The following is a 143,056-nucleotide window of genomic DNA, read 5'->3' as shown; positions in this document are numbered from 1 at the left end:
CTGTCCGGACTTTACGAGAATTGTGAATGAGTTGGAGGTATTTCACAATTTCTCGCGTTGTACATCAATGGCATACACCCTCCTTGCTTATTACAAAAGAAACAACAAAAGATGATTATTTACATGACTCTCATTTACATTGACAAATCTCTTTTTTTTTTTTTTTTTTTTTGGAACAAGAGATGATGGAATTGATAAATACTTGATTTTTTTGGTATTTTTCTGATTTTTTTTCTGAATATATACATCGTTTTTTTTTTTTTTTTTTTTTTTTTTTTTTTTTTTTTTTTGAACAAGGAAACACTTTTGATACATAACAAGAAGAAACAAAAAATTACATGACACTTTGCAAGAGGTAGCCCTTTTTGATGCACCCAGTTAAATTCGATGGTTGTCTTTCTTAATGTAACCTCCACCTTCTATCCCAACCAACCAAAGAACAAGCTAGTCCAGTTTCGTTCAGTATTCTAAAGTGATTGGCAATCGTAACTTCCTATCCAACACCTTGAAGATCGAGGCCATACATGTATTGGTAGATCGTGCGCGTGCAGATTTCTTATCACTATGTGAATTGTGCTAGAATCAGGGTGCTTAAATATCTAGACTAAGACTCCTAATAAAAATACATATTTGCACAAGAGTCAACATTTCAAGGTAAATGAGCTCCATTTTTATGATTTTTTTTTTTTTTTTTTTTTATGAATTTTGATTTTTTTTAATTTTTTTTTTTTTTTTTCAATTTTTTCAAAAAGATGGAGTTTGTTTTCTATTATGGCAATTTATCATGGTATCTACTCTATACCCCCAAACCTAAACTAAACATTGTCCTCAATGTTTCAAAACATGGAAAGAATTATAAAACAAATATATGAAGAGGAACATGCTGAGTAGAGTAAAAGGAGAGAGAATACCCGATTATACGCGAAAAACTCGATTAAAACTCCGTTATTCAAGGCAAAAATCCATCATAGTAGGAGTCACAATGGATGAGCACAAAATATACAAAAGGAAATTTAACTAACACATTATCTACAAGAAAATTTTGGTTTTTAATGGGATTGGACTTTTTGGAAAAATGTTGGTTTTGTCGGGAGACATTTGGTTGGGTGGGAAAGAAAAATTTTGGTTTTTAGGGGAGAAAAACATTTCGAAAACTGTTTGGTTATTTAGGGAAAGAGTGGACCAGTTTAGTCCACATAGACCGGGTCCTCCAGGTTGGTTGTTTCAATGTCGGGTGGGAATGGCTCAAGGAATGGCTTTAATCTCTGCCCGTTGACTTTGAAAACGTTCTTGTTGGAGACATCCTCCAACTCTACAGCTCCATGAGGAAAAACTGTGCGTACTAGGTACGGACCCTTCCATCTGGAACGCAGTTTTCCTGGAAAAAGATGTAATCGGGAGTCATACAGCAAGACTTTCTGACCAGGAGTGAAGGATTTGCGCAGAATACGCTTGTCATGAAACATCTTCATCCTCTGCTTGTACAGCTTGGCACTGTCATAAGCCTCATTTCTCAATTCTTCCAACTCGTTGAGTTGAAGTTTCCTTTGAATTCCAGCTTCGTCCAGAGAAAAGTTCAGCTCCTTGATTGCCCAGTAGGCACGATGTTCTAATTCCACAGGTAGATGGCACGGCTTTCCATACACTAGACGATAGGGGGACATGCCAATTGGTGTCTTATAAGCTGTTCTATAGGCCCACAAAGCATCATTCAACCTTAATGACCAATCTTTCCTAGACGGGTTGACCGTCTTCTCCAGAATGTGCTTAATTTCCCTATTAGAAACTTCTACTTGTCCACTAGTCTGAGGGTGGTACGGAGTAGCAACCTTGTGAGTTATGCCATACTTGCGTACTAAAGACTCAAAGTACTTGTTACGAAAATGTGAACCGCCGTCACTGATGATAGCTCTAGGGGTACCAAAACGTGCGAATATGTTTTCCTTTAGAAATGAAAGTACCACCTTGTGGTCATTTGTTCTGGTTGCTATGGCTTCTACCCACTTAGAGACATAATCAACTGCGACTAGGATGTACAATCTACCGTCAGAAATAGGGAATGGACCCATGAAGTCGATCCCCCAAACATCAAAAATCTCCACAATCAGAATGGGGTTCAATGGCATCATGTTTCTCCTCGAAATGCTTCCTAGCTTTTGACAGCGTTCACAAGCAACGCAATAATCATGGCAATCCTTGAACAATGATGGCCAATAGAATCCACACTGCAAGATCTTTGCAGCGGTTTTCTTGGCACTGAAATGGCCTCCACATGCTTGGTCATGGCAAAAAGATATCACATCTTTCTGTTCAGTGTTGGGGACACATCTCCTAATGATTTGGTCTGGACAGTACTTGAACAAATATGGGTCATCCCAAAGAAAATGTTTGACTTCAGCTAAAAACTTATAGCGGTCTTGTCTCGACCAATGTGAGGGCATCCTACCTGCAGCAAGGTAGTTAACGATATCAGCAAACCAAGGAAGGTCTGAGATAGACATCAGCTGTTCATCTGGGAATGATTCTCTAATCAGCTCAGATTCATCAATAGACTCTAAAGTTAATCTAGACAAGTGATCGGCAACCACATTCTCACAACCTTTCTTATCACGGATTTCGAGATCGAATTCCTGTAATAAGAGTATCCATCGAATAAGGCGAGCTTTAGCATCCTTCTTGGAAAGAAGATACTTCAAAGCCGCATGGTCTGTGTATATGATGATCTTAGACCCTATCAGATAAGATCTAAACTTGTCTAATGCAAATACCACGGCAAGTAACTCCTTCTCGGTGGTCGAATAGTTGAGTTGAGCATCATTAAGAGTTTTACTAGCATAGTATATCACATATGGTAGTCTATCAACACGTTGCCCTAGAACAGCGCCAACGGCATAATCAGAGGCATCACACATGAGCTCGAACGGAAGCTTCCAATCGGGTGGTCGGACTATAGGAGCGGTGGTGAGGAGAGTCTTGAGCTCGAACGGAAGCTTCCCATCCCCGGCAGCGGCGCCAAAAACTTGTTGGGACTAGGAATGGTCCTAAAAATTCTACTGCAAGTGCACAGTGTCGGCAAGCAACACAAGGCAAGCACAGGTCAGTTCCACAGGGACAAGGGGGAGCAAATTTGATCTTTCTTATTGTGACACTAAACAAACCCAATCATCAACATTAAACAGCACTAATCATTGGCAGTTATTACTTCCCAATCATTACACAGAAGCAGCATCGAAGTTAAAGACAACATCTTTGGCAAGTAGGTTACACAAAGGTCTTGAGATTTGGCTAAAGTTTTTGATGAATCGCCGGTAAAACCCGGCGTGACCTAAAAATGATTGAATCCCCTTCACAGAGTGGGGTTGAGGTAATTGCTGAATGAGGTCGACTTTAGCTTTATCTACTTCAATTCCTTTTTCCGATACGATGTGTCCTAGAACTATGCCGGAGTTCACCATGAAGTGGCATTTTTCCCAGTTTAAAATCAGATTCTTTTGCTTACATCTTGATAGCACAAGGACTAGATGGTCCAAACATTCGTCAAAAGAGAAACCAAACACAGAGAAATCATCCATAAAGATCTCGAGAAAACTATCTATCATGTCTGAAAAAATGCTCATCATGCACCGCTGAAAAGTAGCGGGTGCATTACACAGCCCGAAGGGCATACGTCTAAAAGCAAATGTCCCAAATGGACACGTGAATGTAGTTTTTTCCTGATCTTCTGGTGCTATATGGATTTGGTTATAACCGGAAAAGCCATCTAGAAAACAGTAGTGACTGTGTCCAGACACACGTTCTAGCATTTGGTCTATGAAAGGGAGCGGGAAGTGATCCTTCCTTGTTACTGTGTTCAATTTCCTGTAGTCGACACATACTCGCCATCCTGTGGTTGTACGTGAAGGGACTAACTCATTCTTTTCGTTCCGAACTACAGTAATGCCTGACTTTTTAGGCACAACTTGAATGGGACTAACCCATTTACTATCTAAAATCGGATATATGATACCCGCATCAAGTAGCTTCAAGATCTCACTCTTAACGACTTCTCTCATGTTAGGGTTAAGTCTCCTTTGCATTTCCCTAGATGGTTTGGCGTTCTCTTCAAGATTAATGTGGTGCATGCAAATGGTGGGGCTTATCCCTTTGAGATCTGAGATGGTCCATCCTAAGGCTTCTTTCTGCTCCTCAAGGACTCCTAAAAGCTTGTTTTCCTGTTCTATGTTTAGTTGTGAAGAAATGATAACAGGTAAAGTATCAGAAGGACCTAGAAATGCATACTTCAAAGTCTCAGGTAATGGTTTCAATTCCTGGTTGGCCTTAGACGACTCATCCGAAGATATAACAAACTCCTCAGAAAGTGGGGGTTGTTCCACTGTATTCTGCCACTTAGTGATGTCCATTTGAGGTACAGATTCGAGCAAAGATTGGACTTCACTAGTGTATTCATCATCATACAACTCCAAGTTAACACCTTCCAAACATGCTTGCAGGGGATCTTTTGACATAATGCTAGTCAATGAATCTTGTATCAAACTCTCAATCATATTGACTTCATGTACCTCATCATCATCTAGATTCACAGGTTGTTGACTAACATTAAACGCATTCAATTCTACAGTCATGTTTCCAAAAGAGAGTTTCAACACTCCATTCCGACAGTTGATGATTGCATTGGACGTCGCCAGGAATGGACGTCCTAGAATGACAGGAATGTGACAATTTGGGTTTTGGACAGGTTGGGTGTCTAAGACAATGAAGTCTACAGGAAAATAGAATTTTTCAACCTTAATCAAAACGTCTTCTACCACTCCACGAGGAACTTTGACTGATCGATCTGCTAATTGGAGAGTTATAGGTGTAGGCTTCAACTCTCCAAGACCTAACTGCACATAAACAGAATATGGCAGGAGGTTCACACTTGCACCTAGATCTAATAAAGCTCTATTGACCATGTGTTCTCCGATAGTGCAAGAGATTGTTGGACAACCTGGGTCCTTAAACTTGGGTGGAGTTTTGTTGAGAATAATGGAACTCACTTGTTCAGCTAAGAAAGCACGCTTGTGCACATTAATCTTGCGCTTTTGAGTGCACAAATCTTTGAGGAATTTGGCATATGCAGGGATTTGCTTAATTGCCTCAAGAAAAGGAATGTTGATGTTGACTCTTTTGAACAGTTCTAACATCTCATTATAGTGGGTGCTTATCTGTTGGCGAACTAACCTCTGAGGAAAAGGAGCAATAGGAACATTAGGAGGTTGAGGGACATTCCTAGCAGTAGGTTTGTCGGCTTCACTAATGTGCTCGGATTCTTTTTCTGGACTGGAGGTTTCCTTAGGTGGTGTAGGCAATGCTAAGTTTGGCTCAGAGTCACTTGTTTGTGGTATGCCTACATTGTTCTCAACAACTTTACCACTTCGGAGAGTGGTGATGGAATGGACTTGATCGGGTGAGGTTCTTTCGCAGGATGATGATGTTGTGCCTGCTTGAAATATCCTCTTTGGTTCTTGTTGGGGTTGGCTAGGAAGTTTACCCTTTTCTCTTGTATTCAATGCATCGCAAATTTGACCCATCTGTAGTTCTAGAGCGGTGACTCGCTGATCAGTTGCTTTCTCGTTTTTCATCAGATGTTGGGTCAATTGATTGATACTTTCTTCAATGTTGGACAATTTCTTGTCAGCAGTGTATTGAGGGTACGACTGCTGTTGAGGATTTCTTGGGTATTGATAGCCTTGGTTGTTTTGATAGCCTTGATTTGGTTGAGATGGTCCTCCTTGGGCAGGGCCTTTGGACCATGAAAAGTTGGGGTGGTTTCTCCATCCTGGATTATAGGTCTGTGAATATGGGTTGTGCTCTTGTTTTTGAAACATAGCATTTGCTTGCTCAAGCTTAGATTCCTGGAATGCATGCATTTCCGGACACTCATTGACTTGGTGATCAGATCCATTACATAGAGCACAGATAGCCATTTCGACATGTTCACAAAAGGTAGTGGGAGAAGGGTTTGCGTTTTTCTGTAGTTCTAACGCTTCTATTCTTCTTGCTAGCGCAGCCATCTTCGCACTTCCTTCAAAATCAGACTCAATCCTATGGACTCTAGCTACAGGTGTAGTCTTTCTAGGTTCACGAATGGATTCCCACTGTTGCGTCTTCTCAGCTACTTCAATCAGGAAGTCCCAAGACGCATCAGCAGTCTTGTTCACAAAGAGACCATTGCACATTGACTCAACCGTTGTTCGGGTGGACACATCTAGACCCTCATACAAAATTTGCACAAGTCTCCATTTTTCAAAACCATGATGGGGACATTGGAGCAATAATTCATTGAATCTCTCCAAGTATCTAGCTAGGGTCTCACCCTCTAATTGCACAAAGCTATTCAGACTTTGACGAATTGTCGCAGTCTTGTGATTTGGGAAAAACTTTTTGAAAAACTCCTTGATGAGATCATCCCAAGACATGATGGATTGAGGCTGTAAAGCATACAGCCAGGCCTTGGCCTTATCTTTAAGGGAGAAAGGAAAAAGCCTCAACTTTAGGATTTCGTCAGACATTTGAGTGAAACGCAGAGTTCCACAAATCTCCTCAAACTCTCTCACGTGATGGTACGGGTTTTCATTTTCTACACCTCTAAAAACTGGAAGCATTTGTATTGTGCTTGATTTCAGCTCATAATGGCCATTGGCTTCTGGTAGCACAATACAAGATGGTTGACTAGTTCTAGTTGGGTACATATAATCCTTGAGTGTACGGGGTTCTTCCATTGTTTCTGATTGATCTGGACTGTCTACCTCAGAACTAAGGATTTCGATTGGATCGTCCGGGTTAATTCTAACGAGTCTGTTGGTTTGGTCTCTGTAGGTCACAATCATGTCCTAGCAGGTACCTCAGCTAACATGTTGGTCAGAGCAGTCGGAAACAATTTTTGGAACCACAAAAGGCCCAATATTTTGGTTTAAAATGGGTTTGTTGACAATTTGGTTTTGAGTGGGTTTTGGTTTCACAATGGGTTTTGGTTTATAAAATGTAGAGCCCTAAAAAAATATTTTTTTTTTTTTTAATAAAGTTGGGAGCCTAATGGATGGAATATACACCTAAAGTCCAAATTAAAAGACAAGCCCACAAAAGATAAGAAAAAGAATAATCACAAACAATAAATACAAGCCCATAAAAGAAAAGGAAAAGAAAGAAAAAAGAAAGAAAATTAAAAATTATTACAGGCCCAATAAAGAAAAGAGAAGAGAAAAATTGAAAATTATTACAAGCCCAGATTGATATTTAAATACAAGCCCAAATGAATTTAATGAGGCCCAGTTGGGTTATCTCATGGGTTAGGCCTACCTGAATAGCACAGCCCAGCTGTTCGGTTTTAGTTGCAAAAGCCCAGTTGGGCTTGGATCGTCCTACGCGGCTTTGGTTTGTCTGAGGCCCTGTTGGGCTTTTGGTTCAGCAAGGCTGCAAGTGCAGCAGCAACAGCAACACAACAGCAGCAGGAGCAGCAGCTTGAGAGAGGCTAGCAGCAGCAGCACAACGCAGCAGCAGGACAAAGCAAGCAGCAGCAGGAAGAGTAGGTTGACAGGGAAAGAAAACTGCAGCAGCACAGCAGCTTGGCAGCCCAGTTCAGCAACAGGCTTAGCACAACAGCAAGAAGAGGAGCAGCTCCACAGCACAGTTCAGTGAACAGCAGCAGTTCAGCAACACAACACAAGAAAGAAAGAGCAAGTGCGCCGCAACCGAGTCCCCGGCAGCGGCGCCAAAAACTTGTTGGGACTAGGAATGGTCCTAAAAATTCTACTGCAAGTGCACAGTGTCGGCAAGCAACACAAGGCAAGCACAGGTCAGTTCCACAGGGACAAGGGGGAGCAAATTTGATCTTTCTTATTGTGACACTAAACAAACCCAATCATCAACATTAAACAGCACTAATCATTGGCAGTTATTACTTCCCAATCATTACACAGAAGCAGCATTTATTCTTCACTAACAACTATTACAAAACAGGCATAAACTTCACAACCATAAGCATTTATTACTGAGCTAGCATTAACTCCTCAATCATAATCAGGCTAACATTTATTTCAAACGGATGCTTAACTACTCAATCATTACAGTTGCTAATCATTACTCAAAGCTCTCATTTATTTCAAACAGAAAGTCACAGAACAGCATTAATTTCTCACTAACAGTTTTTTTCTTCACTGCATTGATTTCAGATTAGCCTCAGATTCAACACAGCTTTTATTCCTTTAAGCATTAATCACAACTACCAATCATTAACATTAACTGAGTCATTACTATTAATCATTAACCACTAACTGAGCATTAAGACTAGCATTGATTTCTGAGAACTAATCATAAATCATTAAAACTACTCATTAACATTAACTGAGCAACAGAATTTGAGGCAATCATTACACTAATTCAATCATTGAGACTGAAGCAAGGTTATACAGAGAACTGAAGATGAACAAGCAAATGAGCAGGGTGAAAATTTCTGAACTGTAAGATAGAGGTGGAGAATCAGATGAATGGAAACTGGGGTTGAGAATTCACCTCTCAGCCCATACTAACATGTGAACTAATGAACTACTTTATCTTCTTTGAATGGATAAACTACCTCCAATCACTCAATCAAGGCAAGTATTAGTTGTCTGTTTAAAGCACAACTAATCAAACACAATAACAAGCAATGTAGAGTTAGTGAACAAACATAGAGAAACTCTAACTACCTAGGATGCTTGACATTCTAGGTGAAAGCAACATGTGTTCAATACAAAAATTTTATCCTGCACAGTTATCTTGGCATAAATAGCAGCACATCAGCACACAAATTAGCATTCAGGCTAAGGGTTTCATCTTAGCCCCAGTTAAGATACTTAGTTCATAGTTAGAGAACCTAACATGATACTAAGAGTGTTGGTGTTCATGGAGAAAAATTAACAGTAGCAGGACAAAGAACAAAAAAAAACAATTGATAGAAAAATTCTTACTGAAAATAAACTTGGGACTCTTCTCCTCCTTCCTTTACAATGTTACAGTGCACCATTTTATATCAGATACTCAACCCAAATGGTGAATCCCCAAAAACAAAAAATTAGGTTTTCTGAAAATAAAGAGAGTGACATGACAATTCTCACCCATACTCCTGCTGCTCTTCTTCCTGCTCCTCTTCATTTCTTCCATGCCGCTACGCTCCAGCTCGACCTTCCTCTGCTTATCAACCTAGTTCATTGATTTCAAGACCCTAACAGAGAGAGGGAGTGTGAAATCAGTGAAATAGGTAGCATAGGATGATGGGGGAAGGATGGGTTTTGGTTGTATTTGATGTAGGGTGGCTGTAATGGCTGGTAGGGGTGATGGCGATGGCAGAAGGTGATGGTGGTGGCAGAGCTGTTCTCTGCAGAGGGAAGAAGTTCTCGATGGGAAGAAGAAAGGAGTGTTTGGTTGGGAAGAAGATATTTGTTGCTAGGGTGTGAGGCGGGGATTATCTGAGTCGATGTTTGGTGAGCTGATCCGTAAGATGTGACGATGGTAGTGGATCTAACGATGAGATGGGATGCTGTAGGTAGCGACCGTCGGATGGAGGAATACAACAAAATGGAAGGCCAAAGATGGAGATCGGCGTTGCGATGTAGAGCAGGAGCTTCGGAGATTGATATGCTACGATGGAGCGACCGTAGGATGCTGAGAGGCTTCAATCTGACGGCTGAAATCCGAGACGGGCTTGGGTAATGGAAATGGGTTTGAGAAAGGATCTTGGGCTTTGGGTATTCCAGGCCCATAACTTCTATGAGAACAATCCTTCCTTCTTGAGCCCATTTCTACTCTCTCGGTCTTGTGCACAACATTCTTCGCGGCTTCCTCGCGGCTTTTTACTCTTTTTCTGCTCTTTTTTTTGCTCCGCAATTCATCCAGACTTTATTCATTACCTAAAAATATAAAATTAAATAAGAAAAATATTTATTCTTGAAAACAATGAAAATACAGCATATGGGATAAAATGTGGAATTAATGCACAAAAGATGAGTTAAATGCCAACAAAAATATATATAAAAATGCACTATTTAGCACTCATCAAGCCAACCCACATTGAATTCCATCGATTCACAGGTAGACACCATGTTCTCTTATTTTTCAAAATTTGATTCGGCAACGTTACGGATGGAGATACCCTCCATCTCAGCAATCAGGGGAAGAAGGCAGTTTACCGTGGTAACCAAAGTAGATGCACAGTGTTGAACTACATTCCTGGTTGCAATATGGCCATACCTCTTCCATACTTTTGTGTATAAGGGTACGAACTCCTTCCGCACCAAGAATCCGCCGATGGTTCGATAGCTAGAAGACAAACATTTCATGTGAATATCGAATGGAAGACCTGCGTTGGGGTATTCGTAAGAAGAGATACCTAGATCGGCATCGTCGAGATCCGCAGGAGTGGGTATATTCGAATTTGAAGGAAGGGTACTGGTCAAATCATCATCATCGACCACCGTCACACATGGGCGTCTCTGCAAAAAAGAGGAGGAGCGAACTGGTACGGTCTTCCGACGAACACGAACAGGAGAGTCATCGCAAAGCTGTTCATCCTAAACCTCAGATGGGCGTAAGCGTTTAACAGAAGATCCTGGGTGATATGAAGAAGATGATCTGTTGCTGTTCGACATGTCAAAGAGATAGAGTTTCTGCAAGAAAAGCCTATCAATGAATGACGGTTTTTAAACCCCGCATACATGTTGAAGGAAACCCTAAAGTAAGACCAAATCAGCTACATCAGATCTTATCCGGAAGTCTCGACGCCGACCGAGTCGTGCTTTTCTCCCAAACCCTAATTTGACTAGCTCCACCTGGCGATGTCTATCTATGCGGTAAATGCGTATTTACTTTAACTTAGTCATTTCCTTATACAAATTTGTCACCATCTCATGCCTACCCCACAATAGTGTAATCATTATGTGCAAGGCAGAAGACTTAATGTTAAGGTGGATTTTCATTTAAGGCTAAAATTGTAAAAGCCAAAACTATGCGCTAACATCCTGCAAAGGATAAAGCCACTGATAAAGTGGAGAATACTTCTTCACTATAAACTTATAACATTACCAATTAATGCATGACCAGCCTTGTATTTCATGTACTACTCCATTTTCATTATTGGTGCGGCATGACGACTGAGTGATCGCTCTCAGCAGAGCAACACGAATCTCCAAGCATTAAATAAGGAGGCATGTACGAAATACCCGTACATGCTATAACTCTCAGAGTGTTATACTAGCCCGATCGAGCATCTGGACTGTCCGTATCAGTCTCAGAAATGATCACGACCATCCAACTTCACCAGCATGATTGGATGGCTTAGATCGGATCCATAACCCCCAGGCAGGTATTGGATTATTCACCACCGACCCAATGCGGGCCCCGCATGGTCGCCCTCCCCAAAAGGGTAGCATGGCTTGCCAAATCGTCCAGCCAAAGCAGCGCGGACGTGAAACCCTAATTTAGGGTCTGCGGCACATTATGTGTCGCAAAGCAGTCTCAACCATCCATCTTCGCGGGCATAGATGGAGGGTGTAGATGTAGATTCAAAGGGCCCAGAGCATATCAACACAATCATCGTGGGCCCGCCTACATACATGACCGATCGGTCAGGACCAACTATAGTTGGTCGTTCCAGTTCGTGCGCCCAAACAAGGCATGACGCATGGCCGGTGAAACCCTAATTAGGGTTTGAACATCACGAGCGTCCATTTTCTCCTGCACGAATGAAGGGTCCAGGAATAAACTAGGCAGGTCAGGTGCGCATCAACATGATCACCGTGGGCCCATCTATCACCACACCCGATCGGCCAAGGCATACCATGCCTGGTTGCCTCGATTCGCACGCCCAAACTAGGCGTGGTTACACCTCCAAATTTCAAACTAATCTCGACCACTCAACTTTTCCGGACAAATTGAGTGGCTTAGATCACGTTTCTATGGGACAATGAAATACAAGCGTGTAGACCAGCACGTCGTCTGCACACCAGACTAATCGGCCAAGACCGGCCAGGCTTGGTCACCTCGAAATGCGCACCCAAAGTTGGCATGACGCGCGGCCTTTGCGGCACAAAATCTCTGTCGCAAATCAATCCTAGCCGCTCCTCTTTGCCGGAAAAATTGAGCGATCTAGATTACACTTTCACGAGACAATGAGGTATGGGCATGTACACCGGCATGCCATCTACACGCAGGCCCAATCGGCCTTGTCAAAATCGTGTACCAAGCTTGGATTCGACCAAGCTGAAGAGTGATGCTTGCGCACCTCTTCATAAACCCTAATTCCACTAACGGTCGCAGATGAGTGTCTCAAAGAGCATCTCGTCCGTTCAACTTCACCTGCTTGGTTATACAGCCCTTGTCAGGAGTTAGTTGATTAATGAGGTTTCGTGGTGATTACCATCCGCCACTCTACCACACCGTGTGGTCAGCCAAGAGAGGACTTTCTTGCGCAGCCTCCAAACCATCACATGAAGTAGGCTGGACATGATGCTATTTTAAGACGCTCAACAACGATGCTTCATACATGATGAATATATTCGATGCATTACATGCATAGAATTCACGTAATATTTTACAAGTATCAAATTCCCAAATATCTTAGTTATTTAACCTAGCATTACATGCTACCTTTTGTGGGTCCCACGATCTGCACATTCGAGACATCAATCATGTCACAAACTGGGGGATACATACTGGCGAATTGGTCTGGAGGTTTACAGCGTGCAGCGCACAACGCGCCATCACAAGAACGTGTCAGGAAGTCATGGACGGTTAGTGATGATGGGAGAAGTGGGCAAGACTGATCGTGTAAAACTAACACACACAACTCCACTACTCCATCACTCCACTTTCTCCACTTCTCATTAGAGACGTGGGTCAGGCTCAATGACTTGTATAAATAGGTTCTCCTCCCTATTTTCAAACAAGACAAGACAACAGAAACCAAGTGTTGATAAAATCGTATTCCAACACCAGAACTGATATCTTTCATTATGTAAGCCAGTTCAGCTTTCTGATACAAGTCGTACACAGCCAATACCTTCACAATCTCAACACCTTCTTCGCTTCCCTCCCTAAGATCAACCCCATCTCCTTCACTTTGTGACCGAAGCAAGTCTGGAACGGCCATTTCTTGGTTTAGGCCAGAGTTGTACAGATTGATTACTCAAATCACAAGCACTCTCGTGCAGTGCATTTGTTTAGGGTTTAGATTCATTTCTCATCCACACATCCCAAATTACCAAAACCGACGGAAATAGTTTTCAACAATAAACAAAAAGTCAAGCACTACTCTTCCAGAACTGCTCTGGTCTCAACACTCTCTTCGCTTCCGTCCCTAAACCAGCCCTTCTCCTCCTCTTTGTGACCGAAGCAAATCCGGAACGACTATTTCTTGGTTTAGGTCAGATTTGTATAGATTGATCTCTCGAATCTAAAGTACTCTCGTGCAGTACATTTTTTTAGGGTTTAGATCTGTTTCTCACTCACTCACCGAAATTACCAAAATCAGCAGAAACGGTTTTTTCCTACAAACAATTGGCGACCACAGTGGGAGATTGATCTTTCGGTTGCAATATCAGATCCCATATTTCATTCTCGATTCTAAATTTCAGAGGATGGTCGGTTTTCAGACTGTCTCTACAAACCCAGATCCCACTCAGACGAATGGCGATTTTTCTGCTCCAGCTAACGGCGCAACCAACGGAGAAATCCCAAGACTGGTTGATCTGGCACGAGCTCAGGAGATCCATACCAAGAACATGGATCTGATGAAGAAAGCAATCAACATCATACTTTACTTCCTCGTCAGTTTGACATCGGAATTAAGTGACTCACGTTTCCCGGAAGATCAGGGGCCGGGGACTAATACCCCAAACGAGCATTCCCAAATCAACGGTTTCGTCACCGACTGGAAGCCGGTTGACCAGGAAGCAACTTCATTGGTGGAGAACTTATGCGAACTACTGCACCTCTCCAAAGATCAGCGAGCAGATACATTCTCCGCTATTAATCAGATAGCATTGAACGCATCTATGGTTCATTCACGTGCAAGGACTCCAAGAACACCAGAGATGTCCATCAACAATATTGTATTCACTGATGATGACATGATGGTAGAAGAAGGTCATAACCGAGCCTTACACGTCACGACCCTCGTCAGAAACACGGAGTTACGAAGGGCACTCATCGACATAGGAGCATCCTCCAATGTTATCATTCTCGAAACGCTCAAAGCTGCCAGGGTGCGGCTCAACGAAGTCATACGGCAACCTACTACGATGACAGATTTCGAAGGTAACCAAACCAGAACGTACGGGTACATCAAGTTAGATCTGACAGTAGGACCAATCCGATCGGATGTGAAGTTCGAAGTAATCGAGAAAGAACCAAATTACCACATGATACTGGGAAGACTGTGGCTACACGACCACATAATCATTCCTTCAACATACCATCAGTGCCTAAAAACTGTGCTGAACGGGGAAGTTGTCCGTATCTCCACATCGTTATCTCCCTACGCGCTGATCTATTACGTAGAGACGTTTGAACCAAAGAAGGGTTCACGAGACACGACAGACAGAGTTCACAGCTTTCCGCTGCCGAAATGGGTGTCGCTCAAGGAAAGCGATAAGCCGGCATCGCCTCACGGAGAAGTCCGCTCTCACATCACCTCCTCAAAAGGGAAACTCGCCAGTTTTCCTCTGCCGAGCCAAGGCATGACCCGCACCCGCATCAAACGAGGACGCACTTTCATCGCAAATCATGATGAAAAAGGGAAGACCACGTATCGTCGCCACTGTTAGCAATTAACAGGGGAGACCACGACCCGGTCTCTCATCCCGGCAGAATGTTTTCACAACAACCAGGAGGAAGTTCCGGACGCACCTCAGCAGCTGCAGGACGGAACCAACTCGACCACGGAAGAACTCGAGACTGCCAATATCGGGAGCGAGGATTCTCCACGACCCATCCTGATCAGTTCAACTCTATGCTCTGCGGAACGCTCGAAGCTGGTCGATTTACTCAAAGAGTATCAAGATGTATTTGCATGGACATGCGAAGAGATGCCTGGCTTAGATGAAAAGCTAGTCACCCACCATCTGCACATAATACCCGGATCCAAACCAGTCAAGCAACCCTTGAGACAGTTCAGACATGACGTAGAATAACAAATTAAAGTGGAGATTCAGAAGCTGCTAGCCGCTGGTTTCATCAAACCCATTCACCATCCCACCTGGTTGGCTAACGTCGTTCCAGTGAAGAAGAAGAACGGCCAGATCAGATGTTGTGTCGACTTCAGAGATTTAAACAAATGCTTCCCTAAAGACGACTTCCCACTTCCTAACATTGACATGCTGGTAGACGCTACCAGTGGGCACGACATGTTTTCTTTCATGGACGGGTACAGTAGCTACAACCAGATAAAGATGTACGAACAGGATGCAAGTAAGATCGCTTTCCGAACTCCTCTTGGAAATTTCTACTATACAGTAATGCCTTTCGGTCTGAAGAATGCTGGCGCCACATACCAATACGCCATGACTACCATCTTCCACGACATGATGCACAAGCAACTTGAGGATTATGTAGATGATGTGGTGGTTAAATCAAAAACTCGAGCGGCCCATCCAGAAACGATGCGACAAGTATTTGAAAGATGTCGCGAATACAAGCTAAAGATGAACCCTTTGAAATGCGCTTTTGGTGTCTCTTCGGGGAAGTTCCTAGGGTTTCAGGTAACAACTGAAAGGATTAAAGTCGACCCAATCAAGACACAAGCTATTCTTACGATGCCACCGCCAAGAACCGTGATAGAGCTCCAGAGATTCATGGGTAAAATAAACTACATCCGTCGTTTCATACCGGGACTGGCACAACTCGTCACTGCATTTACTCCTTTACTAAAGAAAGGGGTGAACTTCGTGTGGACTACGCTTCAAAAGGAAGCGTATCAGAAGATTCAACAAACGTTGTCCTTCCCATCCATCATGAAATCTCTTGTACAAGGAAGATCGTTGTGTATTTACACGACCTTCAGTGATACTGCTGTCGGAGCCCTCCTCGCTCAAGAAGACGATGAAGGGATCGAATATCCCATATACTACTTCAGTCGAACATTAAGAGATGCTGAACTTAGATACCCCAAAGCGGAAAAGGCGTGTCTAGCTCTAATCCATTCCATCCAGAAGTTCAGGCACTACCTTCTCTCCAACAAGGTAGTACTGATATCTAAATCTAATCTTGTGAAGTTTCTCCTCTCAAAACCGGACCTGATATGGAGACCAGCTAAATGGCTCATTCAGATGTCGGAATTCGACATAACATGCACTTCCCCGAAGGATATTAAGGGACAAGTTGTTGCGGATCTGTTAGCAGCATTCCCCGGAGAAAATACTGCAACGTTACGCGAGGATCTCCCCGGAGAATTTTCAGAAATTTTCCTAATCGAAGAAGAAGCATGGCTACTATTCTTCGACGGCTATGCCACCCCTAGCAACGGTACTGGAGAAGCAGGCGTGGTTCTAGTATCCCCTGCTGGTGAAGTCTTCTCATATTATTTCAAGTTAGACTTCCCTTGCACTAACAACTCAATAGAATATGAAGCCTTCCTCATAGGACTATCACTGGCTAATCAATCTGAGGCCACACGTCTAGAAATAAGAGGTGATTCCAAACTACTCGTCAACTAGATGAACGAAGACTACGCGCTAAGGGAATTGACATTGGCGACATACAGAGCTGAAGCACAGAAACTGCTGAACTACTTCGCCGATGCAACCATCACACATGTCGGTCGTAGTAGTAACACACCGCTGATTGTCTAGCTACACTAGCATCAAAACTGCAGTTCGAAGGATTTTAAAACCCTGATAGTGAAAAGGCGAACCATAGCTTCCACATGGATTTCTCAACCTGAGAAGGCCGGGGCCGATGACTGGAGAACGCCTATTATTCAAGAGCTCAGCAGCTCACTTTCTCATGGAAAGGTCAGTCTCAAGACTTTGCAAAATTTATGTATGCTTCAAGGCGTTCTATACCATCGAAACCCAGAAAGCTCCCTTTCGAAATGCCTCGGAGAGGAAGAGGCGCAACAAAAACTCAACCGTGTCCATGCCGAGGTCTTCGGGATAACATCAGTAGTAACTCTCTATCGTCGTTTGCAACGTCTTGGTTACTATTGGCCAGAGATGGAGGCTCAATCTCGATCGCTCCATAAAACGTGTTCCAATTCCCAAGCACCACCACATCAGTCAAAAGTCTTCAACATTGATCACGTTGGGGACTGGCAGAGGCCATACGTCAGCTACCTCCGTGATGGCGTACTCCCTACCAACAAAGAAGACGCGACCAAGATAAAACAGAGATCCAAGAGGTTTGTGTTCCACGATGGGATCTTATATCGCAGAAGTTTTGGAGGAAGTTTACCGCGGTGTTTGAACGAGGCAGAAATCCCGGTCATGCTAAGAGAAATGCACGAAGGCGAACACCAAGGAAAACAAAAATTGTTTCTTCAAATACATGAGAAATACTACTGGCCGACCATGGAAGATGACGCAGCTACTTTCGTTCAGAAATGCCAGGAATGCCAGATCCACGGAAATCTCATCCACATGCCTCTAACTCCCCTGCACTCGATAAGTAGCCCATGGCCCTTTTACAGCTGGGGACTTGACATCATTGGGGATATCAATTCGCCATCTTCAAAGCAACATGAATACATAATAACCGCGACCGAGTATTTCACCAAATGGGTCGAAGCTATCCCCTTGTGAGAAATCACCAGAGCCACAATCGCGGCGTTCATCAAGGAGCATATCATCTGCCATTTTGGCGTGCCTAAACACATCATCACCGACAACGGCACGCCTTTTGCTAACAAACAAGTACAGGAATCACTCGAGAAATACGGTATTAAACAAGTCTACTCTACTATGTACTATCCTCAGGGAAACGGGCAAGCCGAAAGCACCAACAAGACTCTGATTCGAATTCTCATCCGAACGGTACACGAAAATCCCAGAACTTGGCATGAGCAGCTTCCAATGGCCCTCCGGGCATACCAGACATCTCCAAGAAGCTCCACAGGCGCTTCTCCTTACTCTCTTGTCGACGGTGCGGACGCAATCCTCCCAGCTGAAATCAAAATCCTGTCAGCCAGAATTGTCGCAGCAAGTGGAGTTCAATGGGATGAAGCTGAAACACTGAATACCAGAATAGCAGAGCTAGATACCATAGATTCCAGAAGACTCAGAGCAGAAGAACATGCACAGGCATACAGAAACAGTGTTTCCAGAGCATATAACAGGACTGTGAAACCCCGGGTTTTCCAAGCAGGAGATTTGGGATGAGGACTGCTAAACACATCCATCAAGACATATTTGAACCAAAGTTTTCCCCCAAATGGGAAGGGCCGTATATAATTACGAAGGCATATGACGACAAGTACTACAAGATTATCAAGGAAGATGAAGGAAAGCTAGAGGCAGTCATCAACAGGAAATGGCTCAGGGCATACTACGCCTAACCATTACCTCACAACATGCTACACCATGGCGCGGCAATCCAGGCAACCTTTTCGCTTTCTTTTCATTTCCAATTATCAAATTTCGATGCGATCTCAACAGATTAATGAAATTCCTTTATTTCTTCGAAACAAGCACAAAAAAAAGCCTTACATCTCATAACACGAGTCAGAAAAGCCCATCCAATAGATTGTAATCCTTAGAAAGCATCATATTTAACCGACTCTGATACCTCTCAGTCATATTCTTCAAATTTCGGATTGACTCTTCGACCTTCTGTGACTCCATAGCCAAAGCTTTCTCCTCTTCCAGCATAGCTTTCGTAGTAGGGACCACACCAGCAAGAATACCGGCTCTGTCGACTTTCACAATATCAAGACGATGTTGCAACCAACTGACGTTGAACTCCAGAGATTTACAGGTAGACACCATATTCTCCCACTTTTGGAGAGCTGATTCCACGACAGCGCGGATAGACATACTCTCCATTTCGGCGACCATCGGCAAGAGAAAATCACTATGGAAACTAGAGCAGACGAACAATACTTCACCACGCTCCTGGTGGAAATGTGACCATATATCCTCTATATCCTCGTATAAAGGGTCACGAATTCTTTCCGCACCAGGAACCCGCCGACGCTCTGGTAGTTGGAGGAAAGACACCTCATACGGGTCCCAAACAACAAACCTGCGTTGGGATACTCATGACAAGAAATTCCTAAATCGGTATTCTCCAGATCTGCAGCAGTTGACGGGATCAGGCCTGAAGGAAGAGGGGTGACCAAATCATCTTCATCGATAATGATAACGCATGCTCCGACAGGATATCTCTGCACATAGGAAAACTTTTGTCATTTATTGGAAAACAGTGAGACGTATGTCGATCAGTAAAAACATACCGGTATAATCTTCTTGACCCGAATAACCCTGATTGGGTACTGTTGCAAGAGTCAAGCCTCACGCATTTGCCTCGAGAATCTAGCTGGCTCGAAGATGATTCACTTCTGATCGACATGATGAAGAAAAGTAGACTCGACAAGAAGAAACCTTTGTTGTAAAACTGGGAAGACGATGCAACTTCGCCGGGCATAAATACTGGGAACCCTAAAGAAGGAAAGAGGAAAAGAAAAATTATGGGTGTAACGCTTCCAGATATTTGGAATAAGGAAAGAATTCTCTGATTAAAGCCGTGCGTGAAGAAAGCCAATCATATCCACAAGAACAAGTATTGCCACTCCCAAAACATACGCGTTTTCCATGCCAGCGCCTCCTTCCAGCGCCAGCATTACCAGCGCTCAACGCTGGCCATGCCACCCTTGCCAATGCCCGTCCTTGCCAATCAATTCCCGGCCTTGCCAATCCGCGCTTTCCCTTTGCCAACGCCATCCTGTGTCAAGTGGCCCACACCCATTCCAAGCTTATTGGTGATGACAAGTCCCTTCCATGCCAAGTCTATGCTAGCAGCTCCGCCTCGCGTTCCAAAGCCTGGCCCCCCAAAGACACCTAGCCATACTGGGATTTGTGCAAAACTACCAGATGCAAGGATCGCGGATTCTACTTACATCTCGAAAAAGGTCAAACAAATCTCCTCGGCCCTCTTTCATGACTTAATGTCTCAGTTCTATCCTCGTCTGTCACCATATTATGCTTACCTCGCAACAAGGCCCCTGTTCCAAGCTAAGCAAGGGACTTAATGTTGATGGTGGTTTTAGAACAAGGGGTAAAACCGTAAAATCTCACGTATAGCATGACATCACCGGTGACACTAGCATATCTATTAGAGCATTTAACGCCCTTATGTAAAAATTACCAGGGTACCCTTTTTCAAATACTAAATTAGGTTTTCGATGCGCGAAACCCTAAATCCGAACGTACCGCGCAACCATTGCGCAAAGGCATGGAAAACATGCCAAATGCACGTACCATGCAATGATTGCGCAGAACATAGCGATTGCACGTACCGTACAATCAGTGCACAAAAGCATCGCAATCATGTCACTCACACATGTCACGCAACATGCCAAATGCACGTACCATGCAAACATCGCGCAAAACATAGCAATTGCATGTACTGTGTAATCATTGCGCAAAAGCATGGAAAACATGCCAAATGGACGCACCGTGCACTCATCGCACAAAACATAGCAATTGCATGTGCCATGCAATCATTGTGCTAAATATGGCAACTATGCCAAACCGCAAATAATGCACAATCATCGTGCAACATATGGCAACCATGCCAAAATCCCAAAAACGCAATCATTGCGCTACATATGGCAACCATGCCAAATCCCAAATACGCGCAATCATTGCGCTACATATGACAACCATGCCAAATCCCAAAACGCGCAATCATTGCACACGTCGTATAACCTAGGGCCAAAGCCGCTACACGCGCCATTGGCACATGCCATGCAACCCTTGCAACTTGGCATACCAAGCCGTGCAAACCTAGGGCCAAATCCGCCACACGCACTATTGGCACATGCCATGCAACCCTTGCAAATTGGCATGCCAAATCCGTACAAACCTAGGGCCAAAGCCGCCACACGCGCCATTGGCACATGCCGTGCAACCCTTGCAACTTGGCTGACAATCCGTGCAAACCTAGGACCAAAGCCGCCACACGCGCCATTGGAACATGTCGTGCAACCCTTGCAACTTGGCATGCCAAGCCGTGCAAACCTAGGGCCAAGGCATGCCACACATTCCATTGGCACATGTCGTGCAACACTTGCACTTTGGCACTACCATTTGCACCCGACGTGCAACCTAGGGCCAAGGCATGCCACACATGCCATTGGCACATGTCGTGCAACCCTTGCACTTTGGCATGCCGCGCCTACATCAAAGGCCACGATTCCTCTTAAGATGCAAAATCTCGACCGTCGAAGGTCTCCACTGAGCTGACAAGTCTCTCAAGATCAACTTATCAAACACCAGCGACATGTTACATTTTTCCACGAAAACACTCGAGCCATCAAAACGTATGCCACAAACTGGGGGAAGCTCATTAGGGTATTGGTTTGGCGGTCTACAGCGTGTGGCATACACAAATGCCCGTTTCAAGACAGTGTCATAAGAATAAAACGGTTAGTAAATGCAGGAAGTAATGGTGAAACGCTCTTTCATTATGGAACATCAATTCCATCAAATTTCATCAATACCAGGCGTTACCACCTCTTCCCATTTAACTCATCTGTTTCTTTTCTTACGAGTCCAGAGTACGTTTGACTTAGACTTGTATAAATAGGTCTTACCTATTTCCACCAAACACAAGTTTTTGGTTAGGGAGAAATACAACACTCAGAAAGGCAACTCTTGCTAGCTTTCTCAAAGCTTTCACTTTCTGATACAAGTCAAGCACTACTCTTCCGGAACTTCTCTAGTATCAATACTCTCTTCGCTTCCCTCCATAAACCAGCCCTTCTCCTCCTCTTTGTGACCGAAGCAAATCCGGAACGACCATTTCTTGGTTTAGGCCATATTTGTATAGATTGATCTCTCAAATCTAAAGTACTCCTGTGCTGTACATTTGTTTAGGGTTTAGATCTGTTTCTCACTCACTCACCGAAATTACCAAAATCAGCAGAAACGGTTTTTGCCTACAAACAATTGGTATCAGAGCAGACAAACATGCTAAGACCTCATAAGTCCGTGTTTGTAGAAATCCGACTCTATAGGCAGAAGTGCTATCTCCATAAACGTACCGCAAGTCTTCGATAGATCAAATTACTTATAGTGGAAATTTTTTATGCGTGCCTTTCTACAAGCGCGTGATTTTCAATCATGGGTTAGTGTTGTTAATGGATATAATCCTCCAATGATTACAGTAAATGATGTAACCATTGTAAAGGATATTGGTGAGTATGATGATCTCGAGATTCTTGATGCAAAGTAAAATTCTGATGGGTTAAATGCTATCATTCATGCAATTATCCCAGATCTTCAGCACCATGTGACTACATGCATGAAGTCTAAAGATGCTTGGGATATCTTAAAAACCATATTTAAAGGAATTTCCCCTGAGAAAAAAGCTAGGCTTCAAAACCTAAATTATGATTGGGATAACCTTTGTATGGATGATGAAGATTCATTTGATGATTTTAATCACAAAGTGTCTGAAATTGTTAATGCATTTTTTGCATTGGGTAAGACTATTCCTGAAAAGGACATTGTGATGAAAATTCTCATATCACTACCAGCTAGATACGATTCTAAGAAACATGTCATCGTTCAGGGAAATAACCTTGAAACACTTTCCAGGAATACACTTGTTAGAAATTAAAAAATACTTGATCATGATCAGAACACAGTCAGAACATATGCGTTCAATGTTGTAACCAATACAAGTGAATCTTATAACTTGTCTTGGGATGATGAATGTTTTCCAAATCAAGTTGATATTGACAGGTCATTGATTACACAAAAGATCAAGGATATTGTGAAGAGAAGCAAAAGATCTGAGAAACGGCTCTCTCTCTATGTGAAGCTTCAGATGATCAATACAAGAAATAAAATCATGTCAGTTTGTCAAGAATATGCATACTTCTGAAGTTTGCACAGAAAATTCTGCTCTCTCAGCAGAAACTTCTATCAACTCAAATTCTGACTCAGAATATGATTCTGACACTGAGATTTTGAAATTCTTGGATAAAAATGAAGAAATTCACCAAGAAAATCTTCAACTAAAGAATTTGTTGGAGAAACCTGAATCATCACTTCAGGTGAAAAATCTTGAGATTGATAATCTTTATGATGAATTCACCAGAACCCTATCTCTAAAAGAAAAGGAGATTGATACTCTTAAGTGTGACTTGCAAAAGTTGTCTGGAAATTCTGACAAGATCTCAGCAATGTTATTTGGTCAGAAGTCTTTTGGAAACACAAATAGTATAGGGTTCAAAAGCAAGACTGTGAGCACAAACAACTCATTTGTTCCAGCTGGGTCTTGAAAGATGGGTGAATAAGGTTATGATAAAAAGAAGGCTAATCACCAAAACAAAAATTCCTCTCTGAATTGCTTGTTTTGTGGAAATGTGAATCATGTTCAAAGTAAGTGTTGGAAATTCAAGAAGAACAAAAAAAGAATTTCCAAGCTTCAAAATGACATGCAAAGGATGAATCTGGCATTGAATAATCAACAAGTAACCTCTGATGCCAAGAAAAAGTCTAAAAGAACCAGAGTCAGACGAGGTAAGAAGTCTGTTTATTCGATAAACCTTGGTAAGCCACCATGTGACACAAGAAGTGAGCATTTTGCTCACTCCATTGGTACCTAATTGTAGTAATGTTTGCATCCTCATTATTACTTGAGAATATGAGGATTGTATCAAGGTTTCTCAAGTCTTGTATAGTTGTTTATTTTTATCTTAAAATTTACATAATGTTATGTAAGTTAAGTTTTGCAAATTGAATATTTTCTTATTAAAAATAGATAATGGATCGTGAACCGTGAAGACACTTTCAAAGTAACTCTTGAAAAAATCTTTAGGGTTTGGTATTTCCGGTGTTCTATTTATATTCATTTGTGAACAAAATGCCATGAACTCCTTTTTCTTTGAAAGATACAATGTCATGGCTCATGTAACTAGAGGTACCACAAAAAGGGATGCAGTAGAAGCAGTTAATGTGTATCTATGTGAAGGAATCCAATCTTTAAGAAAGAACAAGGAGAGGCCTACAAATGATGAAAAAGGTTCTTCCTCTAACTGTTTGTTATTTGTTCCGCATGATAATAATTTTAGGGATATGGTGAAGGATTTCATCATCAAAATAAATGATTTAAAATCTCAAATCATTTTCTCTTTGGAAAAGATAACTCACTATGAATGAATGTTATCTCTGACAAAGAACACCAAGTGTGAACTGAAAACATAGCTTAGTGAGTTAACTGACATTTCTGAAGATCTGGAAGAATTGAATGATCCTATAATCAATGGATTTTTCAATAATGAAAAGGAATTTTCGGTAGATGCTATGAGAAAGCTCTATGATGTCTAGGAAAGTTCTTATGAGAATTTATTCTTACGTTTAAGAAGGATAACTAGGGTTTGGAATAGCAAATATTGTGATTACACATAGCTATTTCAATGATTTTCATCTTGCAATGTTTTTAGATTTATTTATTTAAATTCTAAGTTATTTGGAAGATGATTTTTGCAGTATTTAATCTTTTTGATTTTATATATTGTAATTGTTTATGAGATGAATGCCTTTACATACGTGAACTGTGCTTATATCTCATAAATGCTCAAAAGTTAAGTTTATTATGTCTTTATGCAAATATTGGTAAAAGATAAAACAAACTTTTGAAAATTCCGCAGTATTGATCTTTCACGATTTACTTCTATGTGAAAGTACCGTATGGCTCCGTAAGTTCTCTTATGTTGAGTGTTTCCGATTAAATTAATCAATAAGGTCTTCTTGTGGTTAATTTATTCAAGTTTTATGGTTACAAATTCATGTGATTTGTTAATGTCCAAATAAATCCTTCTTTCTCGTAAAAGTAAGGTCGCTCATGTTATTCTCTTGGGAATGACATCAAATGGGGGAGAGTTCTTAATTGAATTTGTGCTTAATTGCCATATCTTTGTGGCGAGTGCGGCCGTGGAATATTGTAGGAGTTATCTTATATCTTTATAAACTCCTTGATGAATACACTAAGTTTTAACTATGTGAAATCATCAAAACAAAGTTGATATATTCTCTTTTAGTCATGAATTATCTATTTGAGAATTTCATTATGATCCCGTAGTTTTCGTACCTTTGCCAATTTATATTGACAAAAGGGGAGAATTATTTGGTAGTTCACACTGAAAAGACGAGGGTACCCAAATATACCTCAATCTAAAACTTTTCCACCTATAAGTCCTTTCTCCGAAAGTGATTGTCTATAGACTGAGTCGAGATAATACAACTAATCGGTTTAAACTTCATGTGATCGTCTATGGATACGAGATCGAGACAATACGACAACAAGATAACTTGTGTGATTGACTATGGATACAAGACAATACAACAACGAAGTATGTTTACTTGATAATAGGTTCGGACTTAACTTAACTCTAGGGATTGTCTATCAAGTAAAATAGGAATTAACATTTGTGCGATTTACTTTAAATTATAATAAACACAATTATAATGGCGGAAAATAAAAGTAAATGACACAACAAGATTTTGTTAACGAGGAAACCGCAAATGCAAAAAAAACCCGGGACCTAGTCCAGAATTGAATACTCTCAGAATTAAGCCGCTATAAAAAATCAAACCAACTTCGTATAGTTGAGACCAAGCAACTAAACCTATAGTTCACCTAGTTCCCTCAGTATCCCTGCACCTCCAACTTGTTAATAAGTCACGCACTTGGAATAATTCCTTTGGTTCGTATTCCAAACAGTAAAGGAACAACAAATATGTTTGGTAACAACTCTTTTCAAACAACGTGATATGAGTTTGACAAAGGCTCTTCCGTTTAACCAATAAACTCCTTTGTCGGGTCCTTACATCAATCTCTCAACAACTACCGAAATAATTGTTAGACTATGAAATCAATACTATTAATCACAAAGAAGTGTATTGATGCCGATCTACTCAACTAATCAATCCAATCTATCACAAAGATAAACCGATTATAGTTGGATCCCTTTCCAGCCGAAACAAGTATTGTGCACACCAAAGATTATGAACCCAAAAAGTCTTCTTGTCTTCAAATCTTCTTTAATCTTCAATCAGCACCTGCACACAATCAACTTGAATCTCTTGTGATCAATCACACACAGAACGGAGTCTGTTAACGTTGGATTATCACAAGACGTCTTTAGATCTACAAACAGTCTAAAGATCCCTGTCGAAACTTCGATCTAGTTTGAGTGAATCTTATATCAGAAGAGAATATTCTCAAGCATAAACAAACTAGGTGCAATCAAAGTTCAACAACCGTTAGTCAATCAAATCAAGATAAACCGCAATTATCTAGTTTCCCACCAACGGTACTAATAGATCTTCTCAATCCCAAAGAAGTCTTTAAACTGAGCGGCCGTAAGAGATTTCGCCTAATTAGGTTACTTTCCTCTCCGAATAGGCGGCTCCACCAGTAACAACACAACTAGGTAGTTTTGCTGGCTCTGAGGATTAGTTTGCTAGAAATGCAAACTTAAATATTTATAGTCAAGGAAGTTTGGACACCAAGGAATTTCCAAAACAGAATATTCTCAAAGATATGCAATAAACACAAAATCGGTTTTCATAACTTCTGGAAATGCACTGTCCAAATATTGACCGAAATCCCAATAGAAAAATCTATAATCAGTAAATGCACATTACTAATTATTATTTTCTAAAGATATGCATTTAATTGCTGGAAATTAAATAGCGTATAAAAACTAAGGAACCTTAATTAAAAGATTGTCAATTTATTTCGATCCTGGGATTCTCCTTTAGATATTAAGAAATATCTTTGAACAATCAATGATAAGAGTTACTGCACATGTACAAAGAATGTCGACATCTTTAGTTTGCAAGTCCTTTTTCATACTTACAATCTTGGAAACGATTTTCGACACTTCCAAACAAGTTTAGAATTGGTTCGTCTGAATTCCAAGAACTATGTGATTGATTATCCTATCAAGTCACCAATTATGGGTTTCATGGTTCTACAAAAACAAGTTCGGTTCTACCTCCATGTGAGTATTGTGCATAGTCAATCTAGTTACCAAAATACGGTTGACTAGGTACTAGGATCGGTTCCCCACAACTTATGGTAACTACCTGTATTCGGTTACACATGTCCATAGGATCGGTTCCCCCAAAACTACAAACTTGTTGCACATGTTCATAGGATCGGTTCCCCCATATACTAAAAACGTGTTGCACCTCTTACAAGGATCGATTCCCTCTTGTAAATTTATTGCACCTCTTACGAAGATCGGTTCCCTAATGACTAGATAAAAGTTGCTATTTACAAGGCATCGATCATACCATTTTGAGTGATTACTTAAGATCGGTTTCACTAATAAAAGTCATACCAATACATAAGTCAGTCCTTGTGAATAGTTTTACCAAGATACATAAACAAGTTTACGAGCGGTTATACTGAACACACATATTGGTAATTCAAAATAGATTTGCAATGAATAACAATACCAATAAGCCTAGCGATTTCCCTTTCAATTCACAAAACGAGTTTATGAACTTACTTCCTTTAAAAGAATGTAAAACATTGTTTCCTAAGATGAAATCTTCACTCATACTCATACATAATCACAATAGCATTCATATGATCATGTCGATGTCTTATATACAAAGTTTAATGGTTAAGCAATAAACCTCGTATTGTATTCCTTAATACTATGTCTAACTAGAGTATCATACACAGCTTCGCAGTTATGTTTTCAATATGCACGACTTGAAAGATATGTTAGGGAATGAAACAGTTCAAGTCAAATATTACTATCCTCAAGAGGAAGGATGATGTTGTCGTTGTAGCTCCATACTTCTTCACATTCTTCAAGTCTTCATGTAATACTTGTAAGTCTCATATCCTAACACTTTCAAGATAACCTATATGAAGTTGACTCTAGTATATAATCAAGCGACTCTTTAAATGAGTTTTGATTCACTAAAATATGACAACCAAACTTGACATACCAACGCTTGGTGGGTTCAACCGAGCTATGCTCTAACACACACTACATTCATATGGTTTACGGATCATTATGTAAGGGGGAGTGGTTTTTATTGTGAGATGGAAGTATTGACTAAGGGGAGTGATACATATCACCATAGTATTATGTAAAATTTGAGATGCAATTGGACTTTGATTCTATATAATAATACTATGACACTGTATAACAATGATTGAGAACATATGTTTTCTTATTTTTATGGCTACGGATCTTCAACAACAATGATGATGAGTTGAACGCTTGTTTGCGTACCTAGTATGTGAACGGATTTACCTGAGAAGGTCCAGAACTATTGTTTGTGTACCTAGTATGCGAACGAGTTTACCTGAGTTGGGTCCGGGACAGTTGTTTGCGAACCGTGTTTGCGAACGGCTTGACTAGGCCAAGGTCCAAAGTTGTTGTTCGCATACCTAGTTTGCGAACACAGTGGTTAATTTCTAAAATCGGTTATATATAATTCTCATACTCATGAACTAAAACATTTATGATTTAAGGAGTGCAAATTAACTTTGCAAACCGTGGCTTAATGTTCATGAATTTATTCTTGTATAAGTACTTTGTACGATTACGAATCAATCCCATTTTGATTCAATTTGTTCGTATATATTTCTATGAGATATTGAACAATTGAACAACTCTATTTGAAACACAATTTGATTCAGTTGATTATATTTCTTTATTGATTGATCATCATATTTGATCTAGAAGTGTTAGATGAATAAGGCAAAGACAAACATGTTCATATGGATAACTTTGGTTATTTATTAATGAGACAACTCGATATACACGTTTAGGTACGGTTACCCATATCTAAATATAAGTATATATCATTTGTGTGTAACAAACTAAGACCATCTAACGGTGTAGATTAATTGCTTAATTTCTAAGCAGACTTAGCTTGAATCTTAAATCAGGATTTTGTGTAACGGTAAATATTGAATGCTTTGTTACTAAGCTATCTTAGTTTTTATTGTAAGCAACCCTGATTTGAAAGACTATATAAGGGGGAACTCTAGCAACTGGAAAACCTAATCCCGACACTTTCATGTGTCCAAGTTGCAAACTAGAGTCGATTCTCCTTTAACCTAGGTTTTTCCAAAGTCATTATAGGTTAACGACTTGAAGACTTCATTTGGGATTCGTGAAGCCAGATCCAACTATTTTCTCCGTAGTTGCGTATTCTGATCTTAATCGTTATATCGTATTGAGTTTTATCTTCTCTAATATTTACTCGAGATTTATGTCCTATAGGTAAGATATGAAAACTAATCACAATAGTTCTTCGTCTCAGACTCTTGTGATTCCGCAATAACTTTTTCCGTTAATCAGTTGGGTTATTGTGAGGTGATTGATATTTCTAGGCTGCTCTTCGGGAGTATAAGACCGGATTATCAATTGGTTTCTGTTCACCTCGATTTATCAAAAGACGGAACAAAAACCGAATAAAGAATATACATATTTGTGGGAGACATATTTGTTTATAAGTCTTTGACTTTGGGTCGTAGCAACTCTTAGTTGTGGGTGAGATCAGCTAATGGAATCAAGTGCGCAGAATCCGACGTGGTTCTAGAGGCGTAAGGAACGCAACTGTACCTTAATCGGTGTGAGACTTGGTTAGGGCTCATCTACATTCCAGTCCGAAGTTAACTTGTAGTAGGATAGTGTCTGTAGCGGCTTAATACAGTGTGGTGTTCAAAGCTGGACAAGGTCTCGGGGTTTTTCTGCATTTGTGGTTTCCTTGTTAACAAAATTTATGGTGTTTGTGTTATTTCTTTTCCACATTATATTTGTTTATATAATTGAAGTATCACAGGTTGTGCGTTAGTTCAATCAGTTGATAAATCTGACCTTGTTTGTTGGATATAACTTGATTGACACTTGAGCATTGGTCTTTGGTACCGTCCAAGTTAATTCTCATATCAATCAGGCTCACAGATATCTAATTGTTCGATTTGCTGATTGTATTGAGAAATAAAGATAAAGCTCTTTGATATATTTTTTGATTGAGTCTCACTTTTAAGTTGGTGCTCTCTAAGTTATATTGGAGTTTAGTCCATACAGATTTCCGAACGAATTATTGGGTGTAGTTGTTATACCCCCGCTTTGTCGGGACTAGAGCTTTTGTTATTCAAATGCGTCAACAACGACATTTATTTTGAACATGTACAGGTTATTATGCTGTTGAAACTTGGAATCAAGCGTATGAAGAATGACTTAAGAGAATGTTATGTAACGTAATAGCTTTATCTTTTAATTCGTATTCTCCATATGTAATATAGTTCTGTCACTAAAATTGACAAAAGGGGAGATTTTTAAAAGCACTGGTTGGTTGAACTCACCAAGCACTGGTATGTCGAGGTTGGTTGTCATATTTTAGTATCAAAACTCATATATCGCTTTATTAGATTACTAGAGTCAACTTCGTTATGTTAGACTTGGAAGTCTAAAAATGTCGAGACATACAAATATTACTCTGAAGACCTGAAGAATCCGAAGACGTATTGACATCAACGAAGACATCATCCTTCCACTTGATGTTAATAATACATGACTTAAATTGTTTCCATTTTTTATCTGGCGTTGACTTGTAATTATTCATTGTTAACAGATTTCGTGATGTGCGTGATCGATCATAAGTTGGAATCAAGTTTGTTATTATGCAGGTAAAAAAGATTATTGAAGATTTGAAGACTGAAAAAGAGGAGGTCTAACAACCACACCCAATATTTTGGCAATCTGAATAGACAAACTCCAATATACTTTCAAGAGAATAAACTAGACAGTGAGACTCAATCTAGAGAAAAGTATATCAAAGAGTTTTATATCTCTCTCTCTCAATTCAATCCGCAATCAGCAAATAGGAATTTGCGATCCCGATTGAATATAAGAGAAGTAACTTGAACGGTACCAAAGACCAATGTTCAAGGATCAATCAATTTCAATCAACAACCAAAGGTTGGATTTACCAATTGATCGATCGAACGCACAACCTGTGATATTTCAATTATATAACAAAATATAATGCGGAAAAGAAATATAACACAGACACCAGAATTTTGTTAACGAAGAAAACCGCAAATGCAGAAAAACCTCGGGACCTAGTCCAGCTTTGAACACCACACTGTATTAAGCCGCTACAGACACTAGCCTACTACCAATGAACTTCAGACTGGACTGTAGTTGAACCCTAATCAATCTCACATTGATTCAAGGTACAGTTGCGCTCCTTACGTCTCTGATCCCAGCAAGATACTACACACTTGATTCCCTTAGTTGATCTCACCCACAACCAAGAGTTGCTACGACCCAAAGTCGAACACTTGATAAACAAATTTGTCTCACACAGAAAAATCTATTGGAATAGATAAACCTGTGTCCCACAGAAATACCCAAGATTTTTGTTCCGTCTTTTGATAAATCAAGGTGCACAGGAACTAATTGATAAACCAGACTTATATTCCCGAAGAACAACTGATGTAGTTTTGAAAGTGGTAGTAAAGTTCGTTCAACTCGGATTATGTAGACTCGATTTTAGACTCAAATTAAAATAGAAAACTTAAAAATAAATTGTATTCAAGTTTATAAAAAGCACTGAGACTTTGGATTCCACCAATCTCCAATTTTTATGTGATTTAATCTAGTCAATATTTACGCAACTCTTTACGTTTAAAGTGATTCTAATATTTTCGCCTAGACAAGTAGATTCTCAAAACAATAATTGTAAACGAAAGCATGGACCATCAAAAGATTTAACCTAAGCATGACCCATCAATTGAGAACACAACCACTTAATCAGAATCATATATTTGATTTCAGTTCAATGCAAATAATCATAAAGAATTACGAAAATTAAATTAAATAGAATTTACCACATAATAATTGGAAAAATGGCTTCCTCCGTCGCCTCAGCAATGGGTTTTAGCTCCTCATATTAATCACTTGCTCAAAATATTTGTTTATGGTTCAAAAGTTGATTAAAAGATGAAAAACTATAACTCTGAATGTTTGCAACGGTGTATTGGAGTCGCAAAACGAATGACTGACTGTTACAAAGAAGTTACTGTAGCAGCGTTACGAATTTGAGACGTTATTCTTAGTTGCAACGCTTGTTCTTCAGCAGCAGCAGCAGAAATACGGGTTTCCTGCAACTTGATCAATTCGCCTCTGTAGTGTTAAAAACTCCTCTGCGACTGCTCCAATAACTTCGTTTTCTTCCCTGGGACTTAAACACACCTTTTATACTACTCAGAAACCTAAAAATAGCGATTAATTCTCTCTTTTTCTTTTCGTGCAAGTCACGGAAATAATCTTCTCTGCTGACTTGTTTACGCATTTCTGAGCTTTCCAAATCATCCCAAACTCTCTATTAGGTAAGTAGCTATCTCCGGAAAGATTATCTCCGGTTTAATCTCCCTGAAACTTCAAAAATCAGGCCAGCAGAGACTCGTGTGTAACTTCACCTCTGTTTTGCTCCAACTCGAGTTCTAGCCCAAGTCAATCCATTCCAGCGCTCATAACAAGCCTGTTATGCTAAATCACGTCCAGCCCAACAAATTCCCGCGATTGAATCTCCCTAAAACAGCCTAGAAATCCAACCCTAACTCTGGTATGCAAACTGTTTTTTTTTCCGCCAATTTTTTCTTTTGAATTTTGAGAAGAAAGTGGTCTCCCCCTATCCAAAGTGGGGGTGCGAATAGTAGATGCCCTGCAGGTATGCCCCTTATCCATGGTGAGAGTCCGAATAGAAAATGTCCTCCGGGGGTCCCCCGCACAACTTTTCGAGCCGATTTTTCCAAAAATGTTTGTTGGCCAAAAATACCTACACACACATAAAACACCATCATAAGTACAAAAATGAGCACCATCAATATATAGAATCGAGACAAATTAGACACAAAAATGTGTCTATCAAATACCCCCAAACCTATTATTTGCTAGTCCTCGAGCAAATCAAATAGAAAATAAAATCCTAACTCACTGTCGCAGGCATCGTCGATTGCATTTAGCGTATGCAATAAGCCTTTAAACCCCTAGGTGGCCCTAGTGGACGAGTTATAGTCTCGGGAGGGCTTACAAGAGATATACCCACAAAACCTGTACTCCAGACCCTAACTATCTACGCAGAACCTTGGAAGGCACTAAAGAATCTCCTTGGTTGGCATACTTAATGACTACAGGAGGAAGTACCCTGATGCGAAATTCCAATTGTTGTACACGAGTTTGCACTCAAGCATACTAAAATTCATATAAAGTGACAGAGCTCTACTCAGATAGTTGCACTATGGACATCAATATCCGGAGTCAAAAACTAATCACATGGATAGATCAAGAAGATGGATATAGAAAAACATAGATGGTTTTGATGTTTACTAAGTGAACGGCGTTTCCCATATCTGTCTGAAGGCCTCCGCCAAAATGAACCTATCCTAATGGATTGAGATACTAGTCTGACTAATATCAACACACTGGCATATACAAGGTAACCAGTGATCGATAATCCTAATTCTAGTTCAACACAACTGGCATATACAAGGGTACCAGTGGTCGACTTTATTCACTGAACATTTTTTTTGATCCGTTTGGTCTAATTGGTCTGGTCTTTTTTTTTTCTTTGTAACTCAATCACTCTAATTCACCCTAGCATTGGTAACAACTTGAATCGTAGGCCCCACCTATCACTTAGAGAAACATAGTTTAAAAACAAAACAAAATAAAAATAGAAGTGAAAAGGACTCAACGAGATATGGTGAAACTATCATGTTATTTCTAACACCTGGGCTCTGTGCTTTTATGAATAGACTCTTCTAGATGTTGCCATTTAATCAGATTGGTTCCTCAACTCCTACGATCAAAATGCTTCCATCCACTTAGATTAGTTAGTGCAATCCTAAATAGGCATAAATTTCTAAGCTCTGGAGTTTATTATTCATACTGCAACTAAAAAGTTTCTCCCATACCCCCAAACTTAAATCTAACATTGTCCTCAATGTTCTAAAGATGAAATTAAAAGCATGAACAAGGAGAAACTGTTACCATTGAAGCAAAATAGTTAAGGAAAGATATTACCTTGTTGCATGAGATTGGGTTACCTCCCAAAAAGTGCTAAATTTAAAGTCTTCACCCAGACGTCAAATACCACAAAATGGCTAATTACCTTTCAAATCATATATCAATAGTCGAAACAACTGTGGGTCAACAAAAGCAAATAAAATTGCCACAATTATCAGACAACTGCACCAAATCAGAAAAATGAACAGACATAGCACATCCTCATCCAAGGTTTCCTGCAAGACAACTGGGTTTTTCTGTTGTGCCCATTTGGGCTTCATATGAGTGTCTTGACAAATTGACTCATTCGAACAACAAGTCTTTAGAATTTCCTCCTGGACAATATCAGGAGGATCCGGTTGCGGAGTCGGAAGTGACTCAAGTAATACCTCAGGTACATTAGGCTCGAATCCCAAGTTAGGGACTTCTAATGGAGATAATAGACCATTACTACCCCCAAACTTAGGGTAGTCAGTATTCTCGGACAAACCTCTAATTATTGCTTGAATTTCTGGATCCTCAGAGTCTTTAAAATACTCAAGAGCTTCTTCTAGTTCATTACCCCCAAACTTAGGGTCAACACTACTCTCCGTAAGGCCTAGCACTATGGATTGAATCTCAGGGTCAGTAGAGTCTTTAAAGTACTCAAGAGCTTCTTCTAGTTCAAAAGTTTGGTCACCTAACTGACTTAAGAGAATTTCCTCATCAAGTTCATCTAAGGAATCACCAAATAAAGTGTCGTCCCAATTATCCTGAGTTAGATCCCGAACTAAAGTGCTAATCATATTCACTTCCTCTAAATCGTCAGAAGGTTGTCTATTAACATTAAAGACATTTAGTTCAGTGGTCATATTACCAAAGGATATGTTCATAAGTGGTCCTACAGTTGATGACAGCGTTAGCTGTGGCTAAAAATGGGCGACCTAAAATCACCGGTATTTGAGCACTAGGATCCTGAACAGGCTGAGTATCTAGAACAACGAAATCCACTGGATAAATAAATTTATCAACCTCAATCAGAACATCCTCTATGACACCACGAGGTATTTTGACAGACCTATCAGCTAATTGCAATGTCATTTTAGTCGGTTTCAACTTACCAAGACCTAGCTGGTTGTATACATGATAAGGGAGTAAGTTCACACTAGCTCCTAAGTCAAGCAATGCCTTATCTACTGAATAATTACCGATCACACAAGATATGGTGGGGATCCAGGGTCTTTATACTTAGGGGTGTTTGGTTCAGAAGGATTGAACTTACCTGACCAGCTAAAAAGGCTTTCTTATGGACATTAAGCTTACGCTTTCGTGTACAAAGGTCCTTAAGGAACTTGGCATAAGCAGGCATTTGCCTAATTGCTTCTAATAAAGGGATGTTAATGTTTACCTGCTTAAATATCTCTAGTATTTCGTTGAAAGTCGACTCTCTCTTTGTTGGAGCTAACAACTGTGGATATGGGGCTTTGGGTACAAAATGAGACCTGTCGGGAACCACATTGGCATCACTAGAAATTTTATCGGTTTCTTCAGTTAGTGGCTCCTTCTGGGGCTCATCTTGGGAACTAGAAGGTGGATCTACAGTATGTCCACTATTAGGCATGGCTACCTTATTGTCTACCGTTTTACCACTCCTAAGGGTTGTGACAGAATTCACTTGATTAAATGGTTTTGCACCTACTTCATTAACTCCTCTAGGGTTGGGTATCGGTTGACTAGGGAACTTACCTTTTTCTCTTAGAGACTCATTGATCAGACTAACCTGGTCTTTCAATTCAGAAATGGCCTGACTATGTTCTTGTCCTATCCTATTACTAGCTTCTATGCTTTGTGAAAGCAATTGACGCATATTTTCAGTATTTTGAATAAACGAGGTGAGAGTTTCCTCTAGACTTAAGATTTTCTTATCAGACTGATTCTGAAACTGAGTTGATCCTGAAGTATTCTTAGTATAGCCAAAACCTGGGGGAACATTAGAATTACTAAACTGACCTTGGTCCTTAGACCATGAAAGGTTCGGATGGTTTCTCCAACCAGGATTATAGGTTTCTGAATATGGGTCAAACTTCTGACGGTTATCAAACCTAGTGTTATTATAGAGAGCATTGGCTTGCTCTTTTTATTTGGCATTCCCAAAAAGGCTCTACTCTACCACTAGTGTGACCCAATTCTAAAGCTTCTAACCTTTTTGCTATAGCAGCAATTTTGGCATCTGATTCATAGCCTCCTTCTACCCTATTAACGTTTCCTCTACCTAGAAGAATTGTTCTCTTGGGTTCCCTACAATATTCCCATTGCTGGGTCTTTTCGGCGATTTCATTCAAAAATTCCATCGCCGCATCAACAGTTTGGTTTTCAAAACCACCAGTGCATAGAGACTCAACCATGGTTGTTGTCGAATAATCTAAACCCTCATAAAGGATTTGAACTAGCCTAACCTTTTCTAAACCATGATGAGGACATTGGGCTAATAAGTCATTGAACCTTTCCAAATACCTATATAACGATTCTCCCTCCTGTTGAGAAAATGTGCAGATTTGCGTCCTAATAGACGATGTTTTGTGCCTAGGGAAAAACTTGTTCAAAAAGGCAGATGTAAGTTGTTCATATGTTTCTATTGAACCGGAAGCCAAACTATATAGCCACGATTTGGCTTTATCTTTCAGGGAAAAAGGAAATAACCTAAGTTTCAAAGCATCATCATCAAGGTCTCTAATCTTTAGGGTACTACAAATTTCCTCAAAATCCCTAACATGGAAGTATGGGTTTTCATTTTCTTTCCCTAAAAATATTGGGAGCATCTGTAGGGTCCCAGGCCTAAGTTCATAATTTGCTTCAATTTCGGCTAACCTGATACAAGAAGGACGAGTAGTCCTAGTTGGGTTCAACAAAGCTTTCAAAGTTGCCATTGCTGGCACTATCGAGATATTTGGGATTCTATGCAATCATAAAACAAGGCTGACTCAACCAAAGAAAACCTAATTTTCTAGCAAACAAAAAGCATGATGGTTCCACTTAGATTGTTTCTAGACCAGCTTCTATTCTTTCGAAAAGGAACTCGTTACAATCTGAGCAAACCCCTTTGGAATCAATCCGAGTCAAAGTAAGTTGAATCTAGGCGAGGGAAGCTCAGTGGAGCTTTGATACCCAAGGCCTCACCGGTTACAAGGCGGCGCAGTCACGCATTCAACTCACAGAAACCATCATGAACTTCGAAGTATGCTCAAAAGAGTAACCAATATTTTTCGAACGACTTTCCTATTAAGCTCGTTACCCTATCGGTCTCGTTCTAGTCAAAATTTTAGGCTTAGGTTCGCGTTTGGTTTCGTTTTCCTAAGGCGGGCAAGAAGAGAACGGTGATGAAATCCGAACCCTTATCTTGTATGGCCAGTCCTTTCCCTTTACTAGGAAACTAAAGCAGCCGTTTTCAAGTCCTCAGCATATATGCAAACGAAGGAATACAGTAAACCCGCTGACAGGGGATTCGCGGGTGTTTCCAAAAACTTACCCCCCGTACCAGACGGGCGAAGAACCGCTGAAGTCGACTCGGGCCACGACTCCTATGTCATGTACGAACCCGAGGGGCCGAGGCGATATCGTAATCAACGTCCTTCTCTGCACACAGTTTTTATTTAAACCAACCCTTCCGTAGGGTTTAAAAATAATAATGTCCCAGTCCAAAAATAAAGTCCAAAAAGTGTCCAAAAATAAAAAGAAAAATTACAAAAAATAAAACCCTATTTACAGTTTCTAAAAATAAACCAAAATAACTACATACAAAATCTTCTTCTTCACTCCTTTCGGATTCCTGTTTTCATTCCTTCTTTGGCGATACTTTCCTTTTATAACACTTTTTCTTTCCTTATAGGTTCGCTCGAAATCTGAAAAGAATCAAAAAAACACCAAAGGCGTAAAAGAGAACAAAAATTCTAAAAGAGATAAAATAAATCTAAAACCTGAAACCTAGTCGGCGGCGCCAAAAATTGATGTAGTTTTGAAAGTGGTCGTAAAGTTCGTTCAACTCGGATTATGTAGACTCGATTTTAGACTCAAATTAAAATAGAAAACTTAAAAAGAAATTGTATTCAAGTTTATAAAAAGCACTGATACTTTGGATTCCACCAATCTCCAATTTTTATGTGATTTAATCTAGTCAATATTTATGCAACTCTTTACGTTTAAAGTGATTCTAATATTTTCGCCTAGACAAGTAGATTCTCAAAACAATAATTGTAAATCGAAAGCATGGACCATCAAAAGATTTAACCTAAGCATGACCCATCAATTGAGAACACAACCACTTAATCAGAATCATATATTCGATTTCAGTTCAGTGCAAATAATCATAAAAGAATTACGAAAATTAAATTAAATAGAATTTACCACATAATAATTGGAAAAATGGCTTCCTCCGTCGCCTCAGCAATGGGGTTTAGCTCCTCATATTAATCACTTGCTCAAAATATTTGTTTATGGTTCAAACGTTGATTAAAAGATGAAAAACTATAACTCTGAATGTTTGCAACGGTGTATTGGAGTCGCAAAACGAATGACTGACTGTTACAAAGAAGTTACTGTAGCAGCGTTACGAATTTGAGACGATGTTCTTAGTTGCAACGCTTGTTCTTCAGCAGCAGCAACAGAAATACGGGTTTCCTGCAACTTGATCAATTCGCCTCTGTAGTGTTAAAAACTCCTCTGCGACTGCTCCAATAACTTCGTTTTCTTCCCTGGGACTTAAACACACCTTTTATACTACTCAGAAACCTAAAAATAACGATTAATTCTCTCTTTTTCTTTTCGTGCAAGTCACGGAAATAATCTTCTCTGCCGACTTGTTTACGCGTTTCTGAGCTTTCCAAATCATCCCAAACTCTCTATTAGGTAAGTAGCTATCTCCGGAAAGATTATCTCCGGTTTAATCTCCCTGAAACTTCAAAAATCAGGCCAGCAGAGACCCGTGTGTAACTTCACCTCTGTTTTGCTCCAACTCGAGTTCTATCCAAAGTCAATCCATTCCAGCGCTCATAACAAGCCTGTTATGCTAAATCACGTCCAGCCCAACAAATTCCCGCGATTGAATCTCCCTAAAACAGCCTAGAAATCCAACCCTAACTCTGGTATGCAAACTGTTTTTTTTTTCCCGCCAATTTTTTCTTTTGAATTTTAAGAAGAAAGTGGTATCCCCCTATCCAGAGTGGGGGTGCGAATAGTAGATGCCCTGCAGGTATGCCCCTTAGTAATTAGGTTGCCCCTTATCCATGGTGAGAGTCCGAATAGCAAATGTCCTCCGGGGGTGCCCCGCACAACTTTTCGAGCCGATTTTTCCAAAAATGTTTGTTGGCCAAAAATACCTACACACACATAAAACATCATCATAAGTACAAAAATGAGCACTATCAATATATAGAATCGAGACAAATTAGACACAAAAATGTGTCTATCAACAACCTAGTATTATCAATCACCTCACAATAATCTTAATCGTATGGTAGAGAAACAAGATATTGTGGAATCACAAACGATGAGACGAAGATGTTTGTGACTACTTTTTATCTTGCTTATCAGAGAATCAATCTCGAGAAAATCTTATAGAAGATAGTACTCAATACGATAGAACAGGGGCAAGATCAGAACACGCAACTACAGAGAAAATAGTTGGGTCTTGCTTCACAATCCCAATGAAGTCTTGAAGTCGTTAACCTACACGGTTTCTTGAAAAACCTAAGGCTAAAATAGAATCGACTCTAGCTTATACAACTAGTATCACACATGAGGTGTGGGGATTAGGTTTCCCAGTTGCTAGAGTTCTCCTTTATATAGTTTTCAAATCAGGGTTTGCAATCTAAGTTACCTTGATAGCAAAGCATTCAATATTCACCGTTAGATGAAAACTTGATTAGATTCAAGCTAATATCTTTCAACCGTTAGATTGAACTTAGCTTGTTATACACAAATGAAATGTACCTTCATTTAGGTTTGAGTAACCGTACCTGAAGTTGTACACCATGTTGGATCAACAGTAGTTAACCAAAGTTAGCTATATGAACACTCTCATATCAACCTTTTTCAAATGACTCAAATGAAACTAGTTAAAGAGTTGTTCAATTACTATATTCTCATAGAAGTATACAAGAACACAATTGAAGAAAAGTCGGTTTGATTCACTCGAATCAATTCATGAACATTATAGCCACGTTTTGCAAAGATTGCATTCCTTATTATATAAATGTATTAGTTCATGTACACAACCGATTTTAGAACTTTAACCTTCAAGTAGGCAAACGGGTACACATACTTGAAATACCTGGACTGAGTTTGGGTTTCGCAAGTATGCGAACGGGTACACATACCACCAACCTCAGAAGAATTTTCCGGACATGAAACTTACGCCAGTATGCGTACGGGTACGTGTAATTAGATTCCCGGACTTCACTAACCAACAGGTACGCATACGGGTATGCATACTATGGTTCCCGGACATGGATTACATATGTGCAAGAGTGCACAACATGTTTATAATCCAATAATGGTTAAGTGTTCTCAACTCTTATTTTAATCATTGAAACTTTCTTAGAGGATGACAATAGCCGTTTTCACACACTATTAGCATCAAAGCAATTTTCAAGTTATTGAAATAATCATTACGAAACATTCAAAGTCTACACCATATGATTGTATCACACAAACCATGTAAGATGTTACTCGGCGATTTTCACATCATCATCTTTTGACTTTCGTCAAGAATATAAGATGAACTTGGTCGAAGTGAAAGCTTACCAACACATATTTCGAGAAATATGTAAGCGAGTTAATCTCAGGTTGAAATCTCAAATGTGTATAATCGACAACTATATAATAATACGACTTTTGTCTCAATATAGGAGATAGAGTAAAAATAGACTTTCCAAGTGATAGATGAGTTTTAGTCTCCACATACCTTTTGTTGATGAAGTTCCACAAGATCTCCTTAGTAGAGATACTTCACTTTTGTCGTCAGTGGGAGTTGTTAGTTGAGAAGAATCTTTAGCCTTGACAAAATTTACCTCTTTGCAAGAACTAGGAGTGTCTATTCCTTCATAACCCAATCCTTGTGTATCACGATGATTTCTAGATGCTCATAATATTGAGTTTAATTTATGTTAATGAATGTCGAGCTTTCTTTTAAGCTCATATTTTCTTATTCCAACCTTTTGATCTTTTCAAGCGCATTAATTAGATCATTCTTTGATGATTCAAATTGAAATTTGAGATCTTCTTGTTCTGAATCAAATAACAAGTTCATACCAATATTTTCTAAACTATCTAGTTTTGTTTGAAGTACCTTTTATGGATCACGAACTTCATAGATTTCTTCTCTAAGACCTCGTATTTTTTTGAGCTAAGCACTCGCACCATCAAAATTAAGTTATTGTTACAAGTCTTTATTGTCACTAAGAAGTTTTTCATATTAAACTTTCTTACCAAATAAGGAGTTTTCAGTTTCAAAAAGTTTCTAATGACATTCCTTAAAAAGTTTATTAGCAAATGGATAGAACACTTCTTCGTCAGAGTTATAATTCGTGTCATGATAATATTTTCCAGTAGCATATCCAACATTATCTATCTTACACTCTTGATAATGATCATTAGAATATATGTTATTTTTAATGTAGACTTTTCTAGGGAAGACATGTGATAAATGCCCGAAGCCAAGACAATTGAAGAATTGAGCAACATCATCAATTCAAGTATGAAGGTGATTTACCTTTAGAAAATCTCTTTTTTTTTTTTTCTGTTTTTAAGATTTTTTTAAGGAATAATTGGACTTTAGTATTCAGGTTTAGACAAACACTAGACTTTGGTCTAACATTTGTCCAACGTTAGGACTTGGTACCTGGACTGGACGTTGACCTGTATTGACTGTTTATGACCACACTTTAATTAATTTTATGAAAATAAAATACTTTAAAAATTCCGAGTTTACAACTCTACCCTTGAATTAGGGATAGGATCCAATGGTTAAAGATCTTAGGATTTCATTCTACGGTCTTGATTAATCCATTCTCTTTTCATGTCACTGGATTGCTTATGCGCACCGGATCTTTATCTTCTCCCTTTTTCTTTCTCCCCTCTCTTAATTTATCTGTTGTTGCTACTGTCGTTTCCTCTTTAATTTCCGCTTTATATTTTTTCCCTTTCTTTTTTGGTGGAAACCCATTACGTAAAGCATAAGGATTTAATTTACGAATCAAGGAAACTATTGTTTGCAGAGATCTAAAATCTTAGGTTTGATTTCGATGAAAGAAGGCAAAGCGAATTTCAGTGATTTACTGTTATTGTTGCAAAAATGATTAGGTTTTTGATGTCTTGAAGAATTTATGTTTCAAATGAAATCTGAAATTAGGGTTCCGATTCTTCTTTGGGTTTCAATTTGAATAGGGTCATGACTAATCGATTCAACAAAGGTTTCAGTTGAGATTCAGTAGGGTGCTTCAGTTAAGATTCATCATCGTATCGATTTAATTTGGGTTGATGACAAAATTGATTCGAAATGGGTTTCAATTTGAGATTCAATAACGGTTTTAGTTCATATTTTAATTCAAGTTCATGACCGTTTGATATCAAATTCTTAGATTTTGCTATTTTCAGGTACTGATTATCATGGGTGAAAGTTTTTTGTTTTTTTGATATTGTTTTACTGTTTGTAGAGATCGGGGTTATAATAATGAATTAAGGGTAGGTGCTGATTATCCTGGGTGATAGTTTTGTGTTTTTTTGATTTTGTTTTTACTGTTTGCAGGGATGGTTCTGATAATGAATTAAGGGTTTGATTATGGTGGTGTTGTTGGTTTGCACAGTGAGAAGAGTTAGATGTTAGGTATTGTTTGATTTGATAATGGTGATAGAGAAGGAGGTAAAGATACTGTTGCGTCGGAGGTTGCTGTTTTTGGTTGTGATGTTCAAGAAATTGTAGCCGAGAAGGGAAAGGGGTGAATCAGAGGAGACATGAATTTCGGCGAGAAGAAGAAGTGAGAATTTTGTAAATATTAAGAAATCTTAAGGGTATGATAGTAAACACATTAATAATAACATTTTATATAAAATTTCTTATAATTATTTATGACTTAACCTACTCAATGCGGGTCAACATCCAGTCCAGGTACCAAACCCTAACGTTGGACAAATGTTAGATCAAAGCCTAGAGTTGGTCAAAACTTGAGTACTAAAGTCTAATTATCCCTGTTTCTAAATTGTCATGGAGTATTATCTTTAGTCTCCGGCATACTAGATTTACCCTCAGAGGAACTAATATTGTTTACAGCTTTAGAAGAAATACGTATCTCTTTTTCAGACTGGTGTTCATTGTCAAAGATCTTTAATTTACTAACTAGATCACTCATTTTTGGTATTGAAAGATCGTTTATTTATGTGATGACATGCTTTTTAGACTCGTATCTTGATGGTAGCGACCTTAGATTTTTAATCACAATATCTTTCTCTAAAACAGTTCTTCCAAACGAATGTGAGGAGTTAATTTATAAGAGAGTTTTTGGTAAATTCACTAAAAGTATCATCATCACACGTACAAATATTTTCCCAATTAGATGCTAGGTTTTGAAGCTTTGCTTCTTTCTATGATGTTGGAGATCTTGCCTTATGGCATGTATAATATCATTCGGTCCATCATAATTATGCCTTGCAACACTGATTTCAATTGCGTCATAGTCATCAATATCCTTGGCAGAGGCTACACCGTTTACAGTAAGTGTTGAACGAGTATAACCCTTGATAACCTTCACCCATGTATTGAAATCTCGAGCTTGTAAGAAGGAACGCATAACTATTTTCCACCATAAGTAATTAGTACCATCAAATACTAGTGGTATGTAAGTGGAACTCGGTTGACAAAAACTAAATAAATAACATGTTAATAAGGAAAATATAAACATCTTAAACTTAAAACAAAACTCGGTATCATTTCAAATCACCTTTGGGCAGAAAATATGACATACATGGTTCCTAATGTGTTTAAGACTAAGATCTCATAAAATACAAATCACCTTTGAGAAGATTCATACACATAATTTCTGAATGAATCAAAACAAACCATCACAATAACATAATTCTCATTAAAACACTTCCACACACTCTCAAAATATCACTTTGGGTAACACTTACCCGAGCATGAAAGCTATAAACTGTTACAAATTTTTAAAATAGAATAATTCAAACATACATACCACAAAACCGCCATCTTGAGAAGTTCAAATCTATCATAGATGTGAACAAACCTTGACTATGATACATGTGCCTTATATAACTGCTCCAATACTTGTTGTACTGACTTTTCAACCCATAATAATCAAGTATGAAGTCCAGTCCACCATATATAATAAGAATTACAACTTAGGAAGGGAAGCAATCCAAAACCTCACCCTTACAGTTACCCTAGTCGCTGAGTATGGAATAAAACTAGAGTGTTAGAATTTCACCTTCATAATAACCATAATTAAGATCTAATCATATGATAGAAAGACAACGTTATGCCGAATTCAGACTTGAACTAGTATTAGCATACTCAACATTACATGTAAACATCACCATATATGGCAATAACACTACATATACTTCATACTAAAAACAGTTTGAGTACAAGAAAATAGAAAATACACTAGTTTCATGACTTATCATCTATTTTTATTTTCTTACATTATCTTCACTAAGGAAACTCACATAGAAGCTAGTAACCTTATGTCTGCAACCAAACACTTTAGTCTTATTTCTGGTTAGATGATTAATTTTCAAAAATCTGCATATTTTTCCAGCAAAAACGTCTATCCTGATTGTTATGTTTCTCTTCTTAGATCTCTCAATGTTAGAAAAGAGGAACTAGATAAGAAGTATCTATGCATCTCTCTCTTTTATAGCAAGTCTAGAACTGAATCATATGTAGACTTAGTTGAGTAATTTGATAAAAGCGTTTCCAAATGGAAAAGCAAAAAATCAAATGGGCTTCTGTTATAACCTTTTGATTTCTATTTTCATTAACAAAATCATTAAAGGTTTGTTCTCAATTTATTTGCGGCATTGTTTGTCTATAAAAGAGATGTAGAAGAAAGAGAAGAAACTTTTATGTTGAGAAGATGATTTGAGGAGGTTTGGATAGAAAATCAAGGTGTACAAAGATGATTTGGAACAATTTGAGAAGAAAAACTAATTTCTATTTAACGTTTTTGCAAAATTTGGTGAATAAATATCCGTTCAACAATGATTAGAATCGGATGTGAGAGAGGTGTAACCATAAAACGAACATTAATACACATACGGAAGTTTAATTTCCACACTTTCATCGGACATCTTTTAGGTATAATGCCGAATAAAAATATTCCCCTCGAATTAAGCTAAGAGATATGATGTTTTCTTTTGGACATCCGACACCAGTAAGGCCAAAACTAAACCAAATGCACTGCCTCTCTACAGGGGAGGAAGACTCGTGCTTCAGTTTTGATACAGGAAGAAGAAAACATCTTACGGGAGAAAAAAACAGTTTATCAATGGTCCGTATCAAAAACTTCCTCCCATATGATGTTTTCTTCCTCCAATAGAAAAACTCGTGCTTGGCCTAAGCAAAATAAGAATGATGCGTAGTGAGAACTTCTAGAATAAACTCATTTTAGGGCCGACTTATCCACGTGCTGGTGCCCCACGGCTCCACCAGTTTATCCTAAGCATTTTTCCGAACAATCACTATACTGCCACTGTGATAGTGTTCTCTCTCTAGCGATTCTGATGAGTTGCGTGTCCCCTCATTGTTTCTTACTAGAGACAGTGGAAATCTACTCATCCCAATCCAAAATCGCTGTTCTTTTTGTTGTTTTTCTTTTCAAATTTATATATTTATTTAATTTAAAGAACAGAAAAAAGAACGAGGTTTATCATCATTATCAGTGTCTCAGATCAGATGGCTTCTTCTTCTTCTTCTTCTTCTTCTTCTTCTTCTTCAATTTACTCTCAAATTTCTCTGAAGGTCTCTTTTTTACACTTAATCTCTCAGTTGGGTAACCCCAATTTTCATCATTACACACATTACTTTCTAAGGATTTGATCTTTTGGATAATTTTTGATTGATTTTCTTATGGGTTTTGTTCTATTTTTTCTTTTCTTTTTGTAGGTTGGCCGGTCCTGGCAACTCCATTCTACTCATGATGGGGTACAGCGGCGTGTCATATCCGTTGGTATTGGAGGTTCGGATACTGAATTGTTTGGAACAAGAGTGGTGGAAACGATCGGGACAAAGCTAAGCAACAAATGGAGTTTTGCTGGTGGATCTAGATTTGTTGTCATATCGGATGTTCCTAAATTAAACCCCTTTAGGAAATGCTGTGGAGTTTCTGCTTCTTGTAAGTAACTCCTTTCGGTCACTTCAATTTTGCTCTGGGCAGTTTTCTTTTACCTATGATTACTAGGTGTTTGTATAAGTTCTAACCTGGATGAAGCAGATACTGATATTGTGTCAGTAGTAGAAGCAGATATGTTGCTAGACTGCTAGTTTACACATCTATGTTCTCCTTAATGTGGAAACATTGATTAGTGAGCTAGTCTTTTACATTCTTCTTGGTTGCTGTAGAGCTCTAGTTATACCTAGGATACTGTCTAAGACTGATAGCCGTATAGGAGTTCTCTACTGTAAATGAAATGAGCATGTCATTTTCTTGTTTTATGACCGCATCAGTTCTCTAGATTGCTTGTTGGTTCAAGCAGCTTGGGCATTCACATAAGAGTGGGGAAACTTTCAAATAAGTTTTCGAGTGAAATATGTATTAGAGATGGAAGAATCTTACAACGTTTAGATGGAACCTAGTAACAGTGTTCAATACCAATGATCAGACAGTCTTCAGCACCTCATGTCCTTGTGTGATTCATTACATTTGTACGCTTATCTTGGTTCACTGATCAAGTGACCAGACTCCTTTTTTTTTTTTTTCCTGAATGGGTTAATTAATCATGTTTGCAGGGTATGCAGGCTCTCAAATTGCTAGCAGCGCGTTCACTCTAGGAACAGTTGCTGTTCTTCCATTCTATACCCTCATGGTTCTAGCCCCAAAAGCCGAGTTGGTAAGTGGAGATTGGCTTTACTCTTCTGTTTATCAACAACTTCGTTTTGGTCCCTCTTATGAAAAAGCATGATATCACATGAGATAAATAAGCAATAATGATGTGACTGAAACCTTTAAAATACAGACAAAGAAATCTGTGGAGAGTGGTACACCATATGTCGTCCTTGGTCTACTGTATGGATATCTGTTATACCTATCTTGGACGCCTGATACCATTCGGATGATGTTCGCAAGCAAATACTGGTTGCCTGAGGTATCAATTTTTTTTTATTTGTACTCTTTACAAATTTGTTGCACTGTTGGTTCTTCTAGCTCCAGTTGGAATGAAAGAAAAAAAAATCCCCTACGGTTGATTTGTAACAAACAGAAGTTATCCGCAGCTGCCAGGTATAGCGAAGATGTTCTCCAGTGAGTTGACGTTAGCATCTGCATGGATTCACTTGTTGGCTGTCGATCTCTTTGCTGCAAGGTATTTCTCTTTCTTTCACTCTTCTGATGTTTCTCTGTTTCGGGAGAATGGGATCATAGGACACCAAGTAAGGGAGGTGGTTTCGTTTCTTACATGTCTTATTCTTGTGTCTCACCAGGCAGGTGTTTCTTGAGGGCCTGGAGTTTGATGTCGAGACCAGGCATTCAGTTTCTTTGTGTCTGCTTTTCTGCCCAATTGGAATAATTGTTCATGTAATGACAAAGTTATTAACAAAAAGATCCAGTAATACCTAGCAATGCATGTAATAGTCTCAATAAATTATCGCAGAATCAATGAACTTGAGTGAGAATCATATTTGACAACACTTTTGAGCTAAATTTTGTACAGAAACAAGGATCTTTTTCTTTCTAGGAGATGCTGGTTTTACTTTTTTATGTACTGAAATTGAAATGATGCCATGGCTGGCTTTTAACATAGTTTTTATTTTCTAGAGCTTTATTTACTTCAAATCTTCTCTTTGTATCAATCAAGTTTACGGATCAGCACGTCAGAAGACTCCGACTCAGGCCAGGCCACTTAGATCGAGCCTTTATTAGCGACCTCTTCCTTATCAACATTTCCTGTCGGACTTGCCTAGTTTAAGATTTTTAGACAAGGAAAATGAGCTTGATATTTGTGGATCTTGAGCAGTTGCCAGTTAAGTTCATAGACCGATGTAAACAAGGTGTAAGAAGCAATGTAAACAAGGTGTGAAGTATGAACACAAAACTAATGATGACAAGTTGGCAGTTTTAAAAGCTTTTGGACAAAACATGGAAACTGTTTATTCACAGCTAGTTGTGAAGTATGCAACCAACACCATTTCAGCCTTTAAAGCAGACAAGATTAAGTTACTTTCCTTACCAGATCAAAAGACAGAAAACATGTCTTGCATAGTGTGAAAACGCTTAAAGAATATTCTCTACATTAAATAAATGAAAATCTTCCAATATTTTCTTTCTACATCAGTTTCATTTCACATTTATGATTATTGCAGTCCAATCCAATAGAATCCAAAACAACAGCATTTATGACATAAAGAGTATGATACATACTTCAAATTATTTCTCCAACTATAAATCTCTTCCTCTCTCTCTTGTCTATCTAAGAAACAATGGACATATCAAGTGCTCAAAAAATAGTTCTCGTGTCACTGATATGTTCTCTGTTTCCAGTGATTTATGGCTGGGGAATTGATGGTCACTACGCAGTTTGCAAAATTGCTCAGGTAACCCTTTCCGTGATACAATTTTTATCTCTTTGAGTTTCTCAATTTGTTTCGTTTTTCATCTTCTGAATGCAATGATTTCTGTATTTTGGATATAGCCACTGTTGAATGAAGCTGCAGCAGATGCTGTCAAACAATTACTTCCTAAGTCTGCGGATAATGATTTGGGAAGTATGTGTTCATGGGCAGATAGGGTTAAATTCAGATATCACTGGTCATCCCCACTTCATTACATTGATACACCTGATTCTCTCTGCACCTATCAATACAACAGTAAGTTCAATTCAGAATTCTCACCAATAAAACGGAAATTGTGGCAAACTGTGGACAACTATTATGCATGCCAGAAACTTCGCTAAATAATTTCATCAATCATTCTGAAATTGCAGGGGACTGCAAGGATGAAGACGGAGAAAAAGGAAGGTGTGTTGCAGGGGCAATAAACAATTACACTGATCAACTTCTCAGCTACAGAACCTCAACATTTTCTCAAGCCAATCAATGTAAATAAAGATTAGAAAAATTACTGTTGAATAAGTTTTTTTCATAGTTGCTTCATAATTTCTAACGGAATTTCAAATGTCAGATAATCTAACAGAAGCTCTTTTATTCCTTTCTCATTTCATCGGCGATATCCACCAGGTACAACTATGATTACTGGAAATTATTTACCCTTCGATCTACCAAGTTTTCTTCATAACAATTGATCGACTTATGTGCAGCCATTACATGTGGGTTTTACTTCAGACAGGGGTGCGAATACTATTGATGTTCATTGGTACAGGAGAAAAACAGTTCTTCACCATGTAACTACTGTCTTTTTTAATCATTTTTTCCTTTCGTCTGATGTATATACATTTAGCTGTTATTAGCTTGACACCTAGTAAATTATGACTGTAACAGGTATGGGATAATAGCATCATTGAGACATCCGAAGAAAGGTTTTATGATGGAAGTGTAGATGACCTGATCAATGCTATTCAGAGAAATATTACGGTGAACTTTTCACATCAAAGATGAGCTTTTCAAAATTAGGAAACACTTTTTATGACTAAAAGATAACAGATGCTTTTTCAATGACAGGGTCCATGGGCAGACCAAGTACCAAAATGGGAGAAATGCAGCCTCAATAAGACTACTTGCCCAGACATGTAGGTTTCTCTTGCATAACTTTTATATAGATAAAAGGATTACTGTTATATATTTCGTTCCTACTTCAATTTTTCTATCTTCTGCACAGATATGCATCTGAAAGTATCAAAGCTGCATGTGAATGGGCATACAAAGATGTCAGCGAGGATTCAGTACTAGAAGGTAATTAAACCATCACACTATCTCTCTCTTTTGCATACTAATTTCTCTGGATTGCCGAAAACTAATGTCACATTTGTTTTCTCAGATGACTATTTCCTATCCCGGTATCCTGTGGTCAACAAGCGCCTAGCTCAAGGTGGAGTCCGTCTGGCAGCCACACTCAACCGTATTTTTTCATGAATATCAAATAATGTAAACCAATTATTAATGCTCCTTGTAACGAAGAAGATAATATACTATCTATATTAATACATAAAGCAAGGAGGTTTTTCGTCTTAAGCAAGTTAATGACCTTGATCTAGGTAGATGTTCTTAATGGCGATAGTGCAACTTCAAGCAAACCATGGTTTTGTTAAAAAATTATCTATATGCTACACAAATAAATTCTCCGTTCATATCTGTTATCTATAGAAAGCTACTTTTGTACAAGTGGAATGAACCTAACAATGTATTCTGATCAGATTAACACGAAAACGAGGAAGGATACAACATACACGGAAAGAAGATTCAGCATTCACTGTTCAAATAATATCTATATAAGTGCCATGGACAATGAAGGAAAAAAGTAAATGAGTGACTCGAGTTATTACTAATACTAACTGCAGGGTAGATTCTCATTCTTCTTTCTTTCTTTCTACTGCTCACTCTTAACTTTCACATCTCCATTTGGTAGAATACTTTGGGCCTGTGCAAGTCGCTTCGACTCCTGTAAGAAACATTTAGAGTAAGACATAATATTAGCAGAGTACAATATACAAATGAGCGCCCAAAGCACCATAAAACTGACCGACAACAAAGCACCATAAAACACAGAATTAGGTTAGATAACTTCAGGTAAGATGGCATAGATGATTTGAGGGAAAAGATTTTGCTCTAGCAGTGCTAGAGCATTGTTGAACTAGCAGGCTAATAGACGTCGGATTAACCATGGTTATTTAACGATATGAAGTTCTTTTTTTCTTTTCAAGTTCTAATTTTAATTGGATTTTGTTGCCGTCCTCGGCTCCAGAATATATTCGCAAGCTCAGATCTCCGACGTTCCCTACCCCTCATGAGAAGCACCTGGAACAACCCCGTCCAGCGTACCTTCTCACCCTCGGCAAGTGAACCGTCGTCGGCTCTGATACCATTTGTAATGACCCGTCCCTCCACCGATACTGTCCCCACTTAGCCACTGCGGTTATCCGGCAGTGTGGGGTTTTCAACGGGCATCGCTGCGGTAATCCAGCAGTAACTTCCCGGATGGTCACCCATCCCTGGATTGCTCCCGCCCGAGCACGCTTAACTGCAGAGTTTTCTGCCAACTCTGGAGCCAATTGTGCTGAAAAGGCCTCGGTGTTAGGGAAGGACAAATCATTACTTATATTCCATTCGGCCAACCACTGCCGAATATCGGGGTATTACAATACCACCACCTTAAATTGGAGCCGTCCTCGGATCCAGAATATATTCGCAAGCTCAGATCTCCGACGTTCCCTACCCCTCATGAGAAGCACCTGGAACAACCCCGTCCAGCGTACCTTCTCACCCTCGGCAGGTGAACCGTCGTCGGCTCTGATACCAAACTGTAACAACCCAAATTTCGGGCCTGGATTTCAAACCAAATCCAAAACCCAAAATCCAAAATGCTACCTTAAATATCAGGCCCTGACTTCCATACTTGGCCCAAGTCCAAACGACTAATTCTTTGTTTAATCTTTATTTATGTTTAATTCAGAAATTCTGTTGCAGCGGATACATAAAAATTCTTTTCGGAACATCTAACCGTTAACTTGACGTGGTTTTTAATTTACATGAACCCTAAAGAAATATACTTTATCAGAAAAATTAATTTCACCGTTAAAAGTTCCAGATTAAATCCAAAATAATTACGTTTTTAAGAAAGATTCATAAAACAGAAACTGACGCCAAGTCACTCAAATAATTTTACCGAGTCCAATACGAATCCATAAATTATTATAATTATATATTCTGAATCCTAACTTATCTCCTTTCCAGTAATAAAATTTCTAGGATTTTTAGTTTATCTTAAATACCTTTTGACCATAGTCAAACGAGTAGTTGACCAGTACTGCAGAAACATACAACAGTGACGATTCGTTTTAAACAAATCATATCAATTCACTCACAACTTCAAATTTTCTTTGGTCGATCATTATGAAAATATAAAAGAACCATCTTTGAGTTTTCAGTAGACTCTAAAGGCTAAAACATGACATAGAATATTTTAAAAAAATAGAAAAATTCAGTAAAATTGAATCTGACAGAAAACGTCTGATCCTTGTACAGTGAAAACAATTGATTTAAAAATACTTCTGGAACTCAGAAAATTATGAAATTTTTATATGTACATATTGAGAGATTTTTACATGTAACATAAAAAAAAGAGACAAAAAAGTATTATATAATAATTATGATAGACAGTCAAACTGACATGATCCAGAAATTTCCATTATTCAATCAAATAGAGTAGTCTAAACAAAGCATTGTTTTCTTTGATTATACATTAACCCAATAATCTTTAAAGCTTTAATAACCAATAAATAACTAATTAAATCATCTAAAAGAGTTGATGATATTTTATTACAATCCCAATCATAAATCCTATGCAAACTACTAATAATAGCACCAAAACCGATCTCTACGCTTTTCCGCCATTAACTCCTTGTGGTGCCATAAAATCTGGAATTTTTTGTCATTAAACGACGTGAGTTGTGACACCTAGTATTGTGTTTATCGGTATGATGGTTTGAAAGGATACAATTGCACTTTTTCTTGCTTCTAAATTTGTTTCTGGTACTAGAACAAGTAAGATAGTTGTAAAAACTGTTGAGAACGGTATCTAATTGAGTGAAAAATTCAAGAACAAAGAGTTGTTGATGAATGTTTTCGTGGGATGAACACTGCTTTGCATCTAAGAATTTTCCAGCTGACGTCAGGTGACGCAGCAGAAGTTATCTATTTTTTATGAAAGAAAACTTTATATTCACCAAACAGTGGATTACAGACTCGAAAAACAAGTCAAGACTAAACCAATTCAAACAGATAACAACCCCTAAGTCTGACAACAAACTACAAGTACTTTAACAAACACAGAAGAACTGCAAGAATCAACTTGAGCTTGGTCTGGGTCTAGAATCTTCTGCTAAAACAACCTCCTGCTGAATTACTTTCAAAACGCCTTCTGGTGGATTCCTTACCCAACTGCTGTTACACTTATTTAAACGAGCAAACTTAGCCAATACATCAGCTGCGTTATTACAGACTCTATGAACAAACCTAAATTCAACCTCCACTAAAACCTTATAAAGGCTAGAGCTTTCATACATTAGTACTTGGTCTTCCCATCTGATACTGTCACTACGTTGCCTTTGGATAGCCTCTATCACTGTTTTATTGTCACCATCTACCTGTATTTTACAAATACCCTTGAACTTAATCCACTGCAACAATTTTAGAACAACTAACACTTCTGTTTGATCAACATCTCTCACATTGCTTGTCCAGGCCACGGCTTCCATGCAAGCTCCTAAAGAGTTTCGTAATACAATAGAGAAACCAACAAAATCAGTATTTGGGAGAATAGAAACATCAAAGTTAAGTTTCAGTCAATCATATGCAGGAGGAATCCAAGTGTTCCTAATTGTAAGAGCTAAACTAAGATCATGCATGCTACATGAGCTAACCCTATTATGTATGTGAATGCCCTGGGAGAAACATAACTGAGAAATTTGTTGAGCAACATTTGTAGGAGATTGCGCTTTTCCTTCAAATAACTTCAGACATCTGCTTTTCCATAAAAACCACATCGTAATAACTGCCAGATTTCTAAGATATCCTCTTTTCAACGCAAGCAATGAATCTCCATCCAACCAAGATTGCAACCATTGTTTGATATCATCAAATCTGTGAGCATCCTGAAGAATTTCACTTGAAGTAGCATGCCAAACTTGTAAAGAGAAAGGACATTGAAAAAACAGATGTTGAGTCGTTTCAATTCCTTGAGAGCACTGAACACATATAGGATTCCTTTGAAATCTTTCCACCAGTGGAAGAATATTCTTTGCCAATTTCCATAAAAATATTTGACATTTGTAAGGAACTTCTATATGCCAAATCATCAACCACATTCTCTGTTGTTGAGGAGTGATCGTTAAATTATTTTGTTGCAGGAGAATGGCTTTATAAGCTGAGTTAACCGTAAACTTTCCATTTTTTGTAAGGGACCACCGCAGCTGATCTGAAGCTGATTGAGAAGGGATAATAATATGCTGGATCTGATGAATTTGATGAGGGAGAAAATATTTTATAGCTTGTCAAATCTCCAGGTTCTGGTTGCATGATCAATATAGTCAGCTACTGTACTGTGAGTGCTTGAAGTTTGGATAGGCTGATATTGATGATGCTGATCTGAAATTCTTCCAAACCATTGTCCCTGTATATTAATTTGAGTCCCATATCCTACCTCCCAAATATGATATCTTCCAATTGGTAGGCTTCTAAAAGGTCCTACAAATTATAACCGCAAGTGCACGGTGTCGAAAGTGGCAAATGTGCAAGTACGGGTCGATCCACAGAGACAAGGTGTGTGTGAGTTGAAGTTTCCTAGCTAATTCTGAGCTAGTGACAGTGGCAATGAGACAAAGAAGCAGTGAGTGACAGTGGCAAAGGAACAAAGAAAAATCAGTGGCAATGAATAAGAAAAACTTAACCAAAACAGAACATGGGAGAGAAATTGTGGATGGTAATGAAGTGTATGGAGATGGATGAGAATTCTCTTTCACCTAGCTAGTTTGCCTAGGTCAGGTTTTTGTCATATGGCTAGTTAACTAACCTTACAGCCTTAGCTAACCCCTAGTATTGGCTGTCTGTTTAAGGCACAGGCAATCACAGGTCAACTAGGCAGTGGATTACTAACTAATGTAGCTGATTAACCCCTTAGAGCCACCACTGACCCCTAGCATTAGTGGTCTTCTTACAGCACCACTAATCACAAGTCAGTTGGGCTTTTAGGAATCTAACTAGCCTAAGCTATTTTGAGTTCAACAAAAACTATCCTAATGGCTAACCATCATGGTTCAATGGTCTTCTCTAAGGTTTAAACAGGGAAATTACATGATCATGTGAAGAAACATTACATACATAGAGCTTAACACAAACATAACATGGATTAGAACATAACAAACATGGTGATTAACATTGACAGAATTTGAAAAATACATTCACATGAACTGATATTGAATTAAAGATATTAAAATTTAAACAAAACCTAAGAACTAAACAGTGAAGCAAAAATTGAAATTGGAAAACAAAGAAAGACTAAACCTAAACCTAATGACACACTGGCTAGTCCAGGTATGCGTCAATTCGTCACCCAAGCATTCAATTTATACATGCAAGCTCAAAAAAAAATCAAAAACCCCCAAATCAGTGAAACTAGGGTTTCACCAAATACGAAATTCACTCACCTAACTCTCTGATTTCTTCTTCTATTTCGTCGACCCATGCTTCCATATCTTCTTCTCTATCTTCCCATACCTTTGATTTCTTCTCTAACTAACCTATATCATCAACCCCTAAAACTAGGGTTTCAGAGAGAAAGAAAGATCGAGAGGTTGATGTAATAGGTAGGTAGAGTGATGGGTTTGGTTTTTATACGTGGTGGGTATGGTGGTGATTGAGGTGGAGTTGGTGGCGGAGCAAGTGGTAGTGATGGCGACAGTGCAGTGGAGTTGGTGGAGGCGCTGTGAAGAAGAAGAAGGAGGAGATGAAGAAAACCCGATAGAATGAATTAGGTGTTGTTTGTTTTGGGAAAATATGTTAGGGTTCTAGGGTGTGTATCGGGAACATCAAGATTTGATGTCTTGCAAAGCTGAGCCGTGGGTAACATCTTCTGGAACGGATCTAACGGCGAGATGGAGACAGATCATGAGCGACCGTTGGATGCAAAAATACAACGAAACTGGCGGCTCAAGATCGAGTAAGGTGCTGTGGTGTGAAGCGGTTGTAGAAAATTTGATGTACTGGCGATGAAGCGACCGTTGGATTCAGATGAGGATCCAATCTGACGGCTACAGGAGAAGTGGGTTGTGAATTTGGGTTTTGGTATGGGAGATAAGTTGGGCTTGGGGTAATTCCGAGCCCATTTATTATTTAAGATCGATTTCCTCCTTGTTGAGCCCATTTCTAGCCTTTTGGTCTTGCGCACAACATTCTTCACAGCTTCCTTGCGTAATTCTTCTCGGCTTCCACCACTTTTCTGCTTTTTTCGCTCCGTAATTCCATCCAAACTTTATTTAGTACCTAAAAATGCAAAATTAATTAATAAAAATATTTATTCTTGAAAACAAAGAAAATACAGAATATGGGATAAAATGTAGAATTAATGCACAAAAGATGAGTTAAATGCCAAGAAAAATATATAGAAATATGCACTTTTTAGCACTCATCAAATACCCCCAAACCTGAATTTTACTTGTCCTCAAGTAAAACAAAACTAAGGAAATCCTACCTATACCACTGTCGCTGGTCTCTCGAATGCATTTAGCGTATGCACTAAGCCTTTTGAACCACTAAGTGTCCCTAGTGGACGAGTGAAGTCTCGTGAAGGTTTGCTTAGAACGTACCTACAAAGTTCTAGGCCAAAATATAAGCTCAGATTCCATCAAATGTGACATGTGCAAGACAGTAGAAGCTCACAGCAAAATGGAGATGTCAATCTAGCTATCAAAGGCACAATCCTAGCACTGATAACAAATAAAGACATGTGATAAGAGTGTAAAGTGTATCTACACATGTGTAAAGAAAGATCGGATGTTATGACTACTAATCACCAAGAGATAGTTTCTCAGGCTAAGAACCGAGGTCGAAATCTAGCTAGCTGTCCGGACTTTACGAGAATTGTGAATGAGTTGGAGGTATTTCACAATTACTCGCGTTGTACATCAATGGCATACACCCTCCTTGCTTATTACAATGAAACAACAAAATGACTCTTTACATGACTCTTATTTACATTGACTACTCTCTTTTATTTTTGGAACAAGAGAGGATGGAATTGATAAATACTTGTTTTTTTTTTTTTTTTTTTTTGATTTTTTGATTTTTTTTTTTTTTTTTTTTTTTATTTTTCTGAATATAAACTTTTTTTTTTTTTTTTTTTTTTGTGAATGGAATTTACAACATGGTAACTCTTTTGATACATAGAGAGAAAGGAATAAAAATTACATGACACTTAGCAAGAGGTAGCCCTTTTTGATGCACCCAGTTAAATTCGATGGTTGTCTTAATGTAACCTCCACCTTCTATCCCAACCAACCAAAGAACAAGCTAGTCAAGTTTCGTTCAGTATTCTAAAGTGATTGGCAACTAAAACTTCCGATAGAACACCTCAAGGATGAGGCTATACATGTATTGGTAGATCGTGCGCGTGCAAGTTTCTTATCACTATGTGAATTGTGCTAGAATCAGGGTGCCTAAATATCTAGACTAAGACTCCTAATAAAAATACATATTTGCACAAGAGTCAACATTTCAAGGTAAATGAGCTCCATTTTTATGTTTTTTTAATTTTTTTTTTTTTTTTCCAAAAAGGAAGAGTTCAATTTTTCGATTATAGCATGATATCGTGGTACCTACTTTTCACCCCTAAACCTAAACTAAACATTGTCCTCAATGTTTCTAAAGATAAACATATTCATAACTTGGACATATCGGAAAAACATGTTGAGTTTTGAGAGAAAGGAAGGAGAATACCCGATTTGACGAAAGAAATAAACGAACTCCATTATTCATGGTTAGAATCCAACGTATTTCAGCCGCGATCGCCATGGGGTAGTAAGATAAAGAAAAAGAAACTAAAAACTACCTACCGGATTATGTACAAAAAATTCACTATATACATAAAGTCTAAAGAGTTGAGGATCAACCCAAAAGACAAAGTGTTGAAACATAGAAAGTTTCAAAACACTAAAATTGGACTTAAATGGGAGTGAGAGTGAAAAACCGAATGAATCACCCCTAAACCTAAATTGTTCAACAGATTTACTTTTAAGCACAAAATCTTTTAATTTTAGGGGTTCAGGATTCAAAAGGTCTAACTCATAATGGACTGTTTTCGGGATGGGCAAAGAAATGCATTCCAACTGTGGCTCTTTAAAAGTGTTATATTTTGAAGCAAAATAGTCCAAGAGGACTTGGGAGGCACACAGTTCCAATCCTAGATTGGGAATTTTCAGAAAAGTTGGTTTAAAATTTTTGTTGCAAACCAAATCTAGGTTGGGTGGAATAATCTCGATTGGAGATTTAGGTAAGAAAGTGGGTACATCTAAATTATTTTCATGGGTACGATCAATAGTACCAACACATACTTTTCCTAAATCAGAAACAGGTAAAACATGCTCACATTCATCGAACAAAACATCAAGACCTAAATCAGTATCATGATTGTTCGAAGTACTCAAATCATCACCGGAAGAAATAACATTTTGTGACTTAGGCAAGGAATCAGACACATCAAATTCGTCCTTATGCATAATAAAATTAGTGTCTACAGAAGATTCAACTATTCCTATGTCATGTTCATCTTCACAAAAGAATTGTACAAGCCCCATATTAGAATCAAAATCATATGAATTACAATGAGTATCAGAAGAAACAACATTCATGAAGGTTGAGGCTGAGAAGCCATATGTTATTGAACCAAAAGGTTCCACAATATTTTCAGCAAAAACATGTTCTTCTAACATATCATTATCATCATAATCATCATCATGGTAACATGCATATTGATCCTCATTAAAAGTGGTGGTGTCCTTAGTCGATTCATGTTCCTCTAAATCAGGTTCATATTCAATATCATTTAGATGAATGGGACTGGACACTTCATTAGGGACAACATGCATTTCCTCATGAATTTCCTCCTTTTGTAGTTGAAGCAAAATCTGATCTAACTTCGCCTGAATGCGTGACATAGTTCTATCAGAATTTTGCTCACCGAGTCTGAGAGCTTCTACGGTGGAGTCTAAATTCATGGGAGTACAAAATTCTTCATGTTCAAATTGTGGTGAATGGTACATGTGTGCATGGTCATTAGGGTTTACAAAATATTGATCACAACCTTCGAAAGGTTGATTATGGTCCCAATGACTACCAGCCTCACAATTTGTGGGCATTTCATAATTTGGATTTTCATGGTATCCCCTAGATTTCCTAAATTCATGCAAAACATAGCAATATTCATCAGGGTGGTCTAAACCACCACAAAAGGTACAAACATGCATATTAGGTTGGCTAGGTTGATACATGGGTGAATAGTTATACGGGTTTGCATATTGAGGCTCATGACCTTGAAAAGGTCCATAATTATAATCCCTATAACTACTGACATCATGGTCTGTGGGAGGCTCATAAGGTGAATCTTGCCCGTAAGCATCTCTAATAGATTTATTCCCAGAGGCAGACCAAAATCCAGACATGTCTTTGTTTTATGAAATAATCACACAAATCACAAAAAAGTAAGGCCCAAGGGAGATGATAAAAATTTGGTTTAATTTGGGAGCAATTTTGGTTTTTGAAATTAGGAGCAAGCCCACATTGGTGGGAGAAATTGCTTTGTCAAGGGAAGGTGAACTAAGCCTACAATGTGTATGCAAACTGAAGCCCAATGTAGCTTTTGAAATAGCCTAACTGTTGCTTGTTTGGTCTGAGGCCCAGTTGGGCTTTCAAAAGTTCAGTTTTTCTAATTTAAAACTACAGGCCCAAATCAGTCTAACACCACAAGCCCACAAGCAATTAAACAAACAAGCCCACAAGAAATTTAATTACAAACCCAACAGAAAAATGGAAAAAATTATTACAAGCCCACAAATTAAAATGGAAGCCCACAGGTTGGGTTCTCTTAATGGGTTTAGGCTTACTTGCTTAAGCACAGCCCAGCTGCTCAGTTAGGTTGCAAAAGCCCAGTTGGGCTTTGGATCATCCTAAGATTTTGTTGAAGCCCAGTTGGATATTTCAGTTGCAAAGCCCAGTTGGGCTTTGTTCTTTTTCAGCTGCTTGGAATCAGCCCAGTTGGGCTTTGATGGCTCAATTTAGCACCAGGCAGCAGGGGTTGCAGCAGACTTGGCCTGGCACCAGCAGGAGCACCAGCAGGAGCACAAGTTCTAGCAACAATAGTGCAGCACCAGCTCCACAGCAGCAGTTCAGGCTAGCAGGTCTCTGGAGGGGCAGTTCAGCAGCAACTCAGGGGCAGCCTCAGCATCAAGAGGCTCTCAGGCACAGCAGCAGCTTCACCAGCACTTGCCTTGGCAGCAGCAGCAGCAGACAGCAAGGAAGAAAAGCAAAGAAAAAAAAGATAAGCACAACCCAAGCAGGGAGCACTGAACAACAGAAAAAAAAAAAGAGTAAGATGAAAGGAATACACTAAATGCAAAATGCTTACACTAAGATGATTACACTAAATGCAAAAACTCCAACTACACGACACCAAGTCCCCGGCAACTGCGCCAAAAACTTGGTAGGCTTCTAAAAGGTCCTACAAATTATAACCGCAAGTGCACGGTGTCGAAAGTGGCAAATGTGCAAGTACGGGTCGATCCACAGAGACAAGGTGTGTGTGAGTTGAAGTTTCCTAGCTAATTCTGAGCTAGTGACAGTGGCAATGAGCCAAAGAAGCAGTGAGTGACAGTGGCAAAGGAACAAAGAAAAATCAGTGGCAATGAATAAGAAAAACTTAACCAAAACAGAACATGGGAGAGAAATTGTGGATGGTAATGAAGTGTATGGAGATGGATGAGAATTTTCTTTCACCTAGCTAGTTTGCCTAGGTCAGGTTTTTGTCATATGGCTAGTTAACTAACCTTACAGCCTTAGCTAACCCCTAGTATTGGCTGTCTGTTTAAGGCACAGGCAATCACAGGTCAACTAGGCAGTGGATTACTAACTAATGTAGCTGATTAACCCCTTAGAGCCACCACTGACCCCTAGCATTAGTGGTCTTCTTACAGCACCACTAATCACAAGTCAGTTGGGCTTTTAGGAATCTAACTAGCCTAAGCTATTTTGAGTTCAACAAAAACTATCCTAATGGCTAACCATCATGGTTCAATGGTCTTCTCTAAGGTTTAAACAGGGAAATTACATGATCATGTGAAGAAACATTACATACATAGAGCTTAACACAAACATAACATGGATTAGAACATAACAAACATGGTGATTAACATTGACAGAATTTGAAAAATACATTCACATGAACTGATATTGAATTAAAGATATTAAAATTTAAACAAAACCTAAGAACTAAACAGTGAAGCAAAAATTGAAATTGGAAAACAAAGAAAGACTAAACCTAAACCTAATGACACACTTGCTAGTCCAGGTATGCGTCAATTCGTCACCCAAGCATTCAATTTATACATGCAAGCTCAAAAAAATCAAAAACCCCCAAATCAGTGAAACTAGGGTTTCACCAAATACGAAATTCACTCACCTAACTCTCTGATTTCTTCTTCTATTTCGTCGACCCATGCTTCCATATCTTCTTCTCTATCTTCCCATACCTTTGATTTCTTCTCTAACTAACCTATATCATCAACCCCTAAAACTAGGGTTTCAGAGAGAAAGAAAGATCGAGGTTGATGTAATAGGTAGGTAGAGTGATGGGTTTGGTTGTTATACGTGGTGGGTATGGTGGTGATTGAGGTGGAGTTGGTGGCGGAGCAAGTGGTAGTGATGGCGACAGTGCAGTGGAGTTGGTGGAGGCGCTGTGAAGAAGAAGAAGGAGGAGATGAAGAAAACCCGATAGAATGAATTAGGTGTTGTTTGTTTTGGGAAATATGTTAGGGTTCTAGGGTGTGTATCGGGAACATCAAGATTTGATGTCTTGCAAAGCTGAGCCGTGGGTAACATCTTCTGGAACGGATCTAACGGCGAGATGGAGACAGATCATGAGCGACCGTTGGATGCAAAAATACAACGAAACTGACGGCTCAAGATCGAGTAAGGTGCTGTGGTGTGAAGCGGTTGTAGAAAATTTGATGTACTGGCGATGAAGCGACCGTTGGATTCAGATGAGGATCCAATCTGACGGCTACAGGAGAAGTGGGTTGTGAATTTGGGTTTTGGTATGGGAGATAAGTTGGGCTTGGGGTAATTCCGAGCCCATTTATTATTTAAGATCGATTTCCTCCTTGTTGAGCCCATTTCTAGCCTTTTGGTCTTGCGCACAACATTCTTCACAGCTTCCTTGCGTAATTCTTCTCGGCTTCCACCACTTTTCTGCTTTTTTAGCTCCGTAATTCCATCCAAACTTTATTTAGTACCTAAAAATGCAAAATTAATTAATAAAAATATTTATTCTTGAAAACAAAGAAAATACAGAATATGGGATAAAATGTAGAATTAATGCACAAAAGATGAGTTAAATGCCAAGAAAAATATATAGAAATATGCACTTTTTAGCACTCATCACCAATCCATCTCAGTCCTCTTAAAATTCCCTGCCAAATCCAAGTCCATGTTTTCTTCATGTCTCCATATAGTGGATCAGTATCATAAAAATGTCTAGCTGTAGAAGTTTCACCCACTTAGCTTCTTTTTCTGTCAATAGCCGCCAAGCCAACTTTGTAAGAAGAGCCTCATTGAAGCATCTTAAATTTTTGAAACCTAAGCCTCCAAATCTTTTAGGTGTACTCATTCCATTCCACCCGATGAAGTGTCCACCTTGCTTAGAATGTTTATTCCACCAGTAATTACGCTGTAAAGATTCCATCTTTTTAAGAGATTTGTCTGGGATGTACAAAAAACTCATCTGGTATTGAGCCATTGTTCCTGTGACAGCTTGAATCTGGGTGCTTCTACCTGCTTGATTAACCAACTTACACTGCCAAGCTTGAAGTCTGTTATCCATCTTATGCATAGTTTCTGCAAAACATGAATTTTTGTTGCGACCAATAAACAAAGGAATACCAAAATATTTCTCTGTTAATGGAATTTTGGACATCTGCACCAAATCTGTAATATAATCTTCGTCTGAAGCACTCATACATTTACTAAAATGAATACTAGATTTGGTAAGACTCACCATCTTCCCTGACACCTGATAGAATTGAGAAAAAATCTTCATCATGTTGAGAATATAGTTGGTTGTTGTTGTTGAGAATAAAATACAGTCGTCAGCGATAAAAATATGAAAAATACTTGGACCCTTTGGAGCTGGCTTCAGGGGCTGAATTAACCCTTTTATTTCAGCTGCTTGCAACAACCTGCTAAATGCTTCCATACACATGATAAAAATATACGGAGAAAGAGCATCACCTTGACGAATTCCTCTAGATGGTTTAAAAGGAGGTGTAGGAGACCCATTGAGAAGAATTGAAATGGATGCAGTGCTAAGACACTGATAAATTAATGAACACCACTTTTCATTAAATCCCAAACACTGCATAATTCTGATGATAAAATTCCACTCCATGCGATTGAAAACCTTCGCCATATTCAGTTTTATTGCTACTGCTCTGGCATTAATTTTTGTTTTCTTCATATAATCTATAACTTCGTGGGAAATGATAGTATTATCAAGAATATTTATTCCTGGCACATATGCAGCTTGCCATGGAGAAATCATCTTCCGAAGCAACTTCTTTAATCTGTTTGCCAAAATCTTCGAAATAATTTTATAAGATATGTTGCAGAGACTAATTGGCCGAAGATCTGACGGGGTTTCTACACACAGTTTTTTGGGAACTAAAACTTGATATGTAAAATTTATCTGTGGAAGCATTTTACTAGATTGGAAGAACTCTTGTATCATTGCTACTAATCCATCCGCAACTTCATTCCATCATATTCTGTAAAATCACTCTTGAAAGCCATCCGGACCCGGAGCTGCCCAAGCATTAATCTGATGGACAACTTGTTTGATTTCTTCTTTAGAAGGAATTTGTGTGAGATCTTCATTTTCTTGGTGAGATATACATGGACTGAGAAGATGAAAAATATCTGCATCTTGTGGTGGATGACATGAAGTAGTAATAGTGATGAAATGTTATAGGAGAATCCGTTGAATATCGCTCCTTGAAGTATACCAGTTGCCTTGCTCATCCTTGATCGAATCAATTTGGTTCCTTCTCCTTCTATAGTTAGCCTGAGCATTTTGTATTTTTTTAGGGTTCTAAACCTTTACACTGGATATAAGTTGCGAAGAACTAAGATAAACAAGGATAAAACCCTTTTTCCTGGGGTTAGCAGTCTCTGCCTTTGGTAACGAATTGAATAAACTTCTTATAATTGATAACTGATAAGTTACAAGCTTAGGGTCGAGCTATATATAGCTGAATAAACTTGATAAGCAACCAAACTAACTAAAGAAACCTGTTAAACTAGGAAACTGAATGCTAACTGCGTAAGGAAAACAAATACCAACAAATAAGCTAAGTGTAATAGAGGAAATAGGGGTTGGCACCGCAACATCCCACCCTGCTTAATACAAGGCTTGTCCTCAAGCCTCTAACTGTGGAAAGCGTGCAACAAGATCATAAGCATCTTCCCAAGTTGCATCATCTCTGGAATGACCCTTCCATTTGATCCACTTTGTAGCAGCTTTGTTTCCCTTCTTATACATCTGTCTGTCCAAAATTTCTTCTGGCTCCCATTTATCATAATCAATAATAGCAGGCAACGAGGCTTCAACAGCAAAAGTAGTGCCTAACTTCAGTTTTAACTGAGATACATGAAAAACTGGATTATTCTATTAGTGCTAGGCAAGTCCATTTTATATGCCACAGTTCCAATTCTCTCAAGAACTTTAAATGGACCAAAAAAAAAACGGGGTGATAGCTTTGAAAAAGACTGATGAGAAACTGTTATCTGTCTGTAAGGTTAGAGACGTAGATAAACAAAATCACCAACTGAAAACTGTCTTTCAGTTATATGAGAGTCAGCATATTTCTTTATTCGATCTTTTGCAACAGACAAATGAGACTTTAACAGCTTGATTGTGTGATATCTGGCACGTAAGTTCAAATCCACATCATGCACAGGGGTTGATCCAGGTAAATAAGCTGAAATTACTGGTGGAGGGCGGCTGTAAAGAGCTTCATATGGAGTCATCTTAATGGCAGAGTGATAGCTAGTGTTATACCACCACTCAGCCCAAGCTAACCACTTAAACCAATCTTTTGGTTTCATTCCTGCAAAGCATCGAAGATAACACTCCAGTGTACGATTTGTCACTTCTGTTTGGCCATCACTTTGCGGATGATAAGCTGAAGTCTTGCATAGTTGTGTGCCCTGCATTGTAAAATAAGCTTCCTAGAAATTACTCATGAATATAGGGTCTCTATCACTTGTGGTGGTCTTTGCATTCCATGTAGACACACTACCTGATAGACGCATTTATGTGTCTAATATGTCTCAATTGTATGTATTGTTAGTGCTCGATTTTGTATTTATTGTGCTATTTTATGTCTTTGTAGGAAATTTTAGAGAAATAAGCCCTTGCGGCGAAATGAGCTTAAAAAGTGGTGTTTTACACCCCAGGATAAAGTGTTAAAGGCACCCCAGAAATACGCTAAAAGCACCGGAGGAGTTGTTAAAAACACCCAGAAAAATTACTATTTCCGCCCCAATTTCTAAAGGGACCCCAGGAATGGATAAATGGAAGGTCCCTTTCTTCCAAAATTTGAAATCATAAAAAGGCGGGAAAAATGATGCATGCAACTGGCAGAAGTTTGATCGGACATTTGGACGTGATTTTGTGCGATTCAATCGCTTAAACTTTGTGGAAAGATGTGACATATCATAATAAAGATGGTATGGGTGTTTGGTTCGACCATAATTGGCTTGAATTGGCTAGGCAATCCACGAGCTAGAAAAAGGGGAATACGTGCAGGGAAGAGTTGTTCACGGGATTCAGCGTGTTTGTACGTGTTTGGATGGAGTTGGGATGCTGTAGAAACTTGTTTGGAGTGTGTTCCACATCAACAGAAGCGCGGAAGAGGAATTAAAGGAAAGAAAATCCCGTATTTCTTTGAAAAAGGAAAGAAAATATCCCGAGTAAAAGAAGATTATTTGGGATTAATTGAGGAGATTCAACGCGTGTTTTTGGTTTAAATAGGTTCCCTGGGAGTCCTAGAGGGGGTGTCGAGAGTTGGAGGTCGAGAGGATAGCTCAGGAGCAAGAAATCACGAGTTGATCAAACTCTGTTTCTGCTGCTGCTGATGATGAAGAACACCAAGAACACGAAGAACAGACTAGCGTAGACAGTCGTTAATCAACAGTGTCTAAGACGCACACTGGAGGGTCGCAGTGCAGTCTCAACATCAGCAGCACCTGTCTCTTATCGTTCTTTTTGTGACACCTTCTGTGGGTCGTACATTCACTGCTTTACTCATTTTTATCATTTTAATCAACTTTTGAGCAACAAACATGTATTTTGAGCAAGTGATTAATATGAGAAGCTAAATCCCAACACTGAGACGACGGATGGAGCCCTATTTCACGCATGTGGTAATTTTAATAATTCTTTTTATGACTTTTGCACTTGTTTTTAATTGATTTATGGTTCGAATTAATTAGTTATCATTTTATTTGATGGGTCATGCTTGCTTAAATGTTTGATGTTCCATGCTTACGATTTATAACTAATATTTTGAGAATCTATATTGGCAAAGAATAAGAGTCCATATTTTTAATATTTGAGCTATAATTGCATGGAATTATTATTTGAATCACATGAATGGAATTTGGTGAAATTCTTAGTCCCAATACCTCTCACCGTTGTTAATATTTTTTTTTGTATATAATTTTATTAAACCTTTAAATTTAATCTTCACAAATCTTTGAGTTCGAATCCTATTTATTACAACAACGACTCTCAAATAACATAATCATTTTGGCGCCGCCGACGCGGATTTGTGCTTAGGTAGAATTTTTAGGTTTTTATTATTTTTTATTATTCCATTTGTTCTTTTTACGTCTCTTTGGTTGTGTCTTTGTATTACAGGTTTGAAGTTGGATACTAAAGACCTTGGAATCATAGCTTAAAGCTAAAAGAGAAGGAAAAAAGACAAAGCAACAAAAAAAAAGAGAGAGAGAGAGAGAAAGAAAAAAGAGAGATTTATTTATTTATTTATTTTTTAAGAGACTTTCCATTTTATTTTATTTTTGTAATTATTATTATTATTATTTGTATTTCTTTTCACTGGACTGGACTTTGGACAATTTATTTTAATTTTAAACCCTACGGAAGGGTTATGTAAAAAAAAATATATATAAACTGTTTGCAGGGAAGGACGACGATTACAATATCGTCTCGGCTCCTCGGGTTCGCACACTGACACCGGAGTCAGTGGCCCGAGTCGACTACAGCGGTTCTTCGCCCGTCTGGTACGGGAGGTAAACTTTTAAACACCCGTGAATCTCCTGTCAGCGGGTTTACTGTCTGCCTTAAGGTAAACCCGGCTGCTTTAATTTCCTAGTAAAGGGCAAGAACTGGCCATATAAGATAAGGGTTCGGATTTCATCACCGTTCCCTTCTTGCACGCCTTAGGTAAACGAAACCTAACGCGAACCCAAGCTTAAAATTTGATTAGAACGAGACCGATAGGGTAACGAGCTTAGTAGGAAAGTCGTTCGAAAAATATTGGTTACTCTTTTAGCATACTTCGAAGTTCATGATGGTTTCTGTGAGTTGAATGCGTGACTGCGCCGCCTTGTGATAGTGGTGAGGCCTTGGGTATCAAAGCTCCACTGAGCTTCCCTCGCCTCAATTCAACTTATTTTGACTCGGATTGATTCCAGAGGGGTTTGCTTAAATTGTAACAAATTCCCTTTCGAAGGATTAGAAGCTGGTCTAGAAACAATCTAAGTGGAGCCATCATGCTTTTTGTTTGCTAGATTCTATAGGTTTGATTTGGTCGAGTCAGCCTTGTTTGTGATTGTGTAGAATTCCCTTGCAATTAAGAATGTCGAACTGGTATGATAGAAGCCAATACAACGAGTATCGACCTGAATTTGAATATGAACATCATCCTTTTTATGACCATGTTGGGAATAGTGGTTGGGAACGCCATCCTTTGGAAGGATATGGGTCATACCCTGGTGAGACCAATTACTATCCACACATGCATCAGTCTTACGAGCAAGAAGATTATAGTACTAGTTCTTCGTCTCTAGAGGATACAATCAAACTATTGAAAAGTAGTCCTTTTTATGATCCCTCTGTTCCTATTCCTCCTTTAGAAGAGTCCCTCAGGAAGTTAGCTGAGTCGACGCGTAAGTTAGCTGAGATGAATAATATAATTATAGACGAGAGAACTACAATAATGAGTGAACCTTCTTTAGAAGACCACCTCGAGGGGATAGCTGAGACGAACGAAAGAATTGCTCAAAATTACTTGAATTGCCAATATAGTGTATCCAATAATACCCTTGAGAATGAAGATAGTTATTTACATAATCAAGATAACAAGGATAGAATTGGTAGCATTACTTATTTTGATGAGGTTCGATCTTTTTCATGTTATTATGATGAGGATAGTGTTGATGGAGAATCATACTTATGTAGGAATAGTGATCAGGAAATGGTTACTCCAATTGAGCTTTACAATGATAATATTATTTATAGTTCAAATCCAAATAATTTTAATAATTATTCACCTATTCAAAAGGACGAGGATTTGACTAGAGATACCCTCGTTTTAGACGATGTAGTATTTCCTGTTTACAAAGCCGATAATGATTTAAAGGAACGAGTTTATTCTGAGAATAATGTTTTAGAGTCTAGCGATTTAGAAACAATAGTCTTAGACGAATAAGATGAACTCGTAGAGATTTTAAATATGAGTGAGGATGCATCACCTGAGTATCATTTACAAGTAGCAATTGACCATTTTCAGGATTTTGGTGATCTAGAAATTAGGGAAATTGTAGCTAGTCTATCTAGAGACACCCAGAATTCTAAGTTTGGAGGTGGTTATCATCCATGTGCTTTCACTCTTATAAAGGTCCCTCACTTGGGACTTGACATACGTGCCTCAACCATTTTACAAGATTATCTTCATACACGTTTTCCCGAACCTAATGATGTCCAGGAAGAAGTTCAGTCGTTAGAAAACCATCCTCTGGTTGATGTGGTTTGCCCAGGATATGATACCCAGATTGACTTTGTTTTCCCACCAAATAGTTTTCTTCCAAATGTGGGAACGTTTATATTTCAAATGTGTCGCATATTAAGTTGTGAGACTAAACCTAAATGCTTTAGGAAATTAGAATCGACACATTTGCTTAAGAATGACCACTACTCTCATTGTGGTCAGTTTTGTAAGTCAAATCTTATTGACTTAGAGGATCCTCAATTATTTAGGTTATTATTGTGCGCTTCTAAGATCATATTTGAGTTTTTCCAGACTCTAGGACCTAATGATTCGGATCCCACCTATGAAGAAACGCAACCAATGAAAATATTTTATTTGGACCCTTTCTTAGAACCTGAACCTGAACCTGAACCACAATTAGATATAAATTTCTTAATCAGGAAACTAATTAAGGGCTTGCTAGTCTTGTTCATTTTCTTGGTTCATTGCAGTTTCCTTGGGTCAGCTCTATTTAGTTTTGAAGACCCACAGTTATTTAGACTGTTACTTTATGGTTCGAGTTGACTAATCCTTTCCTAAGTATGGCTGAAGACTTTAAACTTAGCACTTCTTGGGAGGTATCCCATGCTCATGCAACACGGTAATATCTTTCCTTAACTCTTTCGCTTCAAATGGTAACAGTTTCTCCTTGTTCATGCTTTTAGTTTCATCTTTAGAACATTGAGGACAATGTTAGATTTAAGTCTGGGGGTATGGGAAAATCTTTTAGTCGCAATAAATAAATACGCTCCAGAGCCTAGAGATTTATGTGTATTCAGGATGGCACTAACTAATCTAAGTGGATGGAAGCATCTTGGTTGTAGGAGTTGAGGAACCAATCTGATTAGATGGAAACATCTATAAAGTCTATTCATAAAAGCACGGAGATCATGTGTTAGAAATAACATGATAGTTGCACCATATCTCGTTGAGTCCTTTTCATTTCTTTTTATTTTATTTTATTTTTTCTTTTTAAACTATGTTTCTTTAAGTGATTAGGTGGGGCACACGATTCAAGTTGTTACCGCTGCTAGGGTGAATTAGAGTGACTGAGTTACTAAAAAAAAAAAAAAAGACCGGACCAGTTAGACCAATCGGAATAAGTATTTAACACTTGGATAGCAATATGCGTGTGTTCTCCCTGTTTCTGTCGCCTAAGCAAGCGTGGAATGCAGGACCCGTGGGAACTATCATGTAATCTGCTGACAAGAAGAATGCGCTTGGATCAAAAAGATCTATTCATGACATTAAGTTAAAAAAAATGGTTATTGTTCTGTGTAGTCAACTGCTGGTTCCCTTGTATTTGCCAGTTTGTTGATCTAGATTTAAGTTATTGACCACTGGTTCCCTTGTATATGCCAGTTGTGTTGATATTAGTCAGACCGGTATCTCAGTCCATTAGGATAGGTTCATTCTGGCAGTGGCCTTCAGACAGATATGTGAAACATCGATCATTTGGTTAACATCAAAACCATATACATTTTTCTATTTCCATCTTCTTTTTCTATCCATATGATTAGTTTGACTCTGAATATGATGTCCATAGTGCAACTATCTGAGTAGAGCTCTGTCACTTTATATGAATTTTAGTATGCTTGAGTGCAAACTCATGTACAACAATTGGAATTTCGCATCAGGGTACTTCCTCCTATAGTCAATAATTGTATGCCAACCAAGGAGATTCTTTAGTGCCTTCCAAGGTTCTGCGTAGATAGCTAGGGTCCGGAGTATTGGTTTTGTGGGTACACCTCTGGTAAACCCTCTCGAGATTAACTCGGTCACTAGGGACACCTGGTGAGTTAAGATTTTATTTTCCATATTAGTTATGCTCGAGGACTAGCAAATAATAAGTTTGGGGGTGTTGATAGACGCATTTATTTGTCTAATATGTCTCAATTGTATGTATTGTTAGTGCTCGATTTTGTATTTATTGTGCTATTCTATGTCTTTGTAGGAAATTTTAGAGAAATAAGCCCTTGCGGCGAAATGAGCTTAAAAAGTGGTGTTTTACACCCCAGGATAAAGTGTTAAAGGCACCCCAGAAATACGCTAAAAGCACCGGAGGAGTTGTTAAAAACACCCAGAAAAATTACTATTTCCGCCCCAATTTCTAAAGGGACCCCAGGAATGGATAAAGGGAAGGTCCCTTTCTTCCAAAATTTGAAATCATAAAAAGGCGGGAAAAATGATGCATGCAACTGGCAGAAGTTTGATCGGACATTTGGACGTGATTTTGTGCGATTCAATCGCTTAAACTTTGTGGAAAGATGTGATATATCATAATAAAGATGGTATGGGTGTTTGGTTCGACCATAATTGGCTTGAATTGGCTAGGCAATCCACGAGCTGGAAAAAGGGGAATACGTGCAGGGAAGAGTTGTTCACGGGATTCAGCGTGTTTGTACGTGTTTGGATGGAGTTGGGATGCTGTAGAAACTTGTTTGGAGTGTGTTCCACATCAACAGAAGCGCGGAAGAGGAATTAAAGGAAAGAAAATCCCGTATTTCTTTGAAAAAGGAAAGAAAATATCCCGAGTAAAAGAAGATTATTTGGGATTAATGGAGGAGATTCAACGCGTGTTTTTGGTTTAAATATGTTCCCTGGGAGTCCTAGAGGGGGTGTCGAGAGTTGGAGGTCGAGAGGATAGCTCAGGAGCAAGAAATCACGAGTTGATCAAACTCTGTTTCTGCTGCTGATGATGATGAAGAACACCAAGAACACGAAGAACAGACTAGCGTAGACAGTCGTTAATCAACAGTGTCTAAGACGCACACTGGAGGGTCGCAGTGCAGTCTCAACATCAGCAGCACCTGTCTCTTATCGTTCTTTTTGTGACACCTTCTGTGGGTCGTACATTCACTGCTTTACTCATTTTTATCATTTTAATCAACTTTTGAGCAACAAACATGTATTTTGAGCAAGTGATTAATATGAGAAGCTAAATCCCAACACTGAGACGACGGATGGAGACCTATTTCACGCATGTGGTAATTTTAATAATTCTTTTTATGACTTTTGCACTTGTTTTTAATTGATTTATGGTTCGAATTAATTAGTTATCATTTTATTTGATGGGTCATGCTTGCTTAAATGTTTGATGTTCCATGCTTACGATTTATAACTAATATTTTGAGAATCTATATTGGCAAAGAATAAGAGTCCATATTTTTAATATTTGAGCTATAATTGCATGGAATTATTATTTGAATCACATGAATGGAATTTGGTGAAATTCTTAGTCCCAATACCTCTCACCATTGTTAATATTTTTTTTTGTATATAATTTTATTAAACCTTTAAATTTAATCTTCACAAATCTTTGAGTTCGAATCCTATTTACTACAACAACGACTCTCAAATAATATAATCACTACCTCGCGCACAAATACATCAACTATGGTGCTTGTAGAATATGGATGAGATAATGAAACAAAGTGCGCATATTTGGTGAGACGATCAACAACTACTAAGATGGAAGTCTTACCATGAGAAAGTGGAAAGCCGTCTATGAAATCCATAGAGATGTCAATCCAAACATCAGAAGGAAACGGAAGAGGACTTAAAAGGCCAGGAGGAGCCACAACTTCTGTTTTATTACGTTGACAAGTCTCACAATGTAAAATAAATTCCTTAATTGAATGCTTCATGCCAAACCAGTGAAAATCTCAAATAACCAGAGTGACCACCCAATGGAGTAGAACGAAAATCATGGAGAAGTTTTTTACACCATTCTGAAGAAGAAACAACCACAATTCTTCCTTTATAACGCAACACACCATTTAAGTAAGAATAATGACGTTTACTATTAGGGTTGAGTTGCAACTGATCAATTAATGCCCGTAAAGTTGGATCATTATGATATTCCACAATAATGTCATCTACGCCAGAGAAAATGGGTGCAGTTATTGCCAATAATTGTGGATTAACAAGTCGAGACAAAGCATCTGCAGCTTTGTTTGTTGAGCCATTGCGATAAATGATTTCATAATCATATCCCAATAATTTTGAAACCCACTTCTGTTGTTCAATGGAAGAAAGACGTTGCTCCAAAAAGTATTTCAAACTTCTATGATCCGTATAAATCTTGAAATGTCGACCAAGTAAATAGGGTCTCCACTTATTTACTACAGAGACAATAGCAAGCATTTCTTTGTCATAAACAGATAAGTTGAGATTCTTATCAGATAAGGGCTTACTGTAAAAAGCTACAGGTCGTGCAGATTGCATTAATACAACACCAATACCACCACCAGAAGCATCACACTCTAGATGGAATTCTTTTGAAAAATCAGGTAGTATAAGAACAAACGTAGTAGTTAAAGCATGTTGTAGTGATTTGAAAGCAGCAGTTGCTTTTTCTGTCCATTTAAATGCATCCTTCTTAATAAGTTGAGTTAAAGGAGCACTAATTTTCCCAAAATCCTTCACAAATTTTCTATAATAGCCAGCCAAGCCTAGAAAACCTCTAAGTTCTTTGACCGTTGAAGGAATCTTCCAAGAAATAATGCATTCTATCTTCTCTGGTTCGATGGAAACACTATCAGACGAAATTACATGGCCTAGGTAACCAACATACTTTTGTGCAAAAGTACATTTGGATTCCTTAACAAATACTTTGTGTTGTCTTAAGATTTAAAACACCATCTCTAGATGTTGAATATTAGTATCATAATCCTTACTATATATCAGAATATCATCGAAGAAAACCAACACAAACTTGCGTAAGTAAGGCCTGAATATTTCATTCATTAAAATCTGAAAAGTTGCTGGTGCATTGGACAATCCAAAGGGCATGACCAAAAATTCATAATGGCCATCATGCGTATGGAAAGCTGTCTTTAGAACACCGGCTTCATGAACGCGAATCTGATAATAACCTGATCGTAAGTACAGCTTGGTAAAGAATTATGCACCATACAATTCATCCAATAATTCTTCTACGACTGGGATTGGATAACGATCTTTGATGGTTATCTTATTAAGAGCACGGTAGTCTACGCATGCGCCACGGACCGTCTTTCTTTTGAACCATAAGAATAGGTGAAGAAAAAGGACTAGAACTAGGCCTTATGAAACCATCTTGTTGCAGTTCAGCTACTATTTTCTCAATTTCATCTTTCTGAAAGTGTGGATACCTGTATGGACGTACATTCACAGGTCCAGTTTCTGGTAGTAAAGAAATTTTATGATCTTGAACACGTTCTGGAGGCAGTGATGTTGGAGTAGAAAAAATATCACTGAAATTTGATAGCAGCTGTTGAATTTCAGGCGACAATGATTGTTTGGCAGCATAAGTATTTAATGCAACTAGTTCTAACAGAAATCCATAATTCTCAGTAGATAATAAACGTTGCATGGGAGATACGTCCATAATCATTATAGATGATGATTGATTGCCAGTTAATGTTATGACAGTGTCTTGAATGCTGAATTGCATTGTCAATTTTCCGAAATCCCAAGTAATATCTCCCAATGTTCGCAGCCATTGGATTCCCAAAACCGCATCACAACCACTAATATCTAGCAGATGGAAATCAATATGAAAAATTGTACCTTGCAAGTTGATAGGGATAGTGCAAATACCTTAGTTTCAAGATGACCACCATTACCCACTGTTACACGTAAAGCATCAGTAGTAGAAGAAACCACAAAGCCACATTACTTAGTTATGCTAGGATGCAAAAAGTTATGTGTAGATCCTGAATCCAAAATAATTGTGAGGGGTTTAGCTTTTGCATGTCCAGTAATTCGCATTGTATTAGGAAATGTAGAACCTAAAAGTGAGTTCAAAGAAATAGCTGGGGATGATTCTGGAGGAGGAGGATCCTCATGAATTTGTTGGTCATATGTGATATCCTCAACTTCAACAACATCGTTAACAGAAGTAGGATGCATCTCCAAAAGCAAATAGTTTGGCTTATTAGGGCAAACATGACCAGTTTTAAAAGGAGCATCACAATTGAAACAAATACCTTTCTCACGTTTTTCTTTTCATCTCTTCCCATGTAAGCTTCTTATAACCTGGAGGAAGTGTCAGCTTCTTGATTGGAGTGGTAGAGGTGGATGCGTCACCTCAAAGTGGAGGAGGACGATAAGGTTGGCATGTATTAATCTTATTAACTGTTGCGTAAGCTTCCTCTTGATGAATTTCCTTAGTAAAGGCTTCATTCAAAGTTTGTGGTGCAAGCAATTTGACCATACTACCAGTATGAGGTTTGAGAGAACGAATAAAACAACTGATCAAGTAATCATATGGAAAATCAACAAAATTCAATAACCTCTCAAAAACAGGTATGTGCTCCCTTACTGTACCTACTTGATTAATTGTACTAATAGTCAGACGAGCATCGACAAACTTTTCAGGTGCAAAACGTGCACGAAGATGATCACAAAACTCCAACCATGTCACAATGGTGACTTTAGTTTGCTTCCAACGATACCACACATTAGCATCACCCTTCAGACTAGAAGCAGCAATAGTGATTTTAAGAGCATCATCAGCTTGGTGTACACTGAAATACTTATCAACAGTAAAGATCCATCCATCAGGATCATCTCCATCAAAGGTAGAAAATTTAAGATTGATGGTAGTTGGTCTTGCAGCCGGTGGAGGTGGGGGTGGAGGAGGAGGTGGAGGAGTATCATTTCCACCACCATTGGTATTGGCCAGCTGAGGCAGATATTCAGCAAAAACAGCACGAAGCGAAGCGGTTACTTGAGTGTTGATAGATGTTGTAGCTTGTGAGAGATCTTTACTCATGCTAGCGGTTATTGCATCTGCTAAAGCTTTGTTGGTTGTTGTTGCTTCCTGTTGACGAGCAACTCTTTCTTCTTCCCGTTGTTGTTTTTTATCAACAGCTTTGGTCTTGTTCCTCTCGTCTTCCTTAAGTTTTTGTTTAGCTAACCCCGTAAATAGGTTATCAAGATTTTCAGACAACTCAGTAATGCCATCGTTCATGGATTTCATATTATCTGTATAGTCGTGACCCATTGTAGTGTAGAAAAAAAATTGGGTGAAAATTTAGGTATGATCTAAACCTGCTCTGATCCAGGTGTTAGGGTTCTAAATCTTTACACTTGATATAAGCTGAGAAGAACTAAGAAAAACAAGGATAAAACCCTTTGTCCTGGGGTTAGCAGTCTCTGCCTTTGGTAACGAATTGAATAAACTTCTTATAATTGATAACTGATAAGTTACAAGCTTAGGGTCGAGCTATATATAGCTGAATAAACTTGATAAGCAAGCAAACTAACTAAAGAAACCTGTTAAACTAGGAAACTGAATGCTAACTGCGTAAGGAAAACAAATACCAACAAATAAGCTAAGTGTAATAGAGGAAATAGGGGTTGGCACTGCAACATATTTCTGTCCTGACCACGCAGTAATTTGTCTCTTGACTATTGGTAATTGATTTATGCCTTGACATTATACCAATGCCGAAGAGCTTGTTGCAAGTCTGTAATGTCGATGTTGGAGGAGCTTGTATGATCCTGAACTTCTTTAATCTTCTGCTGAACTGCCTGAATTTGTTCATCAATGTTCCCAAAATGACGTTTCTTCCATTGACTTATGCCTCTTCTAAGTTGTTGAAGTTTCTTAATGAATTGCATTGATGATGAGCCAAATTGATCTTTCTCCCATTCATGCTTAATAAGGTCTCTAAACGTCTCATGTTTAGTTCACGTCTCATACAATCTAAATGGTTTGAAAGTTCTAATTGACTGAGGCTAGTTGATAACAGAATGGGTGCATGATCCGAGCCTAGTGGAATGAGATGATTTATGATTGCATCAGGAAATAATGAAAACCATATATTAGATGCAAGTGCTCTATCAAGTCTTGTTTGTACTAATTGAATAGTCTTACGTCTGTTAGACCAAGTAAATGGATGTCCCTGAAAAGGAACTTCCATAAGGCCACATTGCTGAATAGTGTCCTGAATAATTTCTGGTGTATAATAAGTATAAGTAGAAAATGAATTGCGATCATGGCAGGATAACGTGACATTCAAATCTCCTATTATAACCCAAGGCAAATCCATATGTCTACCCATGCCAGCTATAGTTTGCCATTGTTTTTTCCGCTCGGCTGGATAACAATAACTATACATACAAGTTAACACCCATTGTTGATTTTCTGGACCATTATGAAGAATAAAATTGACCATATCTGTGTAACGCATGAATTCAATTTTGAAACCATCCTTCCAGAGAACTGCTAGTCCTTCAGCCTTAATCTTAGTGTTATGACACCAAATGTTAGGATAACGCATGCTTTGGAGAAGAAAGAATGCATTTTTGTCTTGCTGTTTGGTTTCAGAGAGAAAGATGATATCAGGGCTATATTGATGAATACAATCTTGTAAATGAAGTATAGTTTTCTTATTTCCCAACCTTTGGACATTCCGAGCTAAGATACACATTTTGACAAAACTTAAAGAAGAATTTGCAAAAAGAAAATCAAAAAGCCAGAAAGTTAGGGAAAAACTACCAAAGGAAATAACAAGATAAAAGTGGATTGGAGACACCTGATCTTCCTGCTCTGCTGCAAGATTCCCATAATACTGTTCCACGAAATTGTCCCATTCTCCTTGCTGAGGAATTGGTCGGTACATATTTGGATGCATTTGATGTTCAGGTGCATAGTACTCCGAGTGCATAGTTTCCTCCGACTGTGCTTCATGAGAACAATGCTCTTGTGTTGGTCTTGCAGAAATTGGAGCACTAGCATAGCTACTGGCAGCTGATTCTCTAGACCGCTTGACTCTTCTAACTGTGGAAGACTCAGCCCTTTGATCTGAATCCATATAAATTGTAGAAACATGAAATCCATCCTGTGGTATTTGAAATGACGTCTTTTACAATCTCTTTTTACTTCTAGTCTTTTTAAGAGAAATATAGATCTGTTCACCCTGCTTATACTTAGGATTCTTAGCTCTAGGATCAATAACCTCACCAAAGTCTTCTCCAAATTTGAAAATAAAACTAGATAGGAATCCATTGAGTTACCTTTGCCGCATTCTCAGTCATTATGCCTCTCAACATAGGGTTGCAAATATTAAACTCAATAAGAACACTTACAACATTGGTATCAATAGGATTACCATCTTCAGGGAGAAGCTTGAGAGGAAGCAGAAGTTATCTATTTCACTGTTATTTTTCCACAAGAAAGCAAATATTTTTAGGGGAAATTAGGGGGAGACCCAAAAAAAATAATATTCTCATTGTCAGACCCACAATTAATTTTAGGTACCGTGACACCCATAATTTTTTTTGTGACACCCATAATTATATGAAATTATTAAAAATGTCTGCATGACGGATTATGCATCCGCATGACGGGTTATGCATCAGGGGTATAATTGGCAACGCAACTTGGACATAACATATCTAAAAATTTGCGCCTTGGAAATTTACAAATTTTATATCGTTGGAAATCTTTTTAAGAGAGCTACGCAACGAGTACAAACAAGAATATCAAATTTTTATTTTTCACGAAAAAATCGGAGGTGATCATCATTTTAGGCAAAATTTTCGAAAACTTGATACATAACCATTATGCAGCCACCAAAAAAGATGCATAACACATTTTGCAGACGCATAACGAATTATGCAACCATTTTCTCGACTGCATAACAAATTATGCATTTGGATAACAAAGTTATGCATCTATAAAAAAGTTATGTAACCATTGTTTTGGTTGATTTTAATGCGTACATAAAAAAAATTGATGCATAATGCAGTATGCATCCATATTTACGGATGCATATCAGGTTATGCATCTATTTTCTCGATGCATAATGCATTATGTAGCCAAATTTTCAGACGCATAACAGGTTATGCATCCATTTTCATGACTGCATAACATGTTATGCAGTTATTACTGTAGGTGCATGACAAGTTATGCAGTCTTTGTTTTTGTTGATTTCAATAGTAACAAAAAAGTTATTGCATAACGTGTTATGCAGCCGTTTTCTGGACTGCATAACAAGTTATGCAACAAATTTTGTAGATGCATAACAAGTTATGCATCCATTTTCACGACTGCATAACATTTTATGCAGACATAACCACATCATCATCTTCTTTCATGTTTCAATAATTCCCACACATACCATTATCCTCCATCCGTAACTCCCATCCACCACTACCAGCTTTCACCTACTTGAATGCAGCAACAAATACCAACAACAAACACAAATACAAACCATTCCTATTTCAGTTACACAAATGCAGTCATAACCACAATCGACTCTGTCCTCACTTCTAGATGGTGGAGTTCCTTCTCCATTCGAAAGAGAATTCCAACTCCCAGTTAAATCCATCTGCATCTCCTCCATGAGTTCAATACTACCACTACCTCAGTAACTCCATCTTCCACAGTTCAATCTCGAGTCATTCTTCCATGTCCAGAAAATTCAGTCAAGACCCATCTCGAATTGCAACTCTATCTTCACAACGGCAACAACAATCACCCAATTCTTCTCGGAAGCAACTCAGTTCAATCGACAACAACAACAACATCAACTCCTAAATCCATCAATAACCCAGTATAGCTGCTCGATTCGTTTCTAATCCATCACCAAATCAACTCAGTTCAATCGACAACAACATCAACTCATAAATCCATCAATAACCCAGTGTAGATGCTCGATTCGTTTTAATCCATCACCAAAGCAACTCAGTTCAATCGACAGTAACATCAACTCCTAAATCCGTCAATAACCCAGTGTAGCTGCTCAAAATAAAACCCTAGCTCCCAATTCTTCTTCTAATCCATCACCGAAGCAACGAACCTATTATTCAATTCAGGAACCCTAGCTCCCAATTCCTCTTCTACAGCTCAAAATAAAACCCAAATCTCCATCTATTTTCCTGAGCTTCTCGAGACAGCTTCAATCACCAACTCTGCATGTTTCTTCATCTCAGATTCAATTTCACTGATTCCAAATCAAACCCGACCTTTATTCTCACGACTAAGTTGAAACTGCAATTTGACTTCATCGAGCATCACCATTTTAGTTCAGTGACATCCATTACTCTTCGATTTGCAAGACTGAAACCTAATTTTAGAAAATATGGGTTTGGGAGTAATTTTTTTCCCAAAAATGGGAGCGCGCCTGTGTTTTTCTGAGCGTGGGTTTCATAGTAGAAAATTCTGGGAGAATGGGTCTCCCTGTAGTTTTCACATATTTTTACTACCCAAACCTTTTCCACTTCTTTGGGCATATGAATGACGATGGGCCGGGTAATGAGAATGCTGCAAAGCCGAGAGTCTCAACCCAACTTGAGTCAAACCTAAAAGAAAAAAGTGAACCATCATAAATATCCTGCAACGCGAAACAGAGAATACAAATACCCCTCCCACACGAAGCATATAAAATCAATAGAAAACCCTAATCTTCTTCTCTTCTTCAAAGGTTTTAGGGTAAGCGATAGAGAGAGAGAGAGACAGAGTTTCACTCAGAACCGGCGGAAGCAGACACATCTAACTCGTAAGTCGTTTGTTCTTGCCGAATCTCTTCGTCTTTCAACTAATCACATTCAATAATCTCTCGATTTGTTTGTTTTTTTTACTGATTTTTTCTTTTTAGATCTTGATTTCACTATAAAGCAGCTCATATGTAGTTACCCTAAATCCTGTTTGACGATTTTCTTGTTGGGTTTGCTCTAAATATGTGTTTCATTCAAGATTGATTCATCCAAATGATTTCTGATAAGATAGTAGTATCTCTGTAGATATGTAAAAATGTTTTTAGGTTAAAAATCTCTGTAAAATCATGTATATATTGAAGGATTATGTTTTCCCTAATCGATTGTGTTTTAGGGTTTCATCAGTTTTATTTTCAACTTCGAGGGTTGAGTTTTCTCTCTTGTGTCTGTGTATATGTAATGTAATATCATGGTGGTTACTCTGTTGAATGGTGTCTAGCTAGACATGTAGTATTTAGTTGATGACAGATTCTTAATTGAAACATTTCTGTAGTTTTGCTGTTTGCTGTTTGGTATAAGCATTTAACTCAAATGTGAATGTTGATTTGTAGGAGGAGCCATGGCAGTTCCTTTGCTTACCAAGAAGATTATCAAGAAGCGGGTCAAGGCTTTCAAGAGGCCACACAGTGACAGATACCATCGTGTCGGGGTATTCTCTGAACTCCTCTTTTCAACAGCTTTCATTATTGTATTTGTTAGCTATGTAATTATGGAGATTTAAGCCATCTGTTTTGCTACAACATGTCTTTTAGTTTTGTAATTACACAAGCTCACACTCTTTATGGAGTACTTCACATCTTTTATAAGATTTAAATGGGAATGGAAGACTCATGCATCCATCACCAATTAAAATGGCAGGATAAACTGCACTAGAATTTATATGCAGTTTGTCCTGTGAACTTATAATGATAAAGAATGTAGTTATGCACATTTTTTTTAAGAATGGCAGGACGAACTGCACTAGAAACTGCACTAGAATGTAGCCATCAGTGCTGCTAACTGATGAAAAATAGAGTTTTTTTTAAGCAACTGGCCAATTTGTGGAAGTAGCATGTTTTTCTTTATCTGTCAATTGTCAGATGTTGCCCTGTTGATTGTTTTTTGTAACTTTGTCAGGAAAGCTGGAGACGTCCTAAGGGTATTGATTCTCGTGTGAGGCGAAAGTTCAAGGGTGTTACTTTGATGCCCAACATTGGTTACGGTTCAGACAAGAAGACCCGTCACTACCTACCCAATGGTTTCAAGAAATTTACTGTGCACAATGTCAAGGAGCTTGAATTGTTGATGATGCACAACAGGTAAACGGCTTTCTCTTTCGTCTCTGTCCATGTAAAGAAGCATTTTCACTTTCCTCTCTCTGTGCTTTTGGCTCTTGTTCTTCTGTATGCTATTTGTATTGAATCTTATTTGTCTGCTTTTGTGCAGGACTTACTGTGCCGAGATTGCACACAACATTTCTACAAGAAAGAGGAAGGATATTGTTGAGCGTGCAGCACAGTTGGATGTCTGTGTTACCAACAAGACAGCTAGGTTGCGCAGCCAGGAAGACGAGTAAATGTGATCAAAGCTGTTTAATAGTGACCTTGGTTTACTTCTCAGTGCCTTGTTTAAGAATAGCTGAATTCCAGTTTTGTTCAGTTTAAGAATAGTATTGTTGCTTTAGTATTTTAGTTCTTAAAACTTTGGTATACTTTATTTTGTGATATCTGGATTTGGAAGACTTAATGATATCTACTCTATCAAAAATTGGCTTATCTTGTCAGTTAATTGGCAATTTGTTATTCCATGCTTTGTGTTTATGATTATATCCATGCTGAGCAAACTACTGGTCGTACCAAGTGTACCAAAACAAAAATAAGGTGATCCTGCAACAGACGCCGATGAGAAGAACTTCCGTTTCTCTTATGCCAGAAAGAAGAGCAGGAAGCCTTTAAAGTAGACAAGGTTAAGTTACTTTCCTTACCAGATCAAAAGACAGAAAACATGTCTTGCATAGTCTGAAAACGCTTAAAGAATATTCTTTATATTAAATATATGAAAATCTTCCAATATTTTCTTTCTATATCAGCTTCATTTCACATTTATGATTATTGCAGTCCAATCCAATAGAATCCAAAACAACAGCATTTATGACAGAGTATGATACATACTTCAAATTATTTCTCCAACTATAAATCTCTCTCTCTTTCTCTTTCTCTCGTCTATCTAATAAATGGACATAGCAAGTGCTCAGAAAATAGTTCTTGTGTCACTGATATGTTATATGTTTCCGGTGATTTATGGTCACTATGCAGTTTGCAAAACTTTCCTTGCACAACTTTTCTCTCTTAAGTTTCTTAATTTGTTTCGTTTTTCACCTGAGTGTAATGATTTCTCTGTATTTTGGGTATAGCCACTGTTGAATGAAGCTGCAGCAGATGCTGTCAAACAATTACTTCCCAAGTCTGCGGATAATGATTTGGGAAGTATGTGTTCATGGGCAGATAGGGTTAAATTCAGATATCACTGGTCATCCCCACTTCATTACATTGATACACCTGATTCTCTCTGCACCTATCAATACAACAGTAAGTTCAATTCAGAATTCTCTTATTAGCCAGCAGTATAACTCTCACCAATACAATGGAAATTGTGGCAACCTGTGGACCACTATTATGCATGCCAGAAACTTCCTAAATCATTTCGTCCATCATTCTGAAATTGCAGGGGACTGCAAGGATGAAGACGGAGAAAAAGGAAGGTGTGTTGCAGGGGCAATAAACAATTACACTGATCAACTTCTCAGCTACAGAACCTCAATATTTTCTCAAGCCAATCAGTGTAAATAAAGATTAGAAAGATTACTGTTGAATCTTAAGTTTTTTTCATGGTTGCTTCATAATTTCTAAGGGAATTTCAAATGTCAGATAATCTAACAGAAGCTCTTTTGTTCCTTTCTCATTTCATCGGTGATATCCACCAGGTACAACTATGATTACTGGAAATTATTTACCCTTGTGTGAAATCAAGTTCTACTCTCACCCTTCTTCGATCTACCAAGTTTTCTTCAATAACAATTGGTCGATTTATGTGCAGCCATTACATGTGGGTTTTACTTCAGACAGGGGTGCAAATACTATTGATGTTCATTGGTACAGGAGAAAAACAGTTCTTCACCATGTAACTACCGTTTTTTTTTATCATTTTTTCTTTCCGTCTGATGTACCTAAATTAAGCTTTTATTAGTTAGACAACTAGTAATTATGAATGTAACAGGTATGGGATAATAGCATCATTGAGACATCCGAAGAAAGGTTTTATGATGCAAGTGTAGATGACCTGATCACTGCTATCCAGAGAAATATTACGGTGACACTTTTCACATCAAAGACGAACTTTTCAAAATTAGGAAGCACCTTTTATGACTAAAAGATAACATATGTTTTTTCAATGACAGGGTCCATGGGAAGACCAAGTACCAAAATGGGAGAAATGCAGCCTCAATAAGACTACTTGCCCAGACATGTAGGTTTCTCTTGCATAACTTGTACTTAGATAAAGGGATTACTGTTATATATTCTGTTCCTAATTCAATTTTTCTATCTTCTGCACAGATATGCATCTGAAAGTATCAAAGCTGCATGTGAATGGGCATGCAAAGATGTCAGTGAGGATTCAGTACTAGAAGGTAGTTAAACCATCACACTATCTCTTTTGCATACTAATTTCTCTGAATTGCTGAAAACTAATGTCACATTTGTTCTCTCAGATGACTATTTCCTATCCCGGTATCCTGTGGTCAACAAGCGCCTAGCTCAAGGTGGAGTCCGTTTGGCAGCCACACTCAACCGTATTTTTTCATGAATATCAAATAATGTAAACCAATTATTATTGCTCCGTGTGACGAATAAGATAATACACTATCTATATTAATACATAAAGCAAGGAGGTATTTGTCTTAAGCGAGTTAATGACCTTGATCTAGGTAGATGTTCTTAATGGCGATAGTGCAACTTCAAGTAAACCATGGTTTTGTTAAAAAATTATCTATATGCTACAAAAATAAATTCTTCGTTCATATCTGTTATCTATAGAAAGCTACTTTTGTACAAGTGGAATGAACTAACAATGTATTCTAATTAACACAAAAACGAGGAAGGATACAACATACACGGAAAGAAGATTCATCATTCACTGTTCAAATGATATCTATATAAGTGCCATGGACAATGAAGGAAAAAAGTAAATGAGTGACTCGAGTTATTACTAATACTAACTGCAGGGTAGATTCTCGTTCTTCTTTCTTTCTTTCTACTGCTCACTCTTAACTTTCACATCTCCATTTGGTAGAATACTTTGTGCCTGTGCAAGTCGCTTCGACTCCTGTAAGAAACATTTAGAGTAAGACATAATATTAGCAGAGTACAATATACAAATGAGCGCCCAAAGCACCATAAACTGAACGACAACAAAGCACCATAAAACATAGAATTAGGTTAGATAACTTCAGATAAGATGGCATAGATGATTTGAGGGAAGATGCCATAGATGATTTGAGGGAAAAGTTTTTGCCCTAGCAGTCTAGAGCATTGTTGAACTAGCAGGCTAATAGACGTCGGATCCGATAGATTTGATGTCATCCAACCCATGGATTAACCATGGTTATTTAACGATATGAAGTTTTTTTTTCTTTTAAAGTTCTAATTTTAATTGGATTTTGTTGATTCATGGCTGCTCTACATACTTCAAAGAACAAATCTCTATAGGTATATATGATGATAATCATTTATCGATACCTAAATGAAATCAATGTAAAAAGTAATCTATCAAGATAACCCATGAACCTAAAATCCTTGCATCTTACGGGCCAATGGAAAGACCTCTGTTTTGAAAGATTGGTTTCTGATCAAAGGAAGAGTTGGTAATGCACTGATCATTCTTCTTGCTATGAGAAGGTTCGGGAATTACTATCATGTAATTAGGAAGAGAAAGACTATAAATAAAATTACCATCAGATGAAGAAGGCAAAGCCGCAGAAAATCTTTCGATTTGGGACAGTTTCGTCGTCAACTAAGTATCATGGAAGATACTGTTTCATGATAGTTATTAATCATTATTAATAACTATATGTGATACAAAATGTGATAACATACTGTTAAGTATCATCCTAACAACGATCATAGTTAACTTACAATTTCACGATAGTTGATCATTATATGTGATACGATCATGGTTAATCGTTATAATACTGATTTTGTCATAATTAACATACTGTTTCATTTAACTCTTCACAATTCATATATAAGGGATCTTAGTTTAACTTAACTTGTCAGCTTCTTTGAACCTAATTCGAATGATTATATCTTCATATATCCGACCATTTATTGATCTGATGTAGATAAGAGGATGCTGATTTTTGCTTTCAAGAAATTAGTTATGACAAAACTTAAAAGAAACTAGCTATGGTTAACTCATGGGTTAGATGACATCACATCTACAGGATCCGACGTCTATTAGCCTGCTAGTTCAAAAATGCTCTAGCATTGCTAGCGCAATTTTTTTTCCTGATTTGAGATAGTTCAGACTCTATGCAAAAGTTTTACCAAGGTCTACAAAGACCCCATAGCTGACTTCCAAATCGAAAGCTTGTGACAACTGACAGAACTTCGGTAGGTAAGAGCTGCACACAGTATGAAAAGAAAAACATGGTGGTTACAATTAACTTACGGCAGCAGAAGTCGCGCGTATCTCCCTGTAAGCTTCCACTTCATCAGGAAATGCTTCTTCCAGTTCCTCCAAAATATGTCGCCGCAGACCCTATGTCCGTCCATAAAGAAAGTAAAGAATTAAATTACAATCGCATCAAAAAAAATGTCCTAAAACTCAAAATCATGAATACTTAATTTATCATCCTTCTTCTGCTACACCTTCTTTCATATTTCTTAACAAGGTTTCTCAAACAAGGATGTATGGAAAAATTCTCCTAACACAACCTGCGGAAATGCAACAAAAGAATACCTTGAATGCATCGGTTTTGCCTTTTGTAATCTGGTTCCTGGCTATACAGCTATTCAGCACATCCCGTGTAAATTCATCCGGATTCTTCCCATCATCAATTAGACTAAACACAACCACAAACCACACCAGTTTGAAAAATAAATAAAATAAGAATCAATAAATTTCAAAATTTCCCAACAAAGAGCATAAAAGAAACTCACTTAAGGACCTCCACTGGAACTTGAATTTTACAATTATCTGACAACCTTTGCAAACTATCAAGCTCAGATACAACAGCGTTTCTGCAAAAACCCATAAAAACCAATAAAATCATCACACAGTCACGGACAGAAATAAAAAAAGGAAGACAACAACAACAAGAAGAAATTGGATTTACATGCGTTCAAGAAGAGGGAGTTGAGAGGCCATGTTGAAAGATGAAACAGTGAGGTAAAGCTGGTGAAGAAGGCCGAGGACTTTCTGGATTGAGTTTATAACTTGATTCAGATTCTGCTTTGCTTCATCTTGTTCATTGTTAGAGACTACTCCACCATTCCCATGACCAATACCTGTACTTCCTGAAGATATCTGTGACAAATCCATACTCTGCGGGAATCGCTCTGGAGAGGAATACAGAAGGGTTGATTTGATCAGAGCTCCCTCTAGGTTTTGGAGAGCAATAAAATAAAGTAAGACTCAGTTTTAAACTATTTCAATTTGGGGATGGTGAATGTTTTTATTTTACTATTTCAACCCAACTACTCTACTTGTTAGTTTTATGGAACCGACAGTACAAAAAGTGTGGATTTCGATTTTATCCATAAATTTGACTATAACTTTCCCATGAACTTTCCTGGTGAATTCAAGCTTCAGCAGTAGTAGGAGTAGCTATGGCTGCTTTATTTTCATCACAGACCAATTTATCTTCTTCCCTTGTTATTCATTCATACCCAGTGAAGTTGAAGAAGTTCTCTATAAGGAAGAGTGTAAATGTAGCAAAGAAAGTATCTTTGTTTGCAGTTTTAGTGGATAATGGTAAAATGAAAGTCCCATTCAAGTTAAAGGAGGGTCAGTCAAGAAAATTTCATCAACTTCCTTCTGGATTAAAAATGGAAGTTATATCTCAAAAGGGTTTGGATCAGAAAAACAATAATGAGCTGAAAAACCCACCTCTTGTTTTTATCCATGGAAGTTATCATGCAGCATGGTGTTGGGCTGAACATTGGCTCCCTTTCTTTTCTGAAAATGGGTTTGATTGTTATGCTCTTAGCTTGCTTGCTCAGGTAATTCTCTCTCTATGTGTCTCAATCTCATTACTAGTACATGATTGGAATTTTGGTTGATTGTGTCAGAATTTGTCGCTCAAACATTTTGCAAGTTGTAATGTATATCCTTGATGTATTTCTAGGGTGAAAGTGATGAACCTACAGGACCAGCAGCAGGTACCCTTGAGGTATGGTTTAAGTTTGACATCTTAAAATGAGGGCTTTTTAAAACTTAATTCTGTTGTAAGAGTGTTTCAATAGCTGTAGAGCTGTTGTTTGATGATATCTACTGACTAGTTGGCTGCCTGAGGTTTTATATGTGCGGACGACTGGGTAGTAGTGCACATAAGATCTCTTTGAATGTACTCTTGAGGCATAGTTTACATTTTTTATTATGGAATGAGGGATTTGTAGCTCAGTTCTGATTTTGATGCAAGTAAATTTTTCTAAGTTCTTTGTAAACAATTGGTAGTATTTTTGCCTAGTTGAATGGCCGAGGTTCTATATGTGCAAGACCCAATGGACTATAGTCCCTTGGGTTTAGGATCGCAGGTCTTAGATTCACCGCGACTGGAGTTGTCAAGCAGTAGATGCCATGTACTTGTAGACCATTGACAAGGCTGTATTGCGTATTTCATATATTTATTACTTAGCTCCTGTTTCCTTGAAATTGTGCAGTAGACACATGCTAGTGATGTTGCTTCCTTCATCCAAAAAGAAATTACTGCACCACCGGTGTTACTTGGACATTCATTTGGGGGACTTATTGTTCAGTCTTACTTATCAAGCGTGGAAACTAACAAAGAGTTCTCAGGTAAGCAATTTGTTCTTTCATGCTTAGCAAAATTCTATGACCAAAAAGAAAACGTGGAACGGGGGGTAAATGAAAATAGGTTGATCCTAAGAGGGAATGTTAAACTCAAGTCTATTTGCACATGTGAGCACTTTGAGATGCATATCTTTGGCATGTCACAGAAACCTGAAGTACGAACGTGCAGAAAATCCTGAACTTGAAAGTTAAAACTATACTGACACAAAAATATTTTAGGGCGGGGAAAGGTCTTTGGTGGAATTTAAAGTATCCAATACCAAGGCAAGGCATATATGATATGAACAACATGACAGAAATTGTTATAAAGGAGGTGGATTTTAAGAATCCCCGCCTAGATGTTAACTTCTCGAAATATGCCTTAGAAGAATTGTTCCGCAACATTTTACTAATATTACATACTTACATTACTACAGAAGTGCTTTGTTACATGCTTATAATGGAAATTATTTATTTAACACAGGAACTGCAAATTCACTCCCAAAACTTGCTGGAGCCATACTTCTCTGCTCAGTACCTCCTACAGGAAATGGGTAATAACCACAATATATGGTTTCTGTATCTTGTTTCATGATTGACCCTCATCTTGGTTCTAATTGTTTGCTTTGGTGCGCAGTGGTTTGGTGTGGCGATATATGCGTTCTAAACCTATTGCTGCTTTTAAGGTGCCGTAATCAATTATTTTCAGTAGTATATTATTTGGTGTTAATAGAACCTTGCTTTCTTTATCACTTAGACGGATGGAATCAAATTATTAGTTTAAAATATTTTCTATAATTCCATCTCAGAAAACAGATCATAACTTTCTATGGCAGTACAGACTCTAATATGGTATATAAATGTATGCAAATTCAATGTAATGGGATCTCTAGAAAGAAAAACCTTTCATGCTTTTAACTGTACAAGCTCTTACCAGGTCACGATCAGCTTAGCTGCAAAAGGTTTTGCAACCTCTTTATCTCTTTGTAAGGAAACTTTCTTCTCCCCTGAACTGCAAGACCATCTGACCCGAAGGTTTGTTCATGATCTTTTTACCTTATACCCGTTGCAAAGATGAGATTGCATAATGTGTATCCTACTATACTCCATACACACTCAAATGGAGCTTGCATCTTTATTTATGTTTTTGTCATCCCAGCTATCAGAAGTTAATGGTAGAGAGTTCAAGGATGCCATTGTTTGATCTGAAGAAGCTGAATGCATCATTGCCTGTTCCTCGTGTACCAAGATCGTCTTTTGAACTACTTGTTTTAGGTGCAAGTAATGACTTCATTGTGGTGAGTCTAAACTCCAATTCATCTTTTATTATAAACTTGATTTTGAAATCTTAGGACAAATGAAAAAATCCATACTCATCTGATACTTGTACCTTCTGGGTGTAATCTTCAAGTTTTCTGAAATGAGCATGCAATCGTAATTTGTGTTAAAGATTCAGTCATACAGCTTTCCATCTTCTTTTTGCATTCATTATTTTTTGTGTGTGTATTAAACTCAAACTGAAACTTAAAACTCTGTAGGATTCTGAAGGCCTTCGTGAAACAGCCATGTTTTACGGTGTTGAACCAGTCTGCATTGAAGGGATTGCTCACGACATGATGTTGGATTGTACATGGGATAAAGGTGCACATGTTATATTATCCTGGTTGAGTAACCGATTTACGTGAACAGATCAATCATCATTACTGCTAGTAAAAGGCTTCTTTGTTGCTTCATAAAATATGTTGGAATCTCGGTAACACAAATAATTTAGTTTGTAGTCCTTCTCTTCAAGTGATTGGTTTGTAGGTGGTTTTAGACTTTTGATCAGTTTTGAAATGTGTCTGGCAGTGAATGTGTAATCTTTTGGATCCATTTTAAATCCCAAGTTATTAACTTTTTTGTTTCACATTTTGGTCATGATAATCATTCTGTGCCTTTTAACTCAAATGCTGGGATCTTGTTGAGCTTCTTTGAGCTAATTCTTTCTCGAATTCGGCTTCCGAGGAAAAGGTTGGACAGTGTTTATACGCTGCGGAAAACCAAATTATTAGCTCCCCTGGAAACTGTCAACTTAAAAAGAAAGTTACAAACAGCAGAATGTCTTTGGTCAAATCTCATTATGTGAAATAACAAAATTTCCAAGGAACACTTTCTTTGATCTTTCATTGGGATTTTCATTTCCTGTAATTCCAAGACAGGATATTCATATCGAGAAATCTTGGTTTCTTTCAGAATTTCAGTTGAATTGCAGTCAAATTAAGCTGCATAAAGGAGTAATATTGGTTTCTTTGTCCACTTAAACCTTATATTATGATGGCAGTGTGAAGAAACAAGGGAACCACATAGGGAATTACATTGTTCCCGTGTGAAACAGGCAACAGTATGACAGCCCTACATCAGGAAAGGTTCCTTTCTTCTTAGCAACTCTCTAATTATCAAGGATTATCTCATATATTGGTCTTAATTAACTCTTAATTAGAGAAAATGAAAGGTTACTTATTATTTCCCAAAATCAAAACCAAGCATGGTCCTGAACGGGATTTTTTTGCTCGGGCTTTTTTGATCTAGCAGCATCACAGTTCACAACCAACCATTTTACGTATGATTGATTGCGAAGATTCTTGCGAAAACACTTGATGAATGAAAAAATTGTCTAAATTAACTGAACTAATTACATGCTTTTCATATTTCCGATAGTTATGTTGTGATGTTTCTAGATAAAAAAACGCTTGAGCAGCGCGCAAATAGAGAATTTTCTGTCCTTGACATGAGAACAGCAGTAGTAAACAACCCACTTTTTAGAAGGAAGCCAAAATTTCCAAGTCTGCTAGTCATGTTGCCAAAGAGAGAATATCTAGAGATTCTAGATTTTTTGCAATGTGGTTGCAAGGTAAGTGGATGGATATTGCACAGTATCAGATATATTCTCCTTTATCATAGACTACAAGCTTCAAGACTCAAAGACCAAGGAAAGTTGATCAAAATTAGAATCTTTTTGACAAACAGAAAAATCTAGATTAGAATTTTGTTTCAACCTGGTGAAATGTGGTAGTGCACAATATGGAAGTTCTTAGGTAGTTTACACTGTGACACTTTTGACTCCATCTAAGTACTTAACATTAGTCTTTGAATAATCTCACTAATAACATGCATTTAATTAGCATTTGATTAGTTTAATTGCAAGTACTAATAAAAAAAGGCTTAATTTGAACCTTGTTGGAACTTGAATACAATATATGCATGCAGAAGGCCTATAAATTGTAGGATTTGTTTAGAAGATTCAACATATTTTCCTGACTTTCATCAGTTGTAGTATTTCCTAACATTCTTCATTATCAGTATAATTTGTCCTTGGCTTCAATGGCAGCCAATTTTAGCACTAGTGCTGTTAGCAGCAATGTTAACTTTCATGAAGATGAAGAAGAAGAGGAAAATGAAAATGGTGTTTTAATTCATGAAGATGAGTTGAGGAGAGGTCCATGGACTCTTGATGAAGACAAACTTCTTGTCCATTACATTTCTTTCCATGGCGATCGTCGTTGGAATCATTTGGCCAAATCTTCAGGTAAAATCTCTGACACTTCATATATACTCATATGTACATAGTCTCCAGATATCTAAAATGACACTATTCTGTGTTTATTTTTGTTGATGTCCTACAGGATTGAAGAGAACTGGTAAAAGTTGTAGATTAAGGTGGTTGAATTATCTAAAACCAGATGTTAAGCGCGGAAACCTTACTATTGAAGAACAGATTTTGATTATTCAACTACAATCGAAGTTGGGTAACAGGTAATTCTTTTGAAATACCAATACAGTAGTTGATTAATGCATGAGTACTGCAACATGTTCTTGCTACGTGCGAAAACGTGCTAGCTAAGCTAATATCATTCGTTCGCATTTGTAGGTGGTCTAGAATTGCAAAACATCTACCAGGAAGAACAGATAATGAAATAAAGAACTATTGGAGAACACGAGTGCAAAAGCAAGAAAGGCAACGCCTCAAGTTTGACCCTAATAACATGCCGGCATTGTTTCCTGAGGATCACTCAATGGGATGTTTTGCACCTAGGACAACAATAGGCATAATGGGGGATCAGAATTGCAGGACTGCTCATGGTGGTCAAGCCCTCATAAGTGATACTGCAAACTGCAGTTCTTCAACATCATCATTGGTTCCAAATTCAACAATAAGCATTTCAACGGCATTTGTTGACACTTCAAAACACCATAATTCTCAAACTGCTAGTAATAGTACCTACACAACATCTACTAGCATTAGTGCTGCTGGGTACGATATTAACGATTATTCATTTCCAAAGGCACTTGACTCGAATTATCAAATGATTAACGACTGCGGTAATATTTATGATTACATGGATGCTTTAATCAACTTGGGAAACTCGATATCGGATCGTTGCCACATTACAGAAGACAACACGGTTTTAGACGATCAGATGGCAGTACATGGTCTTTGGAAGTGGTGACAGGGGTCGTTAAATCACGAGGCATTGCATATCATGAATCTAGAATGATCTGTTTAACTTGCAAATGTCTAGAAAATTCAGTCTAGGGGTTAATGTATTTTACTTGATTATTAGAAGTTTAGAACTAACTATGTAATGAACACCCACGCATTTATGGTGAACTATTGCTTATTCGACTATTCTTCAAATTTGGTGAAGATTTATTTATTGCATTTAGAAGATCTATTTATTGCATTTTCATTCTAGAAATCTGAGTACATATAGTTCGTTAAGAATTAAGATACAACAGGGAAACAATTCTAATCATTGCGCAAAATACATTAACGTCCCTCGGTTTCTAAGGCCAGTGTTCCTTTGCTACTATCACCGATTGTTGTCATGCTGTCCGTGTAAGACAGATTGGCTGATTCTAACAAGAGCATGAATTCTTCTTTGCTGTTGTTTGGTAATTCCTCATCATCCATGCGCCCACCAGGATAACTAGAAGACGATCTCATCAATCCGTGTAGCACCATTGCTACTTCTTTCATTGTAGGTCTCTTTTCTCCCTTCACTCTTAAGCATTTTTGTGCTAGTTCAGCCGTTTCTTGGATCTGTTGGTGCACATCCACACTACTGATCCGTTCATTATCATCATACCTCACCAAATTACCATCAAGAATCGCAAACAACCTGTTGGTTCTGAGAGAAGAAAGAAAATAATTTGCCAAATTTCTTTCCTCTTCAAGTCTGTCTGGAGAAAATACTGCTTTACCTGTTAACAATTCCACAAGAAGAACGCCAAAGCTGTACACGTCGCTTTTCTCTGTTAATTGGTTTGACAACATGTATTCTGGATCTAAGTACCCAAAAGTACCTTGAACAACTGTACTTAACTGAGCTTGATCGGTAGGATTCAATCTTGAAGCACCGAAATCCGAAACTTTTGCTTTGTAATCATCATCAAGAAGTACATTACTTGACTTGACGTCTCTGTGAATGATGGGTATTGAAGCTTCGGCGTGCAAGTAAGCTAATGATCCTGCAACTTCTGAGGCGATCCTTAAACGATTTTCCCATGAAAGAGTAGCGGAACCAGCAGTTTGATTTTCTGAATATTCGTGTAAATGTTGGTGAAGGGTCCCATTACTTATAAATTCATAAACCAGTAAAGTAACTTCGCTCTCGAGACAACAGCCCAAGAGCTGAACCACATTTTTGTGATTGATTTGTGATAGAACAGCAATCTCGTTCATGAACTGTTCATTTTGGTTTCTGTCGACTATCTTAGTCTTCTTAATTGCAACCACATCTCCGTTAGCCAAGGTTCCTTTATACACCGTGCCAAACCCTCCGCGTCCAAGAATTTGATTTTCATGATAGTTGTTTGTGGCCTTGCTTAGCTCACTTTCGGTATATATTGTAGCAAGTAGCAACTGACCGGCTTTTTTTTTTCCTCCTCTGCCATTTCTACTAGTCTCGACATCTTCTTGCCGTTCATTAAGGAGTCGACTTAAAATCAACCCACCATTTTGCTTAAAGAATTCCTCCTTGACTTTCAAATGCTTTCTTTTCCTATATCCCCAATACAACCAAATGCTAGTCACAAGACTCAAAAGTAAAACCGATAAGCTCAGGCAAGTCCCTGCGAATGCAATAAGTTAAGAGAACATGAGAGATATGCGCATTGAATATAAAGGATTGTTTCGCGTTACAGTTAATATTTTGGTAAACAAAAAAGATTCAAAGTAACTACTTACCAACAAAAATCCTGTTACGAAAGATACTCTCAGGAATTGGAATGCATGTCATGTTACCATCCCTGAATTCAGAAGTATATCCCTTTATGCAAGGGCATTGATAGCTCCCTTCCGTATTTATGCAGTAACTTCCATGTGTACATGGATTCTTTTGCAGATTGCATTCATCAATGTCTGTCCAGCAAAAAGGAAAGTAAAAGACAGTCAGTACATATATCGCCAATGGTGAATTCAGACATATAAATATGAAAACCAACAAATCGTTACTGGCAATAATAACTAATAATACCTTGGCAATCTAGATAAGGATTAATCCCTGTATATCCTGGTTTACAACTACAACGATAACCTGGACCTTTGCCATGTATACAGTCGGTGTTACGCCCACATGCATAGGTCGTCAAGTTTCTTTGAGCTTCTTGACATGTCTCATTACCAATGGTCCAATCGGCCACCACAGGAACCATTCCGGACCCACGAGTTTTGAAATCTTTGAGATATGATGAAGAAAAGTTAAATGAACTTTCTTCAGCTAAAAAAGCATAACTACATGGATTAAAATCCAAACGACGGGATACATTTAGGCTTCCAACTGTCACATTAAACACTTTTACTCCAGCTGGAATGGAACCTGCCTGACAACAACCGATACCAGTGCAAGACCCATTGGTGGTATCCCCCACTGTATTACAGATTGACATGCATCCCGTAGCAGTAGATGCATTACCATTTATTTCTAAATATGCATATGTGTTGCAACCAATTGCAAAGAACTTGTTTTTAGTATGAGAGAAGGTAAATTTGCTGAATCTATTATAGATATCTATTCCCACACCGGAACAATCAGTGGCTATGGGTTGTTCGACTGTCATCTCGCCATCAGAAATTGATATATTCGAGATATTAAAGACCGACCGGTACGCTGCAGGCTTAGGGAGACTCTCATTGCATGTTATATTGAAGTATTTATTCAAGAAACATCCATCGCCCATACCAAACGGGTAGGGGATGCTGATGTTACCGCACTTATCTCGGCAGCCAGGCTTCGCTATTGATGAGGAAGCAGTGATCGGTATCTCTGTGGTAGATGCTAATTGCAGCCATAGTAATAACAAGATGAAACACTGAAACTTTAGGAAAAGATATGAAGCCATGGTTTATTGATTAAGTTGTTTTATTTCCTCCCCACGATAAATTGCTGGCATCTTAGCAGTGTTATTTATACACGCACAAAATACTTACTAGAAGAAGGGAAAGAAAAGTATCAACACGTGTACTCCACAAACTTCAGCATCACTGATTTTTCTTAACCTTTCAGTGAAGTATCATATAGAATAGGAAGACACCCTAAATTAACAAGGGTTGCAAGGATTCTTTTGTGTGACTGGGTCGTAGTGTTCTGATCTTCTCCTATTAGTTGACTTGAAGTCTTTTAAAAGAAGTTAAAATCTTTGATGTTGTTTCTGATCTGTGTAGTGTTCAAATTTCAATACGAATGGTGAAGGAAGGACCAACTCTTCACACCAACTTATACGCATACTCCGAAAAAGACACTTCTAGTCTACTCTTCGTCAACATTAGCCAACGCCTCTCATTCTGTTGTTAGAGCAATTGTAGTGGTGCGATCATAACCAAAGATCAAAAACCAAAAAAAAAGACCAAATTTAAGTTGGGAAAAAAACGGTTCAGTCCAAAACCGCCCATAATAGTACGCTTTAGTCCAGACCTAGTTGACTAGGTACAATTTAATCCAAGAATTGTATAAAGACGCTGTTATCCTTCACACGCTTTTAATAAAGCACACGTGCAATGAATTGAATCAGTTTTGTAACTGACACAATGAACGTGGTTGCGACACGTTAGCCTTGAATTAAAAACTGATTAAAACTGCGGCGTAACGGACAAATTCAATAACTGCAACATTTTGCTTTATCAGAAACTTCAGAAGAAAAAAAGCAAAAAAAATTTCAGAAGAAAATTTGCAGACAAACCTTAGAAAATTTACAGACTAAAACCCTAAAATCTTACTAATCAAAACAACTAGATGGTTGAACAATCAGTAACATAATGTTGAAAGGAAAAAAAGTAGCTTCAAAGACAAACACACCAATAGTGGAAGATTCAACATCAAGTGAAGAAGATAATCCATCTGTTGCAGTAGAAGAAATTCAAAAATCAGCATCACCAACGATGAGATCAAAGTCAGCATTAAAAGATTCAACCCCAATTTCATCCCCAGCTCCATCAGTTCCAGCAGAAGAAATTAGGAAATCAACAGGACCAAAAACGAGATCGAAGAGATCATTAGAAGATTCAACATCAGATTCAGTACCAGAAACTTCAAATACATCACCAGTTAAGAAGAAATCAAAGACTTCAAAGACTTCGAATCCGCCAAAGAAGACTTCAAATCCTCCAAAGCCTCAAAAGCCTTCAAAGCCCCCAAAGCCTTCAAAGCCTTCAACATCTGTTAAGAGAAAAAAAAGTAACAATTCAAGTCCAGTTCTGTCTGTTTTTGAGCAATTTTTATGAGATTTCTTGTACATGTGTTTCATATTTCATTTTTATGAGAAAAAATTATAACAATTCAACACCGCTATGTTGTTGCAGTGTTTCATTTCCATTTCTGTCTATTTTTTGAGCAATTTTTGTGAGAATTGTTGCTAGTCTGTACAGATTTGTACACCGCTATGTTGTTGCAGTGTTTGATGTCATGATATGTGTGTTTTTTACCAATTTTTGTCAGAATTGTTGTTGGTCTGTACAAATTTGTACACTGCTATGTTGTTGCAGTGTTTGATGTCATGATATGTGTGTTTTTTACCAATTTTTGTGAGAATTGTTGCTGGTATGTACAGATTTGTACACCTACATGTCCTGTAATGTGAGTGTGTTAGTGGTTTTATGGTTAATGGCATGTTATATGTGATTCATGGCATGTTATATGTGTTATGGAGTTGTTTCATTTCAGTTGTGTGTACATATTTGTACACAAGCATTGTATTGCAGTGATTCAAGGCATGTTGTGATTGTTTTAAAGATTTTTCTGTAGGAGTGTACAAGTTTTTACACCATCATGGTGTTATATTGATATATGGCCTGTTGTATGGGAATTATTGTATGGGAATTATTGTTGCTCTTGTTATATTTATGTACCAGTGTACTGGTTTGTACACCAACATTTTTGTATGAGTATCATGTGTTATGCTTCTCTTTTCTTATTCCCATTTGTCTATTTTCGTAGATACAAACAAACCTTATAGATCAGGTTTTAATGCAATCAACGAGTTTGTGAACAAGTACCTTGAGAAGGATGGAGACGTAATCAAAAAGGATCGTAACAAAGTATGGTTCACTGAATTTCAGTTAGAGAAGCAAAAGGAGAGCCCTTTTTGTCTTATATTAGATGTCTTCGTTCACAAGAAAGCTGAAAGGAAAGAGGAGGAAAACTCAGAAAAGAAAAAGGAGAAGAAAAGAGATCTGTGGTTCAAGAGTCCAAAATCAATCTTGAAGATTGTGAACCAGTTCCGCCATGATAATTCAGGGAATAATGTCTTCGTTTTCAATACTGCCGAGGAGAAAAAGTTTGTGGAAGTAGAAAGTATGCCAGAAGATTTGTTCTTAATTTTTGAATTAAAAATGGTGGCATCAGAACCCGTGGAAGGAGAATGTACCAAAACTAGAGCTGAGCAGAGATACGGTTCACTAATAAACCGATTGAAACTGAAGGATCAATCCAAGTTGGGGAAACTAGATGTGGAGAATGAAATATTGCGTATAATGAAGTTAAATCCAAAGCTGGATATGGAGATTGAGAGAAATGTTGAGGACTTGGTAGTATTGTTTGCGATGTACCTGTGCATCACTGTTTTCTTTACCACAACAAATGGAAGTGGGATTACCAAGAGCCAATTTGCTCCCTACTTTGAATCATTGGAAAGAATGAAAAAAACCAACTGGCCAGTTCATATACATAAATATCTGATGGATAGCATTAGGAAACATGTTGCCACACCACTTAGAGTTAATGGTTGTATGGTATACCTGTTGGTGAGTTTACATGTGTACATTGTTTTACACCAGTTTTAAGTTGTACCAATTTACATGCTTTGGTTCACTGTATTTGTTGGGTCCTAACATTTTCTAACTCTTTTACCTGTTTGTCAATGCATTTTTGGTTTGCTGAACACAACAACAGCATGACGCCAAGCAATGAACAAGGTTTCCCAAGGTTTCTAAGGTGGGTGATAAGTGACATCAGCAATACAATAGAGAAAGACATTGGTGAAGCCATGAAAAAGGTAACTCGATAAATTTCTTACGATAGTGATTTCTTTTTAGATGTGTACATTAGATATACACCTTGATAAGGTTTACAAAATGGTGACAAAATTTTGTCATGTGTACAACAATATACACCTGTAACACAGGTGTAAAAAGATGTACTCTTGTTATCCATATTGATACTTTGGCATGTTTTCAGATGCAACCCGGATGGGTAAAAGCTTGGAGTGATGAACAACAACAAATTATGGAAGAGTACAGAAAGAATAGGCAAGAAAGTAGCATAGATGTACTGAAAGAAAAGTTGTACAAAGCACTACAACAAAGAGATGAAGCATTGGAAGAGCTTTCTGACTTGCAGGTTAAACATCAAAAGCTTGTTAGCTTCATTGAAGAAAAAAGCAAGAAAATTTATGCAGCTAATCTGAAGAATGTGCAAAATGATAAGGATGTTGTTGATTTAGTTGTTGACTCCTTGCAAGAAATCATTTCATTTAACAAAGAATTAAAAACTGAGGATGAACGTGATGATGATGAGCAGGAGGAGGAGGAAGGTGAGAAAGATGAGAAAAGTGGCAAAGGTGATGTGGATGATAGTGATGATGATGATGATGAGGAAAGTGACAAAGGTAATAGAAGTGGCAAAGATGGTGATGTGGATGACATTGATAAGGAGCAGGAGGAGGAGGGTGATGAGGATGAGGAGGATGGTGGTGGTAAAGGTGGTGATATGCATGCATGATGATGAGCAAGGTGGTGGCAAAGGTGGTGATATGCATGGTGATGACACTGACAAAGAGGGTGGAAAAGGTGGTGATGACGAGGGTGGCCAATCTGAAAAGCGAAGGTATAAAATAACTCTTATTAAATGTGGAAGTCATTTGTTTTTATGTGTGTAGATAGTTGTACACCAGTATGCTAAAACTCATACCTTTTCTCTAAACTTGATTCTTTTAGCACTCCTCTGTGAAAAACAAATGAAGAGAAGGATGGCAAGGATGGAACAAGGCAACGTGTTGAGTCTGGAACTGCTAAGAAGCCTAGGTATGAAATGATCTTAACTCGCATTTCTTTTCATTTTCTGTATATGTGTACCAAGATGTACACCTTAGTGATTTCTTCTGTGTGTGTGTGTGTGTACAAAGATGTACAATTTTGTAGTACCTAACAAAAAATGCATTTTTTTCAGCACGTCTCTGCCAGAGACAACTGCATATCAAGAAGACCAGGATTCCACTCAAACAGCTGAAATTGGTGAAGCTACAATTATCGCAGCTGAAGCCATATCTCAGCTAGACCCTAAAGGCATGTTGACGGTTGAAGAAGAGTTTCTTTTACTCACTCAGGGAGAAGATCAACAAATTGATCCTTATACATCAATTGAGGACCTTCTAGACAACTTGTCTGAAAGTGTTTTCATAAAGCTTGAAAAAGGTTGTTACAAAACGGCACCATCTGACGTGAAGGAAAAGATGGCAACCGTGATCCATGAATGTCCAAGCTTTCAATTGTTGATCCAAGAAGATCAAAAAGAAGAGTCGTCGCAAAGATCATTATCCAATGATGATGTACGAGAAAGGATCGTTTCTGAAGCATTGCAGTTCATCCAACAACATGGAGATGCATTTTTTAGCAGTCAAGAAGTAGAAGAGAAGAAGACACCACCAGCAAAGACAAGAGATGGGAAGATGAAGGAAGTAGATATGTTGAGGACACAAGCGGCTGGAAAGTTGTCCAAGACACCACCAAAGAGAGCTGCAAAGAAAAAACTTCCTCCTGACTTCACTGCCGAGGGTAAAAACAGACAAGTTAGGATGAAAGTGGATCAAAAAGGCAAGGGGGTCAAAGAGGGACCAGAACCAGGCTATCCTTCACCAAAAAAGAGAAATGAAAATGAGTATCATCCTGCTCTCCCACTGCCAGATATTCGTCAATCAGAACTATACCAAGCCATGGAACTAGGACAGGACAAAAAAGGATACATAAATTCTTCGACTATGCAAGCCTGTGGTAAGTTCACACAACAATACCTCGCACTATACAAATGATTGAATCTTATTGAAAAAAAATTATGTGCACAACTATGTACACCATGTTAACATTTCCTTTATGATTCTGCAGCACTGTAGCTTGGGAACTAACAAGACTCGAAGATCCAACAGTCAGGGAAGAGATTTTGATTGTGGGAAAAGTACTTCGCGAATTGATGTTCAACAAGTATCTGGACCAAGAGGTACTGCAGTTCTATGTCCATCGACGTTGCAGAGCAATTCTCAGAGATAGCTTTCGTCATCCAGATGACCAAAAGTACATGAGATGTGAAATAATGAGTCCTACTGCATGTGTAAGTTAAAAATAACTCTAAAATATCATATATATATATATATATATATATATATATATATATATAGATCATTTAGGTGTGTACATAGTTGTACACAAGCTCTGTTGTTTGTTTGCAGATTTCTTTAGGTGTGTACAAGTATGTACACCTGTATCATACGTCATGGATACATCTGTTTCCAGGTCTAAAATGTTTCTTTAGGTGTCATATTATAATACTATAATACTGGCATGCAAAAAATTATTTAGGTGCATGCTCTGTTGTTTGTTTGTCTGATTTAGGTGCACCTAATAATTTTCCAACAAATTATTGATTGCAGTACTATGTGAAGAACAATATCATGACCACTGTACAAACACTTGTGGTTGATTTCATACGGGACATGCCTGACAATCTGGAAGTTCTTGTAATCCCCGTCAATCACTCTACAGAAAAAATGGCAGTGGGACTTCACTGGTCGCTTCTGAAGTTTGATTTTGAAGCTGAAGAGTGGAAGTGGTACAACTCGTTGCACTCAAATGGGGACTACAAAAATGATGCACGTCAACTGGAAAATGTGGTGCAATTGGAACTCAACAATAAGAGATACTTAAAGGGTGATGCACCTATAGAACCGCACGAAATAAAAATCATGCAGTGTCCTTCTCAAGGTATCAATCCAGACTGCCTCCTATACACTTGCTACTTTATGAAACGAAGTATGAAGAAGAGAAAGAGTATTGAAAGAGATCAGCAGAGGGCCAAAAACATTTGTCAGGGAATGAGAGCGACATTGGTGGCCAAGATGCTGAAAAAAGTTGGAACGTATGAAAAGGTGTGGGACATAGCAAAGGATGAAGAGCACAAGCAGTGGCGCCTGAGTAAGGAAATGCAACCATTGAGGAGGAAGAAGAGTGTATTTTAAGCTTCCTTATACAAGATCACTTTCTGAATTGCTTCTAAACATTTTCTATCTTTCCAGACAACGTTTCAAATTTCAGTTTTTATCACCTTGTTTATGACTTATCAAGACCTTGAATTAATATTTTTATTAGTTTCAATATTGATGTTATTGATGTTACAAGTTTATGACTTATCACTACCATTGAAGTGTATATTACAGGTTTTGAAATCTTAAGGTGTACTTGATTGTGCACAGTTACTGACAGAGAAGAAAATGTTCATAAGGTACATAAAGGTACACATGTACTGACAGATTTTCATACTTTATCAAAAGTATAAAAATTGAAGACACAAAAATATTACTAAAATTTTTATATCATGCAGAACTGAAAACATAAAAATTGAACATAGCAAAAGTAATTACTTATTATACAGATCTGAAAACATAGAATATTACTAAACAAAATAGACTAGTAGCATCCATTGTACACCAAGGTGTACATAGTTTTACACATGTAAAAAGACAGGTAAGAAAAAATGAAGTTCACAGGAAGGTGTACATAATGGTACACATGTCCTGGCACTAATTATCCACGCCAAAGAAAATTGAAAAGACATTACCAAAAGTAAAGACCAAACACATAGAATCTTTTGAAAAAATGAAACATAAAAAAAAGCATCAAATCATGGGGAAGATAGCTCTGTTGTGGTGACCAAGGGTGAAGCACTTTGTGCACATCATAGGCCTCTTTTGCTTCTCCCAAGAACTCTTCATACGCTGTGTTCTTCGTCTACCAGGAGGAGGAACAAGAATAGGAACAATAACCCTATCACTAGGATCATAAAACTTCGGCTTGTCATAATTGGGGATTGGAAAGATGATCTCCTGGTATGTCCTGTTGTACCATTCAGTGGTGAAGTATGGCTCAACAAATGAATAGATGTCTTCTCTCGTAGATTGAATGGCAGCACAAGCATGGGCACAAGGAAAACCATTAACTCGCCACCTGTGACATGTACAAGTTTTCTGCAATAGATCTACAAAATGAGTCCGAGGAGACCTGAATTCATACAATCTTTCCATTGACTGAACAACATTCCAAGTACGACCAATGTCTATGTTTTCCTTTAGTAAAGCCTCATATTCAGGAGTGAGCCTAGTGTTGAAATTTTCAAGACCTTCTATCCTTCTCTCGGACATCATATTCATAACCTTCAAAGTAACATAATAAAAACACAAAACATAAAATCAAAAACATGATCCAGAAGGAATACAGATAAAACATTGTACAACAATATACACATTAAGGAAATCGATGTGTACAACAATGTACACACAGTTGCAGAATCACAGATAAAACATGTGTACAAAGTATCTACAGATCAAGCAAATCCATGTATGCAAAAGCAAACCAATGTAGACAGACTTACATTTGTACAAAATGAAATATGTACACATTAAAAATAAATAAAATGAATAAAACACTAAACATAAAACTCACCGTATCGCATCGAGAAGAGCAAAAGCATGCAACTTTTTGAAAGGAAGAACCCAGTTGTTGAAGGACTCGGCAAGAGTTGAAGAGTGAGCACTATATCTGCATACATGGAAAAATTCATTTGCCCATTTATCCTTTGGAATAGTCCTGATATAGTTATCAACATGTCCACATCCAATTGCATGCATGCCCACAAAGCTTCTTCGAAGTTCGCTGGTGTGTAAGAGTAGGAAGCTTTGTAAAACAAATCAAGAACGGGCTTCGAATTCGCATCACCTGATCCGATGGGGAGATTGCACTTGATGTGGTAAAAGTAATAGCTGTGATATGAATTAGGAAAATATTTTGGAATGCCCTGCAAAAGTCCTTCGTGACGATCATTAAGGAAAACAATCTGACGACCATCGACAACTTGTTGAAGATTCTCCAGAAACCAAAACCAATTATCTTTGTTTTCAGAAGAAACAATAGCAAAAGAAAATGGGTAAAAACCATTGTTTCCATTGACACATGTTGCAACCATCAAAGTACCCTTGTATCTACCAGTAAGGAAAATAGCATCCAAATAAATCATGGGCCTGAGATACATATAACTATGCTTGCAAGCACCGAAACAAACGAATATCCTTTGAAATATACTGGTTCCATCCTCAACTTCAAACTTCACATAGCTATCGGGAATAATTTCTTCAATTGCTTTGACATACCAAGTTAAATCGCTATACGACTTCAGGTCATCGCCATACTGCTTCTTTCCCTCTACGGGCATGGTGATACTTAATATTGGACCCATAAGTTTTCTTAAAAAGTGACATGATCTGATTGGGTTTTAAGCTAGGATCACCCTGTATATTGTTAGCGATCAAATGCTTGACTAACTTGGTTGTCACTGCAGGACTCTTCAACCTCAAACCAACACCACAACTACAAAAAAAAAAAAAAAAAAAAATCTGGAATAAGTAATGTGCACCATGTTGTACACCTAATAAGATCTCAAAACCAACACAATGAACATACACACAAACCAAGCAAGAAAATGTAATTTAAGAGTACAACAAGTACTGTGCACCACAATGTACACCTAAAACAAATCTACATATATAAGATGCACAACTATGTCCACCACTATGGACATACACACAAAATGCCTAAAGATAAGTAATGTGGACTAGTATGAAACACTAACCTGTGAACATTAGAATCTTTCAGCACGAACCGAGAAATATCACCATTTACAGGCCCAAAGTGAATCCTCTAACCACAACCATCTTCTTCGCACTTTGCAGTAAAACGAGTCTTGTCATTTTTAAGAATAACAATCTTGAAACCAGTAGCCATCTTGTACTTATCAAGAGCAATCCTAACAGCTTTAACACCACCCAGAAATTCTCTACCAATCTTATCAAAAACATAAACCCATTCATCAATAATCAGAGGCTTTCCCTTGTCTGCATCATGATCTAACACTCTTACCGTCTTAGAACTTTCAGTTACACAAGAACGAGAACCAGAAATACTGCTACAACCAGACTTAGAACCAGAACTACTGCTACAACCAGACTTAGAACGAGAAGTATTATTCCGAATCATATCCACATGCAAATATACATCTTCATTATCAATAAGAATCATGAAACCAATTAAGCTTTGCAGTTGTATATCACCTGTCACAAAAACTACTTGACCATTGTCCATATAGCTGAAACATATACTCCCAGGAGAAAAAGACCTCCAGTGCTTACATGTTAAATGCTTCAATTCTTCTACGGTTATTTTAGTATTAACACGAAAAACAACAGAATGCTCACCATTATTCAAAACAGCATTAATAAACTTCTCAGACTTGTTTGATACCCCTACATATTACAAAAGAAATGATAATAAACATTTAAAGCTTCAAACAACAATTTCGTATAACCTAAAAGTAAACGGTGTACAGGAAAGTACAAATTTAATTGAAGCCAAAAACATCAAGTAACAGTAAACCTAGATAAAAATACTCCATCAATTAAGCTCCAAAATCTTACTGGAACACATAATTGAATAAATCAGAAGCTTAGGATCTAGTATCAGTTCAATTTCATATCATGCATCATAAAACTAAAAAAACATCATCAAACAACAGTAAACAAATCTCGAAATGATCTAGTATTAACAGTAAATCATCATCATCGCGAGAATCAAAAGCTAGTATATAACAAAATATCGACTGAAGATCATACGAATTGATATCATCAACTCATAAACTCAGAAACAAAACCTGAAAATTAGATGTAACAGATGAAATACAACCAAAAGAAAACTAACTTGAGGTTGAATTATGCTCCATTAACAATAAAATCAAACCTAACCTCTATGAATCTGTTAAATCACCTCTGAATTCAAACCTTGAACGATCTATCTCTCAATCTGTCGTGAATTTTCGATTTCAGAACACTTTCGAATGTAAACTGAGTTGAAATATGATGAAGAAATGATCAAATCCTATCTGAAACGATCAAATCCTCTCCGAAACTGTTAAATCGCCTCTCTGAAACTGTTTAATCTCTGACCTGCTACCTGTTTTGAATTTGAGATCCAATCAATTTCAAAACACGCCTTATATATACGGAATCTCTTCAAAGCTAATTATGGTATATCGAAAACTCGCAGACTCGGGACTCAGACTTGAATTTGGACTAACTCGTCCAACTTTGGACTAAACTGTAGCATGCGGGTTTTTTTTTTGACTAATCTGTACCGGGATTGAGACGGGAGGACTAAAGCGTCCAAAGCCCAACAACTTTGGGACTAAACGTCAATTTCTACATTTAAGTTTAGTCCGTGGTGTTACACTAGGGTGGAAGAGTAAATTTGGTCGCTTAGGAAAAAGTATACACCAGGATCACATTATATGCCCGCCCCATCACCAGGATCACATTATATGCCCGCCTCATCACAGGATCACATTATATGCACGCCCCATCATCCATCAGGCGAACTTTATATGTACGCCTCATGAGGATCACATTATATTCCCGCCCCATCACCAGGATCACATTATATGCACGCCTCATCAACAGGATCACATTATATACCCGCCCGGTGAAAAACAAACATTATACGTTCGCTCCACTATATATAGTTTTGGTCCTGGTCCCAGTATATTCTAGAATTTGGTTTTGGTCCGGCTTTTAATCTTTACTCCGTCCCGCTGTGTCTCGTCTCTGGACCATAGTTATAGGTTTGATCGTCCACTGTGGACGCTCTTAGGAATCCTCGGGCCTAACTAACCTCGAAAACCGGCTTGCAAGGTTAGGATTGTCAAAGGCTTATTAAGCATGGGACCTAGGTTTCCCTAGGCGATGTGGTACTATTTAACACCCCCCCTCAACGACTAGGGATACACTGACGGAGTGGCACGGAAGCCACGGAAGCACACTGGAAGGAATACTGAGTGGTACGGAAACCAGAGCACACTGATGGACACGGGTAGCGTTGAGTGGGGTCTGGCTCTGATACCATGTTAGGAATCCTCGGGCCTAACTAACCTCGAAAACCGGATTGCAAGGTTAGGATTGCCCAAGGCTTATTAAGCATGGGACCTAGGTTGTCCTAGGCGATGTGGTATTATTTAACATCTGTCACTTCTTTTTTTGTTTTATTTTTGTGAAAAATACTAGAACCACCCTACTATATGGGTTCAATATTTTGAAGCCCCACCAAATGGATCCTTCACTATCAACTCCATACTTTGACTTTTTGATATTTCTAGGCCCAGAACTTTAATTTTTGGGGCCAGGTTTTAAATTTTTCCCGATTTGCTGACGTCAGCGGATCTTTTAATAAATCATAAAATACTGAAATTAACCTTCACTATTTATAGTCGTTTTATACCTACCAAAAACTGAAAATCAAATCAAATTCAACTCTCTCTTCTCTCCTCTCTCGTTCAGAAACAGAATTGGAGATTTTTCTTCATACGAATTCGTGTGTTTGATAGTTTCATACTGAAGATCGTTAGTTTGATAGGAAGAAAACGAGAAGAAGAACAACATATTGTTAATTTTCTCTCAATTCGTTGAGCTGTATTCACCGGTTTTTCAGATCTGACGAGATTGTGAAGATGCATTGATGAACATCAAATAGGTTTGTTGGATTTATCTTTTCTGTTTGTATCAATTACGCTTGATTCACTAGTTTTCTGATCGGTTTTTTGACTTCAATCTTCTATTGATGTCCGTTTTTTTATTTTTTTGAGTTTGAGAAGAGGTAGAAGAGAGGTTGGAATAGAGGAAGCTCAAATATAGGTATGAATTTGTTGTTGTTTGATCTTATTGATTTCGATTTTATGATTTTTGTTTTTCTTCTTATTATTTTTTTCAGATTTAGAATTTTTTGATACGAAGAAGAGGAAGAAGAAACCAGATTATTTCAGAACAGCAATTACAAAACAAGGTACGGATTCTTGTTGTTGTTTGATTTCGAATTTGTTTTTAATTTTTCAGTTTTGTTTTTGGATTATTTTGCATTGATTTGAGAAGAGATCTAGTATTTGTTGATTATAAGAAGAAGAGGAGATCTAGTATTTGATGAATTACGTTTATAATTCTTGTTAGTATTTCTTGATTATAAGAAGAAGAATAAGAAGAAGAAACAACAATGTATCTGAAGAAGAACAACAAATCTAGGTGTAGATATGTTTTATAAATGTGTAACTTCAAGTTACACATATTGTCCTGTAACTGCTATTTTTGTTATTGCATGTGTAACTGCTATTTGTTATTGCATGTATTATCTGAGAAGAAATTTACTAGATGGAATTTGTTGTTTTGTAACAACAAATCTGGGAAGACGTGCTGTTTTGTAAAATGTGTAACTTGAAGTTACATATATTGTTCTGTAGCATGTTTAATTTTTGCTTGTGTATCTTTAAAACAATTTTTTTTTCTTGTTTTCATTTGTTTAGTATGTTGATTGCTCCTTTGATTTTTAGCTTGCTTCATATGATATACTTCTCACGAGGGGGCAACGCCCCCGAGTGAATTGCGTTCGTTTTTTTTTTGCATATTATTATTGAATTGCGTTCGCTTTTATTTGTTCAGGTTGTCATGGATGTTGCTAGTTCCATTGCCGTCGTTCGCTATTTTTTTGATTTCATCACCACTCGTGTTAGTATTGAGACCACACTTGATGAATTTAAAGCCGAAGTTTGCAGGAAATGGAAGCAATTTACTCCACTTGGTATTTCTTTCATCTTCCGAGAAGGTGGGAAAAATCTTCCGGTTGACTGTGATTTTTCGCTTCGATCTCTTGCTTCCCTCACAAACAATCATAAGAAGACCAGTTTTGATATATTGTTGCAAAATGTTACTCATGTATCCTCCTCATCTAGCTCTAGGGCAGTTTCTTCTGTTTCTAATGGTTCTAGTACGTCTTTGAGAAACAATTACGCAGTTGGAATGTATCTGGAAGATAGGAGCAAGCCTGCAAAACCGTTGTTGTCGGATGGTTGGCCTAAGGTCCTCGGTGAGATTGGTCATGTGTTTGTGGAAGGGGTTAAGGAGGTCAGGATTGCTTACACCAAGTAACGTATTCGCACTAGTTTTAATATGGTTGTAACACACAATAAGCGTTCTAGGTTCACGGCTAAGTGTGCAGTAAAAGAATGCGGCTGGAAATTTCATACAGCTTCCATTGATGATAGGAACGAAATGTTTCAGGTATGTTTCATTTGTTCTGTTATTTTTTTAGCATTTGATGTTTTGTTACAGTACAAGTTACACATGATGTTTTTTTGCACCAGATTGGTTTTTTTTCTGCTTCTATTGTATTGTTGTTACTGTATGTGTAACTTGTAGTTACACATGATGTTTTTTTGCACCAGATTGGTGTTTTTCTGCTTCTATTGTATTGTTGTTACAGTATGTGTAACTTGTAGTTACACATGATGTTTTTTTGCACCAGATTGGTGTTTTTTTATGCTTCTATTGCATTGTTGTTACAATATGTGTAAGTTATAGTTACACATCGTGTCTCTTTTGCACCAGATTGGTGTTTGGTTGATTTGTTTGTATTTTGTATCAACTTTTTCAGGTCAGAGCTTATAACCCTGAGCACACTTGTGGTGCTGGTGGGCGCAATTTGAATAAAAAAATTCTCAACCAGCTTCTCGTCTAGTTTGATTGAGGAAGAAGTTCGCAAAAATCCTCACAAGAAGCCAAGGCAAATTGCAGATGATTTCCAGACCAACTATGGAATTAACATGGAGTACTATCAAGCCTATAATGGTAGGGAGAAGGTTCATGAGACCATTTATGGTGACGATGTTAAGTCATACTCGTACTTGGTATGGTATATTAATGCTATAAGGAAAACTAACCCAGGTAGTGTGATAGACTTCCAATTTAATCCTGCAAAGAAAGAGTTCAAACGAATTTTCATCTCGTTTGATGCATGCATCAAAGGGTACCGGTTTTGTCGTCCAATGGTCTATTTGGATGCTACTTTCCTTATTGGTAGATTCAGAGGCTGCTTGATGGCGGCTACTGGGATCAATGGTGATAGAGGTATGTTTCTTAAGTAACTCTCAGTACACACTTGGGAATAACAACTGTAACTCTTAAGTTATATTTTTTGTTTTTGGGATGTGTAACTTCAAGTTACACATTATTTTTCTGTTTTTGTGCAATTTATTTTAACTTCATTTTCTACACTCTTTGTAGGATTTCCCCCCCTTGCTATGGCACTATGCGATTCTGAGAATATCGACAACTGGGAGTGGTTTTTAAGAAATCTGCAATAAGTTGTTGGTGACGGGAGGCCAATCACCTTCCATTCAGATCGTCATGACGGACTCTTGCGTGGTGTTCCACTCGTCTATCCAGAATCATTCCATAGCTTCTGTTACTATCATTTGAAGACTAATCTTCCTATCAATGGATCAGATCCTAGGTACACTCTTGTGCTTGACCTCTTCCAAGAAGCAACGTACGCACTCACACCTGAAAACCATTACAAGGCCATACAGAAAATAAGAGATCTGAATTGTGATTGGGTTGCTGATTACATTGCAACCATCCCACCTGAAGCATATGCGAATGCATTTTTCCAAGGTTGTCGATATGGACGTACATCTAGCCAAATAGCAGAATCATACAATAGTTGGATTAAGGTTCACAAGAAGATGCCTGCATTTGCTCTTCTTGATCAGGTTTGCAGAGTGCTTTTTCTGTTTTTTTTGTCTTTGTTTCTTGTTTTGTCACTTTGTAGATTCACAAGTTTTCTTTTTCTTTTTCTTTTCAGATTAGGATGAAAGTTATGAGAATAATGGAAAAGCTTCGTGCTATTGGTGATGCTATGATGACTCCATTAACTCCGGAGTATGAGAAAAGGCTTGAGTCTCTACAAGATGAAGTTTTGGCATGGCAAGTAATTGTTTCTAGTCCTACCGTGTTTGAAGTTTTAAGCGAAAGGACTCACAGAGTGGATCTAGAACACTGTACCTGCACCAGTCAAAGGTTTTATTTCTTATGCTTTTTTTTCTCTCTTTGTATGTTAATTTTTTGAAAGTTTACAGGGTGTGTAACTTCTAGTTACACTATCTATAAGCATATGTAACTGGTAGTTACACATTTCTGTATATGCAGGTGTAACTGAAAGATACACATCCTGTATATGCAATTCTGTTTTTTTGAGTGTTTATATTCTTTGTTTTTTGGTTTTTTTTTGAAGGTGGCGTGTGTACGGTTTTCCTTGTGCTCATGCTCTTGCAGCGATAGAAAGATTAAACGTGAAGCCATTGATTTTATTTCACCGTACTTTACAAGCGACTATTATAGGAAGACTTATTTGCATTCCATCCAGCCTATTCCCAACTACAACAGGCCTGTTGATATTGACAAAGACAACACCATCAACCCTCCATCTGTCATAAAGAGACAACCAGGTAGACCCCAAGGCAAAATGATTATAAACTAAGGTGAAAAGAAAGCAAAGAGGAAAGTTTATTTTAGCAATTTAAAGGAAGCTGGTCACAACAGGGCAAGTTGTAAGAATCCTCCGAATTACACGCCCCCTAGCTTGAAGTTATCGAAGTTCATTTCTGGGAGTATAGGTTTATGTGTGGTTTTTTTATTTGTCTTAGATTTTTTTTTTTTAAGTTTCCTTCACGTAGGTTTGCATCGACCAAACTTTTTTATTTTTCTGCAACTTTGATTATGTGCAAGGATCATTTATTCATATTTTATATTAAGTTTTTATATTTTGTGAGTTCACAGGTGAAATGTGTTTCTATCCCCAGTGTGTGTCTTCTGAACACATAAGGGAAATGCATGTGTAACTTTGGTTTACACTTATAAAATATGGATATGTAACTATTACTTACACATTGTTATTTTTACATTTAGCTTGTCTTAATTGCATTGGTAACTTAATTGCATTTGTAACTATGAATTACTTTACTCATTTTTCAGCTTTTTTGACAACTACCATGTTACTTAACACATGTAACTTCAAGTTACACATTTTAATTACCAGCCTTTTTGTCTATTAGCCTGTTACTTAACACATGTAACTTCAAGTTACATATCTTAATTATATGTGTAACTATAAGTTACTTAACCTGTTGCATACTTCTGAAACCTGTAAAAACTGCAGAAAAGTTCTAACAAGATATTTTTGCATCTCTAATAACAACTTATAGTTAACAAAAGTATAAAAGATTTTAATTCAAGAAATTTCAATCCAAAAGTATAGAAGTTTGCAAATCGAAGAACTGCTAAAATCTAGTATCTGACGAAATTTAGAAGTTTCAACAACGTATTGCAAGTCTAACAACAACTTGAACTAACAAAATATTTGCAAGTATAGAAATTTTTTACAATCCAAATTACTGCTTTACACATTCATGGATGGATTCAAAAGAATCTTGTAAAGCATGCTCCCTCTCATGCAGTTCACCTTGTCATGCAATCATCTCAGCACATGTGAGGTTGGTTTTTTGTCAAGTTGTCTATTCTTCATCCTGATCTTCATGTAAGTGCATACAAAAAGAAGACAGTCGGGAATTGAACCTTGTTTCGGCGAAGCGAGAGGTTTGGCTTTATCATTCAACCCAAGAGGACATTGGAAGTTCAGTTCTGTAGTTATTGCAAATGCATATTTCTTGGCTTGCGTGTAGTGTTCACCCTTGAATTCCTTTACGTCTGACGAGTTCATGTGGGACCAAGGATCACTTCTCCTCAAGTCATACTCCAGCAGTGTGTAGTGTTTGTTGTTGTTGCACATTGGGGCGTATAGTCGGACTGCTCTGTTCTTGCACTTGTAATAGTCCTTGACAAGCTTAGGAATCCAGAATTTCTTGAATACACTGTAATCAGTCAGGTAAGATATCTGCAAAAACCAATTTCAATATGAAACACATATTTTAAACCAAAAGTTACAAATGCACAAGTGATAATAGTAAATAGAAGTTACACATAAGGCCATGAGTTGTACACTTGGAAAAAAAAAGAATGTGTAACTTTAGATTACACATTATAAATGCATGTGTAACTTTAGGTTACACATTACAAATACATATGTAACCTCAGATCACACATCACATTTTTCCAACATCAAAAAATCTTAGCATGTTATCATAATCTTACAACACCCATTACACATTATAAATGCAAGAAGATTTAGGCGAGTGGAATTACTTACATATGCTTTAGGCGAGAGGAATATCGCTTGTTCATACTTGATGTTTGAGTTCATCTTTGTCCTCAACCTGCTGATGTAGAAATCAAGGAATTCTGACTCCAAGTAGGTGTAGATGGGAAAAACGATTTGCTGGTTTTTAAGGAATTGAGGAGACGACCGTACGGAGGAGACTCCTCGAACCGAGCGAAATGTTAAACCTCACACAGATGCACCGCTGCAAAGGGGGTGCTTTAGATTCGAGAGATCAATCTGTAGTACTCCGGCCTAAATCAAGACAATGACCGTTCCAGAGTAAATTCGATCACTAGAGAGGATGAGTTGATCTGTAGGAGGGAAGCTGAGAAATGTGTGGAATCAATGGTAATCAAAGATTGTGGGTGTGTGAATTCCAAATGTGATAAACTCTGAGTGATTGAAATTGCTCAACTGAGAGTAGTTGCTCAATTGATGAGTTGATGATCTCGTGTTTTCCATGAGACGTGAGATTGATGATACTGATGATGATTCAATCATGATTCAGAGACTTATTTATATTGCTGGAATTGTAGACACCATGATTCCATGAAGTGTGACAGTTGATGGAATCAAGGAGTGGGGAAGTGGAGATCGTGTTTGAAACCAGTTGCTCAACGTGTGGAGACTTGGTCGATTTTCCACCCACTACCTCGTGAATCCTTCAACTGATTGCACGAATTGCTCACATTCCATCGTGTGTTTGAACACACATGCCGTAGACCACCAGACCAAAAACCCTAAGTGATATCCCCCCAAGTGACACGATTTATGTCTCATGGTTTGTTAGTCAATTGATGACTTCGTGGTTTGATGGGACGATGAGTCCATGTAGTCGTTGAGTTGAACATGATGTTCTGAAACTCATGAATTGAACATGCCATGAGACAGAGGTATAGTTCTTACGATGAAGTGAGCAAGTATTGCTCATTCGATGGATCGTTAAATATTGATTGTTGAACCAATATTGAGCAAATATTCCTCATCTGAGCAAGTGTTGCTCATGTGATGAATTGTTGAATATTTGATCGTCTGAGCATGTGTTGCTCATCTGATGGATTATTGGCAGCGTACCAAAAATATTAATTAGAATACTGGTCGTTGAACCAAGCATAATTAATGAAATTAATGATCATGAGCCTCCGTAAAATTATTAAGGTTGGAATCTGGAATGATGATCCTTGGATTCAGAAACCCTAATTTGATCAATTGATGATCAATTCATGGTTGTCAGAATTTCAACCATGGGACGAAGGAGGGAGCGAATACATGGGACCGTAGATCAACCATGTAGTGTCCATATTCTCACGTGAGCAAATACAAAGAACTCCTGAAGAGTTGACGATTTGTTGGTGGAAGAATGATTAAATGTTGGTTTAATCATTTATTCAAAAATGCTCGTCTGAGCCTTAGGTGAGAAAACCTAATTAATTATGACGAGGCGAGGGACCGACCATGGAGTCATGAAACCGGACCTGGGTATCCCGTGACCGCCTGGCGATCACTTCATGAAAATCCAAAGTGTTTGGGAGAGTTTTGGACTTAATACGAGCAATTGTGTAAATTAGGTCAAAACTGTGAAAATTGATGGGACCAGCTTCCGTGAGCCAAAGAGCCAATCTTGGTCGGTCAAGATAGCGTGCTCGTGTCCCCAAGGCGTCCGCGTCTCAGTGCTGAGAATTTTTATATTTTCTGGCATGCAATTGAGCATCCATTCTAGAAAATATGCCAAAATTAGGGTTTCGACGAAACTGAGGAAAAACACCATGAGATGATGAAAAATAATTATAAAATAAGGAATGAGGAGGCGTGGGACCGCCATGGTCAAGGCATGGTCGGCCGGTCGTGACCACGTTCCCGTGGTGCCTTTTCCTTAATTTTATATTATTTTGATGATTTTATGAAAAATTCATGAATTTTGAGAAATTTGATGAGTTTTGGGAGTTTCCATGAATTGAAAGAGTTTTCATGAGTTCAAGGAAGTAAAAGATATTAAAATAATAAAACAAGGGCGTGTGGGACCGTGGAAGGCATGACTCGCCGGCCAGGGCCCGGTCCCACAAGTTTCCCTAATTTTATAATGATTTTATGAAAAATTCATGGATTTTGAGAAATTGATGAATTTAGGGAGTTTCCATGAACTGAAGGAGTTTTCATGAGTTCAGGGAAGCAAAAAATATTAAAATAATAAAAACAAGGGCGTGTGGGACTGTGGAGGCATGGTCGGCCGGCTTGGGCCCGGTCCCACGAGTTTTCATATTTTTTTAATATTTTTTAGGTATTTTTGATGATTTGAGGGAATTTTTCCTAATTTGAGAGAAAAACCATGAAATCAAGGAATTTGATGAATTCAAGGAAAACTAATAATAAAATAATAAAACAAAGGGGCGTGTGGGACCGGCTAGGGCATGGCCGGCCGGCCAAGGCCCGGTCCCACAAGTTTTCATAATTTATATTATTTTATTATTATTTGATGATTTGTGCAAAAATACCATGAAATCAAGGAGTTTTTTCATGAAATTAGAGAAGTAATAATAATAATAATAATAAAATAATAAGGAACCGTGGGTGTGGGGCCGGTTGGGACCAAGGCATGGCCGGTTGGCCAATAGTCACGCCCCACACTCCTTTCCTTAATTTTATATTATTTTTTATGGATTTATGGAAGTACCATGAAACCGAGGAGTTTCCTCGAGACGAAGGAGATTTGATAAAATGAGAGGATTTTCATCAAATCATGGAAAATAATAAAAATGCATTAAAAATATAAAACTGGCGTGGGATTGACCACGACACGGTCGGTCGGTCGTGTGTCCATGCTCCCAACACCCTGGTCAATATTTTTAATTATTATTATTTTCTTCTCTATTTTGCATAGGTTCATCGTTTCGTTGTATTTTTGAAATACTCGTTCATGCGGTGACTGTTAGTGTATCATCGTTGAATACACCTTCACCTTTTGAATCGGGGCTTACTTAGAGGTAGCTCAGATGCCCGGTTGATGATTATTTATTACTAATTGTGGAACTCAAAGGAGAATAATTAACAAAACTGAGTAATAAGATGTTTATTATTAATTCATAGGATCAGCTGAGGATTCGACTGCGGATTCAGAATAATAAAGTGAGCATTACCATTCCATGGGATCGTAGATTCGACCATAGAATCAGAGTAATTAAGGTTTATCTATTACCATTTATGAGACCAGTTGTGGATTCGATCACGAAATTGGAGTAATGAGATAATATAGTTATTGCTATTCTATGAGATCAAGTTGTGGATTCGATCATAGAATCAGAACAATTGTTATTGTCATTCCATGGAACCAGTCGTGGATTCGACCATGGAATATGAGCGATTGTAATTAGGAATAATTAACTTTGTGACTCTATACTAGCAGAGCAGGATGTCTAGGAGCATTAATTATCCTGATATGAGCTTGCCGGTAAGTCATATCCTTTATATAGTCAGGGTAAACTTGTTGTTTGTTCCTGAAGACGTTATCGCTCTATACTAGCAGAGCAAGCTGTCTAGGAGCCGTCCATCTCGTGATGCTATATAGAAATAATCACTGAAAGTATTCAGTATTCATGAGATATGTCGTTGTCCAGTCGTGAGACTACATATCTACATGTACTCTGAGAGAAAGTACTCTCCGTTGAGGATTCGATGAGAGAGTCGTGTCTAAATACTCGCGTCCGATTACTGAATCAGAGCTTCGTATAATTATGAGTTTACAATTTTAGCCTTTATCGAAAATCCACCATCTACATTAAGTCCCCTGCTTACTGAGGAAGGCTGTGTTCCTCAGTCAGCATTAAATGGTGATTTTCCGGCCATAAATAATAATACCAGTAATTGAACTTAGTCGTAAGTTGAGATGTTACCGGATTTAGAGAGCATGAGCAAACCACGACTTGATGAAGGATTCAATGTCATGATTGGAGAATCGTTTGATGAGCATAAATTGGTGTTGAACCACTGGTTTGGATGACGAGTCCGTGGTCGGTTAGGATTTGCGGGTCGGGCATAATAGGGAAATCCTTAGAAAATTAGGTTTTGGAAATAAAATTGATATAAAAGGGATTAATCTCTTTTTTTTTTACTCACGACCATCTCTTGATCAACTCTTCATCCTCACGGCAGCAGGAGAAGATTCCCGCCGCCGCCGGACCACCACCTGCCGCCGCCGGTCGCCGTCGGCCAATTTCCGGCTGGCGCTCCCAAGTACGTTTTTTTTTCTCTTTTTCTTGCTGATGTTTATGATCCTCATGAGTTGTTCATGCTTTTATCATGATGAAGTTATATACATGTGTGTATATTAGCGTGAGTTTTATGAAAAAAAAACCCTCGTTTTTGAAAACGTATGTTCGTTCGATCGTTAGTTTTGAAAACTAATTATAATCCCTGATTTAGGAGAGATTTTTTTTAATATGAACCTAGGTACAGTGATAAAACTTAGTGTATGAGCTTTCATGTATACCAAGGTTTCATCATAAAAGAAGTGAATTTTCATGAAATTGGAAAAATCCTTCGTTTTAAAGACAAATAATGATGACACGAAGGAAACTATGTATGATGAACTTGTGTCCAGTGATAAAATTTTTCTTATGAGCTTTCATGTAAATACAAAACTTTATCATATGTATGAGATGTGAGATTTCACAATATTTTTTGAAATAAACCTTCGTTTTAAAGACAAATAACGACGATACGAAGGAATTTTTTTTTTTATATATATGTATATGCAGCCGTGACATATATTATGCAAAATATGATGATATATTTTTGTTTGCATGAATTTGTTTTCATTAGATAAAAATCTTGAGAATTCATGTAAGCAATGTTGCATTAATTGCTGTTTTTTCGAAAAATAAGAAACGTGGGTTTTGAGGAACCTTCGAAAATAGACAATATATTTATGATGAAATATTTTATTATTGTAAACTTCATAGGTCAGTTGTGTGAATGTTCACATTATGAAAATTGTGTCCGTGATTTTATGAAAAATCAGTTTTGAAATTAACAAAGTTTCGTTCGTTTTTTGCAGTTTTCGAAGAGACGAACGATTTTGAGGTGTTAATTTTATCGTTATTATCACTATTGTTAGTGGAAGTACAAAAGGTAAGAGTTAAGAGTTACCATTTCTTTGTCGTATTTCCTTGATTCGTGTCTGGACAACATACTGAAGTAGAATGTAATGTGGACTTTGCAATTGTTTTAGCAAAATGACCAATTCCTTAGCCGACGATACTTCAAGGGACGAATCACATTCTGATGATGACATCTCCAGGGATGATGCACGCATGGACGAGACCTCCATTGGTGAAGAAGAGGAGGATGCCACTGGCGTGAAGAACATTCCGAATATAGACGACGCATTCTTTGAAGAGGATCCAAAAGGAGCTGAAGCATATCTCAAATCCCCAGTATATCGTCTTCTGATCAACCCTAGGACTGTGACTCAGAAGAAATTGGTGACCCCGAAGATGGTAATACGGCTTTGTCTCGAACGAGGGCTTTTCCTTGCATCGACCATAGAATTTAAGCTTTCTCGACGCCCTTTGGAAAAAAATTCTGGATGGGCAAGGCATATGTTGGGTTTCCCTCATGTCAGGGCTATGCTCAACCAGGCGCAAGTGACGAGAGCTATTCAAGCTTCTGGAGACTTGTCTATTAATCATGATGTGAAAAGTATCGTGGCTTTGCTGGCCCGTTGGTGTGTTCCCACTCATGCCTTCATATGTAGATGGGGAGAATTTACTGTTACCTTAGAAGATGTGGCTGCTTTGATGCATCTCCCGATTACAGGTAATTTCTCTGGAGGTCTTTCGGATGAGGAAAAAGTGGTTTTTGACACTCTGACAGCTGCGATGGAAGAAGTGAACAAGGCGTCTGGTAGTAAAGGTTGTTATGCCCATTGGTTGACACGTTGGTGGCCAAGAGATGAAGTTTCTGATAGTCCCATCACCGGTATGTTACCTATTGCCGCTTTCTTATGCTTATGGTTATCCAGAGACATATTTGAAGACATTTGACATTTGTTGAAGCCTTTCGTAATCCCTTTTGCTATTAAGATGGCTCAAGGTGAGCAAATCCCAATAGGTAGCTTATTCCTGGGTTCCTTGTATTCTAACTTATACTCCTTGGTGTTAGATTCCAGTGTGTCGAATGGCTTCATGAAGATTGAGTATTATGTTAACACGATGTTTCTTCAAGCTTTGATGTGGGAGCACTTCAAGAATTATGCGCAAATCCCTCGTAACATCCTGCAAGGACCAAATACTGATGCCCGTCACATCTTCGTCGAGAAAGATAATGCCCGAATCATGCGTTGGTCTACAAAGCAGCCTCGGTCTAAAGCACGCCTCATTGATGTGTTGGATGAAGAATCGGAGTTCGACTTTCGTCCGTGGGTGTCGGTTCCTGATTATGTTTCTCAACCAACGACTTTCAATACTGGAGAGAGCACGACTCTGAAATCTGGTGCTAACCCGAATGATGGTGAGAGATCATTCATGTTGAGCTGTACTCCTGGTCACTTGTTATCCGTTATGTATGGAGAGTGGGTAGTAGAAGAATACAACATTGATAGAGAGGCTCGACAAATAGGTATGGATCAATGTGTTCCAACTACTCGGAGAAGGAAACCATCAGTTGATCATCTTGCGTCTCGTTTAGATCACACTCACGTGGAAGGGAGTAGTTACTGGTTTCCTGGTTCTGATAGACTTGCATATGTAACCCCAGGTTATATAGAATTCTGGCATCAAAAATTTGAGAGGTTGCACGAATTCGTGACAGTTAGTCAGCTTCCAGTGAAAATTCCCCCGTCTGCTGAGATGATCTCTGGTCGACCAAGACTGAAGTACCTTTCTGGTGATAAACGAAAATTATCTCCAGGATGTTCTCAAGTAAGATTCTCCACATGTATTTTATGAAACCATGGTAACTGTATTCTGATCATGTTATTGAATTCTTTACAGGACAGTAGTAGAAGGAAGGAACAAAAGCTATAAGTTGTTACCTACTACCATGAAGTCCCAGTTCGTTCTTTGGTGAGTTCCCAATATTTCTCACCGTGACTTTCATTGCTATTAACATTAGAATCATGAAGCCAATGTTATTAATTTTATTGCAGAATTTTACTCCATCAAGTCTTGAAGGTCTTCACTTTTCTGCTACTGAACAAGCAATCGCTGATTTGAGTGACGAAGAAACTTTAAGTATTTCTTCACATGTTCGAATGTGGTGCTTCATAGATGAAAATATTGATTGTAAAGGACGTGTACAAGAGGATGTCGTCATGGAGATGGAGCATTCTGGAACTCAATCATCCTTTGGGAATGGGAATAGAGGTAATTCCCAAGATTCGGAGCCGGATGGAAGTGATGTTCCTCTTGTCGTTGATGTGGACAACTCCAACCCCTTGGACACTTTGGAGACTCCTCAAGTAAGTATATATCCTGTATATTCTTCATATAAGTATAAAAGTGCTGACTTGTGAATGAATGAATGAATGCGAACCCATGTGAATATATGAAAACTTAGTCGAACTTCGTCGTCAGAAAATTCAGAACCCAGCTTTTTAGTAAAAACGCTGTAGAATCTTTGTACGGAGTCGGATTTTGATGATCTGCATGTGAAAATTCAAGCCCGGGAAATTTCCAAGATTTATTGAAGAAGATTTTTAAGTTTTGAGCACGTTCAGAGCTTGAGAAAGGCGAAATAGTAAACTTCCAGAACCTTTTCAGATTGCGCATCACTTGATAGTTTGGCCACATCTACCCGCTCGTTCATCGGATTGTCATGAAATTTTGACACGTAATAGAGGACATCCATACGAAGAGAATGGCATATGACCCATCCTCAGATTCATTGTAGATTTCTCCCAGTCCGTCTCTTAGTACAAGGCAGAGTTTAGTTTCTTCAGACGGACTCATCGTAAAACGTGTTTTCATGACTTTCATTTTATTTGCTCGTGTATTGAATGTAGTATGATGAAATTTGATGATATTGAATTGCGGGTATACTGTGTTTCATAATCTCCTTTGGCTCGTGACTCTAGCCTCATGTAATCTTCGTATTAGGTGCTAAATACCGAAGTTGAGGATACTGGAGACAATGCTGATAACTCTAACCCTTCCGAAATTATTGATGAAGAGACGGCCATCCCTGCACTTCGAGGCCATGAAAAGGTCTCTTCTGATGTTATGGAAAACCAGATGGTTGTTGCCTCAGTGATAGAAGAAACTGAGATAGCAGCGGAGAATACCGAAGGGACTGTTGCCTTGGTCGTGGAAGCCGCTCCAGTGATTGATAACCGTATAATAGTGTATGAATATCCAACCGCAGGGGTTGCTTTCGATCCTCCCTTTAAGACTTCACTCCCGTATCACAAACTGGTCGGTGGATTCAGCGTTCCCATTGGATATGCACGCTTGTACGAGATGATATGGAAAAAGTTCGGCCACATGATCGTTGACAGGAACCCTGGGCGTGCTTATGCTTTAACCATGCAAGTAGGTGTTATCTTGCGTGTCGTGAGTGATATGCATACGAGACCCAGTAATACCGTGACTCCAGATATACTCTTTGATTGGGAGTTTAGCTTGGAGAATTCAGAAAGACTTGGCCTCAACGTGAAATGGCTTCGTAAACAAATAAACGTTATCAAGGATTCATGTGAGAAGAACATACCCTTTCCAAACGATGCTGTGAAGGAGAAGAAGGACAAGATTGCCAAGCTGACCGAGGAGTTGAACAAGGAGAGGGCGGCTTTGCAAATATTGAAGGATGTTGATGAGCGAAATCCTTTTCTTGCTGATCTCTTGAACTTCTGAACTTCTGAGAGATGTGAGGTTTATACTGGGTTTTGATATTTAGATGGTTTTGGATTGACTGATGGTTAAGGATTTTCTTGTAGATTTGATTGAGATTTTCTTTTACGAAATATGAAGTAAATTTTGATAAATTGCTGAATTCAAATACTGGTTGCAAGTATTGCAAATGTTTTGGAGGAATTGAAATACAAATGAAAGAAAATCCTAAATGTTAAATCCCAACGCCACGAGTGCTTCAAACGCCCAATACCTTAAATATCCAATAATTTCAGATAAACGCCTTGAGCCAATTTTCGTGAATTACTGGTAGGGTTTTGCCATCTGTGTTGGTCAATTTGGAGTATCCTCCGGCCACGGATTCAGCGACCATGAATGGTCCTTTCCAATTGGAGTTCCTTGTAGAATGAAGACCGCGTTGAACTGCTTTGAGAACCAGGTCCCCTTCATGAAACTTGTTGGGCTTGGTCGATCGTGCCTTGAATATCTTCTGCTGATTCGGAATTCCCTGTTCGATGGAATTCCACGATTGTAGCCCGTATGGACACTCGCGCGGAAGAGAGTATCCATCATAGTGTTGATCATGCTTAGCCAAGTCTTCAGCAATAAACCTCTCGATGGAGTGACCGATTTGAAGAAGTTCTGAACCCAACCATTGAGTGTAATATTACTGAGATGAAGTTACCCACTCGTAGCTTTTGATGACTACTAAATTATTCATGGGGAGAAGTCCCTGGACCATAGTAGCGTATTTGAACATTGGTAATATTGGAGCAAGAGGAGGAATAAGACTTGCCTGAGCTCGAAACCTTCTGACAAAGGTGTGCGGATTATCTCCAAGTTCCTGCGTAAGTCCCATCAGAGTTTTTACTTCTTCCAGATGCTCAAACGGTGGTGCGTCCTCTGCTTCGTCTTCCGACTCGGAATCCTTGTCGATGACAGGATGTGTTGAAGGCATCGTTGTCCTTTCAGCATGAATCCAAGTTCTCCCAAGGACCATGTCGTATCCAGGGTCTTCCCGGATTATGAAAAACTTGGCCTCAGTGCAGATCGATCTTTCCGTAACTTTGAGAGTGATGAAGCCGTATGCGTTTCTGGAGATTCCTTCGTGGTCCCTGATTGCTATGGGAGCGTGGGTGGCTTCCCGTCGAGTAATACCAGCAGCTCTGAGAGTTTTCAAAGGGATGATGTTGACGGCGGTACCAACATCGATGAACGCCCTCTTGAACTCATTTCCTTTAATGTGCACTGTGGTGAGCAGTCCCCAGTCATACATTTCTGTGTGGTCTGAAGGTCCGGTGGTAGTCTCTTGGATCAGCGGACGTCTTCCGGACACGATGTGGTTCAGTGCAGCAAACATGTCTTTCCTTTGAGCTTTCGAAAGATACAACAGCTCGCAGACATGTTCGATCAGAGATTGGACCGTTTCCTTGACAGGAGGTTCGGAGATGGTAAAAGTTCTGACTGGGAGGGGTTTTTGTGCACCCCTCAGTCCCCAGGTTGAGCTCTCCTGATTCGACCTTTTCTTTGAATATGCGCTTCAAAATTTTGCAATCACTCGTGGGATGGCTGACGTATCTATGGAAGCGACAATACCGAGGATTTTCCATGGCCTCTTCAGTTGGTTCCTTCTTGACATAAGGCAATTTGATTGCGCCGTCTTGAATCCAGGCATCGAGTAGTTCATTAACTTCTTCCATTGAACAGGGAAAATCAGGTGCTTCTGGATCTTCCGTATGCTGAGGAGGGATTTTCGAATTCTCCTTCTTGTGTGTCTTTGAAGGGGTGGAGGAAGTCTGCTTGTGTTGTGGTTCTGCTTTTCGCTTACTCCCTTCCGCGACAGCATTTGTTGAAGGTTGCAGGTTATAGCTTGTTGATCAGACCTCCTTCCTCGAGTGTCTTTTAATCTTCAGTCTTTGTAGACTTTGCTCTTTCCAAAAGAGCGGGTGTAGTGGTTGCCGACCTCTTCGCAGCTTCGTGAAGCTCTGAGAAAGTCTGGAATCGAAGGTTTTCTAGCAAGGCCCTATAGACCGGGAGCATGCCATTGATGCACAAGTCCACCAGTTGTTGTTCCGTGATGTTTGGGTCGTGACAATCCAGGGCTTGGACTCCGAACCTTTTCACATAATCATTGGGATTTTCACTGACCCTTTGAAACATTCTTCCAAGGTCGGAGAGGGTGACTTGTTCTGACACGAAGAAGTATTTCCTGTAAAATGCGTTAACCATTTATCCCCAATTGTTGATGATCCCTGGTGTGATGCTGTTATACCAGGTGTATGCCCTTCCTTTCAGAGATTTTGAGAATTCCTTGAGACGGACGACATGATTATGTTCATGTTATTCCAAGGCTTCGAGAAAACGAGAGACATGTTCCCGAGCATTGTCAGTTCCATCATACAAGGTGAAAGTTGGATAAACGTAACCTTTGGGGAGTGGAATCCTCTGCGTAGCGGAAGGATAAGGAGGTTGATGAAAATGGTCATGCGATGTCTTGCCTTTTTCATGGTTCTCTAAGAGGTGCTCCAGATCCTCGTGAGTGATGAAATTCGGTGATCCCTTTGCTGATGAGTTGTCGTCAGCAATTTTGTGGATTTCTTCGTCTTCTACTGTATGGATTGGAATTACTTCAGGACCGTCGTCCGAGGATTTCTCCTTCTCCTTTCCCTTCTCTTGAGTCTTCTCTGACATCTTGTCAGTAAGAGTTTTGAGATAATTGCGCAGCTCCTTCTGTGTAGCAGCCATGTCAGTCTGATTCTTTACAAGAGTCTCATGCGCTTTGATAAGATCGGCAATGGTAGGTGGTGGATCTCCTCTGAATTCTTCAGGGTGTCGTCCGGACAGTGGATGACCTTCGGCGTGAGGAGGAGTAGTGTTACCACAATCAGTGTTGGAGGTCGGAATTGTCTCCGGGATATTCTGATTGTTGTTGTTGCTAGTGCTAGCACGGTTTATATTAGGATTTGTAACTGAACCTGACCTGAGATCAACCATCTTGTGAAATTGTGAGATCGCAACAGAGAATGATCTCCCACTATGGTCTCCAATCTGTAGATGGGGAAAAACGATTTGCTGGTTTTTAAGGAATTGAGGAGACGACTGTACGGAGGAGACTCCTCGAACCGAGCGAAATTTTAAACCTCACACAGATGCACCGCTGCAAAGGGGGTGCTTTGGATTCGATAGATAAATCTATAGTACTCCGGCTTAAATCAAGACAATGACCGTTCCAGAGTAAATTCGGTCACAATAGAGGATGGGTTGATCTGTAGGAGGGAAGCTGAGAAATGTGTGGAATCAATAGTAATCAAAGATTGTGGGCGTGTGAATTCCAAATGTGATAAGCTCTGAGTGATTGAAATTGCTCAATTGAGAGTAGTTGCTTAATTGATGAGTTGATGATCTCGTGTTGTCGATGAGATGTGAGATTGATGATACTGATGATGATTCAATCATGATTCAGAGACTTATTTAGATTGCTGGAATTGTAGACACCATGATTCCATGAAGTGTGACAGTTGATGGAATCAAGGAGTGGGGAAGTGGAGATCGTGTTTGAAACCAGTTGCTCAACGTGTGGAAACTTGGTCGATTTTTCACCCACTACCTCGTGAATTCCTTCAACTGATTGCACGACTTGCTCACATTCCATCGTGTGTTTGAAGACACGAGACAAACCAAAACCCTAAGTGATATCCCCCCAAGTGACACGATTGACGTCTTGTGGTTTGTTAGTCAATTGATGACTTCGTGGTTTGATGGGACGATGAGTCCATGTAGTCGTTGAGTTGAACATGATGTTCTGAAACTCATGAATTGAACATGTCATGAGATAGAGGTATAGTTCTTACGATGAAGTGAGCAAGTATTGCTCATTCCATGGATCGTTGAATATTGATTGTTGAACCAATATTGAGCAAATATTCCTCATCTGAGCAAGTGTTGCTCATGTGATGAATTGTTGAATATTTGATCGTCTGAGCATGTGTTGCTCATCTGATGGATTATTGGCAGCGTACCAAAAATATTAATTAGAATATTGGTCGTTGAACCGAGCATAATTAATGAAATTAATGACCATGAGGCCTTCGTAAAATTATTAAGGTTGGAATCTGGAATGATGATCCTTGGATTCAGAAACCCTAATTTGATCAATTGATGATCAATTCATGGTTGTCAGAATTTCAACCATGGGACGAAGGAGGGAGCGACTACATGGGACCGTGGATCAACCATGTAGTGTCCATATGCTCACGTGAGCAAATACAAAGAACTCCTGAAGAGTTGACGATTTGTTGGTGGAAGAATGATTAAATGTTGGTTTAATCATTTATTCAAAAATGCTCGTCTGAGCCTTAGGTGAGAAAACCTAATTAATTATGACGAGGCGAGGGACCGACCATGAAGTCATGAAACCGGCCTTGGGTTATCCCGTGACCGCCTGACGATCACTTCATGAAAATCCAAAGTGTTTGGGAGAGTTTTGGACCTAATACGAGCAATTGTGCAAATTAGGTCAAAACTGTGAAAATTGATGGGACCGGCTTCCGTGAGCCAAAGAGCCAATATTGGTCGGTCAAGATAGCGTGCTCGTGTCCTCAAGGCGTCCGCGTCTCAATCCTGAGAATTTTTATATTTTCTGGCGTGCAATTGAGCATCCATTCGAGAAAATATGCCAAAATTAGGGTTTCGACGAAACTGAGGAAAAACACCATGACATGATGAAAAATAATTATAAAATAAGGAATGAGGAGGCGTGGGACCACCGTGGTCAAGGCATGGTCGGCCGGTCGTGACCACGGTCCCATGGTGCCTTTTCCTTAATTTTATAATATTTTGATGATTTTATGAAAAATTCATGAATTTTGAGAAATTTGATGAATTTTGGGAGTTTCCATGAATTGATGGAGTTTTCATGAGTTCAAGGAAGCAAAAGATATTAAAATAATAAAACAAGGGCGTGTGGGACCGTGGAAGGCATGACTGGCCGGCCAAGGCCCGATCCCACAAGTTTCCCTAATTTTATAATGATTTTATGAAAAATTCATGAATTTTGAGAAATTTGATGAATTTAGGGAGTTTCCATGAACTGAAGGAGTTTTCATGAGTTCAGGGAAGCAAAAATATTAAAATAATAAAAACAAGGGCGTGTGGGTCCGTGGAGGCATGGCCGGCCGGCTTGGGCCCGGTCCCACGAGTTTTCATATTTTTTTAATATTTTTTAGGTATTTTTGATGATTTGAGGGAATTTTTCCTAATTTGAGAGAAATACCATGAAATCAAGGAATTTGATGAATTCAAGGAAAACTAATAATAAAATAATAAAACAAAGGGGCGTGTGGGACCGGCTAAGGCATGGCCGGCCGGCCAAGGCCCGGTCCCACAAGTTTTCATAATTTTTATTATTTTATTATTATTTGATGATTTGTGCAAAAATACCATGAAATCAAGGAGTTTTTCATGAAATTATAGAAATAATAATAATAATAATAAAATAATAAGGAACCATGGGTGTGGGGCCGGTTGGGACCAAGGCATGGCCGGTTGGCCAATGGTCACCCCCACACTCCTTTCCTTAATTTTATATTATTTTTTATGGACTTATGGAAGTACCATGAAACCGAGGAGTTTCCTCGAGACGAAGGAGATTTGATAAAATGAGAGGATTTTCATCAAATCATGGAAAATAATAAAAATGCATTAAAAATATAAAACTGGCGTGGGATTGACTACGACACGGTCAGTCGGTCGTGTTTCCGTGCTCCCAGCATCCTGGTCAATATTTTTAATTATTTATTATTTTCTTCTCTATTTTGCATAGGTTCATCGTTTCGTTGTATTTTTGAAATACTCGTTCGTGCGGTGACTATTAGTGTATCATCGTTGAATACACCTTCACCATTTGAATCCGCTTACTTAGAGGTAGCTCAGACGCCCGGTTGTTGATTATTTATTACTAATTGTGGAATTCAATGGAGAATAATTCACAAAACCGAGTAATAAGATGTTTATTATTAATTCATAGGATCAGCTGAGGATTCAACTGCGGATTCAGAATAATAAATTGAGCATTACCATTCCATGGGATCGTAGATTCGACCATAGAATCAGAGTAATTAAGGTTTATCTATTACCATTTATGAGACCAGCCGTGGATTCGATCACGAAATCGGAGTAATGAGATAATATAGTTATTGCTATTCTATGAGATCAAGCTGTGGATTCGATCATAGAATCAGAACAATTTTTATTGTCATTCCATGGAACCAGTCGTGGATTCGACCATGGAATAGGAGCGATTGTAATTATAAATAATTAACTTTGTGACTCTATACTAGCAGAACAAGCTGTCTAGGAGCATTAGTTATCCTGATACGAGCTTGCCGGCAAGTCATATCCTTTATATAGTCAGGGTAAACTTGTTGTTTGTTCCTGAAGACGTTATCGCTCTATACTAGCAGAGCAAGCTGTCTAGGAGCCGTCCATCTCGTGATGCTATATAGAAATAATCACTGAAAGTATTCAGTATTCATGAGATATGCCGTTGTCCAGTCGTGAGACTACATATCTACATGTACTCTGAGAGAAAGTACTCTCCGTTGAGGATTCGATGAGAGAGTCGTGTCTAAATACTCGCGTCCAATTACTGAATCAGAGCTTCGTATAATTATGAGTTTACAATTTTAGCCTTTGTCGAAAATCCACCATCTACAGTAGGCTTCTTTGTCTGTAAGCTGGAGCATCAGTTCTCCAGTTATGTTAAAGAGCATGCTACCATTATCTTTGTATACTATCCAAGCAATGTCTCTACATTAGAAAGAAGGAAACATTAAAATAACAAAATCAAGTATTAAGATGCAACTTTAAATATTAAAAACTACATTTAAACACCATAACAGCATCAAGCATGATTATGATTTTTGGTTATAGCAACTTACGTTTTGCGATGAGTATTGAAATATTCAAGCACTTTCTTCTTTTTCTTGCCATCCAACTTTTCGATAACTTCTGACCTTTGGCATCCTTTCTCATTGTCCCGTCATCTTCTTCTGCAACCTTGGTCATTCTTTCTTCTTCTACTTCTGGAACTGTAGCCATTGTTTGTACTTCTTCTTCTCTAACTGCATCCATTGTCTCTTCATTAGTATTCTTCTTAATCTTCTTTGGATTTCTTTTATACTGTTTCAGATCTTTTTTTTCTTCAATTGTTCTATTCCTCAAAACTCGTCGTTGTATTTGGTTGTTCTCGGCTTCCTTGATTAGTTCTCCGACGGGTTTTTGGAGATTTAACTAGGCCAAGGCTAAAAGTAATTTCACTACTACCAATGTTCTCCTGAGCTTGAGCTGTGCAACAACAAAAATAAGCAGTGTCAAAAAAAAAGTTGCACATGCTCAACTTGTGTAAACTGAAGTTACACTTGCCTTTCACAACATGTGTAACAGAAATCCACACTTTCCTTGCACAACATGTGTAAATTCAATCTACACTTGCATTATAAACAAAAGTGAGGAGAGGAAAAAAAATAATAATTAGAGTTACACAAGGAATAGTTGTTACCAGTTAAGCTAGGCTCTGCATTCTCCATCATTTGATCAATGTCAATGTTCAGTTGATTTTGAGTTGTGCAACAACAAAAACAGATCGAATAATAAAAAAAAACATCATGTGTAAATTCAAGTTGCACTTGCATTACAAACAAAACAGAGAGGGGGAAAAACATTTAACAAGTTACACAAGGAATATTTCTTATCAGTTGAGCTAGGCTCTGCATTGTCCATCAGTGCTGCTCCATGTTCACTTTCTTTGATGTCGCTGATAACCTCATCTAATATTGTAGTTATTTCAACATCCATCATATCACCACTAGGTCCTATTTGCATCAACCTGTATGGCTCAGGATTTTCACCTTCCTGGGTTGTAGCAGTTGCCACCAAAGACTGGTCAAACTGTGTTGGCTGAGTTGATGTAAAACTGTCATCAAAAGTGCTAACCAAGATGCCATCAAAAGTTGCAGGTGTCTGTTCATCCGTTGGCTTTTCTGTCAATGAATCATCGACATTTGTAGTTACATCTTCACCAGCTGGTTTGTTCTCTTCAGGAGTGGAGTTCTTCTTTGCAACGGGCCTCTTTGGAGTATGACTTTTTGTCACACTCTTCATACTTGAACTGTATGTTCTTAGAGGTATTTTGCGCTCCTCTGCAGCAGTTTCAGCTTGCAAAATTTTGGGTGTATTTCCAGCTGCAAGACTGATACATGGAACTGCAAAAGGATCGAAATGAGAGATAATATAACAATTTTTTTAATTTAGAATGAAGACGATGATGTTAAATTTAAAAAAAAAAACGAACGAAGAACAAACCACTTACACTCTTCATGGAAGTTAGTTTCCCCGTCATCTTTGTCTTAGTCACCCTCTTTCTATGAGTTTCTTGATGCTCAATCCCTCCATGGCCTTGTCCATCTTCTTTTTGCATAAACTCTTCTTGGGTCACTGCGTAAGGTTCAATACCCATTGCTTTCATTATCTCGCAACATATAATGTGCTTCTCGTAATTTTGTGTTGTGGAAAGTTCCTCATCTTTTATCCCTTCTCTAGCAATTTTGTGCACCGCATCAAACATTTCTTGCTTTGCTTGTAGTTGCTCTTTCAGTTGTCCATTCTCAATGGTTTGCTCTCGCAGCCACCTTTGCGGATCGTCCTTGCTTGGTACCACTGTTGCTATACCAAGCTACTTTTCAAGCTGTGGAAACTCCTTGACAAAGCTAGCAGTTGGCTGCAATTAACAGATGGAGAGGTTAAAAAGAGATTGCAAAAACAGTTAAACAATCTAAATGTAAAAAAATTCAGTTGTATGTGTAACTTAAAGTTACATAAGCACTTTTATATATGTAACCTATAGCTACACAAAAAATTTGAACTCACTGGATTATCTTTTGCATGTGTAACTTATAGCTACACATGACAATTTTGATGACATCCAACTTATATCTAACTTACAGTACCATAAATTTACAAAAGAATATAAAGCAACTAACATATAACACTTGCTGAAAACTCAGTCATGTTTGCACTAGAAATGTAATCTGAAATCTGGTGTACGTCCCACCTTCCAACCCATGGGATATCTTCTTCGTGGTTCGCAACTTTCTGGATTAAGCCTTCTAGTGCATGTTCATCAAACAATATTTGCAACATATAAATTAAATCAGTCAATCGAACAAAAAATACATACAACTTAACAGTAAAACTGCTGAAATAGAAATTACACACAAGCTTACCAGTAGGTATTGCACACAAGCTTTCACATTTGACATACAATTAGCATTAGTCAGAATCTCGTCAAACAAGTGCTCGTGTATTAAATCTGGCCACGACACCTTGAGCACCGTATCATATGATTCAACGATACTAAGATATCGCACATTCACTCCACTAGCATTTATGGCGCCAAAAAATAATACACATCAAAGATACAAACCTATCAAACAAACTAAATTCTTCTCATCAACTTTTCAGCTTCTCTTTCTAGCATTTATGTCGTTCATAAGTTCTGTTATCTTCTCTATGATGTTCTTCTTAGTCACCGTCGTCTGATGTGTTGTAGTTTTGATATCAGTAAAGAACTTGTTGTATAAAAGATTGTCTTCCATATCACGATGAGAAAAGTTCTTTATCAGCTTTTGACCCTTTTTACTTCCAATCCTTTGCATGCAAAATATGCCAGCTAACTTTGCCGGTGTAGATTCCATAAACTTATCATCACCAAAGTTGAAGGAACACGGTGTCTCACAATCTATATCAAAGCAATTCAGTAGCTTCATGACACCGTGTTTGTTGATACTGATTTGTTTTTTTGTACTTGGTTCAACTTCGTTGTATTCATTGTAATACATAAGTACGAGCTCACTGTAAGCAGCTCTCCTAAGATAGTTCTGAGCCCTATCAGTCATGCCTATAGGTTTTATTATCTTTACCAAATCTTTTATTGCATTCAACGATTGCCTTAACTTTCCTATACACATCACACACAAAAATAACATGAGTCAGTATGTTGTGTACTTATCAAATACACTCCCTTTTAACTTCAAAATCAAATTCGTGTTACAAACAATTTGTATTTTCCAAGTACACAAACTGAATCATTCTATTTATGTGTTGTGTAACTTAAACTTTTTGATGTGTAACTACTATTTAAATACAATACAGTCATAGTTGATATTTTCCATCAGGCAATTGGCAAATCAGTGGTGAGATTTTGCATGTGTAACTTCAAGTTACACAAGAAATTGTCAAGTTAGTGGTGAGATTAGCATGTGTAACTTGTAGTTACACATGCACCATTTTGTAAAGTTGCACATTCACGGGCATTACTGGTGACATTCAGCATGTGTAACTTTTAGTTACACATTCATATACATAACATATGATCAAAAAATGATATTCATAATGTGTAACTTATAGTTACACATCCCCTTGGCAAGTTACTGGTGAGATCTTGAATGTGTAACTTACAGTTACATAGGCTTATTTGGAGATCTTAAATGTGTAACTACAAGTTACACACCCAATATACAAACCACTATACAGTCAGTGGTGAGATTTTGAATGTGTAACTTATGGTTACACATGCCCTTGTTTGTATAGTTACACATTCAAAAGCTCTGACATTACATTATAACATGATATCACAACAATCACATATATAGTTTCACTAGCATGCATGATATCATAACAACACACACCTCTTAAGGCAGGATCTTCTGCAGGAGGATTTCTTCTTCCTTGCATCATTGAACCTTAATTTGCAGTTTAAACATTTTAAACCGAATCAAAAACATGCAGTAGTGTTAATCTCCTAAACATCGATTGATGTTCTTTAAGAAAACAGATCGAAGAAGTGAAAACTGAGAAAACATCAATCGATGCTCAATGTGCATCAGTTTTCACTTTCAGTTCTCTCTAAATAAATAAAAAAACTCTGAAAGCATATTGAAAACCTACCTTCGTCTTCTTCTTCTTTCTCTGTCTTGTTCTTTAATCAATAAACGACTAAAATAAACAGATCGATAATACATCAAATAACAGATCGAGAATCAATCAAAAAACGAATTAAACGGAGAAGAAAATCGAAGTAAACGACTGAGATTAAACAGATCAAAAACAAATTGAAAACACGAAGAAGAAGAAAACATATTGCATGAAGAAGAAGATTCAATAAACAATCTACCTGTTTTTGGTTCCCCTTTCTTCGATCTGCAAATCTGAAATTTCAGTTTTCGAATTTTTGGAATTTTTCAGTTTTTTTCTGCAGTTTTCTTCATCTAAGATTTGGTTTCTCTCTCCTAAAATGAAAATAAAGGTTTCTGCGAAAGAATAAACCTAGGATAGTTACTTATATAGTCAAGGTTACTCTGGTCATTTCCACTTCTATTATAATTTATTTTTAATTAGGGGCCTGATTTTGAAATTCTTTTAACTAGGGGCCTCATATTATGGGTTATCCATGGGTGAGGCTTTAGCCTAATTCTCCCTTTATTTTTCACTAATTCTTAACAGACCGTGTATATGGACTCCTCCAAAACCGTATCCTGCTGGAGCTTACGTGGAATTGCCAGTTCATCACAAATGAAAGGAGACGTGTCAAAAACTTTTGTTCTTGAATCAAATCTGAAAACTCATTTTGGTGTTTTAGCCAATGATGTTGATGTCTAATATTTAATGAAATCTTTGTTGGATTAACTTCAACATAGAAATCACTAACAAGTTGGTTAGGACAAGATTAGGAAATTGATGTAATCCTAAGGAAAAATTAGAAGTCATCTAGTTCTAAGAAAAGGTAAGACATATAATAAGGTAATAGGACTAGGAAAAGGAATTCATAGTTCTATATATATATGATCACCAAAGTTGTGGTTGATCATATGAGCAAGATTAGAGCTTGTGTTTAGTTTTGAGAGATTTTCTAAACATCAATAAAGAGAGTTTTCTTTATATAAGCTAAGTTTCATCTTGCAGTTGCCATTAATTGGTATCAGAGCTTGTCTACACCGAGCCATGGGAGCCGAGAGCACCATCATACATACAAGATTTTTCACAAGCACAGTTGAAGCTTAAGGGGGAGAATGTTGGATTAACTTCAACATAGAAGTCACTAACAAGTTGGTTAGGACAAGATTAGGAAATTGATGTAATCCTAAGGAAATCAGAAGTCATCTAATTCTAAGAAAAGGTAAGACATGTAATAAGGTAATAGGACTAGGAAAAGGAATTCATAGTTCTATATATATATGATCACCAAAGTTGTGGTTGATCATATGAGCAAGATTAGAGCTTGTGTTTAGTTTTGAGAGATTTTTTAAACATCAATAAAGAGAGTTGTCTTTATATAAGCTAAGTTTCATCTTGCAGTTGCCATTAATCTTATCCGTTGAAATTTGATCTTGTAGTTTTCAATAATTTTCTTCCATCTATAATCATCTTTATCCTTCATATGAGAAAAAGAAAAGTGATTTACCTAAATCTAGCTATCAGCACGGTGAAGAATTGGAACTTTGTTTTGTTACTTTATGAAAGAAAAAAAATCCTTATTCTCAAGCCGATATTGATAATCTCTCTACATAAAATTATATACATACAAAAGAAGCTCATATCATGTTCTAGTTCTTAGTTGCTAAATGAAATGCAGAAAAAAAATCAAATACCAGGGAGGATTAGACCCATCCCTAACTGGAAGTTTTTTTGTTTCGGAGCAATCTGCCTTTATAATATGAAGAGTTCATAACTAATTGATAAGGTATAGATGTTATTTCTACTGATTGATACAATTTTCAGATCATTGATATAAGAACCTTAAATGTTGTCAGCCACCTAATGGGTTGCTGCTTCATCATGCATAAGAAACTTCACAAACTCAACCTGGCCTCAAGCCACTAGTTTCCTCACTACTTCTTGTATTAGCCCACTTTGCTCACCATCGCTAGAGAAAGGACTATTAACCAAACCAGCAAATTTAATCGGATGAATCTGAAACCTGGTGACAATGCTAATGTTGCCCGTAAAATGATTATTAACCTCCCAATACTATTAATTCGACGAGGGTTTTTTTTTTTTTTTTGCGTAGAGAAATGAAATCGATTTTTCCTTTATCTTTGCTTCATCTTTAGATATTGAGAAAGTGAGACGCAGAGTGAAACAATTTGGGATTTTTATTATTTTTTAGATGGTAACGATTTGGGATTCAGAATAGTTCCTAACCAAGATCTAGTTCCAACGTACCAGATTTCATTAGATATAAGAAATTTATATCAACGGTCAATAAGCAACAGACATGTTTTCAGAATGAGTCAGAACACAATTACACGTCTCTTTACTTTTAGACTGAACTGGCATCTAGGGGAGTAAATTCGGACAGGCCAGGCTGCCCGGCCCAAAAACTAAGACAGGCCGGACATGCCAGGCTTAATATTTGCGAGCCCGTAAAAAGATTCAGGCCGGACAAGCCGGGTAAAAGTAGATAATTCGCTACCCAAAGTTCGCCCAAAGCCCGTTTTTTATACGGGCAGGCCAGATAGGGCCGGACAGGCCACTATTTTGAGAATATTTTTTTGTTAAAAGAATTTAAATTTTCAAATGGATGGTATCAAATTTATTTATTTTTAATCCAATATCATTTTCTTTCTAACATTGCATATCATAAGTGAAAGTATTACTTTATATTTAAATTACAATGACAAATTTCTTATTTTAGCCTATAATAAATAATTAATTTGAGTATAATAAACTTTCTAAATAAGAAAATATATTACCATTAATGTTTTGAAAATGTTAATTATAAGTAAAAATAACTATATATTTTATTTTTCTAAATACTAATTGACAATTATAAAATGGTAACTTTTAAGTCTTTTTAAGAAGATACTAAATGACTGATGGCATAAAGAAAGCTCTCAGGCCGGGTATCAGGCCGGGTATCAGGCCGAGCATCATAATCAAGTACAAAGCCCGAGCCCGCCCAATAAATTAATCTAGGCCAGGCCAGGCGGCCCGCGACGGGCCATAACAGAATTTGGGCTACTTCGGGTACAGGCAAGCTCAGGCGGGTACATGCAGGCCGAGTACTTTCGGGTATTATTTACACCCCTACTGGCATCTCCACGTGCGCTCCACCTAGGTTACGGTTTTGATGGAGTCTATGTACACGGTCTCTAAGAGCATCTCCAATAGAGGGTCAAGTTTTTGTTTTTAATGACACGTAAGATTTTAGACCCCCAATTAACAAAAATACATCTCCAATGATTGGATCCTACAAACTAGGAGGGATGGGAAAATAAATATGAAGGTGTTAAAGAAGGTTTTATTTACACCTTCACTTTCACCTCCACGTCATATTTTTAATTATTTTAATTTTTTAGAAATTAGTTAAAGTAAAGATAAACGGTTAAGATTTTATCATACTAAATATTCCAAAAATTAAACTCTTCACTATTGGAGATAGTTTTTAACCATGGGGTCCTATATTTATTATATAGGTATAATCTTCTATTTAAAAGTCTTAATTAGACTTCCACGTAGGATTTTTTACACCCACTGTTGGAGATGCTCTAAGAGCATATCCAAGAGAGGATGGATCAATTTATTTTTAGTGACACGTAGGATTTTAGACCCCCGTTTGGCATAAATCCATCTCCAACAGTAGGGTCTTACAAGTTAGGAGGGACCAATTACTAAATATGAAGATGTTCAAGAAAGTGTTATCTATACTAGAGCTGGCAAACGGGCGGGCCGGGGCTGGCTTGTGACCAACCCGCGGGTTACGGGTTAATACAAGCCTAAGCTTGCGGGTTGAAATTCTACACGGGTAGTCATTTCTCCAACCCGCGCCCGTCCCGGGTAAAGCTTGCGGGTTCACGGGAGCTCACGGGTTAGCTGGTTTTTGTTGAGTCAATTCGCCAGAAATCGATTTCTGGGCTATTTCCGGCCACATTCAGGCCATCTAAAGCTCCTTCCTAACCTAAGTACTTAATTTAACATCCATCATTTCATCTAATTCATTTGATTTCAATTCAAAAACTCAAATTTGCAAATCTAAACTACTTTGCAATTGTATTAGAAGATGGTTCAGCATTATCAGTTTTGGACTTGTTATTTATCAGGGATGCTTCATCAGTCTTCTCTTTGTTTTTCATCTGCAACAACCATAGCTTAGTTAAAATGAGAAGCTATACGGAAATTTGTTTACACTGCAATTGAGATGACAAGTCTTAACCTTTATTGCCAACTGCTTGACCGGCTTCTTCTTTACTGCTTCCTTGCTAGTCTTCATTATTGCAGTTATGCCTTGCAAAAACAGAATTCAATTATCAATGTGGCTCAAAAGCTAACACAAAACCATCATTTCATATCCAGAACATGAACTCCACTATCCAGTGTATGGAAAGAAAATCAGTAAATCAAAACCTATAGTCTAAGGCACTTAGGCTCTAAAAGATAATGTTAAACACCCATATTTGACTATTCTAAATGTTTCATTCTTCTTGCCCTAACTTAAATTTAGAGATAAAACCAAATATTTCTACTTCGTGTAACATATATATGAATTCAAATTAAAGCTAATACCATCACAAATTTTCATTTTCTGATGATAAAAAAGACATGGGTTTCCCGTTAAGAACTCAAAATGTGTTATTGAATCAAAAACTTACAAAATTACAGAAAAATTTTGTGAATTTTTTAGGTTTTCCATCAATAGCTAAAGATATCTACTGTTGTTGATAAAATTTGCAGAACCCATTACATGAAAATGATAAATTAAAGAACCCATTACATGAAAATGGTTTATTATCATTTCTGGTTTACTAATTAGAGAAGTAGAGAAAGGGATTCAGAGAAGTTAGAGAAAGAGATTCAGAGAAGTTAGAGAACTATAAAGTCAGTTCAAATTCAATATAAACACAAACCATTCTAGAAATCATTATTTCATACTCAATTCTGTGAAAACAGATTCAAATAGGAGAAAGCGTTAATTACCTTATTTGGTTCTTCTTAAATTTGAATTAATGCCTGAATTAACACCACCAGCATGCACTGGTTTTCTCCATTGTACTCTTGTTTTCTCGATGTCAAACCCCAATTCAATTCCCAATCTTCAACACACAAACCCTAATTAATCCATCACTTCATCAATTACAACTTAATTTCAACTGTAATTTCACTTAATCAACCCATACCCATCTCTAATCACTTATCTGGAACATCAATTTCATCTTTGAATCCTCTTTGCCACTCCAATGAATCCCTAACTACTAATACCTCAGTTCTTCTTCAAACCAATAATACAATTTCCAATTCAGCAGCAACCCTTTGTTATACATCTGATAACAAACCGATTATCCAAACAATTTTCCACTAAAACCAACATCAATCTTTAACCCTAATTCTCACAGAACTATGTCTCTTCGACTAAATCGAAACTTCTAACCAAATTCAATTTATGAACTCAATAACCCAAATCGAAACTGAAGTAGAGCAAGAGAATTATCTAGTTTTTTTTCTTTTTATACCTAGGGCTAGGAGGTGTTGGAGACATACACGTATAGATGGGAGGGGCCACGCGTCACAAGTATCCCATGGCGGGTTGACGGTCTGAACCCGCAGGTACACGGGACGGGACGGGTTTACCCGTTTTTGTACGGGCCGGCATTTTGCCAACCCTAACCCGGCTTGTTTAGAAACCAGCCGAGCCGGGTTCGGGTTTTTACGGGCCGGGCCGGGTGAACCCGCGGGTTTTGGGCTTGTTTGCCAGCTCTAATCTATACCTCCCGTTGCTCCTCCACGTCATGTTTTTAAATTTTTGTTAAAGGGAGAGCAAAAACGGATCTGAGGAGAAAAAAAATCGTGGTCGACTCGCTGAGGTCAATATATTCCATCCACTCAGACCAGATTATTACATATTTGCCCCTAAATGTTCTTCTTCTTCCGATCGTAATCATCCTCTCTGCGGCGTCGCCACTAACCTATTTACCAACAGACAATAACACAGTTGCAGGTTGATTCTATCTTGAACATTAATTTAGTAATCGTCTATGCCATACATCCCATTGGTAGAATTGACGTTTTCCTACTTTTCTAATTAAACTCTTTCATCAGTTGATCTAAAATCAAAGAAACCCTAACTTGATCTTAGGATGATTTGATATCGTGGTCTTTGTTTTCTCAATTTAAAATGGAATTTATTAGAATCACATGATAATCACCTAATGCAGTGATACAAGTAGATTTCCTTTGACTAATCATACATTTCCCAGTGAGGAAATTAGATGAAAGCTGGTCTTTCACTTGATACAGTTTGTGTTCTATTTCAGAACACGATGAACTTTGTTAGGGAAAGGGTAGATAAAATTTAATTAACTAGGTCAATGAATTAAGAATTTTATAAAATTTAAAAATGATTAATCAAACAGAATTATTAACCTAAACCCATTCGCGGTGAAGTTCACGGTAGCTACAAAGTTATTTCGGAAATCAGTAGGAGTCGTGCGGTTTGTGTGTACTAAGCAGGATAATTTGGTCCGAATTTGAAGAATATATTGAATAGGTCCTAATCGTCGAGTCGACTATGATTTTTGCATTTCTCGGATCTGTTTTTGCTCTCCCTTTAACAAAAATCATGTTTTTAACCAATTTTCTTTTAATTCTAAGGGTTAAAATTCACACTGTTGGAAATGGTTTTTTAGATATGAGGTCCTATATTTACTCTATGTGTAGACCCATAAATAAAATGACTAAATAAAAAATCCACGTAAGTTTTTTACACCTTCTGTTGGAGATGCTCTAAAGAATTTTATTTTTTTCAGTGGTTCTTAACTGATCGCTGTCGTAGGCATCAAAAATAATTACACTTTCTTACTACTCAAAATATATAATGAAGCAAGGGCAAGAAAGGATCGTTCCCACAGAGAGGACTTAGGTTGTCAATATATTATGGTTTCCTATATAAAACAATGGGGGTTTTCTGATTTTTATATAAACTAAAATAAAATAAAAGCAAAACTATGAAAAGTAAACACGCAAATCAAGGATGTGAAAGTATTGGTCAATGATTTCGTTTTCATTCACTAACACGTTCTTGTCTTAATAACTAGAATTGATATTTAATCTCTCATTATCAAAAGCCCTAAGATACCTAGTCGAAAGAATATCCCGCAATTTCCTCTTATCATCACACATACATGTAAAACGATGCAAGTATGAATTCTACCAAAAGAATAACCTAACGCCTTGCGCTAATCAAGTTCAATTCCCATGGAGCATTAAGATTCATGAAATTAGGCTAATCAATGCAATTGAAATACATTGCGCAAACAATTCGAACAAAAATCATGGTTCTCATATGATTACAAGGATATATCACTATAACCTACAATCATATTTATGCTACTTGTGTTCAAGGATTATCGCTCGATGACTAATCCTAAACTAGTTATAGATATGAATATGAGTTCTACCAATTTACAACTTGACAAAACAAATACTCAATCATGTTGTAATACGTCAATCATACAACTATATTTTCAGAGAATCATGAACGATAAATATGAGACAAAACTAATTCATTAAACCCAAAATCATGTTATGTGAAATCAACTTAATCCATAAACCAATAATAAAATTAACTACTCATGTTCATGGAGTTCATAACAAGGAGAAAAAGAAAAGGTTTCATGTTTCTAAACCCTAGAACAAAAGTAGAAGAAAAGATAAGATATAAGATAATAGAATAACTGTGAGTTTCTCCCTTTTATAGCCTCTAACTTTCCAAACTCGTGCAAGTACAATCTGCACGTCCAACACCTTCATGGGCTAGCATGTGAACACTTGAGCCCAGCACAAGTTCACCTAAGTTAGCTACTGGATCGGCGAGTCAACTCGCTGAACGCCGAGTTCTGACCGATTTCTGACTGTTTCTACAACTTCCCTGCATTCGTTTCAATCACATTCGTTCACCAGTACCCATTCGATCATTCATTCAATAGCAGCAAAGAAACAACCCTTCTCCATCTCAATCTTCCTGCAGAGAATCAATCCAAAACCAGTGCTCAACCAACATTTGCTCAAGTTCAGCCAGGAGATATGGATTTGCATCCATAACACCACCAGTACCAGAACCCATATGCTCCATTCTTTTCTTAGCGAAATGCAGTTACAACAACCCATGCTCTAATCGTAACAAATTCACCACCGGTGCCTCAATCACCATTTCATTTCCAACTTTAGTTGCACAAATCACTGTCCAGCACCAACCAGAACTGACTCATCAGACTTGATCACCACCATTCTTTCAGCTTCAGTAGCACCAACAAACCCCATTCGACGCAGCACCACATTATCCTTTAGTGCATTACCTTCAGCTCCATCCCCAGCTTTGCATTACGTTGAGCCTCAGCACCATAAACCCATGAAAATCATTACTTCTACCTGCAATTTCCCATCACAGTTGCACAGCTTACCATCTAGTTAGCTCAATTATTCCTGTTACTTCATTGCAGCAGAACTCAAACCCTAAGAAGCATCCACAGTTCAAACCCCCTTGCAAATTCAATTCCACCATCCCTGTAACCAAAGTAACCAACCACTTCTACCACAATTTGAACAGCAGACCAACCAACAAATCACCACCCATTTGCAGCTTCGTAACACTCATGACCCAACCAACAACTACTCCAATTCCATGTCTCTCTTTTACCACCAGAGTCATTTCCTGCAGCACCAACTAATTAGCAAACCATCTGACATACTCTTCCCTGCAACCCTCAGTTACTCATCATACAATTGAACTGAGACAACACCACCAGGAAACACATTCATTCCCAGTAATTTCTTAGCTTCCTCCTTGCTCCATTTTTCCAAATCCATCTCCTTTTCTTCTTCTGCAATTGTGATTCTCGAGCAAACCCTGAATCCATCTCAGGCCAACAATTTCTGCGACAGTTCACTTTGTCCATCACCACCAGTTGCTGCACCAGCTATCACTTCATATCAGAAACATCAAACTCTTGAATTCTTCATGTTGCTTTCAAAATCAAAGCAAACCCCCTTCAATCTCAAGTCAGTATCATCATTCTTCCATGTATAGCAAAATCTTCATCTGAGTTCATCATTCTCTCTTGTTTCAGTTCAATCCCAAGCCAAAACCCATTTTTTCTCATCCTC

General features: G+C 38.0%; 12 protein-coding genes and 2 long non-coding RNA genes across 16 annotated transcripts; 10 read left to right on the top strand and 4 right to left on the bottom strand.

The window, feature by feature from the left end:
* The first annotated feature begins 42,378 nt into the window (after window positions 1-42,378).
* On the top strand, window positions 42,379-43,391 carry LOC113282245. The gene is made up of 2 exons (XR_003326679.1): window positions 42,379-42,919; window positions 43,071-43,391. It is a non-coding gene; the product is annotated as an uncharacterized LOC113282245 (long non-coding RNA).
* A 2,630-nt stretch (window positions 43,392-46,021) lies between these two features.
* LOC113282244 (protein ABA DEFICIENT 4, chloroplastic-like) lies at window positions 46,022-48,311 on the top strand. Of its 2 annotated transcripts, none has more exons than XM_026531223.1 (6): window positions 46,022-46,298; window positions 46,443-46,671; window positions 47,295-47,386; window positions 47,513-47,641; window positions 47,769-47,857; window positions 47,976-48,311. In XM_026531223.1, the coding sequence occupies exons 1-6, from the start codon at window positions 46,233-46,235 to the stop codon at window positions 48,109-48,111; spliced, it is 741 nt and encodes a 246-aa protein (XP_026387008.1). In that variant the 5' UTR covers window positions 46,022-46,232; the 3' UTR covers window positions 48,112-48,311. The 2 variants fall into 2 exon arrangements, with proteins under 2 accessions (XP_026387008.1, XP_026387007.1); XM_026531222.1 differs by having other exon boundaries at window positions 47,286-47,386.
* A 613-nt stretch (window positions 48,312-48,924) lies between these two features.
* On the top strand, window positions 48,925-50,679 carry LOC113277654 (endonuclease 2-like). Its single transcript, XM_026526702.1, has 9 exons — window positions 48,925-49,085; window positions 49,184-49,358; window positions 49,475-49,588; window positions 49,672-49,727; window positions 49,808-49,891; window positions 49,989-50,081; window positions 50,169-50,236; window positions 50,326-50,399; window positions 50,485-50,679. The coding sequence occupies exons 1-9, from the start codon at window positions 48,972-48,974 to the stop codon at window positions 50,577-50,579; spliced, it is 873 nt and encodes a 290-aa protein (XP_026382487.1). The 5' UTR covers window positions 48,925-48,971; the 3' UTR covers window positions 50,580-50,679.
* Window positions 50,680-53,326: 2,647 nt separating this feature from the next.
* On the bottom strand, window positions 53,327-56,171 carry LOC113277653. Its single transcript, XM_026526700.1, has 2 exons — window positions 55,868-56,171; window positions 53,327-53,928 (listed from the first exon to the last, which is right to left on the bottom strand). Exons 1-2 carry the CDS (start codon window positions 55,911-55,913, stop codon window positions 53,510-53,512), a joined length of 465 nt encoding a protein of 154 aa, XP_026382485.1. The 5' UTR covers window positions 55,914-56,171; the 3' UTR covers window positions 53,327-53,509.
* A 24,732-nt stretch (window positions 56,172-80,903) lies between these two features.
* LOC113282243 (60S ribosomal protein L32-1-like) lies at window positions 80,904-82,811 on the top strand. Its single transcript, XM_026531221.1, has 4 exons — window positions 80,904-81,027; window positions 81,577-81,674; window positions 82,142-82,323; window positions 82,451-82,811. Exons 2-4 carry the CDS (start codon window positions 81,585-81,587, stop codon window positions 82,578-82,580), a joined length of 402 nt encoding a protein of 133 aa, XP_026387006.1. The 5' UTR covers window positions 80,904-81,027; window positions 81,577-81,584; the 3' UTR covers window positions 82,581-82,811.
* Window positions 82,812-83,022: 211 nt separating this feature from the next.
* Window positions 83,023-85,004, top strand: LOC113282241 (endonuclease 2-like). Its single transcript, XM_026531218.1, has 8 exons — window positions 83,023-83,592; window positions 83,732-83,845; window positions 83,932-83,987; window positions 84,101-84,184; window positions 84,281-84,373; window positions 84,462-84,529; window positions 84,619-84,692; window positions 84,774-85,004. The coding sequence occupies exons 1-8, from the start codon at window positions 83,493-83,495 to the stop codon at window positions 84,866-84,868; spliced, it is 684 nt and encodes a 227-aa protein (XP_026387003.1). The 5' UTR covers window positions 83,023-83,492; the 3' UTR covers window positions 84,869-85,004.
* A 52-nt stretch (window positions 85,005-85,056) lies between these two features.
* Window positions 85,057-87,685, bottom strand: LOC113282242 (mediator of RNA polymerase II transcription subunit 10b-like). The gene is made up of 5 exons (XM_026531219.1): window positions 87,399-87,685; window positions 87,223-87,303; window positions 87,023-87,125; window positions 86,732-86,821; window positions 85,057-85,387 (listed from the first exon to the last, which is right to left on the bottom strand). The coding sequence occupies exons 1-5, from the start codon at window positions 87,602-87,604 to the stop codon at window positions 85,316-85,318; spliced, it is 552 nt and encodes a 183-aa protein (XP_026387004.1). The 5' UTR covers window positions 87,605-87,685; the 3' UTR covers window positions 85,057-85,315.
* Window positions 87,686-87,867: 182 nt separating this feature from the next.
* On the top strand, window positions 87,868-90,980 carry LOC113277652. Of its 2 annotated transcripts, none has more exons than XM_026526698.1 (8): window positions 87,868-88,284; window positions 88,410-88,454; window positions 88,948-89,080; window positions 89,559-89,628; window positions 89,712-89,760; window positions 90,012-90,109; window positions 90,234-90,372; window positions 90,613-90,980. In XM_026526698.1, exons 1-8 carry the CDS (start codon window positions 87,892-87,894, stop codon window positions 90,757-90,759), a joined length of 1,074 nt encoding a protein of 357 aa, XP_026382483.1. In that variant the 5' UTR covers window positions 87,868-87,891; the 3' UTR covers window positions 90,760-90,980. The 2 variants fall into 2 exon arrangements, with proteins under 2 accessions (XP_026382483.1, XP_026382484.1); XM_026526699.1 differs by having other exon boundaries at window positions 90,662-90,977.
* A 1,454-nt stretch (window positions 90,981-92,434) lies between these two features.
* On the top strand, window positions 92,435-93,561 carry LOC113279318 (transcription factor MYB57-like). Its single transcript, XM_026528014.1, has 3 exons — window positions 92,435-92,639; window positions 92,737-92,866; window positions 92,982-93,561. Exons 1-3 carry the CDS (start codon window positions 92,435-92,437, stop codon window positions 93,559-93,561), a joined length of 915 nt encoding a protein of 304 aa, XP_026383799.1.
* A 188-nt stretch (window positions 93,562-93,749) lies between these two features.
* Window positions 93,750-96,469, bottom strand: LOC113282240 (wall-associated receptor kinase 5-like). The gene is made up of 3 exons (XM_026531217.1): window positions 95,590-96,469; window positions 95,301-95,474; window positions 93,750-95,185 (listed from the first exon to the last, which is right to left on the bottom strand). The coding sequence occupies exons 1-3, from the start codon at window positions 96,452-96,454 to the stop codon at window positions 93,882-93,884; spliced, it is 2,343 nt and encodes a 780-aa protein (XP_026387002.1). The 5' UTR covers window positions 96,455-96,469; the 3' UTR covers window positions 93,750-93,881.
* Window positions 96,470-97,367: 898 nt separating this feature from the next.
* Window positions 97,368-100,326, top strand: LOC113279316. Its single transcript, XM_026528013.1, has 4 exons — window positions 97,368-97,785; window positions 98,545-99,346; window positions 99,499-99,601; window positions 99,784-100,326. The coding sequence occupies exons 1-4, from the start codon at window positions 97,368-97,370 to the stop codon at window positions 100,324-100,326; spliced, it is 1,866 nt and encodes a 621-aa protein (XP_026383798.1).
* A 3,163-nt stretch (window positions 100,327-103,489) lies between these two features.
* On the bottom strand, window positions 103,490-105,078 carry LOC113279315. The gene is made up of 4 exons (XM_026528012.1): window positions 104,504-105,078; window positions 104,313-104,408; window positions 104,180-104,186; window positions 103,490-104,023 (listed from the first exon to the last, which is right to left on the bottom strand). Exons 1-4 carry the CDS (start codon window positions 105,076-105,078, stop codon window positions 103,490-103,492), a joined length of 1,212 nt encoding a protein of 403 aa, XP_026383797.1.
* Window positions 105,079-108,526: 3,448 nt separating this feature from the next.
* Window positions 108,527-109,556, top strand: LOC113278656. The gene is made up of 3 exons (XR_003325610.1): window positions 108,527-108,598; window positions 108,675-108,746; window positions 109,394-109,556. It is a non-coding gene; the product is annotated as an uncharacterized LOC113278656 (long non-coding RNA).
* Window positions 109,557-110,487: 931 nt separating this feature from the next.
* Window positions 110,488-111,287, top strand: LOC113278051. Its single transcript, XM_026526991.1, has 2 exons — window positions 110,488-110,857; window positions 111,014-111,287. Exons 1-2 carry the CDS (start codon window positions 110,554-110,556, stop codon window positions 111,091-111,093), a joined length of 384 nt encoding a protein of 127 aa, XP_026382776.1. The 5' UTR covers window positions 110,488-110,553; the 3' UTR covers window positions 111,094-111,287.
* Window positions 111,288-143,056: the final 31,769 nt, after the last annotated feature.

Source organism: Papaver somniferum, chromosome 5 (assembly GCF_003573695.1).
Source record: "Papaver somniferum cultivar HN1 chromosome 5, ASM357369v1, whole genome shotgun sequence".
NCBI classification, from domain to species: domain Eukaryota; kingdom Viridiplantae; phylum Streptophyta; class Magnoliopsida; order Ranunculales; family Papaveraceae; genus Papaver; species Papaver somniferum.
The sequence above is the reverse complement of the archived record's forward strand: the minus strand, read 5'-3'. Positions and strand labels throughout refer to the sequence as shown.

Excerpts from the sequence above, each read along its gene's own strand:
- LOC113282244 (XM_026531222.1), top strand. The coding sequence starts at position 46,233 with ATGGCTTCTTCTTCTTCTTCTTCTTCTTCTTCTTCTTCTTCAATTTAC. Across the intron at positions 47,642-47,768 it reads GCAAATACTGGTTGCCTGAG|CTGCCAGGTATAGCGAAGAT; the intron begins GTATCAATTTTT and ends AGTTATCCGCAG. Across the intron at positions 47,858-47,975 it reads GTCGATCTCTTTGCTGCAAG|GCAGGTGTTTCTTGAGGGCC; the intron begins GTATTTCTCTTT and ends GTGTCTCACCAG.
- LOC113277654 (XM_026526702.1), top strand. The coding sequence starts at position 48,972 with ATGGACATATCAAGTGCTCAAAAAATAGTTCTCGTGTCACTGATATGT. Across the intron at positions 49,359-49,474 it reads CTGCACCTATCAATACAACA|GGGACTGCAAGGATGAAGAC; the intron begins GTAAGTTCAATT and ends CTGAAATTGCAG. Across the intron at positions 50,400-50,484 it reads CGAGGATTCAGTACTAGAAG|ATGACTATTTCCTATCCCGG; the intron begins GTAATTAAACCA and ends TTGTTTTCTCAG.
- LOC113277653 (XM_026526700.1), bottom strand. The coding sequence starts at position 55,913 with ATGGAAGCATGGGTCGACGAAATAGAAGAAGAAATCAGAGAGTTAG. Across the intron at positions 53,929-55,867 it reads AGAAGAAATCAGAGAGTTAG|GAGCTTGCATGGAAGCCGTG; the intron begins GTGAGTGAATTT and ends GAAACTCTTTAG.
- LOC113282243 (XM_026531221.1), top strand. The coding sequence starts at position 81,585 with ATGGCAGTTCCTTTGCTTACCAAGAAGATTATCAAGAAGCGGGTCAAG. Across the intron at positions 81,675-82,141 it reads ACAGATACCATCGTGTCGGG|GAAAGCTGGAGACGTCCTAA; the intron begins GTATTCTCTGAA and ends TAACTTTGTCAG. Across the intron at positions 82,324-82,450 it reads TTGTTGATGATGCACAACAG|GACTTACTGTGCCGAGATTG; the intron begins GTAAACGGCTTT and ends GCTTTTGTGCAG.
- LOC113282241 (XM_026531218.1), top strand. The coding sequence starts at position 83,493 with ATGTGTTCATGGGCAGATAGGGTTAAATTCAGATATCACTGGTCATCC. Across the intron at positions 83,846-83,931 it reads ATTTTCTCAAGCCAATCAGT|ATAATCTAACAGAAGCTCTT; the intron begins GTAAATAAAGAT and ends TTCAAATGTCAG. Across the intron at positions 84,374-84,461 it reads CTATCCAGAGAAATATTACG|GGTCCATGGGAAGACCAAGT; the intron begins GTGACACTTTTC and ends TTTCAATGACAG.
- LOC113282242 (XM_026531219.1), bottom strand. The coding sequence starts at position 87,604 with ATGGATTTGTCACAGATATCTTCAGGAAGTACAGGTATTGGTCATGGG. Across the intron at positions 87,304-87,398 it reads CTCCCTCTTCTTGAACGCAT|AAACGCTGTTGTATCTGAGC; the intron begins GTAAATCCAATT and ends GGGTTTTTGCAG. Across the intron at positions 87,126-87,222 it reads GTTCCAGTGGAGGTCCTTAA|TCTAATTGATGATGGGAAGA; the intron begins GTGAGTTTCTTT and ends GGTTGTGTTTAG.
- LOC113277652 (XM_026526698.1), top strand. The coding sequence starts at position 87,892 with ATGGCTGCTTTATTTTCATCACAGACCAATTTATCTTCTTCCCTTGTT. Across the intron at positions 89,761-90,011 it reads AACCTATTGCTGCTTTTAAG|GTCACGATCAGCTTAGCTGC; the intron begins GTGCCGTAATCA and ends AGCTCTTACCAG. Across the intron at positions 90,373-90,612 it reads CAAGTAATGACTTCATTGTG|GATTCTGAAGGCCTTCGTGA; the intron begins GTGAGTCTAAAC and ends AAAACTCTGTAG.
- LOC113279318 (XM_026528014.1), top strand. The coding sequence starts at position 92,435 with ATGGCAGCCAATTTTAGCACTAGTGCTGTTAGCAGCAATGTTAACTTT. Across the intron at positions 92,640-92,736 it reads TCATTTGGCCAAATCTTCAG|GATTGAAGAGAACTGGTAAA; the intron begins GTAAAATCTCTG and ends GATGTCCTACAG. Across the intron at positions 92,867-92,981 it reads CAATCGAAGTTGGGTAACAG|GTGGTCTAGAATTGCAAAAC; the intron begins GTAATTCTTTTG and ends TCGCATTTGTAG.
- LOC113282240 (XM_026531217.1), bottom strand. The coding sequence starts at position 96,454 with ATGGCTTCATATCTTTTCCTAAAGTTTCAGTGTTTCATCTTGTTATTA. Across the intron at positions 95,475-95,589 it reads TCCTTATCTAGATTGCCAAG|ACATTGATGAATGCAATCTG; the intron begins GTATTATTAGTT and ends TTTGCTGGACAG. Across the intron at positions 95,186-95,300 it reads TCGTAACAGGATTTTTGTTG|GGACTTGCCTGAGCTTATCG; the intron begins GTAAGTAGTTAC and ends TTGCATTCGCAG.
- LOC113279316 (XM_026528013.1), top strand. The coding sequence starts at position 97,368 with ATGTTGAAAGGAAAAAAAGTAGCTTCAAAGACAAACACACCAATAGTG. Across the intron at positions 97,786-98,544 it reads ATCTGTTAAGAGAAAAAAAA|ATACAAACAAACCTTATAGA; the intron begins GTAACAATTCAA and ends CTATTTTCGTAG. Across the intron at positions 99,347-99,498 it reads AATGGTTGTATGGTATACCT|CATGACGCCAAGCAATGAAC; the intron begins GTTGGTGAGTTT and ends ACACAACAACAG.
- LOC113279315 (XM_026528012.1), bottom strand. The coding sequence starts at position 105,078 with ATGCCCGTAGAGGGAAAGAAGCAGTATGGCGATGACCTGAAGTCGTAT. Across the intron at positions 104,409-104,503 it reads GCGAACTTCGAAGAAGCTTT|ATATAGTGCTCACTCTTCAA; the intron begins GTGGGCATGCAT and ends CCATGTATGCAG.
- LOC113278051 (XM_026526991.1), top strand. The coding sequence starts at position 110,554 with ATGGAGTACTATCAAGCCTATAATGGTAGGGAGAAGGTTCATGAGACC. Across the intron at positions 110,858-111,013 it reads TGGGATCAATGGTGATAGAG|GATTTCCCCCCCTTGCTATG; the intron begins GTATGTTTCTTA and ends CACTCTTTGTAG.